We start from the raw sequence: 144,179 nt of genomic DNA, 5'->3' as shown, positions 1-144,179 counted from the left end.
AAAAATCCAGTTATGATTTTGGTGCACGAACAGTTATCGAACATAACCTCGAACAGCCGAATTTTTCTCAAATTGTTCGTGTTCGCCGACCGGCTCGAACTCCGCCCAAAACAGCTCGAATTTGAGATTGGCGAACACTTCGAGTAGAACAACGCTCATCTCTACTTACCATCACGCCCATTCCAGCTGAAGCCAACGATCTCCAGCAATAAAAGAAAAATAATAAAGCAACCTCATCCTTACCTTTCCATGGTTCCCACGACAGCTTCAGCTCTGCTACATCGAGATAACAGGCTGGACCGCAGCAGAACGCTGCCATCCAGCCTGTCATCCCGCAGACACTGAGAAGCGCAGGCATGCTTGCGCTCTGCAGTGTCTGGCTGTGACGGCATAAAGATGAGACGAGTTCATGTCCAATGAACTCGGCGCACCTCATGCACGTCACTGACAGCGTGGGAGAATTCTCCTGCACTCAGCACTTCAGCGTGAGAATTCTCCCACGCTGTCAGTGACGTGCATGAGGTGAGCTCATTCATGTCCAATGATCTCAGCTCACCTCATGCACGTCACTGACAGCGTGGGAGAATTCTCACGCTGTAGCGCTGAGTGCAAGAGAATTTTCCCACGCTGTCAGTGACGTGCATGAGGTGAGCTGAGATCATTGGACATGAATGAGCTCACCTCATGCACGTCACTAACAGCGTGGGAAAATTCTCCTGCACTCAGCGCTTCAGCGTGAGAATTTTCCCACGCTGTCAGTGACGTGCATGATGTGAGCTCATTCATGTCCAATGAACTCAGCTGACCTCATGTACGTCACTGACAGCGTGGGAGAATTTTCACGCTGAAGTGCTGAGTGCAGGAGAATTCTCCCACGCTGTCAGTGACGTGCATGAGGTGCGCCGAGTTCATTGGACATGAGCTTGTCTCATCTGGATGCCGTCACAGCGAGACACTGAGGAGCGCAAGCATGCCTGCGCTTCTCAGTGTCTGCGGGATGACAGGCTGGATGGCAGCTTTCTGCTGCGGTCCAGCCTGTCATCTCGATGTAGCAGAGCTGAAGCTGTCGTGGGAACCATGGAAAGGTAAGGATGAGGTTGCTTAATTATTTTACTTTTATTGCAGAAGACATTGGCTTCAGCTGGAATGGGCGTGACGGTAAGTATGGTTTAATTTAGAACAATAAAGAATTGTGTGTTTATTTCAATTAAAGGACTTTATTCTGGGTGTTGTGTTTTTTTAAATACTTTACTAGAAATTCATGGTGGTCATGTCTAATATTGGCGTGACCCCATGAATTTCGGGCTTAGGGTCAGCTGATAATGCCAAGCTGGCCCTAACCCCTTTATTACCCAGTGAGCCACCGCACCAGGGCCCTGGATGAGTTGGGTACAGCGCCAGAAGATGGCGCTTCTATGAACGCGCCATTTTCTGGGGCGGCTGCGGACTGCAATTTGCAGCGGGTGGGGCCCAGAAAGCTTGGGCCTCCCTGCGCTGCGGATTCCAGCTCCCAGCTGCCTAGTTGTACCTGGCTGGGCACAAAAATAGGGCGAAGCCCCACGCATTTTTTTTTTAAATTATTTCATGAAATTCATGGAATAATTAAAAAAAAAAGTGCTTCCCTATATTGTTGTGTCCGGCCAGGTACAAATAGGCAGCTGGTGGTTGGGGGCAGCCCGTTCCTGCCTGCTGTACCTGGCTGGACACAAATATAGTGCGAAGCCCCACGTCAATTTTTTTTTAATTATTTCATGAAATAATTTTTTTAAAAAAGGGCTTCCCTATATTGTTGTGTCTGGCCAGGTACAAATAGGCAGCTGGTGGTTGGGGGCAGCCCGTTCCTGCCTGCTGTACCTGACTGGACACAAATATAGGGCGAAGCCCCACGTCAATTTTTTTTAAATTATTTCAGGAAATTCATGAAATAATGAAAAAAAAATTGATGTGGGGCTTCGCCCTATATTTGTGTCCAGTCAGGTACAGCAGGCAGGAACGGGCTGCTCCCAACCACCAGCTGCCTATTTGTACCTAGCCGGACACAACAATATAGGGAAGCCCTTTTTTTCTTAATTATTCCATGAATTTCATGAATTTAAAAAAAAAATACGTGGAGCTTCGCCCTATTTTTGTGTCCAGCCAGGTACAACTAGGCAGCTGGGGGCTGGAATCTGCAGGGCAGGGAGGCCCAAGCTTTCTGGGCCCCACCCGCTGCAAATTGCAGTCCGCAGCCGCCCCGGAAAATGGCGCGTTCATAGAAGCGCCATCTTCTGGCGCTGTACCCAACTCATCCAGGGCCCTGGTGCGGTGGCTCACTGGGTAATAAAGGGGTTAATGCCAGCTTGGCATTATCAGCTGGCCCTAAGCCCGAAATTCATGGGGTCACGCCAATATTAGACATGACCACCATGAATTTCTAGTAAAGTATTTAAAAAAAACACAAACACCCAGAAAAAAGTCCTTTAATTGAAATAAACACACAATTCTTTATTCTTCTAAATTAAACCATACTTACCGCCACGCCCATTCCAGCTGAAGCCAATGATCTCCTGCAATAAAAGTAAAATAATAAAGCAACATCATCCTTACCTTTCCATGGCTCCCACGACAGCTTCAGCTCTGCTACATCGAGATGACAGGCTGGACCGCAGCAGAACGCTGCCATCCAGCCTGTCATCCCGCAGACACTGAGAAGCGCAGGCATGCTTGCGCTACTCAGTGTCTGGCTGTGACGGCATCCAGATGAGCCGAGGTCATGTCCAATGAACTCGGCTCACCTTATGCACGTCACTGACAGCGTGGGAAAATTCTCACGCTGAAGCGCTGAGTGCAGGAGAATTTTCCCACGCTGTCAGGGACGTACATGAGGTGAGCCGAGTTCATTGTCGGCTCATCTGGATGCCGTCACAGTCAGACACTGAGGAGCGCAAGCATGCCTGCGCTTCTCAGTGTGTGCGGCATGGCAAGCTGGATGGCAGCGTTCTGCTGCGGTCCAGCCTGTCATCTCGATGTAGCAGAGCTGAAGCTGTCGTGGGAACCATGGAAAGGTAAGGATGAGGTTGCTTTATTATTTTTCTTTTATTGCAGGAGATCGTTGGCTTCAGCTGGAATGGGCGTGATGGTAAGTATGGTTTAATTTAGAACAATAAAGAATTGTGTCTTTATTTCAATTAAAGGACTTTATTCTGGGTGTTTGTGTTTTTTTTTTAACTTTGACTATGGGGTTAGTAATGGGGGTGTCTTATAGACGCCTCTCCATTACTAACCTGGGCTTGATGTCAGCTGGCATTATAAGCTGACATCAACCCCAACCCTATTACCCCCTGCCACCGCACCAGGGCAGCGTGGAAGAGCGAGGCTAAGTACCAGAATTGGCGCATCCTATGGATGCGCCATTTCTGGGGCGGCTGACGTCTGGTGTTTCTAGCCTGGGAGGGGGCCAATATTCATGGCTCCCTTCCTGGGCTATTAATATCAGCCCCCAGCTGTCTGCCTAGCCTTTGCTATCTATTAAATTAGGGGGGACCCCACGTCATTATTTGGGGGGGTCCCCCATTTTAATAGCTAGTAAAGGCTAGGTATTCAGCTGGGGGCTGATATTAGTAGCCTGGGAAGCTCCGTGGGCATTACCCCCTTCCCAGGCTTCAAACATCTGCCCCAGCTGTCTGCTTAACCTCCGCTAGAGACTAAAATTACGGGGAACCCCACGCCAATTTTTTTTAATAATAAATCCTTTATTTTAATACTAAATGACAAGTACAGTAACCAACACTGTCACTGTACTTATTATATATGTGACTGACATGTTTCTATCTATCTAATCTATGTGTGAAGCTCTATTCTGTCTGTTATAAATTGTCGGGTACTGCTGCTGAATTGCCGGCCGGCTTTTTTAAAGAGACGGTGCACGAAAACACTATTATATTTTTTAATAAATCCTTTACACTAAATGACAAGTACAGTAAGCAACACTGTCACTGTACTTCGTATATATGTGGCTGACATGTTTCTATATATCTAATCTATGTGTGATTCTCTATTCCTTCTATTCTAAATTGTCGGGTACAGATGCTGAAATGCCAGCCGGCTTTTTTAAAGAGACGGTGCATGAAAACACTATTATTTTTTTTAATAAATCCTTTGCAGTAAATGACAAGTACAGTAAGCAACACTGTCACAGTACTTCATATATATGTGACTGACATGTTTCTATCTATCTAATCTATGTGTGAAGCTCTATTCTGTCTGTTATAAATTGTCGGGTACCGCTGCTGAATTGCCGGCCGGCTTTTTTAAAGAGACGGTGCATGAAAACATTATTATATTTTTTTAATAAATCCTTTACACTAAATGACAAGTACAGTAAGCAACACTGTCACTGTACTTCATATATATGTGACTGACATGTTTCTATCTATCTAATCTATGTGTGATGCTCTATTCCTTCATGTCTAAATTGTCGGGTACCGGTGTATGCCGCTGCTGAATTGCTGGCCGGCTTTTTTAAAGAAAGCGTCTTCTGAGCAGTTTGTGAGCTTTTGGACACCTTTGAAGGTGTTTTCTATGTGTTCCTACGTGTTTTTGTTTGCCTGCCATTGGTTTTAACGGTGTTCGACGGTGATCTAAGGTGTTCGACGAACAGTTCGACGAACAGTTCCTCGAACATCCCGGTGTTCGAAGAACCGAACCGAACCCGAACACTACGGGGGTGGCTCAACACTAGTCAAAAATAAATAATAGTGTCTCCTGATTGTTCAAACACAAATATATCTGTTGAAAATTGTCTGGTATACACCAGTAAATTATAACTGTGGTTTCGCTGTTCCACGGTAAAAAATCTCTATTATCCTGCTTTTGGCATTTTTTGCCATAAAAAATAAATAATATTGTCTCCTGATTGTTCAGACACAAATATATCTGTTGAAAATAGTCTGGTGTAGGACCGAGAAATACAAGTATGGTTTTGCAGTTCCACGGGTCAAATCTCTGAATTATCCTGCTTTTTGCAATTTTTGGCTGTAAAAAATAAATAATAGTGTCTCCTGACTGTTCAGATACAAATATATCTGTTGAAAATAGTCTGGTATACACCAGTAAACTATAACTGTGGTTTTTCTGTTCCACGATAAAAAATCTCTATTATTCTGCTTTTGGCATTTTTTGCCATAAAAAATAAATAATAGTGTCTCCTGATTGTTCAGACACAAATATATCTGTTGAAAATAGTCTGGTATACACCAGTGAATTATAACTTTGGTTTTGCTGTTCCACAGTAAAAAATCTCTATTATCCTGCTTTTGCCATTTTTTGATGTAAAAAATAAATAATAGTGTCTCCTGATTGTACAAACACAAATATATCTGTTGAAAATAGTCTGGTATACACCAATAAATTATAACTGTGGTTTTGCTGTTCCGCGGTAAAAAATCTCTATTATCCTGCTTTTGGCATTTTTTGCCGTAAAAAATAAATAATAGTGTGTCCTGATTGTTCAGACACAAATATATCTGTTGAATAAAGTCTGGTATAAACCAGTAAATTATGACTGTGATTTGGCTGTTCCACGATAAAAAACCTCTATTATCCTGCTTTTGGCATTTTTTGACATAAAAAATAAATAATAGTGTCTCCTGATTGTTCAGACACAAATATGTCTGTTGAAAATAGTCTGGTGTAGGCCCGAGAAATACAAGTGTGGTTTTGCAGTTCCACGGGTCAAATTTCTGTATTATCCTGCTTTTCACAATTTTTGGCCGTAAAAAATAAATAATAGTGTCTAATGATTGTTCAGACACAAATATATCTGTTGAAAATAGTCTGGTATACACCAGTAAACTATAACTGTGGTTTTGCTGTTCCACTGTAAAAAATTTCTATTATTCTGCTTTTGGCATTTTTTGCCGTAAAAAATAAATAATAGTATCTCCTGATTGTTCAGACACAAATATATCTGTTGAAAATAGTCTGGTATACACCAGTAAATTATAACTTTGGTTTTGCTGTTCCACGGTAAAAAATCTCTATTATCCTGCTTTTGTCATTTTTTGCCGTAAAAAATAAATAATAGTGTCTCCTGATTGTTCAAACACAAATATATCTGTTGAAAATAGTCTGGTGTATGCCCGAGAAATACAAGTATAGTTTTGCAGTTCCACGAGTCAAAGTTCTTTTTTTATCCTGCTTTTCGCAGTTTTTTGCCAGAAAAAATAAATAATAGTGTGTCCTGATTGTTCAGACACAAATATATCTGTTGAATAAAGTCGGGTATAAACCATTAAATTATGACTGTGGTTTGGCTGTTCCACGGTAAAAAATCTCTATTATTCTGCTTTTGGTATTTTTTGCCGTAAAAAATAAATAATAGTGTCTCCTGATTGTTCAGACACAAATATATCTGTTGAAAATAGTCTGGTATACACCAGTAAATTATAACTTTGGTTTTGCTGTTCCACGGTAAAAAATCTCTATTACCCTGCTTTTGGCCTTTTTTGACGTAAAAAATAAATAATAGTGTCTCCTGATTGTTCAGACTCAAATATATCTGTTGAAAATAGTCTGGTGTAGGACCGAGAAATACAAGTGTGATTTTGCAGTTCCACTGGTCAAATCTCTGTATTATCCTGCTTTTTGCAATTTTTGGCAGTAAAAAATAAATAATAGTGTCTCCTGATTGTTCAGATACAAATATATCTGTTGAAAATAGTCTGGTATACACTAGTAAACTATAACTGTGGTTTTGCTGTTCCACGGTAAAAAATCTCTATTATTCTGCTTTTGGCATTTTTAGCCGTAAAAAATAAATAATAGTGTCTCCTGATTGCTCAAACAAAAATATATCTGTTGATAATAGTCTGGTATACACCAGTAAATTATAACTGTGGTTTTGCTGTTCCACGGTAAAAAATCTCTATTATCCTGCTTTTGTCATTTTTTGCCGTAAAAAATGAATAATAGTGTGTCCTGATTGTTCAGACACAAATATATCTGTTGAATAAAGTCTGGTATAAACCAGTAAATTATGACTGTGGTTTGGTTGTTCCACGGTAAAAAATCTCTATTATCCTGCTTTTGCCATTTTTTGACATTAAAAAAAAATAATAGTGTCTCCTGATTGTTCAGACACAAATATATCTGTTGAAAATAGTCTGGTGTAGGCCCGAGAAATACAATTGTGGTTTTGCAGTTCCACGGGTCAAATTTCTGCATTATCTTGCTTTCCACAATTTTTGGCCGTAAAAAATAAATAATAGTGTCTCCTGATTGTTCAGACACAAATATATCTGTTGAAAATAGTCTGGTATACACCAGTAAATTATAACTTTGGTTTTGCTGTTCCATGGTAAAAAATTTCTATTATCCTGCTTTTGGCATTTTTTGACGTCAAAAATAAATAATAGTGTCTCCTGATTGTTCAAACACAAATATATCTGTTGAAAATTGTCTGGTATACACCAGTAAATTATAACTGTGGTTTCGCTGTTCCACGGTAAAAAATCTCTATTATCCTGCTTTTGGCATTTTTTGCCGTAAAAAATAAATAATAGTGTGTCCTGATTGTTCAGACACAAATATATCTGTTGAATAAGTCTGGTATACACCAGTAAATTATGACTGTGGTTTGGCTGTTCCACGGTAAAAAATCTCTATTATCCTGCTTTTGGCATTTTTTGCCATAAAAAATAAATAATATTGTCTCCTGATTGTTCAGACACAAATATATCTGTTGAAAATAGTCTGGTGTAGGACCGAGAAATACAAGTGTGGTTTTGCAGTTCCACGGGTCAAATCTCTGTATTATCCTGCTTTTTGCAATTTTTGGCTGTAAAAAATAAATAATAGTGTCTCCTGACTGTTCAGATACAAATATATCTGTTGAAAATAGTCTGGTATACACCAGTAAACTATAACTGTGGTTTTGCTGTTCCACGATAAAAAATCTCTATTATTCTGCTTTTGGCATTTTTTGCCATAAAAAATAAATAATAGTGTCTCCTGATTGTTCAGACACAAATATATCTGTTGAAAATAGTCTGGTATACACCAGTAAATTATAACTTTAGTTTTGCTGTTCCACAGTAAAAAATCTCTATTATCCTGCTTTTGCCATTTTTTGATGTAAAAAATAAATAATAGTGTCTCCTGATTGTACAAACACAAATATATCTGTTGAAAATAGTCTGGTATACACCAGTAAATTATAACTGTGGTTTTGCTGTTCCGCGGTAAAAAATCTCTATTATCCTGCTTTTGGCATTTTTTGCCGTAAAAAATAAATAATAGTGTGTCCTGATTGTTCAGACACAAATATATCTGTTGAATAAAGTCTGGTATAAACCAGTAAATTATGACTGTGGTTTGGCTGTTCCACGGTAAAAAACCTCTATTATCCTGCTTTTGGCATTTTTTGACATAAAAAATAAATAATAGTGTCTCCTGATTGTTCAGACACAAATATGTCTGTTGAAAATAGTCTGGTGTAGGCCCGAGAAATACAATTGTGGTTTTGCAGTTCCACGGGTCAAATTTCTGTATTATCCTGCTTTTCACAATTTTTGGCCGTAAAAAATAAATAATAGTGTCTAATGATTGTTCAGACACAAATATATCTGTTGAAAATAGTCTGGTATACACCAGTAAACTATAACTGTGGTTTTGCTGTTCCACTGTAAAAAATTTCTATTATTCTGCTTTTGGCATTTTTTGCCGTAAAAAATAAATAATAGTATCTCCTGATTGTTCAGACACAAATATATCTGTTGAAAATAGTCTGGTATACACCAGTAAATTATAACTTTGGTTTTGCTGTTCCACGGTAAAAAATCTCTATTGTCCTGCTTTTGGCATTTTTTGACGTAAAAAATAAATAATAGTGTCTCCTGATTGTTCAAACACAAATATATCTGTTGAAAATAGTCTGGTATACACCAGTAAATTATAACTGTGGTTTTGCTGTTCCGCGGTAAAAAATCTCTATTATCCTGCTTTTGTCATTTTTTGCCATAAAAAATAAATAATAGTGTCTCCTGATTGTTCAAACACAAATATATCTGTTGAAAATAGTCTGGTGTATGCCCGAGAAATACAAGTATAGTTTTGCAGTTCCACGAGTCAAAGTTCTTTTTTTATCCTGCTTTTCGCAGTTTTTTGCCGGAAAAAATAAATAATAGTGTGTCCTGATTGTTCAGACACAAATGTATCTGTTGAATAAAGTCGGGTATAAACCAGTAAATTATGACTGTGGTTTGGCTGTTCCACGGTAAAAAATCTCTATTATTCTGCTTTTGGAATTTTTTGCCGTAAAAAATAAATAATAGTGTCTCCTGATTGTTCAGACACAAATATATCTGTTGAAAATAGTCTGGTATACAGGAGTAAATTATAACTTTGGTTTTGCTGTTCCACGGTAAAAAATCTCTATTATCCTGCTTTTGGCATTTTTTGACGTAAAAAATAAATAATAGTGTCTCCTGATTGTTCAGACTCAAATATATCTGTTGAAAATAGTCTGGTGTAGGACCGAGAAATACAAGTGTGATTTTGCAGTTCCACTGGTCAAATCTCTGTATTATCCTGCTTTTTGCAATTTTTGGCCGTAAAAAATAAATAATAGTGTCTCCTGATTGTTCAGATACAAATATATCTGTTGACAATAGTCTGGTATACACTAGTAAACTATAACTGTGGTTTTGCTGTTCCACGGTAAAAAATCTCTATTATTCTGCTTTTGGCATTTTTAGCCGTAAAAAATAAATAATAGTGTCTCCTGATTGTTCAGACACAAATATATCTGTTGAAAATAGTCTGGTATACACCAGTAAATTATAACTTTGGTTTTGCTGTTCCACGGTAAAAAATCTCTATTATCCTGCTTTTGGCATTTTTTGATGTAAAAAATAAATAATAGTGTGTCCTGATTGTTCAAACACAAATATATCTGTTGAAAATAGTCTGGTATACACCAGTAAATTATAACTGTGGTTTTGCTGTTCCGCGGTAAAAAATCTCTATTATCCTGCTTTTGGCATTTTTTGCCTTAAAAAATAAATAATAGTGTGTCCTGATTGTTCAGACACAAATATATTTGTTGAATAAATTCTGGTATAAACCAGTAAATTATGACTGTGGTTTGGCTGTTCCACGGTAAAAAATCTCTATTATCCTGCTTTTGGCATTTTTTGCCATAAAAAATAAATAATAGTGTCTCCTGATTGTTCAGACACAAATATATCTGTTGAAAATAGTCTGGTGTAGTCCCGAGAAATACAAGTGTGGTTTTGCAGTTCCAATGGTCAAATTTCTGTATTATCCTGCTTTTCACAATTTTTGGCCGTAAAAAATAAATAATAGTGTCTACTGATTGTTCAGACACAAATATATCTGTTGAAAATAGTCTGGTATACACCAGTAAATTATAACTTTGGTTTTGCTGTTCCACGGTAAAAAATTTCTATTATCCTGCTTTTGCATTTTTTGACGTAAAAAATAAATAATAGTGTCTCCTGATTGTTCAAACACAAATATATCTGTTGAAAATAGTCTGGTATACACCAGTAAATTATAACTGTGGTTTTGCTGTTCCACGGTAAAAAATCTCTATTATCCTGCTATTGGCATTTTTTGCTGTAAAAAATAAATAATAGTGTGTCCTGATTGTTCAGACACAAATATATCTGTTGAAAATAGTCTGGTATACACAAGTAAATTATGATTGTGGTTTGGCTGTTCCACGGTAAAAAATCTCCATTATCCTGCTTTTGGCATTTTTTGCCGTAAAAAATAAATAATAATGTCTCCTGATTGTTCAAACACAAATATATCTGTTGAAAATAGTCTGGTGTATGCCCGAGAAATACAAGTATAGTTTTGCAGTTCCACGATTCAAAGTTTTGTATTATCCTGCTTTTCGCAGTTTTTTGCCGTAAAAAATAAATAATAGTGTTTCCTGATTGTTCAGACACAAATATATCTGTTGAATAAAGTCTGGTATAAACCAGTAAATTATGATTGTGGTTTGGCTGTTTCACGGTAAAAAATCTCTATTATTCTGCTTTTGGCATTTTTTGCCGTAAAAAATAAATAATAGTGTCTCCTGATTGTTCAGACACAAATATATCTGTTGAAAATAAATCTGGTATACACCAGTAAATTATAACTTTGGTTTTGCTGTTCCACGGTAAAAAATCTCTATTATCCTGCTTTTGGCATTTTTTGCCGTAAAAAATAAATAATAGTGTCTCCTGATTGTTCAGACACAAATATATCTGTTGAAAATAGTCTGGTATACACCAGTAAATTATAACTTTGGTTTTGCTGTTCCACAGTAAAAAATCTCTATTATCCTGCTTTTGCCATTTTTTGATGTAAAAAATAAATAATAGTGTCTCCTGATTGTACAAACACAAATATATCTGTTGAAAATAGTCTGGTATACACCAGTAAATTATAACTGTGGTTTTGCTGTTCCGCGGTAAAAAATCTCTATTATCCTGCTTTTGGCATTTTTTGCCGTAAAAAATAAATAATAGTGTGTCCTGATTGTTCAGACACAAATATATCTGTTGAATAAAGTCTGGTATAAACCAGTAAATTATGACTGTGGTTTGGCTGTTCCACGGTAAAAAACCTCTATTATCCTGCTTTTGGCATTTTTTGACATAAAAAATAAATAATAGTGTCTCCTGATTGTTCAGACACAAATATTTCTGTTGAAAATAGTCTGGTGTAGGCCCGAGAAATACAATTGTGGTTTTGCAGTTCCACGGGTCAAATTTCTGTATTATCCTGCTTTTCACAATTTTTGGCCGTAAAAAATAAATAATAGTGTCTAATGATTGTTCAGACACAAATATATCTGTTGAAAATAGTCTGGTATACACCAGTAAACTATAACTGTGGTTTTGCTGTTCCACTGTAAAAAATTTCTATTATTCTGCTTTTGGCATTTTTTGCCGTAAAAAATAAATAATAGTATCTCCTGATTGTTCAGACACATATATATCTGTTGAAAATAGTCTGGTATACACCAGTAAATTATAACTTTGGTTTTGCTGTTCCACGGTAAAAAATCTCTATTGTCCTGCTTTTGGCATTTTTTGACGTAAAAAATAAATAATAGTGTCTCCTGATTGTTCAAACACAAATATATCTGTTGAAAATAGTCTGGTATACACCAGTAAATTATAACTGTGGTTTTGCTGTTCCGCGGTAAAAAATCTCTATTATCCTGCTTTTGTCATTTTTTGCCGTAAAAAATAAATAATAGTGTCTCCTGATTGTTCAAACACAAATATATCTGTTGAAAATAGTCTGGTGTATGCCCGAGAAATACAAGTATAGTTTTGCAGTTCCACGAGTCAAAGTTCTTTTTTTATCCTGCTTTTCGCAGTTTTTTGCCGGAAAAAATAAATAATAGTGTGTCCTGATTGTTCAGACACAAATGTATCTGTTGAATAAAGTCGGGTATAAACCAGTAAATTATGACTGTGGTTTGGCTGTTCCACGGTAAAAAATCTCTGTTATTCTGCTTTTGGAATTTTTTGCCGTAAAAAATAAATAATAGTGTCTCCTGATTGTTCAGACACAAATATATCTGTTGAAAATAGTCTGGTATACACCAGTAAATTATAACTTTGGTTTTGCTGTTCCACGGTAAAAAATCTCTATTATCCTGCTTTTGGCATTTTTTGACGTAAAAAATAAATAATAGTGTCTCCTGATTGTTCAGACTCAAATATATCTGTTGAAAATAGTCTGGTGTAGGACCGAGAAATACAAGTGTGATTTTGCAGTTCCACTGGTCAAATCTCTGTATTATCCTGCTTTTTGCAATTTTTGGCCGTAAAAAATAAATAATAGTGTCTCCTGATTGTTCAGATACAAATATATCTGTTGAAAATAGTCTGGTATACACTAGTAAACTATAACTGTGGTTTTGCTGTTCCACGGTAAAAAATCTCTATTATTCTGCTTTTGGCATTTTTAGCCGTAAAAAATAAATAATAGTGTCTCCTGATTGTTCAGACACAAATATATCTGTTGAAAATAGTCTGGTATACACCAGTAAATTATAACTTTGGTTTTGCTGTTCCACGGTAAAAAATCTCTATTATCCTGCTTTTGGCATTTTTTGATGTAAAAAATAAATAATAGTGTCTCCTGATTGTTCAAACACAAATATATCTGTTGAAAATAGTCTGGTATACACCAGTAAATTATAACTGTGGTTTTGCTGTTCCGCGGTAAAAAATCTCTATTATCCTGCTTTTGGCATTTTTTGCCTTAAAAAATAAATAATAGTGTGTCCTGATTGTTCAGACACAAATATATTTGTTGAATAAATTCTGGTATAAACCAGTAAATTATGACTGTGGTTTGGCTGTTCCACGGTAAAAAATCTCTATTATCCTGCTTTTGGCATTTTTTGCTGTAAAAAATAAATAATAGTGTGTCCTGATTGTTCAGACACAAATATATCTGTTGAAAATAGTCTGGTATACACAAGTAAATTATGATTGTGGTTTGGCTGTTCCACGGTAAAAAATCTCCATTATCCTGCTTTTGGCATTTTTTGCCGTAAAAAATAAATAATAATGTCTCCTGATTGTTCAAACACAAATATATCTGTTGAAAATAGTTTGGTGTATGCCCGAGAAATACAAGTATAGTTTTGCAGTTCCACGATTCAAAGTTTTGTATTATCCTGCTTTTCGCAGTTTTTTGCCGTAAAAAATAAATAATAGTGTTTCCTGATTGTTCAGACACAAATATATCTGTTGAATAAAGTCTGGTATAAACCAGTAAATTATGATTGTGGTTTGGCTGTTTCACGGTAAAAAATCTCTATTATTCTGCTTTTGGCATTTTTTGCCGTAAAAAATAAATAATAGTGTCTCCTGATTGTTCAGACACAAATATATCTGTTGAAAATAAATCTGGTATACACCAGTAAATTATAACTTTGGTTTTGCTGTTCCACGGTAAAAAATCTCTATTATCCTGCTTTTGGCATTTTTTGACGTAAAAAATAGTGTCTCCTGATTGTTCAAACACAAATATATCTGTTGAAAATAGTCTGGTATACACCAGTAAATTATAACTGTGGTTTTGCTGTTCCGCGGTAAAAAATCTCTATTATCCTGCTTTTGGCATTTTTTGCGGAAAAAAATTAATAATAGTGTGTCCTGATTGTTCAGACACAAATATATCTGATGAATAAAGTCTGGCATAAACCAGTAAATTATGACTGTGGTTTGGCTGTTCCACGGTAAAAAATCTCTATTATCCTGCTTTTGGCATTTTTTGCCATAAAAAATAAATAATAGTGTCTCCTGATTCTTCAGACACAAACATATCTGTTGAAAATAGTCTGGTATACACCAGTAAATTATAACTGTGGTTTTGCTGTTCCACGGTAAAAAATCTCTATTATCCTGCTTTTGGCATTTTTTCATGTAAAAAATAAATAATAGTGTCTCCTGATTGTTCAAACACAAATATATCTGTTGAAAATAGTCTGGTGTAGGCCCGAGAAATACAAGTGTGGTTTTGCAGTACCACGTGTCAAATCACTGTATTACCCTGCTTTTCGCAATTTTTGGCCGTAAAAAATAAATAATAGTGTCTCCTGATTGTTCAGACACAAATATATCTGTTGAAAATAGTCTGGTATACACCAGTAAATTATAACTTTGGTTTTGCTGTTCCACGGTAAAATATTTCTATTATCCTGCTTTTGGCATTTTTTGACGTAAAAAATAAATAATAGTGTCTCCTGATTGTTCAAACACAAATATATCTGTTGAAAATAGTCTGGTATAGTCCCGAGAAATACAAGTGTGGTTTTGCAGTTCCACGGGTCAAATTTCTGTATTATCCTGCTTTTCACAATTTTTGGCCGTAAAAAATAAATAATAGTGTCCTGATTGTTCAGACACAAATATATCTGTTGAAAATAGTCTAGTATACACCAGTAAATTATAACTTTGGTTTTGCTGTTCCACAGTAAAAAATTTCTATTATCCTGCTTTTGGCATTTTTTGACGTAAAAAATAAATAATAGTGTCTCCTGATTGTTCAAACACAAATATATCTGTTGAAAATAGTCTGGTATACACCAGTAAATTATAACTGTGGTTTTTGCTGTTCCACGGTAAAAAATCTCTATTATCCTGCTTTTGGCATTTTTTGCCATAAAAAATAAATAATAGTGTGTCCTGATTGTTCAGACACAAATATATCTGTTGAAAATAGTCTTTTGTATGCCCGAGAAATACAAGTATAGTTTTGCAGTTCCACGAGTCAAAGTTCTGTATTATCCTGCTTTTCGCAATTTTTTGCCGTAAAAAAATAAATAATAGTGTGTCCTGATTGTTCAGACACAAATATATCTGTTGAATAAAGTCTGGTATAAACCAGTAAATTATGACTGTGGTTTGGCTGTTTCACGCTAAAAAATCTCTATTATTCTGCTTTTGGCATTTTTTGCCGTAAAAAATAAATAATAGTGTCTCCTGATTGTTCAGACACAAATATATCTGTTGAAAATAGTCTGGTATACACCAGTAAATTATAACTGTGGTTTTGCTGTTCCACGGTAAAAAAATCTCTATTATCCTGCTTTTGGCATTTTTTGCCATAAAAAATAAATAATAGTGTGTCCTGATTGTTCAGACACAAATATATCTGTTGAATAAAGTCTGGTATAAACCAGTAAATTATGACTGTGGTTTGGCTGTTCCACGGTAAAAAATCTCTATTATCCTGCTTTTGGCATTTTTTGCCGTAAAAAATAAATAATAGTGTCTCCTGATTGTTCAGACGCAAATTTATCTGTTGAAAATAGTCTGGTGTAGTCCCGAGAAATACAAGTGTGGTTTTCCAGTTCCACGGGTCAAATTTCTGTATTATCCTGCTTTTCGCAATTTTTTGCCGTAAAAAAATAAATAATAGTGTGTCCTGATTGTTCAGACACAAATATATCTGTTGAATAAAGTCTGGTATAAACCAGTAAATTATAACTGTGGTTTTGCTGTTCCACGGTAAAAAATCTCTATTATCCTGCTTTTGGCATTTTTTGCCATAAAAAATAAATAATAGTGTCTCCTGATAGTTCAGACACAAATATATCTGTTGAAAATAGTCTGGTGTAGGCCCAAGAAATACAAGTGTGGTTTTGCAGTACCACGTGTCAAATCACTGTATTACCCTGCTTTTCGCAATTTTTGGCCGTAAAAAATAAATAATAGTGTCTCCTGATTGTTCAGACACAAATATATCTGTTGAAAATAGTCTGGTATACACCAGTAAATTATAACTTTGGTTTTGCTGTTCCACGGTAAAAAATTTCTATTATCCTGCTTTTGGCATTTTTTGACGTAAAAAATAAATAATAGTGTCTCCTGATTGTTCAAACACAAATATATCTGTTGAAAATAGTCTGGTATAGTCCCGAGAAATACAAGTGTGGTTTTGCAGTTCCACGGGTCAAATTTCTGTATTATCCTGCTTTTCACAATTTTTGGCCCTAAAAAATAAATAATAGTGTCCTGATTGTTCAGACACAAATATATCTGTTGAAAATAGTCTAGTATACACCAGTAAATTATAACTTTGGTTTTGCTGTTCCACAGTAAAAAATTTCTATTATCCTGCTTTTGGCATTTTTTGACGTAAAAAATAAATAATAGTGTCTCCTGATTGTTCAAACACAAATATATCTGTTGAAAATAGTCTGGTATACACCAGTAAATTATAACTGTGGTTTTTGCTGTTCCACGGTAAAAAATCTCTATTATCCTGCTTTTGGCATTTTTTGCCGTAAAAAATAAATAATAGTGTGTCCTGATTGTTCAGACACAAATATATCTGTTGAAAATAGTCTTTTGTATGCCCGAGAAATACAAGTATAGTTTTGCAGTTCCACGAGTCAAAGTTCTGTATTATCCTGCTTTTCGCAATTTTTTGCCGTAAAAAAATAAATAATAGTGTGTCCTGATTGTTCAGACACAAATATATCTGTTGAATAAAGTCTGGTATAAACCAGTAAATTATGACTGTGGTTTGGCTGTTTCACGGTAAAAAATCTCTATTATTCTGCTTTTGGCATTTTTTGCCGTAAAAAATAAATAATAGTGTCTCCTGATTGTTCAGACACAAATATATCTGTTGAATAAAGTCTGGTATAAACCAGTAAATTATGACTGTGGTTTGGCTGTTCCACGGTAAAAAATCTCTATTATCCTGCTTTTGGCATTTTTTGCCGTAAAAAATAAATAATAGTGTCTCCTGATTGTTCAGACGCAAATTTATCTGTTGAAAATAGTCTGGTGTAGTCCCGAGAAATACAAATGTGGTTTTCCAGTTCCACGGGTCAAATTTCTGTATTATCCTGCTTTTCACAATTTTTGGCCGTAAAAAATAAATAATAGTGTCTCCTGATTGTTCAGACACAAATATATATGTTGAAAATAGTCTGGTATACACCAGTAATTTATAACTGTGGTTTTGCTGCTCCACGGTAAAAAATCTCTATTATCCTGCTTTTGGCATTTTTTGAAATAAAAAATAAATAATAGTGTCTCCTGATAGTTCAGACACAAATATATCTGTTGAAAATAGTCTGGTGTAGGCCCGAGAAATACAAGTGTGGTTTTGCAGTACCACATGTCAAATCACTGTATTACCCTGCTTTTCGCAATTTTTGGCCGTAAAAAATAAATAATAGTGTCTCCTGATTGTTCAGACACAAATATATCTGTTGAAAATAGTCTGGTATACACCAGTAAATTATAACTTTGGTTTTGCTGTTCCACGGTAAAAAGTTTATATTATCCTGCTTTTGGCATTTTTTGACGTAAAAAATAAATAATAGTGTCTCCTAATTGTTCAAACACAAATATATCTGTTGAAAATAGTCTGGTATACACCAGTAAATTATAACTGTGGTTTTGCTGTTCCACGGTAAAAAATCTCTATTATCCTGCTTTTGACATTTTTTGCCGTAAAAAATAAATAATAGTGTGTCCTGATTGTTCAGACACAAATATATCTGTTGAAAATAGTCTTTTCTATGCCCGAGAAATACAAGTATAGTTTTGCAGTTCCACGAGTCAAAGTTCTGTATTATCCTGCTTTTCACAGTTTTTTGCTGTAAAAAAATAAATAATAGTGTGTCCTGATTGTTCAGACACAAATATATCTGTTGAATAAAGTCTGGTATAAACCAGTAAACTATGACTGTGGTTTGGCTGTTTCACGGTAAAAAATCTTTATTATTCTGCTTTTGGCATTTTTTGCCGTAAAAAATAAATAATAGTGTCTCCTGATAGTTCAGACACAAATATATCTGTTGAAAATAGTCTGGTGTAGGCCCGAGAAATACAAGTGTTGTTTTGCAGTACCACGTGTCAAATCACTGTATTACCCTGCTTTTCGCAATTTTTGGCCGTAAAAAATAAATAATAGTGTCTCCTCATTGTTCAGACACAAATAAACCTGTTGAAAATAGTCTGGAATACACCAGTAAATTATAACTGTGGTTTTGCTGTTCCACGGTAAAAAATCTCTATTATCCTGCTTTTTGCATTTTTTGCCATAAAAAATAAATAATAGTGTCTCCTGATTGTTAAGACACAAATATATCTGTTGAAAATAGTCTGGTGTAGGACCGAGAAATACAAGTGTGGTTTTGCAGTTCCACGGGTCAAATCTCTGTATTATCCTGCTTTTTGCAATTTTTTGCCGTAAAAAATAAATAATAGTGTCTACTGATTGTTCAGATACAAATATATCTGTTGAAAATAGTCTGGTATACACCAGTAAATTATGACGGTGGTTTTGCTGTTACACGGTAAAAATTCTCTATTATCCTGCTTTTGGCATTTTTTTGATTTAAAAAATAAATAATAGTGTGTCCTGATTGTTCAAACACAAAAATATCTGTTGAATAAAGTCTGGTATAAACCAGTAAATTATGACTGTGGTTTTGCTGTTCCACGGTAAAAAATCTCTATTATCCTGCTTTTGGCATTTTTTGACATAAAAAATAAATATTAGCGTCTCCTGATTGTTCAAACACAAATATATCTGTTGAAAATAGTCTGGTATACACAAGTAAACTATAACTGTGGTTTTGCTGTTCCACGGTAAAAAATCTCTATTATCCTGCTTTTGGCATTTTTTGCCGTAAAAAATAAATAATAGTGTCTCCTGATTGTTCAGACACAAATATATCTGTTGAAAATAGTCTGGTGTAGTCCCGAGAAATACAAGTGTGGTTTTGCAGTTCCACGGGTCAAATTTCTGTATTATCCTGCTTTTCACAATTTTTGGCCGTAAAAAATAAATAATAGTGTCTCCTGATTGTTCAAGCACAAATATATCTGTTAAAAATAGTCTGTTATACACCAGTAAATTATAACTGTGGTTTTGCTATTCCACGGTAAAAAATCTCTATTATCCTGCTTTTGGCATTTTTTGCCGTAAAAAATAAATAATAGTGTGTCCTGATTGTTCAGACACAAATATATCTGTTGAATAAGTCTGGTATACACCAGTAAATTATGACTGTGGTTTAGCTGTTCCACGGTAAAAAATCTCTATTATCCTGCTTTTGGCATTTTTTGCCGTAAAAAATAAATAATAGTGTCTCCTGATTGTTCAGAGTCAAATATATCTGTTGAAAATAGTCTGGTGTATGCCCGAGAAATACAAGTATAGTTCTGCAGCTCCACGAGTCAAAGTTCTGTATTATCCTGCTTTTCACAGTTTTTGGCTGTAAAAAATAAATAATAGTGTCTCCTGAATGTTCAGACACAAATATATATGTTGAAAATAGTCTGGTATACTCGAGTAAATTATAACTGTGGTTTTGCTGTTCCGCGGTAAAAAATCTCTATTATCCTGCTTTTGGCATTTTTTGCCATAAAAAATAAATAATAGTGTCTCCTGATAGTTCAGACACAAATATATTTGTTGAAAATAGTCTGGTGTAGGCCCGAGAAATACAAGTGTGGTTTTACAGTACCACGTGTCAAATCACTGTATGACCCTGCTCTTCGCAATTTTTGGCCATAAAAAATAAATAATAGTGTCTCCTGATTGTTCAGACACAAATATATCTGTGGAAAATAGTCTGGTATACACCAGTAAATTATAACTTTGGTTTTGCTGTTCCACGGTAAAAAATCTCTATTATCCTGCTTTTGGCATATTTTGACGTAAAAAATAAATAATAGTGTCTCCTGATTGTTCAAACACAAATATATCTGTTGAAAATAGTCTGGTATACACCAGTAAATTATAACTGTGGTTTTGCTGTTCCGCGGTAAAAAATCTCTATTATCCTGCTTTTGGCATTTTTTGCCGTAAAAAATAAATAATAGTGTGTCCTGATTGTTCAGACACAAATATATCTGTTGAATAAAGTCTGGTATAAACCAGTAAATTATGACTGTGGTTTGGCTGTTCCATGGTAAAAAATCTCTATTATCCTGCTTTTGGCATTTTTTGCCATAAAAAATAAATATTAGTGTCTCCTGAGAGTTCAGACACAAATATATCTGTTGAAAATAGTCTGGTGTATACCCGAGAAATACAAGTGTGGATTTGCAGTACCACGTGTCAAATCACTGTATTACCCTGCTTTTCGCAATTTTTGGACGTAAAAATAAATAATAATGTCTCCTGATTGTTCAGACACAAATAAACCTGTTGAAAATAGTCTGGAATACACCAGTAAATTATAACTGTGGGTTTGCTGTTAGACGGTAAAAAATCTCTATTATCCTGCTTTTTGCATTTTTTGCCATAAAAAATAAATAATAGTGTCTCCTGATTGTTAAGACACAAATATATCTGTTGAAAATAGTCTGGTGTAGGACCGAGAAATACAAGTGTGGTTTTGCATTTCCACGGGTCAAATCTCTGTATTAATCTGCTTTTCGCAATTTTTTGCCGTAAAAAATAAATAATAGTGTCTACTGATTGTTCAGATACAAATATATCTGTTGAAAATAGTCTGGTATACACCAGTAAATTATGACGGTGGTTTTGCTGTTCCACGGTAAGAATTCTCTATTATCCTGCTTTTGCATTTTTTTGATTTAAAAAATAAATAATAGTGTGTCCTGATTGTTCAAACACAAATATATATGTTGAATAAAGTCTGGTATAAACCAGTAAATTATGACTGTAGTCTGGCTGTTCCACGGTAAAAAATCTCTATTATCCTGCTTTTGGCATTTTTTGACATAAAAAATAAATAATAGCGTCTCCTGATTGTTCAAACACAAATATATCTGTTGAAAATAGTCTGGTATACACCAATAAATTATAACTGTGGTTTTGCTGTTCCGCGGTAAAAAATCTCTATTATCCTGCTTTTGGCATTTTTTGCCGTAAAAAATAAATAATAGTGTGTCCTGATTGTTCAGACACAAATATATCTGTTGAATAAAGTCTGGTATAAACCAGTAAATTATGACTGTGGTTTGGCTGTTCCACGGTAAAAAATCTCTATTATCCTGCTTTTGGCATTTTTTGTCATAAAAAATAAATATTAGTGTCTCCTGATTGTTCAGACACAAATATATCTGTTGAAAATAGTCTGGTGTAGTCCCGAGAAATACAAGTGTGGTTTTGCAGTTCCACGGGTCAAATTTCTGAATTATACTGCTTTTCAAAATTTTTGGCCGTAAAAAATAAATAATAGTGTCTCCTGATTGTTCAAACACAAATATATCTGTTACAAATAGTCTGGTATACACCAGTAAATTATAACTGTGGTTTTGCTGTTCCACGGTAAAAAATCTCTATTATCCTGCTTTTGGCATTTTTTGCCGTAAAAAATAAATAATAGTGTCTCCTGATTGTTCAGACACAAATATATCTGTTGAATAAGTCTGGTATACACCAGTAAATTATGACTGTGGTTTGGCTGTTCCACGGTAAAAAATCTCTATTATCCTGCTTTTGGCATTTTTTGCCGTAAAAAATAAATAATAGTGTCTCCTGATTGTTCAGACACAAATATATCTGTTGAAAATAGTCTGGTGTATGCCCGAGAAATACAAGTATAGTTTTGCAGCTCCACGAGTCAAAGTTCTATATTATCCTGCTTTTCGCAGTTTTTGGCTGTAAAAAATAAATAATAGTGTCTCCTGATTGTTCAGACACAAATATATATGTTGAAAATAGTCTGGTATACACCAGTAAATTATAACTGTGGTTTTGCTGTTCCACGGTAAAAAATCTCTATTATCCTGCTTTTGGCATTTTTTGCCGTAAAAAATAAATAATAGTGTGTCCTGATTGTTCAGACACAAATATATCTGTTGAATAAAGTCTGGTATAAACCACTAAATTATGACTGTGGTTTGGCTGTTCCACGGTAAAAAATCTCTATTATCCTGCTTTTGGCATTTTTTGCCATAAAAAATAAATATTAGTGTCTTCTGATTGTTCAGACACAAATATATCTGTTGAAAATAGTCTGGTGTAGTCCCGAGAAATACAAGTGTGGTTTTGCAGTTCCACGGGTCATATTTCTGTATTATACTGCTTTTCACAATTTTTGGCCGTAAAAAATAAATAATAGTGTCTCCTGATTGTTCAAACACAAATATATCTGTTAAAAATAGTCTGGTATACACCAGTAAATTATAACTATGGTTTTGCTGTTTCACGGTAAAAAATCTCTATTATCCTGCTTTTGGCATTTTTTGCCGTAAAAAATAAATAATAGTGTGTCCTGATTGTTCAGACACAAATATATCTGTTGAATAAGTCTGGTATACACAAGTAAATTATGACTGTGGTTTAGCTGTTCCACGGTAAGAAATCTCTATTATCCTGCTTTTGGCATTTTTTGCCGTAAAAAATAAATAATAGTGTCTCCTGATTGTTCAGAGTCAAATATATCTGTTGAAAATAGTCTGGTGTATGCCCGAGAAATACAAGTATAGTTTTGCAGCTCCACGAGTCAAAGTTCTGTATTATCCTGCTTTTCACAGTTTTTGGCTGTAAAAAATAAATAATAGTGTCTCCTGATTGTTCAGACACAAATATATATGTTGAAAATAGTCTGGTAAACACGAGTAAATTATAACTGTGGTTTTGCTGTTCCGCGGTAAAAAATCTCTATTATCCTGCTTTTGGCATTTTTTGCCATAAAAAATAAATAATAGTGTCTCCTGATAGTTCACACACAAATATATTTGTTGAAAATAGTCTGGTGTAGGCCGGAGAAATACAAGTGTGGTTTTGCAGTACCACGTGTCAAATCACTGTATGACCCTGCTCTTCGCAATTTTTGGCCGTAAAAAATAAATAATAGTGTCTCCTGATTGTTCAGACACAAATATATCTGTGGAAAATAGTCTGGTATACACCAGTAAATTATAACTTTGGTTTTGCTGTTCCACGGTAAAAAATCTCTATTATCCTGCTTTTGGCATTTTTTGACGTAAAAAATAAATAATAGTGTCTCCTGATTGTTCAAACACAAATATATCTGTTGAAAATAGTCTGGTACACACCAGTAAATTATAACTGTGGTTTTGCTGTTCCGCGGTAAAAAATCTCTATTATTCTGCTTTGGGCATTTTTTGCCGTAAAAAATAAATAATAGTGTGTCCTGATTGTTCAGACACAAATATATCTGTTGAATAAAGTCTGGTATAAACCAGTAAATTATGACTGTGGTTTGGCTGTTCCATGGTAAAAAATCTCTATTATCCTGCTTTTGGCATTTTTTGCCATAAAAAATAAATATTAGTGTCTCCTGTTTGTTCAGACACAAATATATCTGTTGAAAATAGTCTGGTGTAGTCCCGAGAAATACAAGTGTGGTTTTGCAGTTTCACGGGTCAAATTTCTGTATTACACTGATTTTCACAATTTTTGGCCGTAAAAAATAAATAATAGTGTCTCCTGATTGTTCAGACACAAATAAACCTGTTGAAAATAGTCTGGAATACACCAGTAAATTATAACTGTGGTTTTGCTGTTCCACGGTAAAAAATCTCTATTATCCTGCTTTTTGCATTTTTTGCCATAAAAAATAAATAATAGTGTCTCCTGATTGTTAAGACACAAATATATCTGTTGAAAATAGTCTGGTGTAGGACCGAGAAATACAAGTGTGGTTTTGCAGTTCCACGGGTCAAATCTCTGTATTATCCTGCTTTTCCCAATTTTTTGCCGTAAAAAATAAATAATAGTGTCTACTGATTGTTCAGATACAAATATATCTGTTGAAAATAGTCTGGTATACACCAGTAAATTATGACGGTGGTTTTGCTGTTCCACGGTAAAAATTCTCTATTATCCTGCTTTTGGCATTATTTTGATTTAAAAAATAAATAATAGTGTGTCCTGATTGTTCAAACACAAATATATATGTTGAATAAAGTCTGGTATAAACCAGTAAATTATGACTGTGGTTTGGCTGTTCCACGGTAAAAAATCTCTATTATCCTGCTTTTGGCATTTTTTGACATAAAAAATAAATAATAGCGTCTCCTGATTGTTCAAACACAAATATATCTGTTGAAAATAGTCTGGTATACACCAGTAAACTATAACTGTGGTTTTGCTGTTCCACGGTAAAAAATCTCTGTTATCCTGCTTTTGGCATTTTTTGCCGTAAAAAATAAATAATAGTGTCTCCTGATTGTTCAGACACAAATATATCTGTTGAAAATAGTCTGGTGTAGTCCCGAGAAATACAAGTGTGGTTTTGCAGTTCCACGGGTCAAATTTCTGTATTATCCTGCTTTTCACAATTTTTGGCCGTAAAAAATAAATAATAGTGTCTCCTGATTGTTCAAACACAAATATATCTGTTAAAAATAGTCTGGTATACACCAGTAAATTATAACTGTGGTTTTGCTGTTCCACGGTAAAAAATCTCTATTATCCTGCTTTTGGCATTTTTTGCCGTAAAAAATAAATAATAGTGTCTCCTGATTGTTCAGACACAAATATATCTGTTGAATAAGTCTGATATACACCAGTAAATTATGACTGTGGTTTGGCTGTTCCACGGTAAAAAATCTCTATTATCCTGCTTTTGGCATTTTTTGCAGTAAAAAATAAATAATTGTGTCACCTGATTGTTCAGACACAAATATATCTGTTGAAAATAGTCTGGTGTATGCCCGAGAAATACAAGTATAGTTTTGCAGCTCCACGAGTCAAAGTTCTGTATTATCCTGCTTTTCGCAGTTTTTGGCTGTAAAAAATAAATAATAGTGTCTCCTGATTGTTCAGACACAAATATATATGTTGAAAATAGTCTGGTATACACCAGTAAATTATAACTGTGGTTTTGCTGTTCCACGGTAAAAAATCTCTATTATCCTGCTTTTGACATTTTTTCCCATAAAAAATAAATAATAGTGTCTCCTGAAAGTTCAGACACAAATATATCTGTTGAAAATAGTCTGGTGTAGGCCCGAGAAATACAAGTGTGGTTTTGCAGTAACACGTGTCAAATCACCGTATTACTCTGCTTTTCGCAATTTTTGGCCGTAAAAAATAAATAATAGTGTCTCCTGATTGTTCAGACACAAATAAACCTGTTGAAAATAGGCTGAAATACACCAGTAAATTATAACTGTGGTTTTGCTGTTCCACGGTAAAAAATCTCTATTATCCTGCTTTTTGCATTTTTTGCCATAAAAAATAAATAATAGTGTCTCCTGATTGTTAAGACACAAATATATCTGTTGAAAATAGTCTGGTGTAGGACCGAGAAATACAAGTGTGGTTTTGCAGTTCCACAGGTCAAATGTCTATATTATCCTGCTTTTCGCAATTTTTGGCCGTAAAAAATAAATAATAATGTCTACTGATTATTCAGATACAAATATATCTGTTGAAAATAGTCTGGTATACACCAATAAATTATGACGGTAGTTTTGCTGTTCCACGGTAAAAATTCTCTATTATCCTGCTTTTGGCATTTTTTTGATTTAAAAAAATAAATAATAGTGTGTCCTGATTGTTCAAACACAAATATATCTGTTGAATAAAGTCTGGTATAAACCAGTAAATTATGACTGTGGTTTGGCTGTTCCACGGTAAAAAATCTCTATTATCCTGCTTTTGGCATTTTTTGACATAAAAAATAAATAATAGCGTCTCCTGATTGTTCAAACACAAATATATCTGTTAAAAATAGTCTGGTATACACCAGTAAACTATAACTGTGGTTTTTCTGTTCCACGGTAAAAAATCTCTATTATCCTGCCTTTGGCATTTTTTGCCGTAAAAAATAAATAATAGTGTCTCCTGATTGTTCAGACACAAATATATCTGTTGAAAATAGTCTGGTATATACCAGTAAATTATATCTTTGGTTTTGCTGTTCCACGGTAAAAAATCTCTATTATCCTGCTTTTGGCATTTTTTGACGTAAAAAATAAATAATAGTGTCTCCTGATTGTTCAAACACAAATATATCTGTTCAAAATAGTCTGGTATACACCAGTAAATTATAACTGTGGTTTTGCTGTTCCACGGTAAAAAATCTCTATTATCCTGCTTTTTGCATTTTTTGCCATAAAAAATAAATAATAGTGTGTCCTGATTGTTCAGACACAAATATATCTGTTGAATAAAGTCTGGTATAAACCAGTAAATTATGACTGTGGTTTGGCTGTTCCACGGTAAAAAATCTCTATTATCTTGCTTTTGCCATTTTTTGCCATAAAAAATAAATAATAGTGTCTCCTGATTGTTCAGACACAAATATATCTGTTGAAAATAGTCTGGTGTAGGCCCAAGAAATACAAGTGTGGTTTTGCAGTACCATGTGTCAAATCACTGTATTACCCTGCTTTTCGCAATTTTTGGCCGTAAAAAATAAATAATGGTGTCTCCTGATTGTTCAGACACAAATAAACCTGTTGAAAATAGTCTGGAATACACCAGTAAATTATAATTGTGGTTTTGCTGTCCCACTGTAAAAAATTTCTATTATCCTGCTTTTGGCATTTTTTGCCGTAAAAAATAACTAATAGTGTCTCCTGATTGTCCAGACACAAATATATCTGTTGAAAATAGTCTGGTATACACCAGAAATTTTAACTGTGGTTTTGCTCTTCCACGGTAAAAAATCTCTATTATACTGCTTTTGGCATTTTTTGCCGTAAAAAATAAATAATAGTGTCTCCTGATTGTTCAGACAGAAATATATCTGTTGAAAATAGTCTGGTATACACCAGTAAATTTTAACTGTGGTTTTGCTGTTCCACGGTAAAAAATCTCTATTATACTGCTTTTGGCATTTTTTGCCGTAAAAAATAAATAATAGTGTCTCCTGATTGTTCAGACACAAATATATCTGTTGAAAATAGTCTGGTATACAACAGTAAATTTTGACAGTGGTTTGGCTGTTCCACGGTAAAAAATCTCTATTATCCTGCTTTCGGCATTTTTTGCCATAAAAAATAAATAATAGTGTCTCCTGATTGTTAAGACACAAATATATCTGTTGAAAATAGCCTGGTGTAGGACCGAGAAATACAAGTGTGGTTTTGCAGTTCCAAGGGTCAAATCTCTGTATTAACCTGCTTTTCGCAATTTTTGGCCGTAAAAAATAAATAATAGTGTCTCCTGATTGTTCAGATACAAATATATCTGTTGAAAATAGTCTGTTATACACCAGTAAATTATGACTGTGGTTTTGCTGTTCCACGGTAAAAAATCTCTATTATCCTGCTTTTGGCATTTTTTGCCATAAAAAATAAATAATAGTGTCTCCTTTTGTTCAGACACAAATATATCTGTTGAAAATAGTCTGGTATACACAAGTAAATTATAACTGTGGTTTTGGTGTTCCACAGTAAAAAATCTCTATTATCCTGCTTTTGGCATTTTTTGTCGTAAAAAATAAATAATAGTGTCTCCTTTTGTTCAGACACAAATATATCTGTTGAAAATAGTCTGGTATACACCAGTAAATTATAACTGTGGCTTTGGTGTTCCACAGTAAAAAATCTCTATTATCCTGCTTTTGGCATTTTTTGCCAGAAAAAATAAATAAGTGTCTCCCGATTGTTCAGACACAAATATATCTGTTGAAAATAGTCTGGTGTAGGCCCGAGAAATACAAGTGTGGTTTTGCAGTTCCACGGGTCAAATTTCTGTATTATCCTGCTTTTCACAATTTTTGGCCGTAAAAAATAAATAATAGTGTCTCCTGATTGTTCAGACACAAATATATCTGTTGAAAATAGTCTGGTATACACCAGTAAATTATAACTTTAGTTTTGCAGTTCCACGGTAAAATATCTCTATTATCCTGCTTTTGGCATTTTTTTACATAAAAAATAAATAATAGTGTGTCCTGATTGTTCAGACACAAATATATCTGTTGAATAAAGTCTGGTATAAACCAGTAAATTATGACTGTGGTTTGGCTGTTCCACGGTAAAAAATCTCTATTATCTTGCTTTTGGCATTTTTTGCCATAAAAAATAAATAATTGTGTCTCCTGATTGTTCAGACACAAATATATCTGTTGAAAATAGTCTGGTGTAGGCCCGAGAAATACAAGTGTGGTTTTGCAGTACCATGTGTCAAATCACTGTATTACCCTGCTTTTCGCAATTTTTGGCCGTAAAAAATAAATAATGGTGTCTCCTGATTGTTCAGACACAAATAAACCTGTTGAAAATAGTCTGGAATACACCAGTAAATTATAATTGTGGTTTTGCTGTTCCACAGTAAAAAATCTCTATTATACTGCTTTTGGCATTTTTTGCCATAAAAAATAAATAATAGTGTCTCCTGATTGTTCAGACACAAATATATCTGTTGAAAATAGTCTGGTATACAACAGTAAATTTTGACAGTGGTTTGGCTGTTCCACGGTAAAAAATCTCTATTATCCTGCTTTCGTCATTTTTTGCCATAAAAAATAAATAATAGTGTCTCCTGATTGTTAAGACACAAATATATCTGTTGAAAATAGTCTGGTGTAGGACCGCAAAATACAAGTGTGGTTTTGCAGTTCCAAGGGTCAAATCTCTGTATTAACCTGCTTTTCGCAATTTTTGGCCGTAAAAAATAAATAATAGTGTCTCCTGATTGTTCAGATACAAATATATCTGTTGAAAATAGTCTGGTATACACCAATAAATTATAACTGTGGTTTTGCTGTTCCACGGCAAAAAATCTCTATTATCCTGCATTTGGCATTTTTTGACGTAAAGAATAAATAATAGTGTCTCCTGATTGTTCAAACACAAATATATCTGTTGAAAATAGTCTGGTATAAACCAGTAAACTATAACTGTGGTTTTGCTGTTCCACGGTAAAAAATCTCAATTATCCTGCTTTTGGCATTTTTTGCTGTAAAAAATAAATAATAGTGTCTACTGATTGTTTAAACACACATATATCTGTTGAAAATAGTCTGGTATACACCAGTAAATTATAACTGTGGTTTTGCTGTTCCACGGTAAAAAATCTCTATTATCCTGCTTTTGGCATTTTTTGCCGTAAAAAATAAATAATAGTGTGTCCTGATTGTTCAGACACAAATATATCTGTTGAATAAAGTCTGGTATAAACCAGTAAATTATGACTGTGGTTTGGCTGTTCCACGGTAAAAAATCTCTATTATCTTGCTTTTGGCATTTTTTGCCATAAAAAATAAATAATAGTGTCTCCTGATTGTTCAGACACAAATATATCTGTTGAAAACAGTCTAGTGTATGCCTGAGAAATACAAGTATAGTTTTGCAGTTCCACGGGTCAAAGCTCTGTATTATCCTGCTTTTCGCAGTTTTTGGCTGTAAAAAATAAATAATAGTGTCTCCTGATTGTTCAGATGCAAATATATCTGTTGAAAATAGTCTGGTATACACCAGTAAATTATAACTGTGGTTTTGCTGTTCCACGGTAAAAAATCTCTATTATCCTGCTTTTGGCATTTTTTGCCGTAAAAAATAAACAATAGTGTGTCCTGATTGTTCAGACACAAATATATCTGTTGATTAAAGTCTGGAATAAACCAGTAAATTTTGACTGTGGTTTGGCTGTTCCACGGTAAAAAATCTCTAGTATCTTGCTTTTGGCATTTTTTGCCCTAAAAAATAAATAATAGTGTCTCCTTTTGTTCAGACACAAATATATCTGTTGAAAATAGTCTGGTATACACAAGTAAATTATAACTGTGGTTTTGGTGTTCCACAGTAAAAAATCTCTATTATCCTGCTTTTGGCATTTTTTGTCGTAAAAAATAAATAATAGTGTCTCCTTTTGTTCAGACACAAATATATCTGTTGAAAATAGTCTGGTATACACCAGTAAATTATAACTGTGGCTTTGGTGTTCCACAGTAAAAAATCTCTATTATCCTGCTTTTGGCATTTTTTGCCGTAAAAAATAAATAAGTGTCTCCCGATTGTTCAGACACAAATATATCTGTTGAAAATAGTCTGGTGTAGGCCCGAGAAATACAAGTGTGGTTTTGCAGTTCCACGGGTCAAATTTCTGTATTATCCTGCTTTTCACAATTTTTGGCCGTAAAAAATAAATAATAGTGTCTCCTGATTGTTCAGACACAAATATATCTGTTGAAAATAGTCTGGTATACACCAGTAAATTATAACTTTAGTTTTGCAGTTCCACGGTAAAATATCTCTATTGTCCTGCTGTTGGCATTTTTTTACGTAAAAAATAAATAATAGTGTGTCCTGATTGTTCAGACACAAATATATCTGTTGAATAAAGTCTGGTATAAACCAGTAAATTGTGACTGTGGTTTGGCTGTTCCACGGTAAAAAATCTCTATTATCTTGCTTTTGGCATTTTTTGCCATAAAAAATAAATAATAGTGTCTCCTGATTGTTCAGACACAAATATATCTGTTGAAAATAGTCTGGTGTAGGCCCGAGAAATGCAAGTGTGGTTTTGCAGTACCATGTGTCAAATCACTGTATTACCCTGCTTTTCGCAATTTTTGGCCGTAAAAAATAAATAATGGTGTCTCCTGATTGTTCAGACACAAATAAACCTGTTGAAAATAGTCTGGAATACACCAGTAAATTATAATTGTGGTTTTGCTGTCACACTGTAAAAAATCTCTATTATCCTGCTTTTGGCATTTTTTGCCGTAAAAAATAAATAATAGTGTCTCCTGATTGTTCAGACACAAATATATCTGTTGAAAATAGTCTGGTATACACCAGAAATTTTAACTGTGGTTTTGCTCTTCCACGGTAAAAAATCTCTATTATATTGCTTTTGGCATTTTTTGCCGTAAAAAATAAATAATAGTGTCTCCTGATTGTTCAGACTCAAATATATCTGTTGAAAACAGTCTGGTATACACCAGTAAATTTTAACTGTGGTTTTGCTGTTCCACGGTAAAAAATCTCTATTATACTGCTTTTGGCATTTTTTGCCATAAAAAATAAATAATAGTGTCTCCTGATTGTTCAGACACAAATATATCTGTTGAAAATAGTCTGGTATACAACAGTAAATTTTGACTGTGGTTTGGCTGTTCCACGGTAAAAAATCTCTATTATCCTGCTTTCGGCATTTTTTGCCATAAAAAATAAATAATAGTGTCTCCTGATTGTTAAGACACAAATATATCTGTTGAAAATAGTCTGGTGTAGGACCGCAAAATACAAGTGTGGTTTTGCAGTTCCAAGGGTCAAATCTCTGTATTAACCTGCTTTTTGCAATTTTTGGCCGTAAAAAATAAATAATAGTGTCTCCTGATTGTTCAGATACAAATATATCTGTTGAAAATAGTCTGGTATACACCAATAAATTATAACTGTGGTTTTGCTATTCCACGGTAAAAAATCTCTATTATCCTGCATTTGGCATTTTTTGACGTAAAGAATAAATAATAGTGTCTCCTGATTGTTCAAACACAAATATATCTGTTGAAAATAGTCTGGTATAAACCAGTAAACTATAACTGTGGTTTTGCTGTTCCACGGTAAAAAATCTCTATTATCCTGCTTTTGGCATTTTTTGCCGTAAAAAATAAATAATAGTGTCTACTGATTGTTTAAACACACATATATCTGTTGAAAATAGTCTGGTATACACCAGTAAATTATAACTGTGGTTTTGCTGTTCCACGGTAAAAAATCTCTATTATCCTGCTTTTGGCATTTTTTGCCGTAAAAAATAAATAATAGTGTGTCCTGATTGTTCAGACACAAATATATCTGTTGAATAAAGTCTGGTATAAACCAGTAAATTATGACTGTGGTTTGGCTGTTCCACGGTAAAAAATCTCTATTATCTTGCTTTTGGCATTTTTTGCCATAAAAAATAAATAATAGTGTCTCCTGATTGTTCAGACACAAATATATCTGTTGAAAACAGTCTAGTGTATGCCTGAGAAATACAAGTATAGTTTTGCAGTTCCACGGGTCAAAGCTCTGTATTATCCTGCTTTTCGCAGTTTTTGGCTGTAAAAAATAAATAATAGTGTCTCCTGATTGTTCAGATGCAAATATATCTGTTGAAAATAGTCTGGTATACACCAGTAAATTATAACTGTGGTTTTGCTGTTCCACGGTAAAAAATCTCTATTATCCTGCTTTTGGCATTTTTTGCCGTAAAAAATAAATAATAGTGTGTCCTGATTGTTCAGACACAAATATATCTGTTGATTAAAGTCTGGTATAAACCAGTAAATTTTGACTGTGGTTTGGCTGTTCCATGGTAAAAAATCTCTATTATCTTGCTTTTGGCATTTTTTGCCCTAAAAAATAAATAATAGTGTCTCCTGATTGTTCAGACACAAATATATCTGTTGAAAACAGTCTAGTGTATGCCTGAGAAATACAAGTATAGTTTTGCAGTTCCACGGGTCAAAGCTCTGTATTATCCTGCTTTACGCAGTTTTTGGCTGTAAAAAATAAATAATAGTGTCTCCTGATTGTTCAGATGCAAATATATCTGTTGAAAATAGTCTGGTATACACCAGTAAATTATAACTGTGGTTTTGCTGTTCCACGGTAAAAAATCTCTATTATCCTGCTTTTGTCATTTTTTGCCATAAAAAATAAATAATAGTGTGTCCTGATTGTTCAGACACAAATATATCTGTTGAATAAAGTCTGGTATACACCAGTAAATTATAACTGTGGTTTTGCTGTTCTACGGTAAAAAATCTCTATTATCCTGCTTTCGGAATTTTTTGCCGTAAAAAATAAATAATAGTGTCTCCTGATTGTTAAGACACAAATATATCTGTTGAAAATAGTCTGGTGTAGTCCCGAGAAATACAAGTGTGGTTTTGCAGTTCCACGGGTCAAATTTCTGTATTATCCTGCTTTTCACAATTTTTTTCCGTAAAAAATAAATAATAGTGTCTCCTGATTGTTCAAACACAAATATATCTGTTAAAAATAGTCTGGTATACACCAGTAAATTATAATTGTGGTTTTGCTGTTCCACGGTAAAAAATCTCTATTATCCTGCTTTTGGCATTTTTTGCCGTAAAAAATAAATAATAGTGTCTCCTGATTGTTCATACACAAATATATCTGTTGAATAAGTCTGGTATACACCAGTAAACTATGACTGTGGTTTGGCTGTTCCACGGTAAAAAATCTCTATTATCCTGCTTTTGGCATTTTTTGCCCTAAAAAATAAATAATAGTGTCTCCTGATTGTTCAGACACAAATATATCTGTTGAAAACAGTCTAGTGTATGCCTGAGAAATACAAGTATAGTTTTGCAGTTCCACGGGTCAAAGCTCTGTATTATCCTGCTTTACGCAGTTTTTGGCTGTAAAAAATAAATAATAGTGTCTCCTGATTGTTCAGATGCAAATATATCTGTTGAAAATAGTCTGGTATACACCAGTAAATTATAACTGTGGTTTTGCTGTTCCACGGTAAAAAATCTCTATTATCCTGCTTTTGTCATTTTTTGCCATAAAAAATAAATAATAGTGTGTCCTGATTGTTCAGACACAAATATATCTGTTGAATAAAGTCTGGTATACACCAGTAAATTATAACTGTGGTTTTGCTGTTCTACGGTAAAAAATCTCTATTATCCTGCTTTCGGAATTTTTTGCCGTAAAAAATAAATAATAGTGTCTCCTGATTGTTAAGACACAAATATATCTGTTGAAAATAGTCTGGTGTAGTCCCGAGAAATACAAGTGTGGTTTTGCAGTTCCACGGGTCAAATTTCTGTATTATCCTGCTTTTCACAATTTTTTTCCGTAAAAAATAAATAATAGTGTCTCCTGATTGTTCAAACACAAATATATCTGTTAAAAATAGTCTGGTATACACCAGTAAATTATAATTGTGGTTTTGCTGTTCCACGGTAAAAAATCTCTATTATCCTGCTTTTGGCATTTTTTGCCGTAAAAAATAAATAATAGTGTCTCCTGATTGTTCATACACAAATATATCTGTTGAATAAGTCTGGTATACACCAGTAAACTATGACTGTGGTTTGGCTGTTCCACGGTAAAAAATCTCTATTATCCTGCTTTTGGCATTTTTTGCCGTAAAAAATAAATAATAGTGTCACCTGATTGTTCAGACACAAATATATCTGTTGAAAATAGTCTGGTGTATGCCCGAGAAATACAAGTATAGTTTTGCAGCTCCACGAGTCAAAGTTCTGTATTATCCTGCTTTTCGCAGTTTTTGGCTGTAAAAAATAAATAATAGTGTCTCCTGATTGTTCAGACACAAATAAACCTGTTGAAAATAGGCTGGAATACACCAGTAAATTATAACTGTGGTTTTGCTGTTTCACGGTAAAAAATCTCTATTATCCTGCTTTTTGCATTTTTTGCCATAAAAAATAAATAATAGTGTCTCCTGATTGTTAAGACACAAATATATCTGTTGAAAATAGTCTGGTGTAGGACCGAGAAATACAAGTGTGGTTTTGCAGTTCCACAGGTCAAATGTCTGTATTATCCTGCTTTTCGCAATTTTTTACCGTAAAAAATAAATAATAGTGTCTACTGATTATTCAGATACAAATATATCTGTTGAAAATAGTCTGGTATACACCAGTAAATTATGACGATGGTTTTGCTGTTCCACAGTAAAAATTCTCTATTATCCTGCTTTTGGCATTTTTTTGATTTAAAAAAATAAATAATAGTGTGTCCTGATTGTTCAAACACAAATATATCTGTTGAATAAAGTCTGGTAAAAACCAGTAAATTATGACTGTGGTTTGGCTGTTCCACGGTAAAAAATCTCTATTATCCTGCTTTTGGCATTTTTTGACATAAAAAATAAATAATAGCGTCTCCTGATTGTTCAGACACAAATATATCTGTTAAAAATAGTCTGGTATACACCAGTAAACTATAACTGTGGTTTTGCTGTTCCACGGTAAAAAATCTCTATTATCCTGCTTTTGGCATTTTTTGCCGTAAAAAATAAATAAAAGTGTCTCCTGATTGTTAAGACACAAATATATCTGTTGAAAATAGTCTGGTGTAGGACCGAGAAATACAAGTGTGGTTTTGCAGTTCCAAGGGTCAAATCTCTGTATTAACCTGCTTTTCGCAATTTTTGGCCGTAAAAAATAAATAATAGTGTCTCCTGATTGTTCAGATACAAATATATCTGTTGAAAATAGTCTGTTATACACCAGTAAATTATGACTGTGGTTTTGCTGTTCCACGGTAAAAAATCTCTATTATCCTGCTTTTGGCATTTTTTGCCATAAAAAATAAATAATAGTGTCTCCTTTTGTTCAGACACAAATATATCTGTTGAAAATAGTCTGGTATACACAAGTAAATTATAACTGTGGTTTTGGTGTTCCACAGTAAAAAATCTCTATTATCCTGCTTTTGGCATTTTTTGCCGTAAAAAATAAATAAGTGTCTCCCGATTGTTCAGACGCAAATATATCTGTTGAAAATAGTCTGGTGTAGGCCCGAGAAATACAAGTGTGGTTTTGCAGTTCCACGGGTCAAATTACTGTATTATCCTGCTTTTCACAATTTTTGGCCGTAAAAAATAAATAATAGTGTCTCCTGATTGTTCAGACACAAATATATCTGTTGAAAATAGTCTGGTATACACCAGTAAATTATAACTTTAGTTTTGCAGTTCCACGGTTAAATATCTCTATTATCCTGCTTTTGGCATTTTTTTACGTAAAAAATAAATAATAGTGTGTCCTGATTGTTCAGACACAAATATATCTGTTGAATAAAGTCTGGTATAAACCAGTAAATTATGACTGTGGTTTGGCTGTTCCACGGTAAAAAATCTCTATTATCCTGCTTTTGGCATTTTTTGCCGTAAAAAATAAATAATAGTGTCACCTGATTATTCAGACACAAATATATCTGTTGAAAATAGTCTGGTGTATGCCCGAGAAATACAAGTATAGTTTTGCAGCTCCACGAGTCAAAGTTCTGTATTATCCTGCTTTTCGCAGTTTTTGGCTGTAAAAAATAAATAATAGTGTCTCCTGATTGTTCAGACACAAGTATATATGTTGAAAATAGTCTGGTATACACCAGTAAATTATAACTGTGGTTTTGCTGTTCCACGGTAAAAAATCTCTATTATCCTGCTTTTGGCATTTTTTGCCATAAAAAATAAATAATAGTGTCTCCTGATAGTTCAGACACAAATATATCTGTTGAAAATAGTCTGGCGTAGGCCCGAGAAATACAAGTGTGGTTTTGCAGTAACACGTGTCAAATCACCGTATTACTCTGCTTATCGCAATTTTTGGCCGTAAAAAATAAATAATAGTGTCTCCTGATTGTTCAGACACAAATAAACCTGTTGAAAATAGTCTGGAATACACCAGTAAATTATAACTGTGGTTTTGCTGTTTCACGGTAAAAAATCTCTATTATCCTGCTTTTTGCATTTTTTGCCATAAAAAATAAATAATAGTGTCTCCTGATTGTTAAGACACAAATATATCTGTTGAAAATAGTCTGGTGTAGGACCGAGAAATACAAGTGTGGTTTTGCAGTTCCACAGGTCAAATGTCTGTATTATCCTGCTTTTCGCAATTTTTGGCCATAAAAAATAAATAATAGTGTCTACTGATTATTCAGATACAAATATATCTGTTGAAAATAGTCTGGTATACACCAGTAAATTATGACGGTGGTTTTGCTGTTCAACGGTAAAAATTCTCTATTATCCTGCTTTTGGCATTTTTTTGATTTAAAAAAATAAATAATAGTGTGTCCTGATTGTTCAAACACAAATATATCTGTTGAATAAAGTCTGGTAAAAACCAGTAAATTATGACTGTGGTTTGGCTGTTCCACTGTAAAAAATCTCTATTATCCTGCTTTTGGCATTTTTTGACATAAAAAATAAATAATAGCGTCTCCTGATTGTTCAGACACAAATATATCTGTTGAAAATAGTCTGGTATACAACAGTAAATTTTGACAGTGGTTTGGCTGTTCCACGGTAAAAAATCTCTATTATCCTGCTTTCGGCATTTTTTGCCATAAAAAATAAATAATAGGGTCTCCTGATTGTTAAGACACAAATATATCTGTTGAAAATAGTCTGGTGTAGGACCGAGAAATACAAGTGTGGTTTTGCAGTTCCAAGGGTCAAATCTCTGTATTAACCTGCTTTTCGCAATTTTTGGCCGTAAAAAATAAATAATAGTGTCTCCTGATTGTTCAGATACAAATATATCTGTTGAAAATAGTCTGTTATACACCAGTAAATTATGACTGTGGTTTTGCTGTTCCACGGTAAAAAATCTCTATTATCCTGCTTTTGGCATTTTTTGCCATAAAAAATAAATAATAGTGTCTTCTTTTGTTCAGACACAAATATATCTGTTGAAAATAGTCTGGTATACACAAGTAAATTATAACTGTGGTTTTGGTGTTCCACAGTAAAAAATCTCTATTATCCTGCTTTTGGCATTTTTTGTCGTAAAAAATAAATAATAGTGTCTCCTTTTGTTCAGACACAAATATATCTGTTGAAAATAGTCTGGTATATACCAGTAAATTATAACTGTGGTTTTGGTGTTCCACAGTAAAAAATCTCTATTATCCTGCTTTTGGCATTTTTTGCCGTAAAAAATAAATAAGTGTCTCCTGATTGTTCAGACACAAATATATCTGTTGAAAATAGTCTGGTGTAGGCCCGAGAAATACAAGTGTGGTTTTGCAGTTCCACGGGTCAAATTTCTGTATTATCCTGCTTTTCACAATTTTTGGCCGTAAAAAATAAATAATAGTGTCTCCTGATTGTTCAGACACAAATATATCTGTTGAAAATAGTCTGGTATACACCAGTAAATTATAACTTTAGTTTTGCAGTTCCACGGTAAAATATCTCTATTATCCTGCTTTTGGCATTTTTTTACGTAAAAAATAAATAATAGTGTGTCCTGATTGTTCAGACACAAATATATCTGTTGAATAAAGTCTGGTATAAACCAGTAAATTATGACTGTGGTTTGGCTGTTCCACGGTAAAAAATCTCTATTATCCTGCTTTTGGCATTTTTTGCCGTAAAAAAATAAATAATAGTGTCACCTGATTATTCAGACACAAATATATCTGTTGAAAATAGTCTGGTGTATGCCCGAGAAATACAAGTATAGTTTTGCAGCTCCACGAGTCAAAGTTCTGTATTATCCTGCTTTTTGCAGTTTTTGGCTGTAAAAAATAAATAATAGTGTCTCCTGATTGTGCAGATAATAATATATCTGTTGAAAATAGTCTGGTATACACCAGTAAATTATAACTGTGGTTTTGCTGTTCCACGGTAAAAAATCTCTATTATCCTGCTTTTGGCATTTTTTGCCGTAAAAAATAAATAATAGTGTGTCCTGATTGTTCAGACACAAATATATCTGTTGAATAAAGTCTGGTATAAACCAGTAAATTATGACTGTGGTTTGGCTGTTCCACTGTAAAAAATCTCTATTATCCTGCTTTTGGCATTTTTTGACATAAAAAATAAATAATAGCGTCTCCTGATTGTTCAAACACAAATATATCTGTTGAAAATAGTCTGGTATACACCAGTAAACAATAACTGTGGTTTTTCTGTTCCACGGTAAGAAATCTCTATTATCCTGCTTTTGGCATTTTTTGCCGTAAAAAATAAATAATAGTATCTCCTGATAGTTCAGACACAAATATATCTGTTGAAAATAGTCTGGTATACGCCAGTAAATTATAACTTTGGATTTGTTGTTCCACGGTAAAAAATCTCTATTATCCTGCTTTTGGCATTTTTTGACGTAAAAAATAAATAATAGTGTCTCCTGATTGTTCAAACACAAATATATCTGTTGAAAATAGTCTGGTATACACCAGTAAATTATAACTGTGGTTTTGCTGTTCCACGGTAAAAAATCTCTATTATCCTGATTTTGGCATTTTTTGCCGTAAAAAATAAATAATAGTGTGTCCTGATTGTTCAGACACAAATATATCTCCTAAATAAAGTCTGGTATAAACCAGTAAATTATGACTGTGGTTTGGCTGTTCCACGGTAAAAAAATCTTTATTATCTTGCTTTTGGCATTTTTTGCCATAAAAAATAAATAATAGTGTCTCCTGATTGTTCAGACACAAATATATCTGTTGAAAACAGTCTGGTGTATGCCTGAGAAATACAAGTATAGTTTTGCAGTTCCACGGGTCAAAGCTCTGTATTATCCTGCTTTTCGCAGTTTTTGGCTGTAAAAAATAAATAATAGTGTGTCCTGATTGTTCAGATACAAATATATCTGTTGAAAATAGTCTGGTATACACCAGTAAATTATAACTGTGGTTTTGCTGTTCCACGGTAAAAAATCTCAATTATCCTGCTTTTGGCATTTTTTGCTGTAAAAAATAAATAATAGTGTGTCCTGATTGTTCAGACACAAATATATCTGTTGAATAAAGTCTGGTATAAACCAGTAAATTATGACTGTGGTTTGGCTGCTCCACGGTAAAAAATCTCTATTATCTTGCTTTTGGCATTTTTTGCCATAAAAAATAAATAATAGTGTCTCCTGATTGTTAAGACACAAATATATCTGTTGAAAACAGTCTGGTGTATTCCCGAGAAATACAAATATAGTTTTGCAGTTCCACGGGTCAAAGTTCTGTATTATCCTGCTTTTCGCAGTTTTTGGCTGTAAAAAATAAATAATAGTGTCTCCTGATTGTTCAGATACAAATATATCTGTTGAAAATAGTCTGGTATACACCACTAAATTATAACTGTGGTTTTGCTGTTCCACGGTAAAAAATCTCTATTATCCTGCTTTTGGCATTTTTTGACATAAAAAATAAATACTATGTCTCCTGATTGTTCAAACACAAATATATCTGTTGAAAATAGTCTGGTATACACCAGTAAACTATAACTGTGGTTTTGCTGTTCCACGGTAAAAAATCTCTATTATCCTGCTTTTGGCATTTTTTGCTGTAAAAAATAAATAATAGAGTCTCCTGATTGTTCAGACACAAATATATCTGTTGAAAATAGTCTGGTATACACCAGTAAATTATAACTGTGGTTTTGCTGTTCTACGGTAAAAAATCTCTATTATCCTGCTTTTGGCATTTTTTGCCGTAAAAAATAAATAATAGTGTCTCCTGATTGTTAAGACACAAATATATCTGTTGAAAATAGTCTGGTGTAAGACCGAGAAATACAAGTGTGGTTTTTCAGTTCCACGGGTCAAATCTGTCTATTATCATGCTTTTCGCAATTTTTGGCCGTAAAAAATAAATAATAGTGTCTCCTGATTTTTCAGATACAAATATATCTGTTGAAAATAGTCTGGTATACACCAGTAAATTATGACTGTGGTTTTGCTGTTCCACGGTAAAAAATCTCTATTATCCTGCTTTTGGCATTTTTTGACGTAAAAAATAAATAATAGTGTCTCCTGACTGTTCAAACACAAATATATCTGTTGATAATAGTCTGGTATACACCAGTAAACTATAACTGTGGTTTTGCTGTTCCACGGTAAAAAATCTCTATTATCCTGCTTTTGGCATTTTTTGCCGTAAAAAATAAATAATAGTGTCTCCTGATTGTTCAAACACAAATATATCTGTTGAAAATAGTCTGGTATACACCAGTAAATTATAACTGTGGTTTTGCTGTTCCACGGTAAAAAATCTCTATTATCCTGCTTTTGGCATTTTTTGCCGTAAAAAATAAATAAGTGTCTCCTGATTGTTCAGACACAAATATATCTGTTGAAAATAGTCTGGTGTAGGCCCGAGAAATACAAGTGTGGTTTTGCAGATCCACGGGTCAAATCTCTGTATTATCCTGCTTTTCACATTTTTTGCCGTAAAAAATAAATAATAGTGTCTCCTGATTGTTAACACACAAATATATCTGTTGAAAATAGTCTGGTGTAGGACCGAGAAATAGAAGTGTGGTTTTGCAGTTCCACGGGTCAAATCTCTGTATTATCCTGCTTTTCGCAATTTTTGGCCATAAAAAATAAATAATAGTGTCTCCTGATTGTTCAGATACAAATATATCTGTTGAAAATAGTCTGGTATACACCAGTAAATTATGACGGTGGTTTTGCTGTTCCACGGTAAAAAATCTCTATTATCCTGCTTTTGGCATTTTTGACATAAAAAATAAATACTATGTCTCCTGATTGTTCAAACACAAATATATCTGTTGAAAATAGTCTGGTATACACCAGTAAACTATAACTGTGGTTTTGCTGTTCCACGGTAAAAAATCTCTATTATCCTGCTTTTGGCATTTTTTGCCGTAAAAAATAAATAATAGAGTCTCCTGATTGTTCAGACACAAATATATCTGTTGAAAATAGTCTGGTATACACCAGTAAATTATAACTTTAGTTTTGCAGTTCCACGGTAAAATATCTCTATTATCCTGCTTTTGGCATTTTTTTACGTAAAAAATAAATAATAGTGTGTCCTGATTGTTCAGACACAAATACATCTGTTGAATAAAGTCTGGTATAAACCAGTAAATTATGACTGTGGTTTGGCTGTTCCACGGTAAAAAATCTCTATTATCCTGCTTTTGGCATTTTTTGCCGTAAAAAAATAAATAATAGTGTCACCTGATTATTCAGACACAAATATATCTGTTGAAAATAGTCTGGTGTATGCCCGAGAAATACAAGTATAGTTTTGCAGCTCCACGAGTCAAAGTTCTGTATTATCCTGCTTTTTGCAGTTTTTGGCTGTAAAAAATAAATAATAGTGTCTCCTGATTGTGCAGATAATAATATATCTGTTGAAAATAGTCTGGTATACACCAGTAAATTATAACTGTGGTTTTGCTGTTCCACGGTAAAAAATCTCTATTATCCTGCTTTTGGCATTTTTTGCCGTAAAAAATAAATAATAGTGTGTCCTGATTGTTCAGACACAAATATATCTGTTGAATAAAGTCTGGTATAAACCAGTAAATTATGACTGTGGTTTGGCTGTTCCACTGTAAAAAATCTCTATTATCCTGCTTTTGGCATTTTTTGACATAAAAAATAAATAATAGCGTCTCCTGATTGTTCAAACACAAATATATCTGTTGAAAATAGTCTGGTATACACCAGTAAACAATAACTGTGGTTTTTCTGTTCCACGGTAAGAAATCTCTATTATCCTGCTTTTGGCATTTTTTGCCGTAAAAAATAAATAATAGTATCTCCTGATAGTTCAGACACAAATATATCTGTTGAAAATAGTCTGGTATACGCCAGTAAATTATAACTTTGGATTTGTTGTTCCACGGTAAAAAATCTCTATTATCCTGCTTTTGGCATTTTTTGACGTAAAAAATAAATAATAGTGTCTCCTGATTGTTCAAACACAAATATATCTGTTGAAAATAGTCTGGTATACACCAGTAAATTATAACTGTGGTTTTGCTGTTCCACGGTAAAAAATCTCTATTATCCTGATTTTGGCATTTTTTGCCGTAAAAAATAAATAATAGTGTGTCCTGATTGTTCAGACACAAATATATCTCCTAAATAAAGTCTGGTATAAACCAGTAAATTATGACTGTGGTTTGGCTGTTCCACGGTAAAAAAATCTTTATTATCTTGCTTTTGGCATTTTTTGCCATAAAAAATAAATAATAGTGTCTCCTGATTGTTCAGACACAAATATATCTGTTGAAAACAGTCTGGTGTATGCCTGAGAAATACAAGTATAGTTTTGCAGTTCCACGGGTCAAAGCTCTGTATTATCCTGCTTTTCGCAGTTTTTGGCTGTAAAAAATAAATAATAGTGTCTCCTGATTGTTCAGATACAAATATATCTGTTGAAAATAGTCTGGTATACACCAGTAAATTATAACTGTGGTTTTGCTGTTCCACGGTAAAAAATCTCAATTATCCTGCTTTTGGCATTTTTTGCTGTAAAAAATAAATAATAGTGTGTCCTGATTGTTCAGACACAAATATATCTGTTGAATAAAGTCTGGTATAAACCAGTAAATTATGACTGTGGTTTGGCTGCTCCACGGTAAAAAATCTCTATTATCTTGCTTTTGGCATTTTTTGCCATAAAAAATAAATAATAGTGTCTCCTGATTGTTAAGACACAAATATATCTGTTGAAAACAGTCTGGTGTATTCCCGAGAAATACAAATATAGTTTTGCAGTTCCACGGGTCAAAGTTCTGTATTATCCTGCTTTTCGCAGTTTTTGGCTGTAAAAAATAAATAATAGTGTCTCCTGATTGTTCAGATACAAATATATCTGTTGAAAATAGTCTGGTATACACCAGTAAATTATAACTTTAGTTTTGCAGTTCCACGGTAAAATATCTCTATTATCCTGCTTTTGGCATTTTTTTACGTAAAAAATAAATAATAGTGTGTCCTGATTGTTCAGACACAAATACATCTGTTGAATAAAGTCTGGTATAAACCAGTAAATTATGACTGTGGTTTGGCTGTTCCACGGTAAAAAATCTCTATTATCCTGCTTTTGGCATTTTTTGCCGTAAAAAAATAAATAATAGTGTCACCTGATTATTCAGACACAAATATATCTGTTGAAAATAGTCTGGTGTATGCCCGAGAAATACAAGTATAGTTTTGCAGCTCCACGAGTCAAAGTTCTGTATTATCCTGCTTTTTGCAGTTTTTGGCTGTAAAAAATAAATAATAGTGTCTCCTGATTGTGCAGATAATAATATATCTGTTGAAAATAGTCTGGTATACACCAGTAAATTATAACTGTGGTTTTGCTGTTCCACGGTAAAAAATCTCTATTATCCTGCTTTTGGCATTTTTTGCCGTAAAAAATAAATAATAGTGTGTCCTGATTGTTCAGACACAAATATATCTGTTGAATAAAGTCTGGTATAAACCAGTAAATTATGACTGTGGTTTGGCTGTTCCACTGTAAAAAATCTCTATTATCCTGCTTTTGGCATTTTTTGACATAAAAAATAAATAATAGCGTCTCCTGATTGTTCAAACACAAATATATCTGTTGAAAATAGTCTGGTATACACCAGTAAACAATAACTGTGGTTTTTCTGTTCCACGGTAAGAAATCTCTATTATCCTGCTTTTGGCATTTTTTGCCGTAAAAAATAAATAATAGTATCTCCTGATAGTTCAGACACAAATATATCTGTTGAAAATAGTCTGGTATACGCCAGTAAATTATAACTTTGGATTTGTTGTTCCACGGTAAAAAATCTCTATTATCCTGCTTTTGGCATTTTTTGACGTAAAAAATAAATAATAGTGTCTCCTGATTGTTCAAACACAAATATATCTGTTGAAAATAGTCTGGTATACACCAGTAAATTATAACTGTGGTTTTGCTGTTCCACGGTAAAAAATCTCTATTATCCTGATTTTGGCATTTTTTGCCGTAAAAAATAAATAATAGTGTGTCCTGATTGTTCAGACACAAATATATCTCCTAAATAAAGTCTGGTATAAACCAGTAAATTATGACTGTGGTTTGGCTGTTCCACGGTAAAAAAATCTTTATTATCTTGCTTTTGGCATTTTTTGCCATAAAAAATAAATAATAGTGTCTCCTGATTGTTCAGACACAAATATATCTGTTGAAAACAGTCTGGTGTATGCCTGAGAAATACAAGTATAGTTTTGCAGTTCCACGGGTCAAAGCTCTGTATTATCCTGCTTTTCGCAGTTTTTGGCTGTAAAAAATAAATAATAGTGTCTCCTGATTGTTCAGATACAAATATATCTGTTGAAAATAGTCTGGTATACACCAGTAAATTATAACTGTGGTTTTGCTGTTCCACGGTAAAAAATCTCAATTATCCTGCTTTTGGCATTTTTTGCTGTAAAAAATAAATAATAGTGTGTCCTGATTGTTCAGACACAAATATATCTGTTGAATAAAGTCTGGTATAAACCAGTAAATTATGACTGTGGTTTGGCTGCTCCACGGTAAAAAATCTCTATTATCTTGCTTTTGGCATTTTTTGCCATAAAAAATAAATAATAGTGTCTCCTGATTGTTAAGACACAAATATATCTGTTGAAAACAGTCTGGTGTATTCCCGAGAAATACAAATATAGTTTTGCAGTTCCACGGGTCAAAGTTCTGTATTATCCTGCTTTTCGCAGTTTTTGGCTGTAAAAAATAAATAATAGTGTCTCCTGATTGTTCAGATACAAATATATCTGTTGAAAATAGTCTGGTATACACCACTAAATTATAACTGTGGTTTTGCTGTTCCACGGTAAAAAATCTCTATTATCCTGCTTTTGGCATTTTTTGACATAAAAAATAAATACTATGTCTCCTGATTGTTCAAACACAAATATATCTGTTGAAAATAGTCTGGTATACACCAGTAAACTATAACTGTGGTTTTGCTGTTCCACGGTAAAAAATCTCTATTATCCTGCTTTTGGCATTTTTTGCTGTAAAAAATAAATAATAGAGTCTCCTGATTGTTCAGACACAAATATATCTGTTGAAAATAGTCTGGTATACACCAGTAAATTATAACTGTGGTTTTGCTGTTCTACGGTAAAAAATCTCTATTATCCTGCTTTTGGCATTTTTTGCCGTAAAAAATAAATAATAGTGTCTCCTGATTGTTAAGACACAAATATATCTGTTGAAAATAGTCTGGTGTAAGACCGAGAAATACAAGTGTGGTTTTTCAGTTCCACGGGTCAAATCTGTCTATTATCATGCTTTTCGCAATTTTTGGCCGTAAAAAATAAATAATAGTGTCTCCTGATTTTTCAGATACAAATATATCTGTTGAAAATAGTCTGGTATACACCAGTAAATTATGACTGTGGTTTTGCTGTTCCACGGTAAAAAATCTCTATTATCCTGCTTTTGGCATTTTTTGACGTAAAAAATAAATAATAGTGTCTCCTGACTGTTCAAACACAAATATATCTGTTGATAATAGTCTGGTATACACCAGTAAACTATAACTGTGGTTTTGCTGTTCCACGGTAAAAAATCTCTATTATCCTGCTTTTGGCATTTTTTGCCGTAAAAAATAAATAATAGTGTCTCCTGATTGTTCAAACACAAATATATCTGTTGAAAATAGTCTGGTATACACCAGTAAATTATAACTGTGGTTTTGCTGTTCCACGGTAAAAAATCTCTATTATCCTGCTTTTGGCATTTTTTGCCGTAAAAAATAAATAAGTGTCTCCTGATTGTTCAGACACAAATATATCTGTTGAAAATAGTCTGGTGTAGGCCCGAGAAATACAAGTGTGGTTTTGCAGATCCACGGGTCAAATCTCTGTATTATCCTGCTTTTCACATTTTTTGCCGTAAAAAATAAATAATAGTGTCTCCTGATTGTTAACACACAAATATATCTGTTGAAAATAGTCTGGTGTAGGACCGAGAAATAGAAGTGTGGTTTTGCAGTTCCACGGGTCAAATCTCTGTATTATCCTGCTTTTCGCAATTTTTGGCCATAAAAAATAAATAATAGTGTCTCCTGATTGTTCAGATACAAATATATCTGTTGAAAATAGTCTGGTATACACCAGTAAATTATGACGGTGGTTTTGCTGTTCCACGGTAAAAAATCTCTATTATCCTGCTTTTGGCATTTTTGACATAAAAAATAAATACTATGTCTCCTGATTGTTCAAACACAAATATATCTGTTGAAAATAGTCTGGTATACACCAGTAAACTATAACTGTGGTTTTGCTGTTCCACGGTAAAAAATCTCTATTATCCTGCTTTTGGCATTTTTTGCCGTAAAAAATAAATAATAGAGTCTCCTGATTGTTCAGACACAAATATATCTGTTGAAAATAGTCTGGTATACACCAGTAAATTATAACTGTGGTTTTGCTGTTCTACGGTAAAAAATCTCTATCATCCTGCTTTTGGCATTTTTTGCCGTAAAAAATAAATAATAGTGTCACCTGATTGTTAAGACACAAATATATCTGTTGAAAATAGTCTGGTGTAAGACCGAGAAATACAAGTGTGGTTTTTCAGTTCCACGGGTCAAATCTCTCTATTATCATGCTTTTCGCAATTTTTGGCCGTAAAAAATAAATAATAGTGTCTCCTGATTGTTCAGATACAAATATATCTGTTGAAAATAGTCTGGTATACCCCAGTAAATTATGACTGTGGTTTTGCTGTTCCACGGTAAAAAATCTCTATTATCCTGCTTTTGGCATTTTTTGACGTAAAAAATAAATAATAGTGTCTCCTGACTGTTCAAACACAAATATATCTGTTGATAATAGTCTGGTATACACCAGTAAACTATAACTGTGGTTTTGCTGTTCCACGGTAAAAAATCTCTATTATCCTGCTTTTGGCATTTTTTGCCGTAAAAAATAAATAATAGTGTCTCCTGATTGTTCAAACACAAATATATCTGTTGAAAATAGTCTGGTATACACCAGTAAATTATAACTGTGGTTTTGCTGTTCCACGGTAAAAAATCTCTATTATCCTGCTTTTGGCATTTTTTGCCGTAAAAAATAAATAAGTGTCTCCTGATTGTTCAGACACAAATATATCTGTTGAAAATAGTCTGGTGTAGGCCCGAGAAATACAAGTGTGGTTTTGCAGATCCACGGGTCAAATCTCTGTATTATCCTGCTTTTCGCAATTTTTGGCCATAAAAAATAAATAATAGTGTCTCCTGATTGTTAGCACACAGATATATCTGTTGAAAATAGTCTGGTGTAGGACCGAGAAATACAAGTGTGGTTTTGCAGTTCCACGGGTCAAATCTCTGTATTATCCTGCTTTTCGCAATTTTTGGCCATAAAAAATAAATAATAGTGTCTCCTGATTGTTCTGATACAAATATATCTGTTGAAAATAGTCTGGTATACACCAGTAAATTATGACGGTGGTTTTGCTGTTCCACGGTAAAAAATCTCTATTATCCTGCTTTTGGCTTTTTTTGACGTAAAAAATAAATAATAGTGTCTCCTGACTGTTCAAACACAAATATATCTGTTGAAAATAGTCTGGTATACACCAGTAAATTATAACTGTGGTTTTGCTGTTCCACGGTAAAAAATCTCTAATATCCTGCTTTTGGCATTTTTTGCCATGAAAAATAAATAATAGTGTGTCCTGATTGTTCAGACACAAATATATCTGTTGAATAAAGTCTGGTATAAGCCAGTAAATTATGACTGTGGTTTGTCTGTTCCACGGTAAAAAATCTCTATTATCTTGCTTTTGGCATTTTTTGCCATAAAAAATAAATAATAGTGTCTCCTGATTGTTCAGACACAAATATATCTGTTGAAAATAGTCTGGTGTAGGCCCGAGAAATACAAGTGTGGTTTTGCAGTTCCACGGGTCAAATTTCTGTATTATCCTGCTTTTCACAATTTTTGGCCGTAATAAATAAATAATAGTGTCTCCTTTTGTTCAGACACAAATATATCTGATGAAAATAGTCTGGTATACACTAGAAAATTATAACTTTAGTTTTGCTGTTCCACGGTAAAAAATCTCTATTATCCTGCTTTTGGCATTTTTTGCCGTAAAAAATAAATAATAGTGTCTCCTGATTGTTCAGACACAAATATATCTGTTGAGAATAGTCTGGTGTAGGCCCGAAAAATACAAGTGTGGTTTTGCATTTCCACGGGTCAAATCTCTGTATTATCCTGCTTTTCACAAATTTTGGCCGTAAAAAATAAATAATAGTGTCTCCTTTTGTTCAGACACAAATATATCTGCTGAAAATAGTCTGGTATACAGTAGTAAATTATAACTGTGGTTTTGCTGTTTCACGGTAAAAAATCTCTATTATCCTGCTTTTGGTATTTTTTGCCGTAAAAAATAAATAATAGTCTCTCCTTTTGTTCAGACAAAATATATCTGTTGAAAAAAGTCTGGTATACACCTGTAAATTACGACTGTGGTTTGGATGTTCCACGGTAAAAAATCTGTATTATCTTGCTTTTGGCATTTTTTGCCATAAAAAATAAATAATAGTGTCTCCTGATTGTTCAGACACAAATATATCTGTTGAAAATAGTCTGGTGTAGGCCCGAAAAATACAAGTGTGGTTTTGCATTTCCACGGGTCAAATCTCTGTATTATTCTGCTTTTCACAATTTTTGGTGGTAAAAAATAAATAACAGAGTCTCCTGATTGTTCAGACACAAATATATCTGTTGAAAATAGTCTGGTATACACCAGTAAATTATAACTGTGGTTTGGCTGTTCCACAGTAAAAAATCTCTATTATCCTGCTTTTGGCATTTTTTGCCGTAAAAAATAAATAATAGTTTCTCCTGATTGCTCAGACACAAATATATCTGTTGAAAATAGTCTGGTGTAGGCCCAAGAAATACAAATGTGGTTTTGCAGTTCCATGGGTCAAATCTCTGTATTATCCTGCTATTGGCATTTTTTGCCGTAAAAAATAAATAATAGTGTCTCCTGATTGTTCAGACACAAATAGATCTGTTGAAAATAGTCTGGTGTAGGACCGAGAAATACAAGTTTGGTTTTGCAGTTCCACGGGTCAAATCTCTGTATTATCCTGCTTTTCTCAATTTTTGGCAGTAAAAAATAAATAATAGTGTCTCCTGATTGTTCAGATAAAAATATATCTGTTGAAAATAGTCTGGTATACACCAGTAAATTATAACTGTGGTTTTACTGTTCCACGGTAAAAAATCTCTATTATCCTGCTTTTGGCATTTTTTGCCGTAAAAATAAAATAATAGTGTCTCCTGATTGTTCAGACACAAATATATCTGTTGAAAATAGTCTGGTATACACCAGTAAATTATAACTTTGGTTTTGCTGTTCCACGGTAAAAAATCTCTATTATCCTGCTTTTGGCATTTTTTGCCGTAAAAAATAAATAATAGTGTCTCCTGATTGTTCAGACACAAATATATCTGTAGAAAATAGTCTGGTGAAGGACCGAGAAATACAAGTGTGGTTTTGCAGTTCCACGGATCAAATCTCTGTATTATCCTGCTTTTTGCAATTTTTGGCCGTAAAAAATAAATAATAGTGTCTCCTGATTGTTCAGATACAAATATGTCTGTTGAAAATAGTCTGGTATACACCAGTAAATTATAACTGTGGTATTGCTTTTCCACGGTAAAAAATCTCTATTATCCTGCTTTTGGCATTTTTTGCCGTAAAAAATAAATAATAGTGTCTCCTGATTGTTCAGACACAAATATATCTGTTGAAAATAGTCTGGTGTAGGACCTAGAAATACAAGTGTGGTTTTGCAGCTCCACGGGTCAAATCTCTGTATTATCCTGCTTTTTTGCAATTTTTGGCCGTAAAAAATAAATAATCGTGTCTCCTGATTGTTCAGACACAAATATATCTGTTGAAAATAGTCTGGTGTAGGCCCGAGAACTACAAGTGTGGTTTTGCAGATCCACGGGTCAAATCTCTGTATTATCCTGCTTTTCCCAATTGTTGGCCGTAAAAAATAAATAATAGTGTCTCCTGATTGTTCAGACACAAATATATCTGTTGAAAATAGTCTGGTATACACCAGTAAACTATAACTGTGGTTTTGCTGTTCCACGGTAAAAAATCTCTATTATCCTGCTGTTGGCATTTTTTGCCGTAAAAAATAAATAATAGTGTCTCCTGATTGTTCAGACACAAATATATCTGATGAAAAAATTCTGGTATACATCAGTAAATTATGACTGTGGTTTGGCTGTTCCACGTTAAAAAATCTGTATTATCCTCCTTTTGGCAATTTTTGCCTTAAAAAATAAATAATAGTGTCTCCTGATTGTTCAGAGACAAATATATCTGTTGAAAATAGTCTGGTGTAGGCCCAAGAAATACAAGTGTGGTTTTGCAGTTCCATGGGTCAAAGCTCTGTATTATCCTGCTTTTCGCAGTTTTTGGCCATAAAAAATATATAATAGTGTCTCCTGATTGTTCAGACACAAATATATCTGTTGAAAATAGTCTGGTATGCACCAGTAAATTATAACTTTGGTTTTGCTGTTCCACGGTAAAAAATCTCTATTATCCTGCTTTTGGCATTTTTTGCCGTAAAAAATAAATAATAGTGTCTCCTGATTGTTCAGACCCAAATATATCTGTTGAAAATAGTCTGGTGTAGGCCCGAGAAATACAAGTGTGGTTTTGCAGTACCACGGGTCAAATCTCTGTATTTTCCTGCTTTTCGCAACTTTTGGCCGTAAAATATAAATAATAGTGTCTCCTGATTGTTCAGACACAAATAAACCTGTTGAAAATAGTCTGGAATACACCAGTAAATTATAACTGTCTCCTGATTAGAGATGAGCGTTGTTCTACTCGAACTGTTCGCCAATCTCAAATTCGAGCTGTTTTGGGCGGTGTTCGAGCCGTTCGGCGAACACGAACAATTTGAGAAAAATTCGGATATTCGAGGTTATGTTCGATAACTGTTCGTGCACCAAAATCATAACTGGATTTTTTCTCAGTAATGATGAAAATTAATGTTAATACGCAGTTTGAGTGTACAGCGGGGTGGGGGGAGGGGCAGGGGATGGATCTCTGCAGGAACAATGAAGATCTCCATTTTTTTTTCTCTTTCCCGCATTTGCAGTGGGGAGGTGCAATCTGTCAGCCTATCAGCAGCGAACACACGGAGCGAAGTGCTTTTTTTCACACAAGCAAGTGCATGTGTCATTGGCAGTGTATGTCACATGTCCTTGCCCTATAAGACCCAGCCATTTTCCCAGTCGCCACCATTTTCTCACTGCTGCAGCTGCATGTTAGACGGCACCGCTGTTGCTGTGTGCGCTATACCTTGTTAATTTCAAGCCAATTTTCGCACAAATCTACAGATAGCTTGGGAGTAGGGAATAGTTGTGATTGCAGTCCTTTTAAGGACTAGGTTACAGCATTTCCTACGACTTTTATCAGGCAGGTCTGTGCTCTTAAATAGATAGATTGTGGGAGTAAAGACTAATTGTAATTGGAGTTCTTTTCATGACTAGGTTACATCAGTTCCTATCAGTTTTTGCCAGGCAGGTCTGTGCCAGTGCTGTGCAAGTTTTCTTCACAGCATTTGGCTGAATCTAGCAAAGCTAATCCTTTTTGGCCTATTGCAGAGTGTGTTAGTCAGTGGAGTAGCCTATCTGTGTTGCAAGATATACCACCTGTGTATAGAATACCAATTTTTTTACTGCACCTAGTGAAGTAAAATCTTTTGGGCATAGCATCATTCTATTAGTCCATCTATACTGACCTCCATCAGGTTGCAAATTGAATATAATTTTTTTCTGCATCTAGCTCTGAAAAATATTGGGCTTCTAGCTGTGTGGGGGACTTGTTCTATTAATCCATCTATACAGACCTCCATCAGGTTGCAAACTGAATATATTTTTTTCTGCATCTACCTCTGAAAAAATATTGGGCTTCTAGCTGTGTGTGGGACTTGTTCTATTAATCCATCTATACAGACCTCCATCAGGTTGCACACTGAATATATTTTTTTCTGCATCTACCTCTGAAAAAATATTGGGCTTCTAGCTGTGTGTGGGACTTGTTCTATTAATCCACCTATACAGACCTCCATCAGGTTGCAAACTGAATATATTTTTTTCTGCATCTACCTCTGAAAAAATATTGGGCTTCTAGCTGTGTGTCGGACTTGTTCTATTAATCCATCTATACAGACCTCCATCAGGTTGCAAACTGAATATATTTTTTTCTGCATCTACCTCTGAAAAAATATTGGGCTTCTAGCTGTGTGTGGGACTTGTTCTATTAATCCATCTATACAGACCTCCATCAGGTTGCAAACTGAATATATTTTTTTCTGCATCTACCTCTGAAAAAATATTGGGCTTCTAGCTGTGTGTGGGACTTGTTGTATGAGTCCATCTATACTGACCTCCATCAGGTTGCAAACTGAATACATTTTTTTCTGCATCTACCTCTGAAAAAATATTGGGCTTCTAGCTGTGTGTGGGACTTGTTATATTAATCCATCTATACAGACCTCCATCAGGTTGCAAATTGAATATAATTTTTTTCTGCATCTAACCCAGCCAATAGTTTTGGCCTAATACCACAGTTTGGCCACTCAGCTCTGCTCGGTTCCCATCCATTTTTTTTTGTGCAAACAACTCCAGAGTTGTGAATTAGTTAACCACCAAAATGAGTGGAAAAAGGCCTGCTGCTGGTGGAAAGGGGAAAAGGCGTGTTGGGAAGGGGAAAAAAGGTTGTGTCCGTGGGGTAGGTGTTAAAGCAACAGTAACATCTGCAGAAGAAAGACCATCTTCCAGCCAAACTAAAATGACTACTCCTTTTAGCAGACAATGTGATAAGATCCCTTTCTTACGGCCACGCCAATCGCTACAAATTCCAGATGAGGCACAAAAACAGCAGGTGCTTCAACGGATATCAAGTGCTCCTTTAAGTGGGCTCTCCTCCACATCAACTTCAACATCACAAATACTACAGTCCTCAAAGGTGTCACCCCAATCGCACTTGCTTCCTCACAGCTCCCAAATCTCCAGCTGCCCGTCTGAGTATGAGGTAGAACAGATGGTTGAGTCTGCAGAGCTGTTTACTCATACTATAGCCTGGGAATCAGAGGTCGACTCCAGCGCTTCTGTGAATCCAGACGAGGAAATGATCTGCACTGATGCCCAGAATCTTTATGAGTCGGATCCAGGACCAGACGCAGAAGGTTCTGACCATAATGTAGACCCTCATTCCCAAACTGTAACTCCTGTTGGTGGAGACAATGAGGAAGACGATGATAAGACTCAAATACCTGATTGGAGCGACAACTTTAGTTTTTTGTCAGGGCAGGAACAGGTTGGCTCTGAGGACGACGGGTGTGATAACGCACAGGGTGATGATGATGAGGTTGGAGATCCCACTTACTGTCAACCCACAGTCAGCCAAGAGATGAGGTCAGCAGAGGAGGTGGAGGAAGATGCTAGTGACGACGAGGTCAGGTTGCGCCTTCCTGGACAGAGACGTAGTACTGGAAGCACGTCAACAACTGCATCCTCAAACACAACTCTGCCTCTCACCACAAGTCGTGGTGGCTCTTCAGGTCGCATGGGTGCTAAGCCTTGCATAGCCTGGGCATTTTTTCAGATCGATAAAGATGACCCAACTCGTGTTATCTGTAACATTTGTCAGCAAAAGCTAAGTAGAGGCCAAAAAATACATAGTTTGAGTACTTCATGCATGAACCGGCACATAGACATGAAGCATAAGTTGCAGTGGGAAGCTCAGTGTGCTACAATGCGGCCTAGCCGGCCGGGCCAGCCACCGTCTGCCATATCTTGTGCATCCGCGGCCTCTTCATCCTCTGTGACTGGGGGGACAGCAGTCACACCTGTTTTGGGGCGCAGACCTGCCACCTCTTTACCCGCAACAGCCAGCGTGATTGGCAGGTCATCATTTTCTTTGGAGGTGGTAACACCAGCTGGTGTTGAGCGCTGTCCGACATCGATAGCACCACCTTTGGATCAAGGCAACCTAACATGTCCGCCTGCATCTTCCTCACAGACCGGCAGTTTGCCGGGGACACCCTTATCAACCCCGTCTAAGCACAATAGCCAGCCCTCGGTCCCTCAGATGTGGACAAGTAAAAGACCATTTCCTCCTAGCCATGAGAAAGCTAAGAGGTTGAATTTCACCATCTGCAAGTTCTTGGCTACAGAAATGCTGCCTTTCCGCCTGGTGGACACAGAGGATTTTCGAGACCTCATGTCCGTCGCAGTGCCCCAGTACCAGATGCCCAGTCGGCACTACTTCTCAAAGAAAGGTGTGCCTGCGCTCCACCAGCATGTCGCACACAACATCACCGCTTCTTTGATAAACTCTGTGTGTGACAGGGTGCATTTCACCACAGACACTTGGACGAGTAGGCATGGACAGGGTCGTTACATGTCGCTGACTGGGCACTGGGTAACTATGGTGACAGCAGGACAAGGGGCTGCTGTCCAAGTCTTGCCGTCCCCACGAGTTGTGCGTCAATCCTTTTTATGTCAAAGTTCCTCCACTGCTTCTGCCTCCTCAACCTCCTCTCGGTCTTCCACCTGCACCCAAAGCCTGTCTGGTCATGCCACAAGCTTTCTAACTGCGCAGAAGGGATCCTGCACACCTCCTTACTATGCTGGCAGTAGGGCTCAACGTCATCAGGCGGTTTTTACATTGAAATGTCTGGGAAATGTGAGTCACACAGCTGAGGAGTTGTGGTCAGCTCTGGAGAACCAATTTCATGAATGGTTGTCTCCACTGGACCTGAAACCAGGGAAGGCCGTGTGCGACAATGCTGCAAACCTGGGTGCGGCCCTTCGCCGGGGCAATGTCACACACGTGCCTTGTATGGCTCACGTGTTGAACCTGGTTGTCCAGCAATTTTTAGCCCACTATCCCAGACTAGATGGCCTTCTGCAGAGGGCACGGTCGCTGTGTGCTCACTTCCGCCGTTCGCATCCCGCAGCTCAGCGACTTACATCTCTACAGAAGTCGTTGGGCCTGCCACTTCACCGGCTAAAATGCGATGTGCCTACCCGGTGGAATTCAACTCTGCACATGTTGCAGCGACTGTGGCAGCACCGACAAGCCCTGGTGCAATACGTTCTGACGTATAGCCTGGGCCAACGAGATTCAGAGGTGGGGCAAATCACGCTGGAGGAGTGGTCTCAGATCAGGGACCTATGCACCCTTCTGCACAGTTTTGAAATGGCGACGAAGATGTTTAGTGCTGACGATGCCATTATCAGCATGACTATTCCGGTGATTTACATGCTGGAGCACATGTTAAACAGAATTCGGAGTCAGGTGGTGGCACAAGAGGAGGTGGAGGAAGTAGAGGAGGAGGAGTTGTATGCGGAAGGGCTAACATTTGCAAGGTCCAGACGGTCGGGAGCACCAAAGCGGCAGGCATGTGAGGGTGGGGGAGATGGTTTTACCAGGGTGCATGGTAGCAGCCAAACTAGTGAGGAAGGTGCAGGAGCCCAGGAAGAAGTGGAGGACGAACTGATGGAAGACTCATCAGATGAGGGAGACCTTGATCACATTTCTGTTGTGCGAGGTTGGGGGGAGAGGACAGAGGAAGGAAGCATGATTGTTACCTCGCCACCAACACAACAGGGACTTGGTGCTCCTGGATGCGCAACACACATGAGTGCCTTCTTACTGCACTACCTGCAACATGACCCTCGAATTGTGAGAATTAGAAATAATCCTGACTACTGGGTTGCCACACTGTTAGATCCCCGGTACAAAAGTAAATTTGCAGAAATTATTCCTGCCATAGAAAGGGATGCACGCATGCAGGAGAATCAGCAGAGACTGTTGCAGAATCTTACATGTGCTTTTCCACAAAATACCAGTGGTGCACGTAGTGAATCTCACAGTTCCAACTTGCCAACCGTGGGACCGTCAAGTGTTCAGCACTCAAACCGTAACAGAACCACAGTATCTGCTGGTAACATCAATTTTGCGGAATCATTTCACCACTTTTTTAGCCCATCCTTTGCAAGGCCACAGGAGACAAGAAGTCTGACACATAGTCAACGCCTAGAGACGATGGTACAGGAGTATCTCCAAGTAAACATTGAAGCCACGACTGTGTCACTGGACCCTTGCTCTTTTTGGGCTTCCAATCTGGATAAATGGCCGGAGCTAGCCACTTACGCCTTGGAGATCTTGTCATGCCCCGCAGCCAGCGTTCTGTCTGAACGTGTGTTCAGCGCTGCTGGTGGTGTGCTGACAGATAAGCGCACGCGGCTCTCCACTGATAATGTAGACAGACTCACGTTCATAAAGATGAACAAATCATGGATCCGAAACGACTTTTCTACCCCTGTGTCATCCTGGGGAGAGTAAAAGCTTGATGATTGGTTAAAATCACCCTACCAACCGTTTTAAGCTTTCAAATTACTAATCATGTTTATCTGTATCTTGGCTGGAAAATAATTTGGGCTTTGCAGCAGTGTGCAGCACTGATTCTATTAGGCCATCTATAATAAGCTCCACCAGATTTAAAATTACTAATCATGTTTATCTGTATCTTGACTGGAAAATAATTTGGGCTTTGTAGCAGTGTGCAGCACTGATCCTATTAGGCCATCTATACTAAAGCTTCACCAGATTTAAAATTAATAATAATTTTTAGCTGCATCTAGCCCGGAAAATAATTTTGGGGCTCCGAGATACGCAAGACACATAAGTGCCTTATTGCTGCACTACCTGCAGCATGACCCTCATATTGTCAGAATTCGAAGTAATCATGACTACTGGGTTGCCACACTCTTAGATCCCCCAAACTTTTCGATCAACCTTTTCATTTTAATAAAGACCAAAAAAATGGTCATTTTTGAAATTATAAGCATTAGCAGGTTGTTAGAAACTGAAATCAAACAGTTTTCAACTCAAAACTTTATTCTAGGTGATGTTACATTTTCACATAGGACCCCTTGTTCGAAAGGAGCTTCTGAACTCTCTCGTCCATTGAATTTGTCAGGTTTTGGATGGTTTCTGCTTCAATTGTTTTGCATGAGGACAGAATACCCTCCCAGAGCTGTTGCTTAGATGTGAACTGCCTCCCGCCATCATAGACACTCCTTTTAATGATGCTCCAAAGGTTCTGAATGGGGTACAGGTCAGGGGAGCATAGGGGTCACACCATAAGTTTGTCCCCTTTTATGCCCATATCAGCCAGAGATGCAGATGTTTTATGTGCAGCATGAGATGGTGCATTATCATGCAGAAAAATGATCTTGCTGTGAAATACACGGTTCTTCTTCTTGAACCATGGCAGGAAGTGCTGTTTGAGAAAATCCACATACATTATGGAGTTCATCTTTAGCGCCTTCAGGGATCCTAAAGGGGCCGACAATCTCTCTCCCCATGATTCCAGCCCAAAACACTACTCCACCTTCTCCTTGTTGGCGCTGTAGCCGTGTTTGCGTGGGGTGTCCATCAACCAGCCATCCTCTACTCCATCCATCTGGACCATCGAGCGCTGCACGGCACTCATCCATGAACAAAACAGTTTTGAAATCAGTCTTCATGTAATGTTTGGCCCACTGGAGCCGTTTCTGCTTGTGTGAAGTGGATAGAGGAGGTCGACAGGATGGCGTATGCACAGCTGCAAACCTCTGAAGGACCCTGCATCTTGTTGTTCGGGGGACGTTGAAGGCACAAGCAGCTTCAAAAACTTGTCTGCTGCTATGACAAGGATTTTTTGCCGCTGCTCTTTCAACCTGACGTAATTGCCTGTAGGAAAGAGTCCTCAATTTGCCCTTATCAGCACGCACACGTGTGTACTGTGAATCAGCTACATACTTCTTGATTGCCAAGACACTTCATCCTGATCATCGCACAATGTTGATTGTAGTCATGCCTTGACCTAAACACTCCACAATTTGTTGCTTCTCAGCAGCCGACACATCCTTTTTCTTTCCCATTTTGGCAGAAAATGTAGGCTGCTTAATAATGTGAGACAGCCTTCTTAAGTAGTCTTGCCTTTCATTGGACACACCTGCCAAACTAATTAGCACAGGTGTCTGCAATTGCTTACAGTGATATAAAGAGCCCTGACACACATCACCATCAATGAGTTTAACTGACAAACAAACAAATTCTTCCCTTATCACTCCTAAATACTTTTTGCATAATAATTTGGAACGCAGTGTACATGTGCTTTTCCACAAAACACCAGTGGTTCACGTAGTGAATCTTACAGTTCTAACTTGCCAACCGTGGTCTGTATGGAGTTGTTCAAAAAAGGGCCCAAAATTAAGATAACATAGATGGGAGAGGTCTCTATGAATAGGAATTCCTAAGTATTTGATACCCTGTGAGGGCCAGGCAAAGGGAAAGTTGGACTGGATGGAATCCTATATGGATTTGGGGAGGGAGACATCGAGGGCCTCAGACTTCGCTGCATTGATTTTAAAATTTGACCATGTAACAAAGTGATCTATTTCAGCCATAACAGCATGGATGGATATATGTGATTGAGTGATATATGCTAGGACATCATCAGCAAATAGAGAGCACTTGTACTCGGTGCCTCCCACCTCAATCCACCTAATATTGGGGTTATGGCGAATTGATGAGAGCAGGTGCTCCGTCACTAGGATGTATAAGAGAGGGGACAGAGGACATCCCTGCCTTGTCCCATTGGTGATTGTGAAAGGTGATGAAAATGTTCTGATGCACCCCCTGGGCCTTGGGACACCCGGAGCCGGACCCTTTTTGGTGGATGCTGGTGGTTGTAGTCTTCGTGGCGGCGACCCGGTTCCGTGGCTCAGGGTGGTCAAACCAGTGGCGGAACTATTTATGTGGTTTTGATGTTTAAATGTCCGACTACGCCAACCGTGGATTGCGGTCAGAGTGAAACGCCGCTGCAGGGCAGACCGCTGAGGCTGGTGTTGTGGGTGCAGCAGAGCGTAGCATAACTCCCCATGGGAGGAGTATAGCCTCAGGGCAGTGTATGCGGAGGATGGGGGTGATGGTGCAGGGCAGCAGCAGTAATGACACGGAGTCAGTGATGCAGTCCAGGGCCTTTACTCACAGTTCTTATTATCCAGACCACGTCTGCAGGTAACGGCTGCCCACGTCGTACTGTGCTCACCAGGTGAGGGGCTCAGACAACTCCCAGATAACTTTGGAGCGCTTCACAGGACCCCCTTTGTGTGTCCTTTGTCTGGCCTTTCTTACCAACCCTTCTGTCCGGCTGCCTCGGGCCTCCTTTTGGTAAACTTGGCGCCAGTTTCCCTGACCCTATGTGGTGCCTTCCTAGCGGGTGTAGCGAGGGGCTGCGCCACATAAAATGTCACAGACTCCGGTTTCTAGCTGAGGGTCGTTTCCTGACTCCACTAGTTTCGGGGACCGGTCTCCCCCTTTGGCCTGACCCCTCCACGCAGGTGGATTCGGGCGTGCGCTGGCGACTCGCCCGTCCGCACCCCTGGGATCCTTTCATTCCTCGTTCCTGGAGCCTTCTCCGCTCCTCTTCCTTCCTTCTCCCTCTTCCAGGCCTGGGCCTCTGTTACTAGGCCCGCCTCCGGAGCAGAGCTCATGCAGAGCCCCTGCTCCCTGCCACTTCTGCTCAGACTTCTCTGCACTGAACTAAGATGGTGCCCACCTTTTATACTCACTTCTCAATGCACCCAGGAACTGCTTCCTCCCTGCTCCTGCACTACAGGGTTACCCTTCCTCAGTGTTCCCTCCCCCCACTCCAGCCAGGGACAGGGACTCTCGTGCCCATCTCAGAGGCATATTGGTCGCCCTGCCCCACGGCAATGTGGTGTAATGTATGCAGGTGTCGGGTCCTGATCCACACTCCATCCTTACCTGAGAGTGAGATATCACACCTCTGGGTGAGGTGCAATACCTCTGTAGCAACCGAGCCCTCAGGGTGCTACAGTTCCATTTATCTTCAGCCTAGGTGACGTATTGTGATACAGGGCCGTGATTTTGGCTATAAAAGGGTCCCCTAGACCCCTAACCCAAGCTTTTTAAGAGAATCAAATATGGCGTGCCAGGAGACTCTATGGAATGCTTTCTCAGCATCCAACGAGAGTATCTAATTCCAAATTTTTAACTGCATCTAGCCCAGGAAATACTTTGTGCCTAGTAGCAGTGTCTGCTAGTCAGCGGATTATCCCGGCTGTTAAGCAAGCTACACCACCTGTAGTTTAGACACTTAATTTTTTCAAAGGAAATGCTTCGGGACCATGGGATACTCAGTGAAGAGCATCAGGAGGCACCCCAAGGCATAGGGGCTGGGACTGGCAGTAGGATGCCTTGCGGTGGACAGCCGAGCTCGATCCTTATAAAAGCTTTTTAACTTCAGCAGCTTTAGTGGACGCTACTGGAGCTGGAATTACACGGCTGCTGGCATGAGACTTGCCCTCCGATAGATCCTTGTAAATGGATTTAAAGTGTATTCATTCAAATTAGAGAGACAATTTAAATTAAAAAGCTTAGAGCTGCCTCCACCACAGGGGGGCTCGCTCGACCCACCAGCGGACAGGCACCAGTATTGGGAGAGGGGGGCTGGCCATCAGGGTTCACCGAGGCTCTGGCACAAACCCGGCGACACGGAGGTGGCACGGGCAGGAGCGGACTGGTCGTGTCGGCTTCTCACTTTTTGGATTTTAGAAGTGCATGACATGCCTATATCTGTGTCTCCCCCTCCTTTTACTCCTCCACCTCTTTTATTTTCGCATGACTATATGTACTTGTCACTTTTCCATGTGTTAGTTATGTCTTCTGAGCAGTTTGTCAGCTTTTGGACACCTTTGAAGGTGTTTTCTATGTGTTTCTATGTGTTTTTGTTTTCCTGCCATTGGTTTTAACGGTGTTCGAAGGTGTTCGACGAACAGTTCGACGAACAGTTCGGCGAACACACGGGTGTTTGACGAACCGAACCGAACTCGAACACTACGGGGGTGGCTCAACACTACTCCTGATTGTTCAGACACAAATAAACCTGTTGAAAATAGTCTGGAATACACCAGTAAATTATAATTGTGGTTTTGCTGTTCCGCGGTAAAAAATCTCTATTATCCTGCGTTTGGCATTTTATGCCGTAAAAAATAAATAATAGTGTCTCCTGATTGTTCAGACACAAACATATCTGTTGAAAATAGTCTGGAATACACCAGTAAATTATAATTGTGGTTTTCCTTTTCCACGGTAAAAAAATCTCTATTATCCTGCTTTTTGCATTTTTTGCCGTAAAAAAATAATAATAGTGTCTCCTGATTGTTCAGACACAAATATTCTTTTGAAAATAGTCTGGAATACATCAGTAAATTATAACTGTGGTTATGCTGTTCCACGGTAAAAAATCTCTATTATCCTGCTTTTGGCATTTTATGCCGTAAAAAATAATAATAGTGTCTCCTGATTGTTCAGACACAAATAAATCTGATGAAAATAGTCTGGTGCAGGCCCGAGAAATACAAGTGTGGTTTTGCAGTTCCACGGGTCAAATCTCGGTATTATCCTGCTTTTCGCAATTTTTGGCAGCAAAATATAAATAATAGTGTCTCCTGATTGTTCAGACACCAATATATCTGTTGAAAATAGTCTGGTATACACCAGTAAACTATAACTGTGGTTTTGCTCTTCTACGGTAAAAAATCTCTATTATCCTGCTTTTGGCATTTTTTGCCGTAAAAAATAAATAATAGTGTCTCCAGATTGTTCAGACACAAATATATCTGTTGAAAAATGTCTGTTATACACCAGTAAATTTTGACTGCGGTTTGGCTGTTCCACGGTAAAAAATCTCTATTATCCTGCTTTTGGCATTTTTTTGCCGTAAAAAAATAAATAATAGTGTCTTCTGATTGTTCAGACACAAATATATCTGTTGAGAATAGTCTGGTGTAGGCCCGAGAAATACAAGTGTGGTTTTGCATTTCCACGGGTCAAATCTATGTATTATCCTGCTTTTCAGAATTTTTGACCGTAAAAAAATAAATAATAGTTTCTCATGATTGTTCAGACACAAATATATTTGTTGAAAATAGTCTGGTGTAGGCCCAAGAAATACAAGTGTGGTTTTGCAGTTCCACGGGTCAAATCTCTGTATTATCCTGCTTTTCACAATTTTTGGCCGTAAAAAACAAATAATAGTGTCTTCTGATTGTTCAGACACAAATATATCTGTTGAAAATAGTCTGGTATACACCAGTAAATTATAACTGTAGTTTTGGTGTTCCACGGTAAAAAATGTCTATTATCCTGCTTTTAACATTTTTTGACGTAAGAAATAAATAATAGTGTCTCCTGATTGTTCAGACACAAATATATCTGTTGAAAATAGTCTGGTATACACCAGTAAATTATAACTGTGGTTTTGCTGTTCCACGGTAAAAAATCTCTATTATCCTGATTTTGGCATTTTTTGCCGTAAAAAAAAAATAATAGTGTCTCCTAATTGTTCAGACACAAATATATCTGTTGAAAATAGTCTGGTATACACCAGTAAATTATAACTGTGGTTTTCCTGTTCCACGGTAAAAAAATCTCTATTATCCTGCTTTTGGCATTTTTTGCCGTAAAAAATAAATGATAGTGTCTCCTGATTGTTCAGACACTAATATATCTGTTGAAAATAGTCTGGTATAGGCCCGAGAAATACAAGTGTGTTTTTGCAGTTCCACAGGTAAAATCTCTGCATTAAACTGCTTTTCGCAATTTTTGGCCGTAAAAAATAAATAATAGTGTCTCCTGATTGTTCAGACACCAATAAACCTGTTGAAAATAGTCTGGAATACACCAGTAAATTATAACTGTGGTTTTGCTGTTCAACGGTAAAAAATCTCTATTATCCTGCTTTTGGCATTTTTTGCCATAAAAAATAAATAATAGTGTCTCCTGATTGTTCAGACACAAATATTCTTTTGAAAATAGTCTGGTATACATCAGTAAATTATAACTGTGGTTTTGCTGTTCCACGGTAAAAAATCTCTATTATCCTGCTTTTGGCATTTTTTGCCGTAAAAAATGAATAATAGTGTCTCCAGATTGTTCAGACACAAATATATCTGTTGAAAATAGTTTGGTATACACCAGTAAATTATAACTGTGGTTTTGCTGTTCCACGTTAAAACATATCTATTATCCTGCTTTTGGCAGTTTTTGCTGTAAAAAATAAATAATAGTGTCTCCTGATTGTTCAGACAAATATATCTGTTGAAAAGAGTCTGGTGTAGGTCCTAGAAATAAAAGTGTGGTTTTGCAGTTCCATGGATCAAATCTCTTTATTATCCTGCTTTTTGCAATTTTTGGATGTAAAAAATAAATAATAGTGTCTCCTGATTGTTCAGACACAGATATATCTGTTGAAAATTGTCTGGTATATACCAGTAAATTATAACTGTGGTTTTGCTGTTCCACGGTAAAAAATCTCTATTATCCTGCTTTTGGCATTTTTTGCCGTAAAAAATAAATAATAGTGTCTCCTGATTGTTCAGACACAAATATATCTGTTGAAAATAGTCTGGTGTAGGCCCGAGAAATACAAGTGTGGTTTTGCAGTTCCACAGGTAAAATCTCTGCATTATCCTGCTTTTCGCAATTTTTGGCAGTAAAAAATAAATAATAGTGTCTCCTGATTGTTCAGACACAAATAAACCTGTTGAAAATAGTCTGTGAATATACCAGTAAATTATAACTGTGGTTTTGCTGTTCCACGGTAAAAAATCTCTATTATCCGGCTTTTGGCATTTTTTGCTGTAAAAAATAAATAATAGTGTCTTCTGATTGTTCAGACACAAATATATCTGTTGAAAATAGTCTGGAATACACCAGTGAATTATAACTGTGGTTTTCCTGTTCCACGGTAAAAAAATCTCTATTATCCTGCTTTTGGCATTTTTTGCCGTAAAAAATTAATAATAGTGTCTCCTGATTGTTCAGACAGAAATAAATCTGATGAAAATAGTCTGGTGTAGATCCTTGAAATACAAGTGTGGTTTTGCAGTTCAACGGGCCAAATCTCTGTATTATCCTGCTTTACGCAATTTTTGGCAGCAAAATATAAATAATAGTGTCTCCTGATTGTTCCGACACAAATATATATGTTGAAAATAGTCTGGTATACACCAGTAAACTATAACTGTGATTTTGCTGTTCCACGGTAAAAAATCTCTATTATCCTGATTTTGGCATTTTTTGCCGTAAAAAATAAATAATAGTGTCTCCTGATTGTTCAGACACAAATATATCTGTTGAAAATAGTCTGGTATACACCAGTAAATTATAACTGTGGTTTTCCTGTTCCACGGTAAAAAAATCTCTATTATCCTGCTTTTGGCTTTTTTTGCCGTAAAAAATAAATGATAGTGTCTCCTGATTGTTCAGACACTAATATATCTGTTGAAAATAGTCTGGTATAGGCCCGAGAAATACAAGTGTGGTTTTGCAGTTCCACGATCAAATCTCTTTATTATCCTGCTTTTCGCAATTTTTGGATGTAAAAAATAAATAATAGTGTCTCCTGATTGTTCAGACACAGATATATCTGTTGAAAATAGTCTGGTATACACCAGTAAATTATAACTGTGGTTTTGCTGTTCCTCGGTAAAAAATCTCTATTATCCTGCTTTTGGCATTTTTTGCCGTAAAAAATAAATAATAGTGTCTCCTGATTTTTCAGACACAAATATATCTGTTGAAAATAGTCTGGTGCAGGCCCCAGAAATACAAGTGTGGTTTTGCAGTTCCACGGGTAAAATCTCTGCATTATCCTGCTTTTCGCAATTTTTGGAAGTAAAAAATAAATAATAGTGTCTCCTGATTGTTCAGACACAAATAAACCTGTTGAAAATAGTTTGGAATACACCAGTAAATTATAAATGTGGTTTTGCTGTTCCGCGGTAAAAATTCTCTATTATCCTGCTTTTCGCATTTTTTGCCCTAAAAAATAAATAATAGTGTCTCCTGATTGTACAGACACAAATATTCTTTTGAAAATAGTCTGGTATACATCAGTAAATTATAACTGTGGTTATGCTGTTCCACGGTAAAAAATCTCTATTATCCTGCTTTTGGCATTTTATGCCGTAAAAAATAAATAATAGTGTCTCCTGATTGTTCAGACACAAACATAACTGTTGAAAATAGTCTGGAATACACCAGTAAATTATAACTGTGGTTTTCCTGTTCCACGGTAAAAATATCTCTATTATCCTGCTTTTGGCATTTTTTGCCGTATTTTTGGCAGCAAAATATAAATAATAGTGTCTCCTGATTGTTCAGACACAAATGTATCTGTTGAAAATAGTCTGGTATACACCAGTAAATTAAAATTGTGGTTTTGCTGTTTCACGGTAAAAAATCTCTATTATCCGGCTTTTGGCATTTTTTGCCGTAAAAAATAAATAATAGTGTCTCCTGATTGTTCAGACACAAATATATCTGTTGAAAATAGTCTGGTATACACCAGTAAATTATAACTGTGGTTTTGGTGTTCCACGGTAAAAAATCTCTATTATCCTGCTTTTAACATTTTTTGACGTAAAAAATAAATAATAGTGTCTCCTGATTGTTCAGACACAAATATATCTGTTGAAAATAGTCTGGTATACACCAGTAAATTATAACTGTGGTTTTGCTGTTCCACGGTAAAAAATCTCTATTATCCTGATTTTGGCATTTTTTGCCGTAAAAAATAAATAATAGTGTCTCCTGATTGTTCAGACACAAATATATCTGTTGAAAATAGTCTGGTGTAGGAACCAGAAATACAAGTGTGGTTTTGCAGTTCCATGGGTCAAATCTCTGTATTATCCTGCTTTTTGCAATTTTTGGCCGTAAAAAATAAATAATATTGTCTCCTGATTGTTCAGACACAGATATATCTGTTGAAAATAGTCTGGTATATACCAGTAAATTATAACTGTGGTTTTGCTGTTCCACGGTAAAAAATCTCTATTATCCTGCTTTTGGCATTTTTTGCCGTAAAAAATAAATAATAGTGTCTCCTGATTTTTCAGACACAAATATATCTGTTGAAAATAGTCTGGTGTAGGCCCCAGAAATACAAGTGTGGTTTTGCAGTTCCACGGGTAAAATCTCTGCATTATCCTGCTTTTCGCAATTTTTGGAAGTAAAAAATAAATAATAGTGTCTCCTGATTGTTCAGACACAAATAAACCTGTTGAAAATAGTTTGGAATACACCAGTAAATTATAACTGTGGTTTTGCTGTTCCGCGGTAAAAATTCTCTATTATCCTGCTTTTCGCATTTTTTGCCCTAAAAAATAAATAATAGTGTCTCCTGATTGTACAGACACAAATATTCTTTTGAAAATAGTCTGGTATACATCATTAAATTATAACTTTGGTTATGCTGTTCCACGGTAAAAAATCTCTATTATCCTGCTTTTGGCATTTTATGCCGTAAAAAATAAATAATAGTGTCTCCTGATTGTTCAGACACAAACATATCTGTTCAAAATAGTCTGGAATACACCAGTAAATTATAACTGTGGTTTTCCTGTTCCACGGTAAAAAAATCTCTATTATCCTGCTTTTGACATTTTTTGCCGTAAAAAAATAATAATAGTGTCTCCTGATTGTTCAGACACATATATATTTGTTGAGAATAGTCTGGTGTAGGCCCGAGAAATACAAGTGAGGTTTTGCATTTCCACGGGTCAAATCTATGTATTATCCTGCTTTTCACAATTTTTGGCCGTAAAAAATAAATAATAGTGTCTCCTGATTGTTCATACACAAATATATCTGTTGAAAATAGTCTGGTATACACCAGTAAATTAAAACTGTGGTTTTGCTGTTTCACGGTAAAAAATCTCTATTATCCGACTTTTGGCATTTTTTGCCGTAAAAAATAAATAAGTGTCTCCTGATTGTTCAGACACAAATATATCTGTTGAAAATAGTCTGGTGTAGGCCCGAGAAACACAAGTGTGGTTTTGCAGATCCACGGGTCAAATCTCTGTATTATCCTGCTTTTCACAATTTTTGGCCGTAAAAAAAAAATAATAGTGTCTCCTGATTGTTCAGACACAAATATATCTGTTGAAAATAGTCTGGTATACACCAGTAAATTATAACTGTGGCTTTGGTATTCCATGGTAAAAAATCTCTATTATCCTGCTTTTAACATTTTTTGATGTAAAAAATAAATAATAGTGTCTCCTGATTGTTCAGACACCAATATATCTGTTGAAAATAGTCTGGTATACACCAGTAAACTATAACTGTGGTTTTGCTCTTCTACGGTAAAAAATCTCTTTTATCCTGCTTTTGGCATTTTTTGCCGTAAAAAAATAAATAATAGTGTCTCCAGATTGTTCAGACACAAATATATCTGTTGAAAAGAGACTGTTATACACCAGTAAATTTTGACTGTGGTTTGGCTGTTCCACGGTAAAAAATCTCTATTATCCTGCTTTTGTCATTTTTTGCCGTAAAAAAATAAATAATAGTGTCTCCTGATTGTTCAGACACAAATATATTTGTTGAGAATAGTCTGGTGTAGGCCCGAGAAATACAAGTGAGGTTTTGCATTTCCACGGGTCAAATCTATGTATTATCCTGCTTTTCACAATTTTTGGCCGTAAAAAATAAATAATAGTGTCTCCTGATTGTTCAGACACAAATATACCTGTTGAAAATAGTCTGGTATACACCAGTAAATTAAAACTGTGGTTTTGCTGTTTCACGGTAAAAAATCTCTATTATCCGACTTTTGGCATTTTTTGCCGTAAAAAATAAATAAGTGTCTCCTGATTGTTCAGACACAAATATATCTGTTGAAAATAGTCTGGTGTAGGAACCAGAAATACAAGTGTGGCTTTGCAGTTCCATGGGTCAAATCTCTGTATTATCCTGCTTTTTTTAATTTTTGGCAGCAAAATATAAATAATAGTGTCTCCGGATTGTTCAGACACCAATATATCTGTTGAAAATAGTCTGGTGTAGGAACCAGAAATACAAGTGTGGTTTTGCAGTTCCACGGGTAAAATCTCTGCATTATCCTGCTTTTCGCAATTTTTGGAAGTAAAAAATAAATAATAGTGTCTCCTGATTGTTCAGACACAAATCAACCTGTTGAAAATAGTTTGGAATACACCAGTAAATTATAAATGTGGTTTTGCTGTTCCGCGGTAAAAATTCTCTATTATCCTGCTTTTCGCATTTTTTGCCCTAAAAAATAAATAATAGTGTCTCCTGATTGTACAGACACAAATATTCTTTTGAAAATAGTCTGGTATACATCAGTAAATTATAACTGTGGTTATGCTGTTCCACGGTAAAAAATCTCTATTATCCTGCTTTTGGCATTTTATGCCGTAAAAAATAAATAATAGTGTCTCCTGATTGTTCAGACACAAACATATCTGTTGAAAATAGTCTGGAATACACCAGTAAATTATAACTGTGGTTTTCCTGTTCCACGGTAAAAAAATCTCTATTATCCTGCTTTTGGCATTTTTTGCCGTAAAAAAATAATAATAGTGTCTCCTGATTGTTCAGACACAAATAAATCTGATGAAAATAGTCTGGTGCAGGCCCGAGAAATACAAGTGTGGTTTTGCAGTTCCACGGGTCAAATCTCTGTATTATCCTGCTTTTCGCAATTTTTGGCAGCAAAATATAAATAATAGTGTCTCCTGATTGTTCAGACACCAATATATCTGTTGAAAATAGTCTGGTATACACCAGTAAACTATAACTGTGGTTTTGCTCTTCTACGGTAAAAAATCTCTTTTATCCTGCTTTTGGCATTTTTTGCCGTAAAAAAATAAATAATAGTGTCTCCAGATTGTTCAGACACAAATATATCTGTTGAAAAAAGTCTGTTATACACCAGTAAATTTTGACTGTGGTTTGGCTGTTCCAAGGTAAAAAATCTCTATTATCCTGCTTTTGGCATTTTTTGCCGTAAAAAAATAAATAATAGTGTCTCCTGATTGTGCAGACACATATATATTTGTTGAGAGTAGTCTGGTGTTTGCCCGAGAAATACAAGTGAGGTTTTGCATTTCCACGGGTCAAATCTATGTATTATCCTGCTTTTCACAATTTTTGGCCGTAAAAAATAAATAATAGTGTCTCCTGATTGTTCAGACACAAATATATCTGTTGAAAATAGTCTGGTATACACCAGTAAATTAAAACTGTGGTTTTGCTGTTTCACGGTAAAAAATCTCTATTATCCGACTTTTGGCATTTTTTGCCGTAAAAAATAAATAAGTGTCTCCTGATTGTTCAGCCACAAATGTATCTGTTGAAAATAGTCTGGTGTAGGCCCGAGAAACACAAGTGTGGTTTTGCAGATCCACGGGTCAAATCTCTGTATTATCCTGCTTTTCACAATTTTTGGCCGTAAAAAAAAAATAATAGTGTCTCCTGATTGTTCAGACACAAATATATCTGTTGAAAATAGTCTGGTATACACCAGTAAATTATAACTGTGGTTTTGGTGTTCCATGGTAAAAAATCTCTATTATCCTGCTTTTAACATTTTTTGATGTAAAAAATAAATAATAGTGTCTCCTGATTGTTCAGACACAAATATATCTGTTGAAAATAGTCTGGTAAACACCAGTAAATTATAACTGTGGTTTTGCTGTTCCACGGTAAAAAAATCTCTATTATCCTGATTTTGGCATTTTTTGCCGTAAAAAATAAATAATAGTGTCACCTGATTGTTCAGACACAAATATATCTGTTGAAAATAGTCTGGTGTAGGAACCAGAAATACAAGTGTGGTTTTGCAGTTCCATGGGTCAAATCTCTGTATTATCCTGCTTTTCGGAATTTTTGGCAGCAAAATATAAATAATAGTGTCTCCTGATTGTTCAGACACCAATATATCTGTTGAAAATAGTCTGGTATACACCAGTAAACTATAACTGTGGTTTTCCTCTTCTACGGTAAAAAATCTCTTTTATCCTGCTTTTGGCATTTTTTGCCGTAAAAAATAAATAATAGTGTCTCCAGATTGTTCAGACACAAATATATCTGTTGAAAAAAGTCTGTTATACACCAGTAAATTTTGACTGTGGTTTGGCTGTTCCACGGTAAAAAATCTCTATTATCCTGCTTTTGGCATTTTTTGCCGTAAAAAAATAAATAATAGTGTCTCCTGATTGTTCAGACACAAATATATCTGTTGAAAATAGTCTGGTGTAGGCCCGAGAAATACAAGTGAGGTTTTGCATTTCCACGGGTCAAATCTATGTATTATCCTGCTTTTCACAATTTTTGGCCGTAAAAAATAAATAATAGTTTCTCATGATTGTTCAGACACAAATATATCTGTTGAAAATAGTCTGGTGTAGGCCCAAGAAATGCAATGTGGTTTTGCACTTCCACGGGTCAAATCTCTGTATTATCCTGCTTTTCACAATTTTTGGCCGTAAAAAATAAATAATAGTGTCTCCTGATTGTTCAGACACAAATGTATCTGTTGAAAATAGTCTGGTATACACCAGTAAATTAAAATTGTGGTTTTGCTGTTTCACGGTAAAAAATCTCTATTATCCGGCTTTTGGCATTTTTTGCCGTAAAAAATAAATAATAGTGTCTCCTGATTGTTCAGACACAAATATATCTGTTGAAAATAGTCTGGTATACACCAGTAAATTATAACTGTGGTTTTGGTGTTCCACGGTAAAAAATCTCTATTATCCTGCTTTTAACATTTTTTGACGTAAAAAATAAATAATAGTGTCTCCTGATTGTTCAGACACAAATATATCTGTTGAAAATAGTCTGGTATACACCAGTAAATTATAACTGTGGTTTTGCTGTTCCACGGTAAAAAATCTCTATTATCCTGATTTTGGCATTTTTTGCCGTAAAAAATAAATAATAGTGTCACCTGATTGTTCAGACACAAATATATCTGTTGAAAATAGTCTGGTGTAGGAACCAGAAATACAAGTGTGGTTTTGCAGTTCCATGGGTCAAATCTCTGTATTATCCTGCTTTTTGCAATTTTTGGCCGTAAAAAATAAATAATATTGTCTCCTGATTGTTCAGACACAGATATATCTGTTGAAAATAGTCTGGTATATACCAGTAAATTATAACTGTGGTTTTGCTGTTCCACGGTAAAAAATTTCTATTATCCTGCTTTTGGCATTTTTTGCCGTAAAAAATAAATAATAGTGTCTCCTGATTTTTCAGACACAAATATATCTGTTGAAAATAGTCTGGTGTAGGCCCCAGAAATACAAGTGTGGTTTTGCAGTTCCACGGGTAAAATCTCTGCATTATCCTGCTTTTCGCAATTTTTGGAAGTAAAAAATAAATAATAGTGTCTCCTGATTGTTCAGACACAAATAAACCTGTTGAAAATAGTTTGGAATACACCAGTAAATTATAACTGTGGTTTTGCTGTTCCGCGGTAAAAATTCTCTATTATCCTGCTTTTCGCATTTTTTGCCATAAAAAATAAATAATAGTGTCTCCTGATTGCACAGACACAAATATTCTTTTGAAAATAGTCTGGTATACATCATTAAATTATAACTTTGGTTATGCTGTTCCACGGTAAAAAATCTCTATTATCCTGCTTTTGGCATTTTATGCCGTAAAAAATAAATAATAGTGTCTCCTGATTGTTCAGACACAAACATATCTGTTCAAAATAGTCTGGAATACACCAGTAAATTATAACTGTGGTTTTCCTGTTCCACGGTAAAAAAATCTCTATTATCCTGCTTTTGACATTTTTTGCCGTAAAAAAATAATAATAGTGTCTCCTGATTGTTCAGACACATATATATTTGTTGAAAATAGTCTGGTGTAGGCCCGAGAAATACAAGTGAGGTTTTGCATTTCCACGGGTCAAATCTATGTATTATCCTGCTTTTCACAATTTTTGGCCGTAAAAAATAAATAATAGTGTCTCCTGATTGTTCAGACACAAATATATCTGTTGAAAATAGTCTGGTATACACCAGTAAATTAAAACTGTGGTTTTGCTGTTTCACGGTAAAAAATCTCTATTATCCGACTTTTGGCATTTTTTGCCGTAAAAAATAAATAAGTGTCTCCTGATTGTTCAGACACAAATATATCTGTTGAAAATAGTCTGGTGTAGGCCCGAGAAACACAAGTGTGGTTTTGCAGATCCACGGGTCAAATCTCTGTATTATCCTGCTTTTCACAATTTTTGGCCGTAAAAAAAAAATAATAGTGTCTCCTGATTGTTCAGACACAAATATATCTGTTGAAAATAGTCTGGTATACACCAGTAAATTATAACTGTGGCTTTGGTATTCCATGGTAAAAAATCTCTATTATCCTGCTTTTAACATTTTTTGATGTAAAAAATAAATAATAGTGTCTCCTGATTGTTCAGACACCAATATATCTGTTGAAAATAGTCTGGTATACACCAGTAAACTATAACTGTGGTTTTGCTCTTCTACGGTAAAAAATCTCTTTTATCCTGCTTTTGGCATTTTTTGCCGTAAAAAAATAAATAATAGTGTCTCCAGATTGTTCAGACACAAATATATCTGTTGAAAAGAGACTGTTATACACCAGTAAATTTTGACTGTGGTTTGGCTGTTCCACGGTAAAAATCTCTATTATCCTGCTTTTGTCATTTTTTGCCGTAAAAAAATAAATAATAGTGTCTCCTGATTGTTCAGACACAAATATATTTGTTGAGAATAGTCTGGTGTAGGCCCGAGAAATACAAGTGAGGTTTTGCATTTCCACGGGTCAAATCTATGTATTATCCTGCTTTTCACAATTTTTGGCCGTAAAAAATAAATAATAGTGTCTCCTGATTGTTCAGACACAAATATACCTGTGGAAAATAGTCTGGTATACACCAGTAAATTAAAACTGTGGTTTTGCTGTTTCACGGTAAAAAATCTCTATTATCCGACTTTTGGCATTTTTTGCCGTAAAAAATAAATAAGTGTCTCCTGATTGTTCAGACACAAATATATCTGTTGAAAATAGTCTGGTGTAGGCCCGAGAAACACAAGTGTGGTTTTGCAGATCCAAGGGTCAAATCTCTGTATTATCCTGCTTTTCACAATTTTTGGCCGTAAAAAAAAAATAATAGTGTCTCCTGAATGTTCAGACACAAATATATCTGTTGAAAATAGTCTGGTATACACCAGTAAATTATAACTGTGGTTTTGGTGTTCCATGGTAAAAAATCTCTATTATCCTGCTTTTAACATTTTTTGACGTAAAAAATAAATTATAGTGTCTCCTGATTGTTCACACACAAATATATCTGTTGAAAATAGTCTGGTATACACCAGTAAATTATAACTGTGGTTTTGCTGTTCCACGGTAAAAAATCTCTATTATCCTGCTTTTGGCATTTTTTGCCGTAAAAAATAAATAATAGTGTCTCCTGATTTTTCAGACACAAATATATCTGTTGAAAATAGTCTGGTGTAGGCCGCAGAAATACAAGTGTGGTTTTGCAGTTCCACGGGTAAAATCTCTGCATTATCCTGCTTTTCGCAATTTTTGGAAGTAAAAAATAAATAATAGTGTCTCCTGATTGTTCAGACACAAATAAACCTGTTGAAAATAGTTTGGAATACACCAGTAAATTATAACTGTGGTTTTGCTGTTCCGCGGTAAAAATTCTCTATTATCCTGCTTTTCGCATTTTTTGCCCTAAAAAATAAATAATAGTGTCTCCTGATTGTACAGACACAAATATTCTTTTGAAAATAGTCTGGTATACATCAGTAAATTATAACTGTGGTTATGCTGTTCCACGGTAAAAAATCTCTATTATCCTGCTTTTGGCATTTTATGCCGTAAAAAATAAATAATAGTGTCTCCTGATTGTTCAGACACAAACATATCTGTTCAAAATAGTCTGGAATACACCAGTAAATTATAACTGTGGTTTTCCTGTTCCACGGTAAAAAAATCTCTATTATCCTGCTTTTGACATTTTTTGCCGTAAAAAAATAATAATAGTGTCTCCTGATTGTTCAGACACAAATAAATCTGATGAAAATAGTCTGGTGCAGGCCCGAGAAATACAAGTGTGGTTTTGCAGTTCCACGGGTCAAATCTCTGTATTATCTTGCTTTTCGCAATTTTTGGCAGCAAAATATAAATAATAGTGTCTCCTGATTGTTCAGACACCAATATATCTGTTGAAAATAGTCTGGTATACACCAGTAAACTATAACTGTGGTTTTGCTCTTCTACGGTAAAAAATCTCTTTTATCCTGCTTTTGGCATTTTTTGCCGTAAAAAAATAAATAATAGTGTCTCCAGATTGTTCAGACACAAATATATCTGTTGAAAAGAGTCTGTTATACACCAGTAAATTTTGACTGTGGTTTGGCTGTTCCACGGTAAAAAATCTCTATTATCCTGCTTTTGGCATTTTTTGCCGTAAAAAAATAAATAATAGTGTCTCCTGATTGTTCAGACACAAATATATTTGTTGAGAATTATCTGGTGTAGGCCCAAGAAATACAAGTGAGGTTTTGCATTTCCACGGGTCAAATCTATGTATTATCCTGCTTTTCACAATTTTTGGCCGTAAAAAATAAATAATAGTGTCTCCTGATTGTTCAGACACAAATATATCTGTTGAAAATAGTCTGGTATACACCAGTAAATTAAAACTGTGGTTTTGCTGTTTCACGGTAAAAAATCTCTATTATCCGACTTTTGGCATTTTTTGCCGTAAAAAATAAATAAGTGTCTCCTGATTGTTCAGACACAAATGTATCTGTTGAAAATAGTCTGGTGTAGGCCCGAGAAACACAAGTGTGGTTTTGCAGATCCACAGGTCAAATCTCTGTATTATCCTGCTTTTCACAATTTTTGGCCATAAAAAAAAAATAATAGTGTCTCCTGAATGTTCAGACACAAATATATCTGTTGAAAATAGTCTGGTATACACCAGTAAATTATAACTGTGGTTTTGGTGTTCCATGGTAAAAAATCTCTATTATCCTGCTTTTAACATTTTTTGACGTAAAAAATAAATAATAGTGTCTCCTGATTGTTCAGACACAAATATATCTGTTGAAAATAGTCTGGTATACACCAGTAAATTATAACCGTGGTTTTGCTGTTCCACGGTAAAAAATCTCTATTATCCTGATTTTGGCATTTTTTGCCGTGAAAAATAAATGATAGTGTCTCCTGATTGTTCAGACACAAATATATCTGTTGAAAATAATCTGGTGTAGGAACCAGAAATACAAGGGTGGCTTTGCAGTTCCATGGGTCAAATCTCTGTATTATCCTGCTTTTCGCAATTTTTGGCAGCAAAATATAAATAATAGTGTCTCCTGATTGTTCAGACACCAATATATCTGTTGAAAATAGTCTGGTATACACCAGTAAACTATAACTGTGGTTTTGCTCTTCTACGGTAAAAAATCTCTTTTATCCTGCTTTTGGCATTTTTTGCCGTAAAAAATAAATAATAGTGTCTCCAGTTTGTTCAGACACAAATATATCTGATGAAAAAAGTCTGTTATACACCAGTAAATTTTGACTGTGGTTTGGCTGTTCCACGGTAAAAAATCTCTATTATCCTGCTTTTGGCATTTTTTGCCGTAAAAAAATAAATAATAGTGTCTCCTGATTGTTCAGACACAAATATATCTGTTGAAAATAGTCTGGTGTAGGCCCAAGAAATACAAGTGAGGTTTTGCATTTCCACGGGTGAAATCTATGTATTATCCTGCTTTTCACAATTTTTGGCCGTAAAAAATAAATAATAGTTTCTCATGATTGTTCAGACACAAATATATCTGTTGAAAATAGTCTGGTGTAGGCCCAAGAAATACAAGTGTGGTTTTGCACTTCCACGGGTCAAATCTCTGTATTATCCTGCTTTTCACAATTTTTCGCCGTAAAAAATAAATAATAGTGTCTCCTGATTGTTCAGACACAAATATATCTGTTGAAAATAGTCTGGTATACACCAGTAAATTAAAATTGTGGTTTTGCTGTTTCACGGTAAAAAATCTCTATTATCCGGCTTTTGGCATTTTTTGCCGTAAAAAATAAATAAGTGTCTCCTGATTGTTCAGACACAAATATTTCTGTTGAAAATAGTCTGGTGTAGGCCCGAGAAATACAAGTGTGGTTTTGCAGATCCACAGGTCAAATCTCTGTATTATCCTGCTTTTCACAATTTTTGGCCGTAAAAAAAAAATAATAGTGTCTCCTGATTGTTCAGACACAAATATATCTGTTGAAAATAGTCTGGTATACACCAGTAAATTATAACTGTGGTTTTGGTGTTCCACGGTAAAAAATCTCTATTATCCTGCTTTTAACATTTTTTGACGTAAAAAATAAATAATAGTGTCTCCTGATTGTTCAGACACAAATATATCTGTTGAAAATAGTCTGGTATACACCAGTAAATTATAACTGTGGTTTTGCTGTTCCACGGTAAAAAATCTCTATTATCCTGATTTTGGCATTTTTTGCCGTAAAAAATAAATAATAGTGTCTCCTGATTGTTCAGACACAAATATATCTGTTGAAAATAGTCTGGTGTAGGAACCAGAAATACAAGTGTGGTTTTGCAGTTCCATGGGTCAAATCTCTGTATTATCCTGCTTTTTGCAATTTTTGGCCGTAAAAAATAAATAATAGTGTCTCCTGATTGTTCAGACACAAATAAACCTGTTGAAAATAGTCTGGAATACACCAGTAAATTATAACTGTGGTTTTGCTGTTCCGCGGAAAAAAATCTCTATTATCCTGCTTTTCGCATTTTTTGCCCTAAAAAATAAATAATAGTGTCTCCTGATTTTACACACACAAATATTCTTATGAAAATAGTCTGGTATACATCAGTAAATTATAACTGTGGTTATGCTGTTCCATGGTAAAAAATCTCTATTATCCTGCTTTTGGCATTTTATGCTGTAAAAAACAAATAATAGTGTCTCCTGATTGTTCAGACACAAACATATCTGTTGAAAATAGTCTGGAATACACCAGTAAATTATAACTGTGGTTTTCCTGTTCCACGGTAAAAACATCTCTATTATCCTGCTTTTGGCATTTTTTGCCGTAAAAAAATAATAATAGTGTCTCCTGATTGTTCAGACACAAATAAATCTGATGAAAATAGTCTGGTGCAGGCCCGAAAAATACAAGTGTGGTTTTGCAGTTCCACGGGTCAAATCTCTGTATTATCCTGCTTTTCGCAATTTTTGGCAGCAAAATATAAATAATAGTGTCTCCTGATTGTTCAGACACCAATATATCTGTTGAAAATAGTCTGGTATACACCAGTAAACTATAACTGTGGTTTTGCTCTTCTACGGTAAAAAATCTCTATTATCCTGCTTTTGGCATTTTTTGACGTAAAAAATAAATGATAGTGTCTCCAGATTGTTCAGACACAAATATATCTGTTGAAAAAAGTCTGTTATACACCAGTAAATTTTGATTGTGGTTTGGCTGTTGCACGGTAAAAAATCTCTATTATCCTGCTTTTCACAATTTTTGGCGGTAAAAAATAAATAATAGTTTCTCATGATTGTTCAGACACAAATATATCTGTTGAAAATAGTCTGGTGTAGGCCCGATAAATACAAGTGTGGTTTTGCAGATCCACGGGTCAAATCTCTGTATTATCCTGCTTTTCACAATTTTTGGCCGTAAAAAATAAATAATAGTGTCTCCTGATTGTTCAGACACAAATATATCTGTTGAAAATAGTCTGGTATACACCAGTAAATTTTAACTGTGGTTTTGGTGTTCCACGGTAAAAAATCTCTATTATCCTGATTTTGGCATTTTTTGCCATAAAAAATAAATAATAGTGTCTCCTGATTGTTCAGACACAAATATATCTGTTGAAAATAGTCTGGTGTAGGAACCAGAAATACAAGTGTGGTTTTGCAGTTCCATTGGTCAAATCTCTGTATTATCCTGCTTTTTGGAATTTTTGGCCGTAAAAAATAAATAATAGTGTCTCCTGATTGTTCAGACACAAATATATCTGTTGAAAATAGTCTGGTATACACCAGTAAACTATAACTGTGGTTTTGCTGTTCCACGGTAAAAAATCTCTATTATCCTGCTTTTGGCATTTTTTGCCTTAAAAAATAATTAGTAGTGTCTCCTGATTGTTCAGACACAAATATATCTGTTGAAAATAGTCTGGTATACACCAGTAAATTATAACTGTGGTTTGGCTGTTCCACGGAAAAAATCTCTATTATCCTGCTTTTGGCATTTTTTGCCGTAAAAATAAATAATAGTGTGTCCTGATTGTACAGACACAAATATATCTGTTGAATAAAGTCTGGTATAAACTAGTAAATTATGACTGTGGTTTGGCTGTTCCACGGTAAAAAATCTCTATTATCCTGCTTTTGGCATTTTTTGCCATAAAAAATAAATAATAGTGTCTCCTGATTGTCCAGACACAAATATATCTGTTGAAAATAGTCTGGTGTAGGTTTCAGAAATACAAGTGTGGTTTTGCAGTTCCACGGGTAAAATCTCTGCATTATCCTGCTTTTCGCAATTTTTGGCAGTAAAAAATAAATAATAGTGTCTACTGATTGTTCAGACACAAATAAACCTGTTGAAAATAGTCTGGAATACGCCAGTAAATTATAACTGTGGTTTTGCTGTTCCGCGGTAAAAAATCTCTATTATCCTGCTTTTCGCATTTTTTGCCATAAAAAATAAATAATAGTGTCTCCTGATTGTTCAGACACAAATATTCTTTTGAAAATAGTCTGGTATACATCACTAAAATATAAATGTGGTTATGCTGTTCCATGGTAAAAAATCTCTATTATCCTGCTTTTGGCATTTTATGCCGTAAAAAATAAATAATAGTGTCTCCTGATTGTTCAAACACAAACATATCTGTTGAAAATAGTCTGGAATACACCAGTAAATTATAACTGTGGTTTTCCTTTTCCACGGTAAAAAAATCTCTATTATCCTGCTTTTGGCATTTTTTGCCGTAAAAAAATTAATAATAGTGTCTCCTGATTGTTCAGACACAAATAAATCTGATGAAAATAGTCTGGTGCAGGCCCGAGAAATACAAGTGTGGTTTTGAGTTCCACGGGTCAAATCTCTGTATTATCCTGCTTTTCGCAATTTTTGGCAGCAAAATATAAATAATAGTGTCTCCTGATTGTTCAGACACAAATATATCTGTTGAAATTAGTCTGGTATACACCAGTAAACTATAACTGTGGTTTTGCTCTTCTACGGTAAAAAATCTCTATTATCCTGCTTTTGGCATTTTTTGCCATAAAAAATAAATAAAAGTGTCTCCAGATTGTGCAGACTCAAATATATCTGTTGAAAAAAGTCTGTTATACACCAGTAAATTTTGACTGTGGTTTGGCTGTTCCACGGTAAAAAATCTCTATTATCCTGCTTTTGGCATTTTTTGCCGTAAAAAAATAAATAATAGTGTCTCCTGATTGTTCAGACACAAATATATCTGTTGAGAATAGTCTGGTGTAGGCCCGAGAAATACAAGTGTGGTTTTGCATTTCCACGGGTCAAATCTATGTATTATCCTGCTTTTCACAATTTTTGGCCGTAAAAAATAAATAATAGTTTCTCATGATTGTTCAGACACAAATATATCTGTTGAAATTAGTCTGGTGTAGGCCCAAGAAATACAAGTGTGGTTTTGCAGTTCCACGGGTCAAATCTCTGTATTATCCTGCTTTTCACAATTTTTGGCCTTAAAAAACAAATAATAGTGTCTCCTGATTGTTCAGACACAAATAAACCTGTTGAAAATAGTCTGGAATACAGCAGTAAATTATAACTGTGGTTTTGCTGTTCCACGGTAAAAAATCTCTATTATCCTGCTTTTCGCATTTTTTGCCCTAAAAAATAAATAATAGTGTCTCCTGATTGTACAGACACAAATATTCTTTTGAAAATAGTCTGGTATACATCAGTAAATTATAACTGTGGTTATGCTGTTCCACGGTAAAAAATCTCTATTATCCTGCTTTGGGCATTTTATGCCGTAAAAAATAAATAATAGTGTCTCCTGATTGTTCAGACACAAACATATCTGTTGAAAATAGTCTGGAATACACCAGTAAATTATAACTGTGGTTTTCCTGTTCCACGGTAAAAAAATCTCTATTATCCTGCTTTTGGCATTTTTTGCCGTAAAAAAATAATAATAGTGTCTCCTGATTGTTCATACACAAATAAATCTGATGAAAATAGTCTGGTGCAGGCCCGAGAAATACAAGTGTGGTTTTGCAGTTCCACGGGTCAAATCTCTGTATTATCCTGCTTTTCGCAATTTTTGGCAGCAAAATATAAATAATAGTGTCTCCTGATTGTTCAGACACCAATATATCTGTTGAAAATAGTCTGGTATACACCAGTAAAATATAACTGTGGTTTTGCTCTTCTACGGTAAAAAAATCTCTTTTATCCTGCTTTTGGCATTTTTTGCCGTAAAAAATAAATAATTGTGTCTCCAGATTGTTCAGACACAAATATATCTGTTGAAAAAAGTCTGTTATACACCAGTAAATTTTGACTGTGGTTTGGCTGTTCCACGGTAAAAAATCTCTATTATCCTGCTTTTGGCATTTTTTGCCGTAAAAAAATAAATAATAGTGTCTCCTGATTGTTCAGACACAAATATATCTGTTGAGAATAGTCTGGTGTAGGCCCGAGAAATACAAGTGAGGTTTTGCATTTCCACAGGTCAAATCTATGTATTATCCTGCTTTTCAAAATTTTTGGCCGTAAAAAATAAATAATAGTTTCTCATGATTGTTCAGACACAAATATATCTGTTGAAAATAGTCTGGTGTAGGCCCAAGAAATACAAGTGTGGTTTTGCACTTCCACGGGTCAAATCTCTGTATTATCCTGCTTTTCACAATTTTTGGCCGTAAAAAATAAATAATAGTGTCTCCTGATTGTTCAGACACAAATATATCTGTTGAAAATAGTCTGGTGTAGGCCCGAGAAATACAAGTGAGGTTTTGCATTTCCACGGGTCAAATCTATGTAATATCCTGCTTTTCACAATTTTTGGCCGTAAAAAATAAATAATAGTTTCTCATGATTGTTCAGACACAAATATATCTGTTGAAAATAGTCTGGTGTAGGCCCAATAAATACAAGTGTGGTTTTGCACTTCCACGGGTCAAATCTCTGTATTATCCTGCTTTTCACAATTTTTGGCCGTAAAAAATAAATAATAGTGTCTCCTGATTGTTCAGACACAAATATATCTGTTGAAAATAGTCTGGTATACACCAGTAAATTAAAATTGTGGTTTTGCTGTTTCACGGTAAAAAATCTCTATTATCCTGCTTTTAACATTTTTTGACGTAAAAAATAAATAATAGTGTCTCCTGATTGTTCAGACACAAATATTTCTGTTGAAAATAGTCTAGTGTAGGCCCGAGAAATACAAGTGTGGTTTTGCAGATCCACGGGTCAAATCTCTGTATTATCCTGCTTTTCACAATTTTTGGCCGTAAAAAAAAAATAATAGTGTCTCCTGATTGTTCAGACACAAATATATCTGTTGAAAATAGTCTGGTATACACCAGTAAATTATAACTGTGGTTTTGGTGTTCCACGGTAAAAAATCTCTATTATCCTGCTTTTAACATTTTTTGACGTAAAAAATAAATAATAGTGTCTCCTGATTGTTCAGACACAAATATATCTGTTGAAAATAGTCTGGTATACACCAGTAAATTATAACTGTGGTTTTGCTGTTCCACGGTAAAATATCTCTATTATCCTGATTTTGGCATTTTTTGCCGTAAAAAATAAATAATAGTGTCTCCTGATTGTTCAGACACAAATATATCTGTTGAAAATTGTCTGGTATACACCAGTAAATTATAACTGTGGTTTTGCTGTTCCACGGTAAAAAATCTCTATTATCCTGATTTTGGCATTTTTTGCCGTAAAAAATAAATAATAGTGTCTCCTGATTGTTCAGACACAAATATATCTGTTGAAAATAGTCTGGTATACACCAGTAAATTATAACTGTGGTTTTGCTGTTCCACGGTAAAAAACCTCTATTATCCTGATTTTGGCATTTTTTGCCGTAAAAAATAAATAATAGTGTCTCCTGATTGTTCAGACACAAATATATCTGTTGAAAATAGTCTGGTGTAGGAACCAGAAATACAAGTGTGGTTTTGCAGTTCCATGGGTCAAATCTCTGTATTATCCTGCTTTTTGCAATTTTTGGCCGTAAAAAATAAATAGTAGTGTCTCCTGATTGTTCAGACACAAATAAACCTGTTGAAAATATTCTGGAATACACCAGTAAATTATGACTGTGGTTTTGCTGTTCCGCGGTAAAAAATCTCTATTATCCTGCTTTTCGCATTTTTTGCCCTAAAAAATAAATAATAGTGTCTCCTGATTGTACAGACACAAATATTCTTTTGAAAATAGTCTGGTATACATCAGTAAATTATAACTGTGGTTATGCTGTTCCATGGTAAAAAATCTCTATTATCCTGCTTTTGGCATTTTATGCCGTAAAAAATAAATAATAGTGTCTCCTGATTGTTCAGACACAAACATATCTGTTGAAAATAGTCTGGAATACACCAGTAAATTATAACTGTGGTTTTCCTGTTCCACGGTAAAAAAATCTCTATTATCCTGCTTTTGGCATTTTCCGCCGTAAAAAAATAATAATAGTGTCTCCTGATTGTTCAGACACAAATAAATCTGATGAAAATAGTCTGGTGCAGGCCCGAAAAATACAAGTGTGGTTTTGCAGTTCCACGGGTCAAATCTCTGTATTATCCTGCTTTTCGCAATTTTTGGCAGCAAAATATAAATAATAGTGTCTCCTGATTGTTCAGACACCAATATATCTGTTGAAAATAGTCTGGTATACACCAGTAAACTATAACTGTGGTTTTGCTCTTCTACGGTAAAAAATCTCTATTATCCTGCTTTTGGCATTTTTTGCCGTAAAAAATAAATAATAGTGTCTCCAGATTCTTTAGACACAAATATATCTGTTGAAAAAAGTCTGTTATACACCATTAAATTTTGACTGTGGTTTGGCTGTTCCACGGTAAAAAATCTCTATTATCCTGCTTTTCACAATTTTTGGCCGTAAAAAATAAATAATAGTTTCTCATGATTGTACAGACACAAATATATCTGTTGAATAAAGTCTGGTATAAACTAGTAAATTTTGACTGTGGTTTGGCTGTTCCATGGTAAAAAATCTCTATTATCCTGCTTTTTGCATTTTTTGCCATAAAAAATAAATAATAGTGTCTCCTGATTGTTCAGACACAAATATATCTGTTGAAAATAGTCTGATGTAGGCCCGAGAAATACAAGTGTGGTTTTGCAGTTCCATGGGTCAAATTTCTGTATTATCCTGCTTTTCACAATTTTTGGCCGTAAAAAATAAATAATAGTGTCTCCTGATTGTTCAGACACAAATATATCTGTTGAAAATAGTATGGTATACACCAGTAAATTATAACTTTGGTTTTGCTGTTCCACGGCAAAAAATCTCTATTATCCTGCTTTTGCCATTTTTTGACATAAAAAATAAATAATAGTGTCTCCAGATTGTTCAAACACAAATATATCTGTTGAAAATAGTCTGGAATACACCAGTAAATTATAACTGTGGTTTTGCTGTTCCGTGGTAAAAAATATCTATTATCCTGCTTTTCGCATTTTTTGCCATAAAAAATAAATAATAGTGTCTCCTGACTGTTCAGACACAAATATTCTTTTGAAAATAGTCTGGTATACATCAATAAATTATAACTGTGGTTATGCTGTTCCACGGTAAAAAATCTCTATTATCCTGCTTTTGACACTTTATGCCGTAAAAAATAAATAATAGTGTCTCCTGATTGATCAGACACAAACATATCTGTTGAAAATAGTCTGGAATACACCAGTAAATTATAACTGTGGTTTTCCTGTTCCACGGTAAAAAAATCTCTATTATCCTGCTTTTGGCATTTTTTGCCGTAAAAAAATAATAATAGTGTCTCCTGATTGTTCAGACACAAATAAATCTGATGAAAATAGTCTGGTGCAGGCCCGAGAAATACAAGTGTGGTTTTGCAGTTCCAAGGGTCAAATCTCTGTATTATCCTGCTTTTCGCAATTTTTGGCAGCAAAATATAAATAATAGTGTCTCCTGATTGTTCAGACACAAATGTATCTGTTGAAAATAGTCTGGTATACACCAGTAAACTATAACTGTGGTTTTGCTGTTCCACGGTAAAAAATCTCTATTATCCTGCTTTTTGCATTTTTTGCCGTAAAAAATAAATAATAGTGTCTCCAGATTGTTCAGACACAAATATATCTGTTGAAAATAGTCTGGTATACACGAGTAAATTATAACTGTGGTTTTCCTGTTCCACGGTAAAAAATCTCTATTATCCTGCTTTTGGCATTTTTTGCCGTAAAAAATAAATAATAGTGTTTCTGGATTGTTCAGACACAAATATATCTGTTGAATATAGCCTGGTGTATGCCCGAGAAATACAAGTATAGTTTTGCAGTTCCACGGGTCAAAGCTCTGTATTATCCTGCTTTTCGCAGTTTTTGGCTGTAAAAAATAAATAATAGTGTCTCCTGATTGTTCAGACAAATATATCTGTTGAAAATAGTCTGGTGTAGGTCCTAGAAATACAAGTGTGGTTTTGCAGTTCCACGGATCAAATCTCTTTATTATCCTGCTTTTCGCAATTTTTGGACGTAAAAAAATAAATAATAGTGTCTCCTGATTGTTCAGACACAGATATATCTGTTGAAAATAGTCTGGTATACACCAGTAAATTATAACTGTGGTTTTGCTGTTCCACGGTAAAAAAATCTCTATTATCCTGCTTTTGGCATTTTTTGCCGTAAAAAATAAATAATAGTGTCTCCTGATTGTTCAGACACAAATATATCTGTTGAAAATAGTCTGGTATACACCAGTAAATTATAACTGTGGTTTTCCTGTCCCACGGTAAAAAAATCTCTTTTATCCTGCTTTTGGCGTTTTTTGCCGTAAAAAATAAATAATAGTGTCTCCTGATTGTTCAGACACAAATATATCTGTTGAAAATAGTCTGGTGTAGGCCCGAGAAATACAAGTGTGGTTTTGCAGTTCACGGGTAAAATCTCTGCATTATCCTGCTTTTCGCAATTTTTGGCAGTAAAAAATAAATAATAGTGTCTCCTGATTGTTCAGACACAAATAAACCTGTTGAAAATAGTCTGGAATACACCAGTAAATTATAACTGTGGTTTTGCTGTTACACGGTAAAAAATCTCTATTATCCTGCTTTTCGCATTTTTTGCCATAAAAAATAAATAATAGTGTCTCCTGATTGTTCAGACAAAAATATTCTTTTGAAAATAGTCTGGTATACATCAGTAAATTATAACTGTGGTTTTGCAGTTCCACGGTAAAAAATCTCTATTATCCTGCTTTTGGCATTTTTTGCCGTAAAAAATAAATAATAGTGTCTTCTGATTGTTCAGACACAAACATATCTGTTGAAAATAGTCTGGAATACACCAGTAAATTATAACTGTGGTTTTCCTGTTCCACGGTAAAAAAATCTCTATTATCCTGATTTTGGCATTTTTTGCTGTAAAAAATTAATAATAGTGTCTCCTGATTGTTCAGACAGAAATAAATCTGATGAAAATAGTCTGGTGTAGGTCCAAGAAATACAAGTGTGGTTTTGCAGTTCCACGGGTCAAATCTCTGTATTATCCTGCTTTTCGCAATTTTTAGCAGCAAAATATAAATAATAGTGTCTTCTGATTGTTCAGACACAAATATATCTGTTGAAAATAGTCTGGTATACACCAGTAAACTATAACTGTGGTTTTGCTGTTCCACGGTAAAAAATCTCTATTATTCTGATTTTGGCATTTTATGCCGTAAAAAAAAAAAATAATAGTGTCTCCTGATTGTTCAGACACAAATATATCTGTTGAAAATAGTCTGGTGTAGGCCCGAGAAATACAAGTGTGGTTTTGCAGTTCAACGGGTAAAATCTCTGCATTATCCTGCTTTTCGCAATTTTTGGCCGTAAAAAATAAATAATAGTATCTCCTGATTGTTTAGACACAAATAAACCTGTTGAAAATAGTCTGGAATACACCAGTAAATTATAACTGTGGTTTTGCTATTCCACGGTAAAAAATCTCTATTATACTGCTTTTCGCATTTTTTGCCATAAAAAATAAATAATAGTGTCTCCTGATTGTTCAGACACAAATATATCTGTTGAAAATAGTCTGGTATACATCAGTAAATTATAACTGTGGTTTGGCTGTTCCACGGTAGGCAGGGACGCTGTTCCCCTCACCTCTCTGCTCCGAGCCCGGCGTCCTCCTCCCGCTCTGCTGGCAGCGCGCGTTCCTTCCCGGCCACTGTGCTTAGGGCGCGCGCGCGCGCTCTCCCTCCCTCTTAAAGGGGCCGCGCGCGCCGTCCTAAGGAGTCCCCGGCCAATGGCCGGAGGACTTCACCATATATAAGGCACCTCCTCCAAAATGGAGGTGCCCGAGCAATGTTGTTGCACTGTTCACTACTCTGCTTCAGCCCTCAGATCCCGTTGCCAGTTACCTGCCAGATACCTGCCAGATTCCTGCCAGCTTGCTGTCTTATTCCTGCCTGATATTCTGCTACCTGCCTGCTAGCCTGAGGTCCGACGGTCTGCCTTACAACTCCTGTCAGTCTGTCTAAGGACCAGCTTCCCATCTCACCTGGGAGCACACGTCAGCTACCTGCCTGCTTGCCTGAGGTCCGACGGTCTGCCTTCCAACTCCTGTCAGTCTGTCTATGGACCAGCTTGCCCGCTCACCTGGGAGCGCACATCTGCTACCTGCCTGCTAGCCTACCTGGAGGCTCCGCCGTCACGTGCTGTGACCACCTGCCTGTCCAGTGACTCCTGCCCGCTCACCTGGGAGTGCTCATCTGCTGCCTGTCTGCTAGCCTACCTGGAGGCTCTGCCGTCACGTGCTGTGACCACCCGCCTGTCCAGAGACTTCTGCCCGCTCACCTGGGAGCGCTCATCTGCCGCCTGTCTGTTGGTCTTCCTGGAGGCTCCGCCGTCACATGCTGTGACCACCCGTTTATCCAGAGACTCTCGCCTGCTCACCTGGGAGCTCACGTCTACCATCAGCCGCCACAGGTCGTACCAACCCTTTACCCAGAGACTGCCCCGGTCACTTGCCGTGACCATCTGCCCGTTCATCCAGAGACTGCCCCGGTCACTTGCCGTGACCATCTGCCCGTTCATCCAGAGACTGCCCCGGTCACTTGCCGTGACCTCCTGCCCGTTCTTCCAGAGACTGTCCCGGTTACCTGCTGTGACTGCCCGCCTGGTCGCCACCCGCTCCCTTACAAGGACCGCCCCCTTGTATAGTAGCTCAGAGGTTCCGCCTCCCAGACCCGTTACAGTTTGCTCGGGCCATGGAACCCGGTGGCACCCAAGCTCCCTCGCTCTTGGACCTGTGTCATGAACTGTCCCGTCAGAGGTCCCAACAGGAGTCCATCCTGGGTCACCTGCGGAATGTCAATTCTCGCCTGGACACTCTGACTGCTCCGCCAGCAACCTCCGCCAGTTTCATGACTCGCAATCCGGCAGCTCCGCTGCCCACTAATACCATGGTATCCTACCCCGGACCCCGGCTTTCTGCACCTCCTCGCTTTGGAGGCGACTCCGCCCAGGCTCGGGGCTTCATAAATCAGTGCACCCTGCACTTTGAACTCCTGTCCCACCAGTTTAACTCCGACCGGGCCAAAATTGCCTTCATCATGTCCCATCTCACCGGGGAGGCCCTGGCCTGGCTAAATCCTCTATGGGAGAGAGGAGACCCCCTGGTGTCCGACTTGCCTGCCTTTCTCACGGCTTTCCGGAAAGTCTTCGACGAACCCGGACGGAGGACCTCATCCGCATCATCACTGCTACGCCTCCGTCAGGGAAGTCTCACCGTGGGCCAATATGCCATACGGTTCCGTACCCTTGCCTCGGAGCTGGCCTGGGATAACGACGCTCTGGTATCCATCTTCTGGGAGGGTCTGTCCGGCCGTATTAAAGATGAACTTGCCGGTCGGGACATTCCTACCACTCTCGATGACCTAATAACTCTTGTCGACCAGACCAAGATGGTCAAAACCCGTCAGGACTTACGCCGTGCCGAGGGGAGCTGCTTCTACTGTGGCAGTAAGGAGCACCGGATCCATGCCTGCCCAGAGAGGTCGGGAAACGCCTGTGTCTAGGTTCGCTCAGAGAGGTCAACCTAGACAAGAATAAATCCTCTCCATCTCTGCTGCTGTCAGTCTCAATCGTCTGCGGGGAGAACCGTTATTTCAAACTAGCCCAACTTGACTCTGGAGCAGCCGGGAATCTTATTTCACAGTCCCTGGTAGAGAAATACCGCATCCCCACCAAACCTCTGGCTGTACCCTTGTCTGTTGCTGCCGTGGATGGGGGTCTCTTACCACGCCCCATCCAACTCATCACCGAATCCATTACTCTGCAGGTGGGAATGCTGCATTCTGAGAGTATCTCCTTTCATGTTCTGAATGGACTCTCTCACGCCCTCTTGCTAGGTTTACCTTGGCTCCAGAGACATGAACCCGTGCTTGACTGGCAGACAGGGGAAGTCCTTCGCTGGGGACAGGACTGCCATAAGACCTGTCTGGTTCCCGTCCATCCCGTCTGTCCTTCTCCTACCCCAGCTAATCTACCTGGACTTCCGATTCCTTATTGGTCTTATGCTGATGTCTTTAATAAAAAGGAGGCAGAGACACTACCCCCTCATAGACCATACGACTGCCCGATCGACCTGTTACCCGGTACTACTCCTCCCCGTGGGCGTATTTATCCATTATCCGCTGCTGAGACCCGGTCGATGTCCGAATATATTGAGGAGAATCTGGCCAGGGGATTCATCCGGAAATCTACCTCCCCGGCGGGAGCAGGCTTCTTTTTCATCAAAAAGAAGGACGGCTCTCTCCGTCCCTGTATAGACTATAGAGGCCTTAACCAGATCACGGTGAAGAATAAGTACCCCCTTCCGCTCATTCCGGAGTTATTTGATCGTCTGAGGGGGGCTAGAATCTTCACCAAACTGGACCTCCGTGGGGCGTACAACCTGGTTCGTATCCGTCAGGGGGATGAATGGAAGACGGCATTCAACACCCGGGATGGCCACTATGAATATCTGGTAATGCCCTTTGGTCTCTGTAACGCTCCTGCCGTCTTTCAAGAGTTGGTCAATGACATCTTCCGGGACCTTCTCTACTCCTGCGTAGTGGTGTACCTGGACGACATCTTGGTCTTCTCTCCGGATCTCCAGACTCACCGGAGGGACGTTCGTCAGGTCCTGCTCAGGCTCAGGCATAATCACCTCTTCGCTAAATACGAGAAGTGCCTCTTTGAGCAGACCTCGCTTCCGTTTTTGGGCTACATTATTTCTCAGACCAGCCTACAAATGGATCCAGAGAAACTGTCTGCCATCGAGAAATGGCCTCGACCGGAGGGGTTGAAGGCCATTCAGCGGTTCCTGGGCTTCGCCAACTACTACCGCCTCTTCATACCACACTTCTCTTCCCGGACTGCCCCAATTTCCGCGCTCACCCGTAAGGGTACTAATTCCAAAGAGTGGCCGCCCGAAGCAGAGGAGGCCTTTCTTTCCTTAAAACAGGCCTTCTCTTCCGCCCCGGTGCTGCATCGCCCGGACGGCAACAAGCAGTTCTTCCTGGAAGTTGACGCCTCCTCCTCTGGAGCCGGAGCGGTACTTACTAGTGTTAAGCCACCCCCATAGTGTTCGAGTTCGGTTCGGTTCGTCGAACACCCGTGTGTTCGCCGAACTGTTCGTCGAACTGTTCGTCGAACACCTTCGAACACCGTTAAAACCAATGGCAGGCAAACAAAAACACATAGAAACACATAGAAAACACCTTCAAAGGTGTCCAAAAGCTGACAAACTGCTCAGAAGACATAACTAACACATGGAAAAGTGACAAGTACATATAGTCATGCGAAAATAAAAGAGGTGGAGGAGTAAAAGGAGGGGGAGACACAGATATAGGCATGTCATGCCCTTCTAAAATCCAAAAAGTGAGAAGCCGACACGGCCAGTCCGCTCCTGCCCGTGCCACCTCCGTGTCGCCGGGTTTGTGCCAGAGCCGCGGTGAACCCTGATGGCCAGCCCCCCTCTCCCAATACTGGTGCCTGTCCGCTGGTGGGTCGAGCGAGCCCCCCTGTGGTGGAGGCAGCTCTAAGCTTTTTAATTTAAATTGTCTCTCTAATTTGAATAAATACACTTTAAATCCATTTACAAGGATCTATTGGAGGGCAAGTCTCATGCCAGCAGCCGCGTAATTCCAGCTCCAGTAGCGTCCACTAAAGCTGCTGAAGTTAAAAAGCTTTTATAAGGATCGAGCTCGGCTGTCCACCGCAAGGCATCCTACTGCCAGTCCGAGCCCCTATGCCTTGGGGTGCCTCCTGATGCTCTTCACTGAGTATCCCGTGGTCCCGAAGCATTTCCTTTGAAAAAATTAAGTGTCCAAACTACAGGTGGTGTAGCTTGCTTAACAGCCGGGATAATCCGCTGACTAGCAGACACTGCTACTAGGCACAAAGTATTTCCTGGGCTAGATGCAGTTAAAAATTTGTAATTAGATACTCTCGTTGGATGCTGAGAAAGCATTCCATAGAGTCTCCTGGCATGCCATATATGATTCTCTTAAAAAGCTTGGGGTAGGGGTCTAGGGGACCCTTTTATAGCCAAAATCACGGCCCTGTATCGCAATACGTCACCTAGGCTGAAGATAGATGGAACTGTAGCACCCTGAGGGCTCGGTTGCTACAGAGGTATTGCACCTCACCCAGAGGTGTGATATCTCACTCTCAGGTAAGGATGTAGTGTGGATCAGGACCCGACACCTGCATGTATTACACCACATTGCCGTGGGGCAGGGCGACCAATATGCCCCTGAGATGGGCACGACAGTCCCTGTCCCTGGCTGGAGTGGGGGGAGGGAACACTGAGGAAGGGGAACCCTGTAGTGCAGGAGCAGGGAGGAAGCAGTTCCTGGGTGCATTGAGAAGGGAGTATAAAAGGTGGGCACCATCTTAGTTCAGTGCAGAGAAGTCTGAGCAGAAGTGGCAGGGAGCAGGGGCTCTGCATGAGCTCTGCTCCGGAGGCGGGCCTAGTAACAGAGGCCCAGGCCTGGAAGAGGGAGAAGGAAGGAAGAGGAGCGGAGAAGGCTAAAGGAACGAGGAATGAAGGGATCCCAGGGGTGCGAACGGGCGAGTCGCCACCGCACGCCCGAATCCACCTGCGTGGAGGGGTCAGGCCAAAGGGGGAGACCGGTCCCCGAACTAGTGGAGGCAGGAAACGACTCTCAGCTAGAAACCGGAGGCTCTGACATTTTATGTGGTTCAGCCCCTCGCTACACCCGCTAGGAAGGCACCACATAGGGTCAGGGAAACTGGCGCCAAGTTTACCAAGAGGAGGCCCGAGGCAGCCGGACAGAAGTGTTGGTAAGAAAGGCCATACAAAGGACACACAAAGGGGGTCCTGTGAAGTGCTCCAAAGTTATCTGGGAGTTGTCTGAGCCCCTCACCTGGTGAGCACAGTACGACGTGGGCAGCCGTTACCTGCAGACGTGGTCTGGATAATAAGAACTGTGAGTAAAGGCCCTGAACTGCATCACTGACTCCGTGTCGTTACTGCTGCTGCCCTGCACCATCACCCCCATCCTCCGCATACACTGCCCTGAGGCTATACTCCTCCCGTGGGGAGTTATGCTACGCTCTGCTGCACCCACAACACCAGCCTCAGCGGTCTGCCCTGTAGCGGTGGTTCACTCTGACCGCAATCCACGGGTGGCGTAGTCGTACATTTAAACATCAAAACCACATAAATAGTTCCGCCACTGGTTTGACCGCCCTGAGACACGGAACCGGGTCGCCGCCACGAAGACTACAACCACCAGCATCCACCAAAAAGGGTCCGGCTCCGGGTGTCCCAAGGCCCAGGGGGTGCGTCAGAACATTTTCATCACCTTTCACAATCACCAATGGGACAAGGCAGGGATGTCCTCTGTCCCCTCTCTTATACATCCTAGTGACGGAGCACCTGCTCTCATCAATTCGCCATAACCCCAATATTAGGTGGATTGAGGTGGGAGGCACCGAGTACAAGTGCTCTCTATTTGCTGATGATGTCCTAGTATATATCACTCAATCACATATATCCATCCATGCTGTTATGGCTGAAATAGATCACTTTGTTACATGGTCAAATTTTAAAATCAATGCAGCGAAGTCTGAGGCCCTCGATGTCTCCCTCCCCAAATTCATATAGGATTCCATCCAGTCCAACTTTCCCTTTGCCTGGCCCTCACAGGGTATCAAATACTTAGGAATTCCTATTCATAGAGACCTCTCCCATCTATGTTATCTTAATTTTGGGCCCTTTATTGAACAACTCCATACAGACCACGGTTGGCAAGTTAGAACTGTAAGATTCACTACGTGAACCGCTGGTGTTTTGTGGAAAAGCACATGTACACTGCGTTCCAAATTATTATGCAAAAAGTGTTTAGCAGTGATAAGGGAAGAATTTGTTTGTTTGTCAGTTAAACTCATTGATGGTGATGTGTGTCAGGGCTCTTTATATCACTGTAAGCAATTGCAGACACCTGTGCTAATTAGTTTGGCAGGTGTGTCCTATGAAAGGCAAGACTACTTAAGAAGGCTCTCTCACATTATTAAGCAGCCTACATTTTCTGCCAAAATGGGAAAGAAAAAGGATGTGTCGGCTGCTGAGAAGCAACAAATTGTGGAGTGTTTAGGTCAAGGCATGACTACAATCAACATTGTGCGATGATCAGGATGAAGTGTCTTGGCAATCAAGAAGTATGTAGCTGATTCACAGTACACACGTGTACTCGCTGATAAGGGCAAATTGAGGACTCTTTCCTACAGGCAATTACGTCAGGTTGAAAGAGCAGCGGCAAAAAAGCCTTGTCATAGCAGCAGACAAGTTTTTGAAGCTGCTTGTGCCTCCAACGTCCCCCGAACAACAAGATGCAGGGTCCTTCAGAGGTTTGCAGCTGTGCATACGCCATCCTGTCGACCTCCTCTATCCACTTCACACAAGCAGAAACGGCTCCAGTGGGCCAAACATTACATGAAGACTGATTTCAAAACAGTTTTGTTCACGGATGAGTGCCGTGCAGCGCTCGATGGTCCAGATGGATGGAGTGGAGGATGGCTGGTTGATGGACAACCCACGCAAACACGGCTACAGCGCCAACAAGGAGGAGGTGGAGTAATGTTTTGGGCTGGAATCATGGGGAGAGAGATTGTCGGCCCCTTTAGGATCCCTGAAGGCGCTAAAGATGAACTCCATAATGTATGTGGATTTTCTCAAACAGCACTTCCTGCCATGGTTCAAGAAGAAGAACCGTGTATTTCACAGCAAGATCATTTTTCTGCATGATAATGCACCATCTCATGCTGCACATAAAACATCTGCATCTCTGGCTGATATGTGCATAAAAGGGGACAAACTTATGGTGTGACCCCCATGCTCCCCTGACCTCTACCCCATTCAGAACCTTTGGAGCATCATTAAAAGGAGTGTCTATGATGGCGGGAGGCAGTTCACATCTAAGCAACAGCTCTGGGAGGGTATTCTGTCCTCATGCAAAACAATTGAAGCAGAAACCATCCAAAACCTGACAAATTCAATGGACGAGAGAGTTCAGAAGCTCCTTTCGAACAAGGGGTCCTATGTGAAAATGTAACATCACCTAGAATAAAGTTTTGAGTTGAAAACTGTTTGATTTCAGTTTCTAACAACCTGCTAATGCTTATAATTTCAAAAATGACCATTTTTTTGGTCTTTATTAAAATGAAAAGGTTGATCGAAAAGTTTGGGGGATCTAAGAGTGTGGCAACCCAGTAGTCATGATTACTTCGAATTCTGACAATATGAGGGTCATGCTGCAGGTAGTGCAGCAAGAAGGCACTTATGTGTCTTGCGCATCTCGGAGCCCCAAAATTATTTTCCGGGCTAGATGCAGCTAAAAATTATTTTTAATTTTAAATCTGGTGAAGCTTTAGTATAGATGGCCTAATAGGATCAGTGCTGCACACTGCTACAAAGCCCAAATTATTTTCCAGCCAAGATACAGATAAACATGATTAGTAATTTGAAAGCTTAAAACGGTTGGTAGGGTGATTTTAACCAATCATCAAGCTTTTACTCTCCCCAGGATGACACAGGGGTAGAAAAGTCGTTTCGGATCCATGATTTGTTCATCTTTATGAACGTGAGTCTGTCTACATTATCAGTGGAGAGCCGCGTGCGCTTATCTGTCAGCACACCACCAGCAGCGCTGAACACACATTCAGACAGAACGCTGGCTGCGGGGCATGACAAGATCTCCAAGGCGTAAGTGGCTAGCTCCGGCCATTTATCCAGATTGGAAGCCCAAAAAGAGCAAGGGTCCAGTGACACAGTCGTGGCTTCAATGTTTACTTGGAGATACTCCTGTACCATCGTCTCTAGGCGTTGACTATGTGTCAGACTTCTTGTCTCCTGTGGCCTTGCAAATGATGGGATAAAAAAGTGGTGAAATGATTCCGCAAAATTGATGTTACCAGCAGATACTGTGGTTCTGTTACGGTTTGAGTGCTGAACACTTGACGGTCCCACGGTTGGCAAGTTGGAACTGTGAGATTCACTACGTGCACCACTGGTATTTTGTGGAAAAGCACATGTAAGATTCTGCAACAGTCTCTGCTGATACTCCTGCATGCGTGCATCCCTTTCTATGGCAGGAATAATTTCTGCAAATTTACTTTTGTACCGGGGATCTAACAGTGTGGCAACCCAGTAGTCAGGATTATTTCTAATTCTCACAATTCGAGGGTCATGTTGCAGGTAGTGCAGCAAGAAGGCACTCATGTGTGTTGCGCATCCAGGAGCACCAAGTCCCTGTTGTGTTGGTGGCGAGGTAACAATCATGCTTCCTTCCTCTGTCCTCTCCCCCCAACCTCGCACAACAGAAATGTGATCAAGGTCTCCCTCATCTGATGAGTCTTCCATCAGTTCGTCCTCCACTTCTTCCTGGGCTCCTGCACCTTCCTCACTAGTTTGGCTGCTACCATGCGCCCTGGTAAAACCATCTCCCCCACCCTCACATGCCTGCCGCCTTGGTGCTGCCGACCGTCTGGACCTTGCAGATGTTAGCCCTTCCGCATACAACTCCTCCTCCTCTACTTCCTCCACCTCCTCTTGTGCCACCACCTGACTCCGAATTCTGTTTAACATGTGCTCCAGCATGTAAATCACCGGAATAGTCATGCTGATAATGGCATCGTCAGCACTAAACATCTTCGTCGCCATTTCAAAACTGTGCAGAAGGGTGCATAGGTCCCTGATCTGAGACCACTCCTCCAGCGTGATTTGCCCCACCTCTGAATCTCGTTGGCCCAGGCTATACGTCAGAACGTATTGCACCAGGGCTTGTCGGTGCTGCCACAGTCGCTGCAACATGTGCAGAGTTGAATTCCACCGGGTAGGCACATCGCATTTTAGCCGGTGAAGTGACAGGCCCAACGACTTCTGTAGAGATGTAAGTCGCTGAGCTGCGGGATGCGAACGGCGGAAGTGAGCACACAGCGACCGTGCCCTCTGCAGAAGGCCATCTAGTCTGGGATAGTGGGCTAAAAATTGCTGGACAACCAGGTTCAACACGTGAGCCATACAAGGCACGTGTGTGACATTGCCCCGGCGAAGGGCCGCACCCAGGTTTGCAGCATTGTCGCACACGGCCTTCCCTGGTTTCAGGTCCAGTGGAGACAACCATTCATGAAATTGGTTCTCCAGAGCTGACCACAACTCCTCAGCTGTGTGACTCACATTTTCCAGACATTTCAATGTAAAAACCGCCTGATGACGTTGAGCCCTACTGCCAGCATAGTAAGGAGGTGTGCAGGATCCCTTCTGCGCAGTTAGAAAGCTTGTGGCATGACCAGACAGGCTTTGGGTGCAGGTGGAAGACCGAGAGGAGGTTGAGCAGGCAGAAGCAGTGGAGGAACTTTGACATAAAGAGGATTGACGCACAACTCGTGGGGACGGCAAGACTTGGACAGCAGCCCCTTGTCCTGCTGTCACCATAGTTACCCAGTGCCCAGTCAGCGACATGTAATGCCCCTGTCCATGCCTACTCGTCCAAGTGTCTGTGGTGAAATGCACCCTGTCACACACAGAGTTTATCAAAGAAGCGGTGATGTTGTGTGCGACATGCTGGTGGAGCGCAGGCACACCTTTCTTTGAGAAGTAGTGCCGACTGGGCATCTGGTACTGGGGCACTGCGACGGACATAAGGTCTCGAAAATCCTCTGTGTCCACCAGGCGGAAAGGCAGCATTTCTGTAGCCAAGAGCTTGCAGATGGTGAAATTCAACCTGTTAGCTTTCTCATGGCTAGGAGGAAATGGTCTTTTACTTGTCCACATCTGAGGAACCGAGGGCTGGCTATTGTGCTTAGACGGGGTTGATAAGGGTGTCCCCGGCAAACTGCCGGTCTGTGAGGAAGATGCAGGCGGACATGTTAGGTTGCCTTGATCCAAAGGTGGTGCTATCGATGTCGGACAGCGCTCAACACCAGCTGGTGTTCCCACCTCCAAAGAAAATGATGACCTGCCAATCACGCTGGCTGTTGCGGGTAAAGAGGTGGCAGGTCTGCGCCCCAAAACAGGTGTGACTGCTGTCCCCCCAGTCACAGAGGATGAAGAGGCCGCGGATGCACAAGATATGGCAGACGGTGGTTGGCCTGGCCGGCTAGGCCGCATTGTAGCACACTGAGCTTCCCACTGCAACTTATGCTTCATGTCCATGTGCCGGTTCATGCATGAAGTACTCAAACTATGTATTTTTTGGCCTCTACTTAGCTTTTGCTGACAAATGTTACAGATAACACGAGTTGGGTCATCTTTATCGATCTGAAAAAATGCCCAGGCTATGCAAGGCTTAGCACCCATGCGACCTGAAGAGCCACCACGACTTGTGGTGAGAGGCAGAGTTGTGTTTGAGGATGCAGTTGTTGACGTGCTTCCAGTACTACGTCTCTGTCCAGGAAGGCGCAACCTGACCTCGTCGTCACTAGCATCTTCCTCCACCTCCTCTGCTGACCTCATCTCTTGGCTGACTGTGGGTTGACAGTAAGTGGGATCTCCAACCTCATCATCATCACCCTGTGCGTTATCACACCCGTCGTCCTCAGAGCCAACCTGTTCCTGCCCTGACAAAAAACTAAAGTTGTCGCTCCAATCAGGTATTTGAGTCTTATCATCGTCTTCCTCATTGTCTCCACCAACAGGAGTTACAGTTTGGGAATGAGGGTCTACATTATGGTCAGAACCTTCTGCGTCTGGTCCTGGATCCGACTCATAAAGATTCTGGGCATCAGTGCAGATCATTTCCTTGTCTGGATTCACAGAAGCGCTGGAGTCGACCTCTGATTCCCAGGCTATAGTATGAGTAAACAGCTCTGCAGACTCAACCATCTGTTCTACCTCATACTCAGACGGGCAGCTGGAGATTTGGGAGCTGTGAGGAAGCAAGTGCGATTGGGGTGACACCTTTGAGGACTGGAGTATTTGTGATGTTGAAGTTGATGTGGAGGAGAGCCCACTTAAAGGAGCACTTGATATCCATTGAAGCACCTGCTGTTTTGTGCCTCATCTGGAATTTGTAGCGATTGGCGTGGCTGTAAGAAAGGGATCTTATCACATTGTCCGCTAAAAGAAGTAGACATTTTAGTTTGGCTGGAAGATGGTCTTTCTTCTGCAGATGTTACTGTTGCTTTAACACCTACCCCACGGACACAACCTTTTTTCCCCTTCCCAACACGCCTATTCCCCTTTCCACCAGCAGCAGGCCTTTTTCCACTCATTTTGGTGGTTAACTAATTCACAACTCTGCAGTTGTTTGCACAAAAAAACAATGGATGGTAACCGAGCAGAGCTGAGTGGCCAAACTGTGGTATTAGGCCAAAATTATTGGCTGGTTTAGATGCAGAAAAAAATTATATTCAATTTGCAACCTGATGGAGGTCAGTATAGATGGACTAATACAACAAGTCCCACACACAGCTAGAAGCCCAATATTTTTTCAGAGGTAGATGTAGAAAAAAATATATTCAGTTTGCAACCTGATGGAGGTCAGTATAGATGGACTAATACAACAAGTCCCACACACAGCTAGAAGCCCAATATTTTTTCAGAGGTAGATGCAGAAAAAAATATATTCAGTTTGCAACCTGATGGAGGTCAGTATAGATGGACTAATACAACAAGTCCCACACACAGCTAGAAGCCCAATATTTTTTCAGAGGTAGATGCAGAAAAAAATATATTCAGTTTGCAACCTGATGGAGGTCAGTATAGATGGACTAATACAACAAGTCCCACACACAGCTAGAAGCCCAATATTTTTTCAGAGGTAGATGCAGAAAAAAATATATTCAGTTTGCAACCTGATGGAGGTCAGTATAGATGGACTAATACAACAAGTCCCACACACAGCTAGAAGCCCAATATTTTTTCAGAGGTAGATGCAGAAAAAAATATATTCAGTTTGCAACCTGATGGAGGTCAGTATTGATGGACTAATACAACAAGTCCCAGACACAGCTAGAAGCCCAATATTTTTTCAGAGGTAGATGCAGAAAAAAATATACTCAGTTTGCAACCTGATGGAGGTCAGTATAGATGGACTAATACAACAAGTCCCACACACAGCTAGAAGCCCAAATATTTTTTCAGAGGTACTGTAGATGCAGATAAAAATTATTTTTAATTTGCAACCTGATGGAGGTCAGTATAGATGGACTAATAGAGAAAGTCCGACACACTGCTAGAAGGCCAAATATTTTTTCAGAGCTAGATGCAGAAAAAAATTATATTCAGTTTGCAACCTGATGGAGGTCAGTATAGATGGACTAATACAACAAGTCCCACACACAGCTAGAAGCACAATATTTTTTTCAGAGGTAGATGCAGAAAAAAATATATTCAGTTTGCAACCTGATGGAGGTCAGTATAGATGGACTAATACAACAAGTCCCACACACAGCTAGAAGCCCAAATATTTTTTCAGAGGTACTGTAGATGCAGATAAAAATTATTTTTAATTTGCAACCTGATGGAGGTCAGTATAGATCGACTAATAGAGAAAGTCCGACACACTGCTAGAAGGCCAAATATTTTTTCAGAGCTAGATGCAGAAAAAAATTATATTCAGTTTGCAACCTGATGGAGGTCTGTATAGATGGATTAATAGAACAAGACCCACACACAGCTAGAAGCCCAATATTTTTTCAGAGGTAGATGCAGAAAAAAATATATTCAGTTTGCAACCTGATGGAGGTCAGTATAGATGGACTAATACAACAAGTCCCACACACAGCTAGAAGTCCAATATTTTTTCAGAGGTAGATGCAGAAAAAAATATATTCAGTTTGCAACCTGATGGAGGTCAGTATAGATGGACTAATACAACAAGTCCCACACACAGCTAGAAGCCCAATATTTTTTCAGAGGTAGATGCAGAAAAAAATATATTCAGTTTGCAACCTGATGGAGGTCAGTATAGATGGACTAATACAACAAGTCCCACACACAGCTAGAAGCCCAATATTTTTTCAGAGGTAGATGCAGAAAAAAATATATTCAGTTTGCAACCTGATGGAGGTCAGTATAGATGGACTAATACAACAAGTCCCACACACAGCTAGAAGCCCAATATTTTTTCAGAGGTAGATGCAGAAAAAAATATATTCAGTTTGCAACCTGATGGAGGTCAGTATAGATGGACTAATACAACAAGTCCCACACACAGCTAGAAGCCCAATATTTTTTCAGAGGTAGATGCAGAAAAAAATATATTCAGTTTGCAACCTGATGGAGGTCAGTATAGATGGACTAATACAACAAGTCCCACACACAGCTAGAAGCCCAAATATTTTTTCAGAGGTACTGTAGATGCAGATAAAAATTATTTTTAATTTGCAACCTGATGGAGGTCAGTATAGATGGACTAATAGAGAAAGTCCGAAACACTGCTAGAAGGCCAAATATTTTTTCAGATCTAGATGGAGAAAAAAATTATATTCAGTTTGCAACCTGATGGAGGTCTGTATAGATGGATTAATAGAACAAGACCCACACACAGCTAGAAGCCCAATATTTTTTCAGAGGTAGATGCAGAAAAAAATATATTCAGTTTGCAACCTGATGGAGGTCAGTATAGATGGACTAATACAACAAGTCCCACACACAGCTAGAAGCCCAATATTTTTTCAGAGGTAGATGCAGAAAAAAATATACTCAGTTTGCAACCTGATGGAGGTCAGTATAGATGGACTAATACAACAAGTCCCACACACAGCTAGAAGCCCAATATTTTTTCAGAGGTAGATGCAGAAAAAAATATATTCAGTTTGCAACCTGATGGAGGTCAGTATAGATGGACTAATACAACAAGTCCCACACACAGCTAGAAGCCCAATATTTTTTCAGAGGTAGATGCAGAAAAAAATATATTCAGTTTGCAACCTGATGGAGGTCAGTATAGATGGACTAATACAACAAGTCCCACACACAGCTAGAAGCCCAAATATTTTTTCAGAGGTACTGTAGATGCAGATAAAAATTATTTTTAATTTGCAACCTGATGGAGGTCAGTATAGATGGACTAATAGAGAAAGTCCGACACACTGCTAGAAGGCCAAATATTTTTTCAGAGCTAGATGCAGAAAAAAATTATATTCAGTTTGCAACCTGATGGAGGTCAGTATAGATGGACTAATACAACAAGTCCCACACACAGCTAGAAGCCCAATATTTTTTCAGAGGTAGATGCAGAAAAAAATATATTCAGTTTGCAACCTGATGGAGGTCAGTATAGATGGACTAATACAACAAGTCCCACACACAGCTAGAAGCCCAAATATTTTTTCAGAGGTACTGTAGATGCAGATAAAAATTATTTTTAATTTGCAACCTGATGGAGGTCAGTATAGATGGACTAATAGAGAAACTCCGACACACTGCTAGAAGGCCAAATATTTTTTCAGAGCTAGATGCAGAAAAAAATTATATTCAGTTTGCAACCTGATGGAGGTCTGTATAGATGGATTAATAGAACAAGACCCACACACAGGTAGAAGGCCAAATATTTTTTCAGAGCTAGATGCAGAAAAAAATTATATTCAGTTTGCAACCTGATGGAGGTCTGTATAGATGGATTAATAGAACAAGACCCACACACAGCTAGAAGCCCAATATTTTTTCAGAGGTAGATGCAGAAAAAAATATATTCAGTTTGCAACCTGATGGAGGTCAGTATAGATGGACTAATACAACAAGTCCCACACACAGCTAGAAGTCCAATATTTTTTCAGAGGTAGATGCAGAAAAAAATATATTCAGTTTGCAACCTGATGGAGGTCAGTATAGATGGACTAATACAACAAGTCCCACACACAGCTAGAAGCCCAATATTTTTTCAGAGGTAGATGCAGAAAAAAATATATTCAGTTTGCAACCTGATGGAGGTCAGTATAGATGGACTAATACAACAAGTCCCACACACAGCTAGAAGCCCAATATTTTTTCAGAGGTAGATGCAGAAAAAAATATATTCAGTTTGCAACCTGATGGAGGTCAGTATAGATGGACTAATACAACAAGTCCCACACACAGCTAGAAGCCCAATATTTTTTCAGAGGTAGATGCAGAAAAAAATATATTCAGTTTGCAACCTGATGAAGGTCAGTATAGATGGACTAATACAACAAGTCCCACACACAGCTAGAAGCCCAATATTTTTTCAGAGGTAGATGCAGAAAAAAATATATTCAGTTTGCAACCTGATGGAGGTCAGTATAGATGGACTAATACAACAAGTCCCACACACAGCTAGAAGCCCAAATATTTTTTCAGAGGTACTGTAGATGCAGATAAAAATTATTTTTAATTTGCAACCTGATGGAGGTCAGTATAGATGGACTAATAGAGAAAGTCCGAAACACTGCTAGAAGGCCAAATATTTTTTCAGATCTAGATGGAGAAAAAAATTATATTCAGTTTGCAACCTGATGGAGGTCTGTATAGATGGATTAATAGAACAAGACCCACACACAGCTAGAAGCCCAATATTTTTTCAGAGGTAGATGCAGAAAAAAATATATTCAGTTTGCAACCTGATGGAGGTCAGTATAGATGGACTAATACAACAAGTCCCACACACAGCTAGAAGCCCAATATTTTTTCAGAGGTAGATGCAGAAAAAAATATACTCAGTTTGCAACCTGATGGAGGTCAGTATAGATGGACTAATACAACAAGTCCCACACACAGCTAGAAGCCCAATATTTTTTCAGAGGTAGATGCAGAAAAAAATATATTCAGTTTGCAACCTGATGGAGGTCAGTATAGATGGACTAATACAACAAGTCCCACACACAGCTAGAAGCCCAATATTTTTTCAGAGGTAGATGCAGAAAAAAATATATTCAGTTTGCAACCTGATGGAGGTCAGTATAGATGGACTAATACAACAAGTCCCACACACAGCTAGAAGCCCAAATATTTTTTCAGAGGTACTGTAGATGCAGATAAAAATTATTTTTAATTTGCAACCTGATGGAGGTCAGTATAGATGGACTAATAGAGAAAGTCCGACACACTGCTAGAAGGCCAAATGTTTTTTCAGAGCTAGATGCAGAAAAAAATTATATTCAGTTTGCAACCTGATGGAGGTCAGTATAGATGGACTAATACAACAAGTCCCACACACAGCTAGAAGCCCAAATATTTTTTCAGAGGTACTGTAGATGCAGATAAAAATTATTTTTAATTTGCAACCTGATGGAGGTCAGTATAGATGGACTAATAGAGAAAGTCCGACACACTGCTAGAAGGCCAAATATTTTTTCAGAGCTAGATGCAGAAAAAAATTATATTCAGTTTGCAACCTGATGGAGGTCAGTATAGATGGACTAATACAACAAGTCCCACACACAGCTAGAAGCCCAATATTTTTTCAGAGGTAGATGCAGAAAAAAATATATTCAGTTTGCAACCTGATGGAGGTCAGTATAGATGGACTAATACAACAAGTCCCACACACAGCTAGAAGCCCAAATATTTTTTCAGAGGTACTGTAGATGCAGATAAAAATTATTTTTAATTTGCAACCTGATGGAGGTCAGTATAGATGGACTAATAGAGAAAGTCCGACACACTGCTAGAAGGCCAAATATTTTTTCAGAGCTAGATGCAGAAAAAAATTATATTCAGTTTGCAACCTGATGGAGGTCTGTATAGATGGATTAATAGAACAAGACCCACACACAGCTAGAAGCCAAATATTTTTTCAGAGGTAGATGCAGAAAAAAATATATTCAGTTTGCAACCTGATGGAGGTCAGTATAGATGGACTAATACAACAAGTCCCACACACAGCTAGAAGCCCAATATTTTTTCAGAGGTAGATGCAGAAAAAAATATATTCAGTTTGCAACCTGATGGAGGTCAGTATAGATGGACTAATACAACAAGTCCCACACACAGCTAGAAGCCCAATATTTTTTCAGAGGTAGATGCAGAAAAAAATATATTCAGTTTGCAACCTGATGGAGGTCAGTATAGATGGACTAATACAACATGTCCCACACACAGCTAGAAGCCCAATATTTTTTCATAGGTAGATGCAGAAAAAAATATATTCAGTTTGCAACCTGATGGAGGTCAGTATAGATGGACTAATACAACAAGTCCCACACACAGCTAGAAGCCCAATATTTTTTCAGAGGTAGATGCAGAAAAAAATATATTCAGTTTGCAACCTGATGGAGGTCAGTATAGATGGACTAATACAACAAGTCCCACACACAGCTAGAAGCCCAATATTTTTTCAGAGGTAGATGCAGAAAAAAATATATTCAGTTTGCAACCTGATGGAGGTCAGTATAGATGGTCTAATACAACAAGTCCCACACACAGCTAGAGGCCCAAATATTTTTTCAGAGGTACTGTAGATGCAGATAAAAATTATTTTTAATTTGCAACCTGATGGAGGTCAGTATAGATGGACTAATAGAGAAAGTCCGACACACTGCTAGAAGGCCAAATATTTTTTCAGAGCTAGATGCAGAAAAAAATTATATTCAGTTTGCAACCTGATGGAGGTCAGTATAGATGGACTAATAGAATGATGCTATGCCCAAAAGATTTTACTTCACTAGGTGCAGTAAAAAAATTGGTATTCTATACACAGGTGGTATATCTTGCAACACAGATAGGCTACTCCACTGACTAACACACTCTGCAATAGGCCAAAAAGGATTAGCTTTGCTAGATTCAGCCAAATGCTGTGAAAAAAACTTGCACAGCACTGGCACAAACCTGCCTGGCAAAAACTGATAGGAACTGAAGTAACCTAATCCTGAAAAGGACTCCAATTACAATTAGTCTTTACTCCCACAATCTATCTATTTAAGAGCACAGACCTCCCTGATAAAAGTCGTAGGAAATGCTGTAACCTAGTCCTTAAAAGGACTGCAATCACAACTATTCCCTACTCCCAAGCTATCTGTATATTTGTGCGAAAATTGGCTTGAAATTAACAAGGTATAGCGCACACAGCAACAGCGGTGCCGTCTAACACGCAGCTGCAGCAGTGAGAAAATGGTGGCGACGGGGAAAATGGCTTGGTCTTATAGGGCAAGGACATGTGACATACACTGCCAATGACACATGCCCTTGCTTGTGTGAAAAAAAGCACTTCGCTCCGTGTGTGCGCTGCTGATAGGCTGACAGATTGCACATCCCCACTGCAAATGCGGGAAAGAGAAAAAAAAATGGAGATCTTCATTGTTCCTGCAGAGATCCATCCCCTGCCCCTCCCCCCACCCCGCTGTACACTCAAACTGCGTATTAACATTAATTTTCATCATTACTGAGAAAAAATCCAGTTATGATTTTGGTGCACGAACAGTTATCGAACATAACCTCGAACAGCCGAATTTTTCTCAAATTGTTCGTGTTCGCCGAACGGCTCGAACACAGCCCAAAACAGCTCGAATTTGAGATTGGCGAACAGTTCGAGTAGAACAACGCTCATCTCTAGTACTTACTCAAAAATCATCTTCCGGGAGGATGGTAACTTGCGGCTTCTTCTCTAAACTCTTCTTCTCCTCAAAACGCAATTATTCCATAGGAGACCGAGAGTTATTGGCCATCAAACTGGCATTGGAGTGGCGTTACCTGCTCGAGGGGGCTCTTCACCCGGTAATAATTTACACTGACCACAAGAACTTGGCTTACCTCCAGCATGCCCAGAGTCTTAACCCGCGCCAAGCCCGGTGGTCCTTGTTTTTTGCTCGCTTTGATTTTGTTCTTCATTTTCGCCCGGCTGACAAAAACGTCAAGGCGGACGCCTTGTCTCGATCCTTTCTGGTGTCTGATCTCGAGGAAGATCCGAAACACATCATCGATCCCGCCAGAGTAATGCAGGTGGCTCCCGTGAGTCTAAATCGTCTCCCTCCCGGAAAGACGTTCGTATCAGTACCTGATCGGGAGAAGATCCTTCACTGGGGTCACTCGTCTAAACTGGCTGGCCACGCCGGTCAGAAAAAGACCCTCCAGCTTATTACCCGGCACTACTGGTGGCCTACCCTGCACAAGAACGTAATAGACTTTGTTTCTGCCTGTGTGTCCTGCGCCCGCAACAAGGTTCCGAGTCATCTGCCAGCCGGTCGCCTCCTTCCGCTTTCTGTACCTGCTGCCCCCTGGCAGCATATAGCAATGGACTTTATAACTGACCTCCCAGTCTCTGCCGGTTGTACGGTCATTTGGGTGGTCGCTGACCGCTTCTCCAAGATGGCTCATTTCGTTCCCCTGCCAGGCCTCCCGTCTGCACCCGAGCTAGCTTAAGACTTTATTCGTCACATCTTTCGTCTTCATGGCCTGCCCCTCCACATCGTGTCGGATCGTGGGGTACAGTTCACCTCACGCTTCTGGAGAGCCACTTGTAAACTGCTAGACGTCACCCTGGACTTCTCTTCCGCTTACCACCGACAGTCCAATGGTCAAGTGGAGCGGATCAATCAGAACCTGACCAGTTACCTCCGGCACTTCGTTAATGCCCATCATTCAGACTGGGTGGATCTCCTACCATGGGCCGAGTTCTCTTATAACAATCGCGAGAGCGAATCCTCCTCCAAATCCCCATTTTTTGTAGTCTTCGGTCAGCATCCTCGGATTCCTTTTCCTGTCTCCACCTCTGTGGACAACCCGGCTGCGGAATCTCTCGTTAGCAAATTTACCTCCATTTGGGAGAGTACCCGATCCGCACTCCTTCAGTCGTCCGAACGGATGAAAAGACACGCTGACAAAAAACGCCTGGATCCTCCACAATTTCGTCCTGGAGATAAAGTCTGGCTCTCATCTAAATATGTCCGACTCAAGATACCTTCTTACAAGTTAGGGCCTCGGTTCATCGGTCCTCTGGAGGTCATCAGTCAGATCAACCCGGTGGCCTATAAATTGAAACTCCCGGCCAACTTACGGATCCCTAACTCCTTCCATGTATCTCTCCTCAAACCTGTGGTTCTTAACTCTTTTTCCAAGTCTACAGGTACGCCTCCTGCTCCGGTTTCTGCTGAGGACGAGTTTGAGGTAGAGAACATTCTTGCCACCAAAAGGGTAAGAGGAAAGACCTTTTTTCTAGTGGATTGGAAGGGGTTTGGTCCTGAGGAGAGAACGTGGGAGCCCCGGGAGAACATCCATGCCCCTCTTATCCTTGCTAAATTTCTGTCTGGCCTAAAAAAGGGGGGGCCTAAAGGGGGGGGTACTGTAGCGCCGGCGTCCCGGCCCTCTGCTAGGCAGGGACGCTGTTCCCCTCACCTCTCTGCTCCGTGCCCGGCGTCCTCCTCCCGCTCTGCTGGCAGCGCGCGCTCCTTCCCCGCCACTGTGCTTAGGGCGTGCGCGCTCTCCCTCCCTCTTAAAGGGGCCGCGCGCGCCGTCCTAAGGAGTCCCCGGCCAATGGCCGGAGGACTTCACCATATATAAGGCACCTCCTCCAAAATTGAGGTGCCCGAGCAATGTTGTTGCACTGTTCACTACTCTGCTTCAGCCCTCAGGTCCCATTGCCAGTTACCTGCCAGATACCTGCCAGATTCTTGCCAGCTTGCTGTCTTATTCCTGCCTGATATTCTGCTACCTGCCTGCTAGCCTGAGGTCCGACGGTCTGCCTTACAACTCCTGTCAGTCTGTCTAAGGACCAGCTTGCCTGCTCACCTGGGAGCACACGTCAGCTACCTGCCTGCTTGCCTGAGGTCCGACGGTCTGCCTTCAAACTCCTGTCAGTCTGTCTATGGACCAGCTTGCCCGCTCACCTGGGAGCGAACATCTGCTACCTGCCTGCTAGCCTACCTGGAGGCTCCGCCGTCACGTGCTGTGACCACCTGCCTGTCCAGTGACTCCTGCCCGCTCACCTGGGAGTGCTCATCTGCTGCCTGTCTGCTAGCCTACCTGGAGGCTCTGCCGTCATGTGCTGTGACCACCCGCCTGTCCAGAGACTTCTGCCCGCTCACCTGGGAGCGCTCATCTGCCGCCTGTCTGTTGGTCTTCCTGGAGGCTCCGCCGTCACATGCTGTGACCACCCGTTTATCCAGAGACTCTCGCCTGCTCACCTGGGAGCTCACGTCTACCATCAACCGCCACAGGTCGTACCAACCCTTTACCCAGAGACTGCCCCGGTCACTTGCCGTGACCATCTGCCCGTTCATCCAGAGACTGCCCCGGTCACTTGCCGTGACCATCTGCCCGTTCATCCAGAGACTGCCCCGGTCACTTGCCGTGACCTCCTGCCCGTTCTTCCAGAGACTGTCCCGGTCACCTGCTGTGACTGCCCGCCTGGTCGCCACCCGCTCCCTTACAAGGACCGCCCCCTTGTATAGTAGCTCAGAGGTTCCGCCTCCCAGACCCGTTACAGTAAAAAATCTCTATTATCCTGCTTTTGGCATTTTTTGCCGTAAAAAATAAATAATAGTGTCTCCTGATTGTTCAGACACAAACATATCTGTTGAAAATAGTCTGGAATACAAGAGTAAATTATAACTGTGGTTTTCCTGTTCCACGGTAAAAAAATCTCTATTATCCTGCTTTTGGCATTTTTTGCCGTAAAAAATTAATAATAGTGTCTCCTGATTGTTCAGACACAAATAAATCTGATGAAAATAGTCTGGTGTAGGCCCGAGAAATACAAGTGTGGTTTTGCAGTTCCACGGGTCAAATCTCTGAATTATCCTGCTTTTCGCAATTTTTTGCAACAAAATATAAATAATATTGTCTTCTGATTGTTCAGACACAAATATATCTGTTGAAAATAGTCTGGTATACACCAGTACACTATAACTGTGGTTTTGCTGTTCTACGGTAAAAAATCTCTATTATCCTGCTTTTGGCATTTTTTGCCGTAAAAAATAAATAATAGTGTCTCCTGATTGTTCAGACAAATATATCTGTTGAAAAGAGTCTGGTGTAGGTCCTAGAAATACAAGTGTGGTTTTGCAGTTCCACGGATCAAATCTCTTTATTATCTTGCTTTTGCAATTTTTGGACGTAAAAAATAAATAATAGTGTCTCCTGATTGTTCAGACACAGATATATCTGTTGAAAATAGTCTGGTATACACCAGTAAATTATAACTGTGGTTCTGCTGTTCCACAGTAAAAAATCTCTATTATCCTGCTTTTGGCATTTTTTGCCGTAAAAAATAAATAATAGAGTCTCCTGATTGTTCAGACTCAAATATATCTGTTGAAAATAGTCTGGTATACACCAGTGAATTTTAACTGTGGTTTGCTGTTCCACGGTAAAAAACTCTATTATCCTGCTTTTGGCATTTTTTTCCGCAAAAAATAAATAATAGTGTCTCCAGATTGTGCAGACACAAATATATCTGTTGAAAAAAGTCGGGAATACACCAATAAATTATGACTGTGGTTTGGCTGTTCCACGGTAAAAAATCTCAGTTATCCTGATTTTGGCATTTTTTGCCGTAAAAAATAAATAATAGTGTCTCCAGATTGTTCAGACACAAATATATCTGTTGAAAATAGTCTGGTATACACCAGTAAATTCTAACTGTGGTTTTGCTGTTCCACGGTAAAAAATCTCTATTATTCTGATTTTGGCATTTTTTGCCGTAAAAAAAAAAATAATAGTGTCTCCTGATTGTTCAGACAAAAATATATCTGTTGAAAATAGTCTGGTGTATGCCCGAGAAATACAAGTATGGTTTTGCAGTTCCCCGCTCAAAGCTCTGTATTATCCTGCTTTTCGCAATTTTTGGCCGAAAAAAATAAATAATAGTGTCTCCTGATTGTTCAGACACAAATATATCTGTTGAAAATAGTATGGTAGACACCAATAAATTATAACTGTTGTTTTGCTGTTCCACGGTAAAAAATCTCTATTATCCTGCTTTTGGCATTTTTTACCGTAAAAAATAAATAATAGTGTCTCCTGATTTTTCAGACACAAATATATCTGTTGAATATAGTCTGGTGTATGCCCGAGAAATACAAGTATAGTTTTGCAGTTCCACGGGTCAAAGCTCTGTATTATCCTGCTTTTCACAGTTTTTGGCTGTAAAAAATAAATAATAGTGTCTCCTGATTGTTCAGACACAAATATATATGTTGAAAATAGTCTGGTATACACCAGTAAATTATAACTGTGGTTTTGCTGTTCCACTGTAAAAAATGTCTATTATCCTGCTTTTGTCATTTTTTGCCATAAAAAATAAATAATAGTGTCTCCTGATAGTTCAGACACAAATATATCTGTTGAAAATAGTCTGGTATAGGCCCGAGAAATACAGGTGTGGTTTTGCAGTACCACGTGTCAAATCTCTGTATTATCCTGCTTTTTGCAATTTTTGGCCGTAAAAAATAAATAATAGTGTCTCCTGATTGTTCAGACACAGATATATCTGTTGAAAATAGTCTGGTATACACCAGTAAATTATAACTGTGGTTTTGCTGTTCCACACGGTAAAAAATCTCTATTATCCTGCTTTTGACAGTTTTTGCCGTTAAAAATAAATAATAGTGTCTCCTGATTGTTCAGACACAAACATATCTGTTGAAAATAGTCTGGAATACACCAGTAAATTATAACTGTGGTTTTCCTGGTCCACGGTAAAAAAATCACTATTATCCTGCTTTTGGCATTTTTTGCCGTAAAAAATAAATAATAGTGTCCCCTGATTGTTCAGACACAAATATATCTGTTGAAAATAGTCTGGTATACACCAGTAAATTATAACTGTGGTTTTGCTGTTCCACACGGTAAAAAATCTCTATTATCCTGCTTTTGACAGTTTTTGCCGTTAAAAATAAATAAAAGTGTCTCCTGATTGTTCAGACACAAACATATCTGTTGAAAATAGTCTGGAATACACCAGTAAATTATAACTGTGGTTTTCCTGTTCCACGGTAAAAAAATCACTATTATCCTGCTTTTGGCATTTTTTGCCGTAAAAAATAAATAATAGTGTCCCCTGATTGTTCAGACACAAATAAATCTGATGAAAATAGTCTGGTGTAGGCCCAAGAAATACAAGTGTGGTTTAGCAGTTCCACGGGTCAAATCTCTGTATTATCCTGCTTTTCGCAATTTTTGGCAGCAAAATATAAATAATAGTGTCTCCTGATTGTTCAGACACAAATGTATCTGTTGAAAATAGTCTGGTATACACCAGTAAACTATGACTGTGGTTTTGCTGTTCCACGGTAAAAAATCTCTATTATCCTGCTTTTGGCATTTTTTGCCGTAAAAAATAAATAATAGTGTCTCCAGATTGTTCAGACACAAATACATCTGTTGAAAATAGTCTGGTATACACCAGTAAATTATAACTGTAGTTTTCCTGTTCCACGGTAAAAAATCTTTATTATCCTGCTTTTGGCATTTTTTGCCGTAAAAAATAAATAATAGTGTCTCCTGATTGTTCAGACAAACATATCTGTTGAAAAGAGTCTGGTTTAGGTCCTAGAAATACAAGTGTGGTTTTGCAGTTCCACGGATCAAATCTCTTTATTATCCTTCTTTTCGCAATTTTTGGACATAGAAAATAAATAATAGTGTCTCCTGATTGTTCAGACACAGATATATCTGTTGAAAATAGTCTGGTAGACACCAGTAAATTATAACTGTGGTTTTGCAGTTCCATGGGTAAAATCTCTGCATTATCCTGCTTTTAGCAATTTTTGGCCGTAAAAAATAAATAATAGGGTCTCCTGATTGTTCATACACAACTAAACCTGTTGAAAACAGTCTGGAGTACACCAGTAAATTATAACTGTGGTTTTGCTGTTCCACGGTAAAAAATCTCTATTATCCTGCTTTTTGCATTTTTTGCCATAAAAAATAAATAATAGTGTCTCCTGATTGTTCAGACACAAATATATCGGTTGAAAATAGTCTGGTATACATCAGTAAATAATATCTGTGGTTTTGCTGTTCCACGGTAAAAAATCTCTATTATCCTGCTTTTTGCATTTTTTGCAATAAAAAATAAATAATAGTGTCTCCTGATTGCTCAGACACAAATATTTCTGTTGAAAATAGTCTGGTGTAGGCCCGAGAAATACAAGTGTGGTTTTGCAGTTCCACGGGTCAAATCTCTGTATTATCCTGCTTTTCGCAATTTTTGGCAGCAAAATATAAATAATAGTGTCTCCAGATTGTTCAGACACAAATATATCTGTTGAAAATAGTCTGGTATACACCAGTAAATTCTAACTGTGGTTTTGCTGTTCCACGGTAAAAAATTTCTATTATCCTGCTTTTCGAATTTTTTGCCATAAAAAATAAATAATAGTGTCTCCTGATTGTTCAGACAAAAATAAATCTGATGAAAATAGTCTGGTGTAGGCCCGAGAAATACAAGTGTGGTTTTGCAGTTCCACGGGTCAAATCTCTGTATTATCCTGCTTTTCGCAATTTTTGGCAGCAAAATATAAATAATAGTGTCTCCAGATTGTTCAGACACAAATATATCTGTTGAAAAGAGTCTGGTATACACCAGTAAATTCTAACTGTGGTTTTGCTGTTCCAAGGTAAAAAATTTCTATTATCCTGCTTTTCGCATTTTTTGCCATAAAAAATAAATAATAGTGTCTCCTGATTGTTCAGACACAAATATATCTGTTGAAAATAGTTTGGTATACACCGGTAAATTATAACTGTGGTTTTGCTGTTCCACGGTAAAAAATCTCTATTATCCTGCTTTTGGCATTTTTTGCCGTAAAAAAAAATAATAGTGTCTCCTGATTGTTCAGACACAAATATATCTGTTGAAAAGAGTCTGGTATACACCAGTAAATTATAACTGTTGTTTTCCTATTCCACGATAAAAAATCTCTATTATCCTGTTTTTGGCATATTTTGCCGTAAAAAATAAATAATAGTGTCTCCTGCTTGTTCAGACAAATATATCTGTTGAATAGAGTCTGGTGTAGGTCCTAGAAATACAAGTGTGGTTTTGCTGTTCCACGGATCAAATCTCTTTATTATCCTGCTTTTCGCAATTTTTGGACGTAAAAAATAAATAATAGTGTCTCCTGATTGTTCAGACACAGATATATCTGTTGAAAATAGTCTGGTATACACCAGTAAATTATAACTGTGGTTTTGCTGTTCCACACGGTAAAAAATATCTATTATCCTGCTTTTGGCATTTTTTGCCGTAAAAAATAAATAATAGTGTCCCCTGATTGTTCAGACACAAATAAATCTGATGAAAATAGTCTGGTGTAGGCCCAAGAAATACAAGTGTGGTTTAGCAGTTCCACGGGTCAAATCTTTGTATTATCCTGCTTTTCGCAATTTTTGGCAGCAAAATATAAATAATAGTGTCTCCTGATTGTTCAGACACAAATGTATCTGTTGAAAATAGTCTGGTATGCACCAGTAAACTATGACTGTGGTTTTGCTGTTCCACGGTAAAAGATCTCTATTATCCTGCTTTTGGCATTTTTTGCCGTAAAAAATAAATAATAGTGTCTCCAGATTGTTCAGACACAAATACATCTGTTGAAAATAGTCTGGTATACACCAGTAAATTATAACTGTAGTTTTCCTGTTCCACGGTAAAAAATCTTTATTATCCTGCTTTTGGCATTTTTTGCCGTAAAAAATAAATAATAGTGTCTCCTGATTGTTCAGACAAACATATCTGTTGAAAAGAGTCTGGTGTAGGTCCTAGAAATACAAGTGTGGTTTTGCAGTTCCACGGATCAAATCTCTTTATTATCCTGCTTTTCGCAATTTTTGGACATAGAAAATAAATAATAGTGTATCCTGATTGTTCAGACACAGATATATCTGTTGAAAATAGTCTGGTATACACCAGTAAATTATAACTGTGGTTTTGCTGTTCCACGGTAAAAAATCTCTATTATCCTGCTTTTTGCATTTTTTGCCATAAAAAATAAATAATAGTGTCTCCTGATTGTTCAGACACAAATATATCTGTTGAAAATAGTCTGGTATACATCAGTAAATAATATCTGTGGTTTTGCTGTTCCACGGTAAAAAAATCTCTATTATCCTGCTTTTTGCATTTTTTGCCATAAAAAATAAATAATAGTGTCTCCTGATTGTTCAGACACAAATATTTCTGTTGAAAATAGTCTGGTGTAGGCCCGAGAAATACAAGTGTGGTTTTGCAGTTCCACGGGTCAAATCTCTGTATTATCCTGCTTTTCGCAATTTTTGGCAGCAAAATATAAATAATAGTGTCTCCAGATTGTTCAGACACAAATATATCTGTTGAAAATAGTCTGGTATACACCAGTAAATTCTAACTGTGGTTTTGCTGTTCCACGGTAAAAAATTTCTATTATCCTGCTTTTCGCATTTTTTGCCATAAAAAATAAATAATAGTGTCTCCTGATTGTTCAGACACAAATATATCTGTTGAAAATAGTTTGGTATACACCGGTAAATTATAACTGTGGTTTTGCTGTTCCACGGTAAAATATCTCTATTATCATGCTTTTGGCATTTTTTGCCGTAAAAAAAAATAATAGTGTCTTCTGATTGTTCAGACACAAATATATCTGTTGAAAATAGTCTGGTATACACCAGTAAATTATAACTGTGGTTTTGCTGTTCCACAGTAAAAAATCTCTATTATCCTGCTTTTGGCATTTTTTGCCGTAAAAAATAAATAATAGTGTCCCCTGATTGTTCAGACACAAATAAATCTGATGAAAATAGTATGGTGTAGGCCGAAGAAATACAAGTGTGGTTTTGCAGTTCCATGGGTCAAATCTCTGTATTATCCTGCTTTTCGCAAATTTTGGCAGCAAAATATAAACTATAGTGTCTCCTGATTGTTCAGACACAAATATATCTGTTGAAAATAGTCTGGTATACACCAGTAAATTATAACTGTGGTTTTGCTGTTCCACGGTAAAAAATCTCTATTATCCTGCTTTTGGCATTTTTTGCCGTAAAAAATAAATTATAGAGTCTCCTGATTGTTCAGACTCAAATATATCTGTTGAAAATAGTCTAGTATACACCAGTAAATTTTAACTGTGGTTTGCTGTTCCACGGTAAAAAACTCTATTATCCTGCTTTTGGCATTTTTTGCCATAAAAAATAAATAATAGTGTCTCCAGATTGTTCAGACACAAATATATCTGTTGAAAAAAGTCGGGTATACACCAGTAAATTATGACTGTGGTTTGCCTGTTCCAGGGTAAAAAATCTCGGTTATCCTGATTTTGGCATTTTTTTCCGTAAAAAATAAATAATAGTGTCTCCTGATTGTTCAGACACAAATATATCTCTTGAAAATAGTCTGGTGTAGGCCCGAGAAATACAAGTGTGGTTTTGCAGTTCCATGGGTAAAATCTCTGCATTATCCTGCTTTTCGCAATTTTTGGCTGTAAAAAATAAATAATAGTGTCTCCTGATTGTGCAGACACAAATAAACCTGTTGAAAATAGTCTGGTATACACCAGTAAATTCTAACTGTGGTTTTGCTGTTCCACGGTAAAAAATTTCTATTATCCTGCTTTTCGCATTTTTTGCCATAAAAAATAAATAATAATGTCTCCTGATTGTTCAGACACAAATATATCTGTTGAAAATAGTTTGGTATACACCGGTAAATTATAACTGTGGTTTTGCTGTTCCACGGTAAAAAATCTCTATTATCCTGCTTTTGGCATTTTTTGCCGTTAAAAATAAATAATAGTGTCTCCTGATTGTTCAGACACAAATATATCTGTTGAAAATAGTCTGGAATACACCAGTAAATTATAACTGTGGTTTTCCTGTTCCACGGTAAAAAAATCTCTATTATCCTGCTTTTGGCATTTTTTGCCGTAAAAAATAAATAATAGTGTCCCCTGATTGTTCAGACACAAATAAATCTGATGAAAATAGTCTGGTGTAGGCCCAAGAAATACAGGTGTGGTTTAGCAGTTCCACGGGTCAAATCTCTGTATTATCCTGCTTTTCGCAATTTTTGGCAGCAAAATCTAAATAATAGTGTCTCCTGATTGTTCAGACACAAATGTATCTGTTGAAAATAGTCTGGTATGTACCAGTAAACTATAACTGTGGTTTTGCTGTTCCATGGTAAAAAATCTCTATTATCCTGCTTTTGGCATTTTTTGCCGTAAAAAATAAATAATAGTGTCTCCAGATTGTTCAGACACAAATACATCTGTTGAAAATAGTCTGGTATACACCAGTAAATTATAACTGTAGTTTTCCTGTTCCACGGTAAAAAATCTCTATTATCCTGCTTTTGGCATTTTTTGCCGTAAAAAATAAATAATAGTGTCTCCTGATTGTTCAGACACAAATATAACTGTTGAAAATAGTCTGGTATACATCAGTAAATAATATCTGTGGTTTTGCTGTTCCACGGTAAAAAATCTCTATTATCCTGCTTTTGGCATTTTTTGCCGTAAAAAATTAATAATAGTATCTCCTGATTGTTCAGACACAAATAAATCTGATGAAAATAGTCTGGTGTAGGCCCGAGAAATACAAGTGTGGTTTCTCAGTTCCACGGGTTAAATCTCTGTATTATCCTGCTTTTCGCAATTTGTGGCAGCAAAATATAAATAATAGTGTCTCCTGATTGTTCAGACACAAATATATCTGTTGAAAATAGTCTGGTATACACCAGTAAACTATAACTGTGGTTTTGCTGTTCTACAGTAAAAAATCTCCATTATCCTGCTTTTGGCATTTTTTGCCGTAAAAAATAAATAATAGTGTCTCCACATTGTTCAAACACAAATATATCTGTTGAAAATAGTCTGGTATACAATTGTAAATTATAACTGTGGTTTTGCTGTTCCACGGTAAAAAATCTCTATTATCCTGCTTTTGGCATTTTTTGCCGTAAAAAATAAATAATAGTGTCTCCTGATTGTTCAGACAAATATATCTGTTGAAAAGAGTCTGGTGTAGGTTCTACAAATACAAGTGTGGTTTTGCTGTTCCACGGATCAAATCTCTTTATTATCCTGCTTTTCTCAATTTTTGGACGTAAAAAATAAATAATAGTGTCTCCTGATTGTTCAGACACAGATATGTCTGTTGAAAATAGTCTGATATACTTCAGTAAATTATAACTGTGGTTTTGCTGTTCCACAGTAAAAAATCTCTATTATTCTGCTTTTGGCATTTTTTGCCGTAAAAAATAAATAATAGTGTCCCCTGATTGTTCAGACAAAAATAAATCTGATGAAAATAGTCTGGTGTAGGCCGAAGAAATACAAGTGTGGTTTTGCAGTTTCATGGGTCAAATCTCTGTATTATCCTGCTTTCCGCAATTTTTGGCAGTAAAATATAAACTATAGTGTCTCCTGATTGTTCAGTCACAAATATATCTGTTGAAAATAGTCTGGTATACACCAGTAAATTATAACTGTGGTTTGCTGTTCCACGGTAAAAAATCTCTATTATCCTGCTTTTGGCATTTTTTGCCGTAAAAAAAAAATAATAGAGTCTCCTGATTGTTCAGACTCAAATATATCTGTTGAAAATAGTCTAGTATACACCAGTAAATTTTAACTGTGGTTTGCTGTTCCACGGTAAAAAACTCTATTATCCTGCTTTTGGCATTTTTTGCCATAAAAAATATATAATAGTGTCTCCAGATTGTTCAGACACAAATATATCTGTTGAAAAAAGTCGGGTATACACCAGTAAATTATGACTGTGGTTTGGCTGTTCCAGGGTAAAAAATTTCGGTTATCCTGATTTTGGCATTTTTTGCCGTAAAAAATAAATAATAGTGTCTCCTGATTGTTCAGACACAAATATATCTCTTGAAAATAGTCTGGTGTAGGCCCGAGAAATACAAGTGTGGTTTTGCAGTTCCATGGGTAAAATCTCTGCATTATCCTGCTTTTCGCAATTTTTGGCAGTAAAAAATAAATAATAGTGTCTCCTCATTGTTCAGACACAAATAAACCTGTTGAAAATAGTCTGGAATACACCAGTAAATTTTAACTGTGGTTTGCTGTTTCACTGTAAAAAATCTCTATTATCCTGCTTTTCGCATTTTTTGCCATAAAAAATAAATAATAGTGTCTCCTGATTGTTCAGACACAAATATATCTGTTGAAAATAGTCTGGTATACATCAGTAACTTTTAACTGTGGTTTTGCTGTTCCACGGTAAAAAATCTCTATTATCCTGCTTTTGGCATTTTTTGCCATAAAAAATAAATAATAGTGTCTCCTGATTGTTCAGACGCAAACATATCTGTTGAAAATAGTCTGGAATACACCAGTAAATTATAACTGTGGTTTTCCTGTTCCACGGTAAAAAAATCTCTATTATCCTGCTTTTGGCATTTTTTGCCGTAAAAAATTAATAATAGTGTCTCCTGATTGTTCAGACACAAATAAATCTGATGAAAATAGTCTGGTGTAGGCCCGAGAAATACAAGTGTGGTTTTGCAGTTCCACTGGTCAAATCTCTGTATTATCCTGCTTTTCGCAATTTTTGGCAGCAAAATATAAATAATAGTGTCTCCAGATTGTTCAGACACAAATTTATCTGTTGAAAATAGTCTGGTATACACCAGTAAATTCTAAGTGTGGTTTTGCTGTTCCACGGTAAAAAATTTCTGATATCCTGCTTTTCGCATTTTTTGCCATAAAAAATAAATAATAGTGTCTCCTGATTGTTCAGACACAAATATATCTGTTGAAAATAGATTGGTATACACCGGTAAATTATAACTGTGGTTTTGCTGTTCCACGGTAAAAAATCTCTATTATCCTGCTTTTGGCATTTTTTGCCGTAAAAAAAAATAATAGTGTCTCCTGATTGTTCAGACACAAATATATCTGTTGAAAATAGTCTGGTATACACCAGTAAATTATAACTGTTGTTTTCCTGTTCCACGGTAAAAAATCTCTATTATTCTGTTTTTGGCATTTTTTGCCGTAAAAAATAAATAATAGTGTCTCCTGCTTGTTCAGACAAATATATCTGTTGAATAGAGTCTGGCGTAGGTCCTAGAAATACAAGTGTGGTTTTGCTGTTCCACGGATCAAATCTCTTTATTATCCTGCTTTTCGCAATTTTTGGACGTAAAAAATAAAAAATAGTGTCTCCTGATTGTTCAGACAGAAATGTATCTGTTGAAAATAGTCTGGTATACACAAGTAAATTATAACTGTGGTTTTGCTGTTCCACTGTAAAAAATCTCTATTATCCTGCTTTTGGCATTTTTTGCCGTAAAAAATAAATAATAGTGTCTCCAGATTGTTCAGACACAAATATATCTGTTGAAAATAGTCTGGTATACACCAGTAAATTATAACTGTGGTTTTCCTGTTCCACGGTAAAAAATCTCTATTATCCTGCTTTTGGCATTTTTTGCTGTAAAAAATAAATAATAGTGTCTCCTGATTGTTCAGACACAAATAAATCTGATGAAAATAGTCTGTTGTAGGCCCAAGAAATACAAGTGTGGTTTTGCAGTTCCACGGGTCAAATCTCTGTATTATCCTGCTTTTCGCAATTTTTGGCAGCAAAATCTAAATAATAGTGTCTCCGGATTGTTCAGACACAAGTGTATCTGTTGAAAATAGTCTGGTATACACCAGTAAACTATAACTGTGGTTTTGCTGTTCCATGGTAAAAATTCTCTATTATCCTGCTTTTGGCATTTTTTGCCGTAAAAAATAAATAATAGTGTCTCCAGATTGTTCAGACACAAATACATCTGTTGAAAATAGTCTGGTATACACCAGTAAATTATAACTGTAGTTTTCCTGTTCCACGGTAAAAAATCTCTATTATCCTGCTTTTGGCATTTTTTGCCGTAAAAAATAAATAATAGTGTCTCCTGATTGTTCAGACAAACATATCTGTTGAAAAGAGTCTGGTGTAGGTCCTAGAAATACAAGTGTGGTTTTGCAGTTCCACGGATCAAATCTCTTTATAATCCTGCTTTTCGCAATTTTTGGACATAGAAAATAAATAATAGTGTCTCCTGATTGTTCAGACACAGATATATCTGTTGAAAATAGTCTGGTATACACCAGTAAATTATAACTGTGGTTTTGCAGTTCCATGGGTAAAATCTCTGCATTATCCTGCTTTTAGCAATTTTTGGCCGTAAAAAATAAATAATAGGGTCTCCTGATTGTTCATACACAACTAAACCTGTTGAAAACAGTCTGGAATACACCAGTAAATTATAACTGTGGTTTTGCTGTTCCATGGTAAAAAATCTCTATTATCCTGCTTTTTGCATTTTTTACCATAAAAAATAAATAATAGTGTCTCCTGATTGTTCAGACACAAATATATCTGTTGAAAATAGTCTGGTATACATCAGTAAATAATATCTGTGGTTTTGCTGTTCCACGGTAAAAAATCTCTATTATCCTGCTTTTGGCATTTTTTGCCGTAAAAAATAAATAATAGTGTCTCCTGATTGTTCAGACACAAATATATCTGTTGAAAATAGTCTGGAATACACCAGTAAATTATAACTGTGGTTTTCCTGTTCCACGGTAAAAAAATCTCTATTATCCTGCTTTTGGCATTTTTTGTCGTAAAAAATTAATAATAGTGTCTCCTGATTGTTCAGACACAAATAAATCTGATGAAAATAGTCTGGTGTAGGCCCGAGAAATACAAGTGTGGTTTCTCAGTTCCACGGGTCAAATCTCTGTATTATCCTGCTTTTCGCAATTTTTGGCAGCAAAATATAAATAATAGTGTCTCCTGATTGTTCAGACACAAATATATCTGTTGAAAATAGTCTGGTATACACCAGTAAACTATAACTGTGGTTTTGCTGTTCTACGGTAAAAAAATCTCTATTATCCTGCTTTTTGCATTTTTTACCGTAAAAAATAAATAATAGTGTCTCCAGATTGTTCAGACACAAATATATCTGATGAAAATAGACTGGTATACAACAGTAAATTATAACTGTGGTTTTGCTGTTCCACGGTAAAAAATCTCTATTATCCTGCTTTTGGCATTCTTTGCCGTAAAAAATAAATAATAGTGTCACCTGATTGTTCAGACAAATATATCTGTTGAAAAGAGTCTGGTGTAGGTTCTAGAAATACAAGTGTGGTTTTGCTGTTCCACGGATCAAATCTCTTTATTATCCTGCTTTCCTCAATTTTTGGACGTAAAAAATAAATAATAGTGTCTCCTGATTGTTCAGACACAGATATGTCTGTTGAAAATAGTCTGGTATACTCCAGTAAATTATAACTGTGGTTTTGCTGTTCCACAGTAAAAAATCTCTATTATCCTGCTTTTGGCATTTTTTGCCGTAAAAAATAAATAATAGTGTCCCCTGAATGTTCAGACACAAATAAATCTGTTGAAAATAGTCTGGTGTAGGCCGAAGAAATACAAGTGTGGTTTTGCAGTTCCATGGGTCAAATCTCTGTATTATCCTGCTTTTCGCAATTTTTGGCAGCAAAATATAAACTATAGTGTCTCCTGATTGTTCAGACACAACTATATCTGTTGAAAATAGTCTGGAATACACCAGTAAATTATAACTGTGGTTTTGCTGTTCCACGGTAAAAAATCTCTATTATCCTGCTTTTTGCATTTTTTGCCATAAAAAATAAATAATAGTGTCTCCTGATTGTTCAGACACAAATATATCTGTTGAAAATAGTCTGGTATACATCAGTAAATTATAACTGTGGTTTTCCTGTTCCACGGTAAAAAAAATCTCTATTATCCTGCTTTTGGCATTTTTTGCCGTAAAAAATTAATAATAGTGTCTCCTGATTGTTCAGACACAAATAAATCTGATGAAAATAGTCTGGTGTAGACCCGAGAAATACAAGTGTGGTTTTGCAGTTCCACGGGTCAAATCTCTGTATTATCCTGCTTTTCGCAATTTTTGGCAGCAAAATATAAATAATAGTGTCTCCTGATTGTTCAGACACAAATATATCTGTTGAAAATTGTCTGGTATACACCAGTAAACTATAACTGTGGTTTTGCTGTTCTACGGTAAAAAATCTCTATTATCCTGCTTTTGGCATTTTTTGCAGTAAAAAATAAATAATAGTGTCTCCAGATTGTTCAGACACAAATATATCTGTTGAAAATAGTCTGGTATACACCAGTAAATTATAACTTTGGTTTTGCTGTTCCACGGTAAAAAATCTCTATTATCCTGCTTTTCGCATTTTTTGCCGTAAAAAATAAATAATAGTGTCTCCTGATTGTTCAGACAAATATATCTGTTGAAAAGAGTCTGGTGTAGGTCCAAGAAATACCAGTGTGGTTTTGCAGTTCCACGGATCAAATCTCTTTATTATCCTGCTTATCGCAATTTTTGGACGTAAAAAATAAATAATAGTGTCTCCTGATTGTTCAGACACAGATATATCTGTTGAAAATAGTCTGGTATACACCAGTAAATTATAACTGTGGTTCTGCTGTTCCACGGTAAAAAATCTCTATTATCCTGCTTTTGGCATTTTTTGCCGTAAAAAATAAATAATAGTGTCCCCTGATTGTTCAGACACAAATAAATCTGATGAAAATAGTCTGGTGTAGGCCGAAGAAATACAAGTGTGGTTTTGCAGTTGCACGGGTCAAATCTCTGTATTATCCTGCTTTTCGCAATTTTTGGCAGCAAAATATAAATAATAGTGTCTCCTGATTGTTCAGACACAAATATATCTGTTGAAAATAGTCTGGTATACACCAGTGAATTTTAACTGTAGTTTGTTGTTCCACGGTAAAAAACTCTATTATCCTGCTTTTGGCATTTTTTGCCGTAAAAAATAAATAATAGTGTCACCAGATTGTTCAGACACAAATATATCTGTTGAAAAAAGTCGGCGATACACCAGTAAATTATGACTGTGGTTTGGCTGTTCCACGGTAAAAAATCTCGGTTATCCTGATTTTGGCATTTTTTGCCGTAAAAAATAAATAATAGTGTCTCCTGATTGTTCAGACACAAATATATCTGTTGAAAATAGTCTGGTATACACCAGTAAATTATAACTGTGGTTCTGCTGTTCCACGGTAAAAAATCTCTATTATCCTGCTTTTGGCATTTTTTGCCGTAAAAAAGAAATAATAGTGTCCCCTGATTGTTCAGACACAAATAAATCTGATGAAAATAGTCTGGTGTAGGCCGAAGAAATACAAGTGTGGTTTTGCAGTTCCACGGGTCAAATCTCTGTATTATCCTGCTTTTTGCAATTTTTGGCAGCAAAATATAAATAATAATGTCTCCTGATTGTTCAGACACAAATATATCTGTTGAAAAAAGTCGGGTATACACCAGTAAATTATGACTGTGGTTTGGCTGTTCCACGGTAAAAAATCTCGGTTATCCTGATTTTGGCATTTTTTGCCGTAAAAAATAAATAATAGTGTACCCCGATTGTTCAGACACAAATATATCTGTTGAAAATAGTCTGGTATACACCAGTAAATTCTAACTGTGGTTTTGCTGTTCCACGGTAAAAAATCTCTATTATTCTGATTTTGGCATTTTTTGCCGTAAAAAAAAAAATAATAGTGTCTCCTGATTGTTCAGACACAAATATATCTGTTGAAAATAGTCTGGTGTATGCCTGAGAAATACAAGTATGGTTTTGCAGTTCCCCGCTCAAAGCTCTGTATTATCCTGCTTTTCTCAATTTTTGGCTGAAAAAAATAAATAATAGTGTCTCCTGATTGTTCAGACACAAATATATCTGTTGAAAAAAGTCTGGTATATACCAATAAATTATAACTGTGGTTTTGCTGTTCCACGGTAAAAAATCTCTATTATCCTGCTTTTGGCATTTTTTGCCGTAAAAAATAAATAATAGTGTCTCCTGATTGTTCAGACACAAATATATCTGTTGAATATAGTCTGGTGTATGCCCGAGAAATACAAGTATAGTTTTGCAGTTCCACGGGTCAAAGCTCTGTATTATCCTGCTTTTCGCAGTTTTTGGCTGTAAAAAATAAATAATAGTGTCTCCTGATAGTTCAGATACAAATATATCTGTTGAAAATAGTCTGTTATAGGCCCGAGAAATACAGGTGTGGTTTTGCAGTACCACGTGTCAAATCTCTGTATTATCCTGCTTTTCGCAATTTTTGGCCGTAAAAAATAAATAATAGTGTCTCCTAATTGTTCAGACACAGATATATCTGTTGAAAATGGTCTGGTATACACCAGTAAAAAATAACTGTGGTTTTGCTGTTCCACGGTAAAAAATCTCTATTATCCTGCTTTTGGCATTTGTTGCCGTAAAAAATAAATAATAGTGTCTCCTGGTTGTTCCGACACAAACATATCTCTTGAAAATAGTCTGGAATACACTAGTAAATTATAACTGTGGTTTTCCTGTTTCACGGTAAAAAAATCTCTATTATCCTGCTTTTGGCATTTTTTGCGTAAAAAATAAATAATATTGTCCCCTGACTGTTCAGACACAAATAAATCTGATGAAAATAGTCTGGTGTAGGCCCAAGAAATACAAGTGTGGTTTTGCAGTTCCACGGGTCAAATCTCTGTATTATCCTGCTTTTTGCAATTTTTGGCAGCAAAATATAAATAATAGTGTCTCCTGATTGTTCAGACACATATGTATCTGTTGAAAATAGTCTGGTATACACCAGTAAACTATAACTGTGGTTTTGCTGTTCCACGGTAAAAAATCTATATTATCCTGCTTTTGGCATTTTTTGCCGTAAAAAATAAATAATAGTGTCTCCAGATTGTTCAGACACAATTATATCTGTTGAAAATAGTCTGGTGTAGGTCGTAGAAATGCAAGTGTGGTTTTGCAGTTCCACGGATCAAATCTCTTTATTATCCTGCTTTTCGCAATTTTTGGACATAAAAAATAAATAATAGAGTCTCCTGATTGTTCAGACACAAATATATCTGTTGAAAATAGTCTGGTATACACCAGTAAACTATAACTGTGGTTTTGCTGTTCTACGGTAAAAAATCTCTATTATCCAGCTTTTGGCATTTTTTGCCGTAAAAAATAAATAATAGTGTCTCCAGATTGTTCAGACACAAATATATCTGTTGAAAATAGTCTGGTATACACCAGTAAATTATAACTGTGGTTTTGCTGTTCCACGGTAAAAAATCTCTATTATCCTGCTTTTCGCATTTTTTGCCGTAAAAAATAAATAATAGTGTCTCCTGATTGTTCAGACAAATATATCTGTTGAAAAGAGTCTGGTGTAGGTTCTAAAAATACCAGTGTGGTTTTGCAGTTCCACGGATCAAATCTCTTTATTATCCTGCTTATCGCAATTTTTGGACGTAAAAAAAAAATAAATAATAGTGTCTCCTGATTGTTCAGACACAGATATATCTGATGAAAATAGTCTGGTATACACCAGTAAATTATAACTGTGGTTCTGCTGTTCCACGGTAAAAAATCTCTATTATCATGCTTTTGGCATTTTTTGCCGTAAAAAATAAATAATAGTGTCCCCTGATTGTTCAGACACAAATACATCTGATGAAAATAGTCTTGTGTAATCCGAAGAAATACAAGTGTGGTTTTGCAGTTCCACGGGTCAAATCTCTGTATTATCCTGCTTTTCGCAATTTTTGGCAGCAAAATATAAATAACAGTGTCTCCTGATTGTTCAGACACAAATATATCTGTTGAAAATAGTCTGGGATACACCAGTGAAATTTAACTGTAGTTTGTTGTTCCACAGTAAAAAACTCTATTATCCTGCTTTTGGCATTTTTTGCCGTAAAAAATAAATAATAGTGTCACCAGATTGTTCAGACACAAATATATCTGTTGAAAAAGTCGGCGATACACCAGTAAATTATGACTGTAGTTTGGCTGTTCCACGGTAAAAAATCTCGGTTATCCTGATTTTGGCATTTTTTGCCGTAAAAAATAAACAATAGTGTCTCCTGATTGTTCAGACACAAATATATCTGTTGAAAATAGTCTGGTATACACCAGTAAATTCTAACTGTGGTTTTGCTGTTCCACGGTAAATAATCTCTATTATTCGGATTTTGGCATTTTTTGCCGTAAAAAAAAAAATAATAGTGTCTCCAGATTGTTCAGACACAAATATATCTGTTGAAAATAGTCTGGTGTATGCCCGAGAAATACAAGTATGGTTTTGCAGTTCCCCGCTCAAAGCTCTGTATTATCCTGCTTTTCGCAATTTTTGGATGAAAAAAATAAATAATAGTGTCTCCTGATTGTTCAGACACAAATATATCTGTTGAAAATAGTCTGGTATATACCAATAAATTATAACTGTGGTTTTGCTGTTCCACGGGAAAAAAATCTCTATTATCCTGCTTTTGGCATTTTTTGCCATGAAAAATAAATAATAGTGTCTCCTGATAGTTCAGATACAAATATATCTGTTGAAAATAGTCTGGCATAGGCCCGAGAAATACAGGTGTGGTTTTGCAGTACCACGTGTCAAATCTCTGTATTATCCTGCTTTTCGCAATTTTTGGCCGTAAAAAATAAATAATAGTGTCTCCTGATTGTTCAGACACAGATATATCTGTTGAAAATAGTCTGGTATACACCAGTAAATTATAACTGTGGTTTTGCTGTTCCACGGTAAAAAATCTCTATTATCCTGGTTTTGGCATTTTTTGCCGTAAAAAATAAATAATAGTGTCTCCTGATTGTTCCGACACAAGCATATCTGTTGAAAATAGTCTGGAATACAGTAGTAAATTATAACTGTGGTTTTCCTGTTTCACGGTAAAAAAATCTCAATTATCCTGCTTTTGTCATTTTTTGCGTAAAAAAAAAATAATAGTGTCCCCTGATTGTTCAGACAGAAATAAATCTGATGAAAATTGTCTGGTGTAGGCCCAAGAAATACAAGTGTGGTTTTGCAGTTCCACGGGTCAAATCTCTGTATTACCCTGCTTTTCGCAATTTTTGGCAGCAAAATATAAATAATAGTGTCTCCTGATTGTTCAGACACATATGTATCTTTTGAAAATTGTCTGGTATACACCAGTAAACTATAACTGTGGTTTTGCTGTTCCACGGTAAAAAATCTATATTATCCTGCTTTTGGCATTTTTTGCCGTAAAAAATAAATAATAGTGTCTCCAGATTGTTCAGACACAAATATATCTGTTGAAAATAGTCTGGCATACACCAGTAAATTATAACTGTGGTTTTGCTGTTCCACGGTAAAAAATCTCTATTATCCTGCTTTTGGCATTTTTTGCCGTAAAAAATAAATAATAGTGTCTCCTGATTGTTCAGACAAATATATCTGTTGAAAAGAGTCTGGTGTAGGTCCTAGAATTGCAAGTGTGGTTTTGCAGTTCCACGGATCAAATCTCTTTATTATCCTGCTTTTCGCAATTTTTGGACGTAAAAAATAAATAATAGTGTCTCCTGATTGTTCAGACACAGATATATCTGTTGAAAATAGTCTGGTATACACCAGTAAATTATAACTGTGGTTTTGCTGTTCCACGGTAAAAAATCTCTATTATCCTGCTTTTGGCATTTTTTGCCGTAAAAAATTAATAATAGTGTCTCCTGATTTTACAGACATAAATATATCTGTTGAAAATAGTCTAGTGTAGGCCTGAGAAATACAAGTGTGGTTTTGTAGTTTCGCTTGTCAAATCTCTGTATTATCCTGCTTTTCGCAATTTTTGTCCGTAAAAAAAAAAATAATAGTGTCTCCTGATTGTTCAGACACAAATATATCTGTTGAAAATAGTGTGGTATACACCAGTAAATTATAACTGTGGTTTTGCTGTTCCACGGTAAAAAATCTCTATTATCCTGCTTTTGGCATTTTTTGCTGTAAAAAATAAATAATAGAGTCTCCTGATTGTTCAGACTCAAATATATCTGTTGAAAATAGTCCAGTATACAACAGTAAATTTTAACTGTGATTTGCTGTTCCACGGTAAAAAATCTCTATTATCCTGCTTTTGGCATTTTTTGCCGTAAAAAATAAATAATAGTGTCTCCTGATTGTTCAGACACAAATATATCTGTTGAAAAAAGTCAGGTATACACCAGTAAATTATGACTGTGGTTTGGCTGTTCCACGGTAAAAAATCTCGGTTATCCTGATTTTGGCATTTTTTGCCGTAAAAAATAAATAATAGTGTCTCCAGATTGTTCAGACACAAATATATCTGTTGAAAATAGTCTGGTGTAGGTCGTAGAAATGCAAGTGTGGTTTTGCAGTTCCACGGATCAAATCTCTTTATTATCCTGCTTTTCGCAATTTTTGGACATAAAAAATAAATAATAGAGTCTCCTGATTGTTCAGACACAAATATATCTGTTGAAAATAGTCTGGTATACACCAGTAAACTATAACTGTGGTTTTGCTGTTCTACGGTAAAAAATCTCTATTATCCAGCTTTTGGCATTTTTTGCCGTAAAAAATAAATAATAGTGTCTCCAGATTGTTCAGACACAAATATATCTGTTGAAAATAGTCTGGTATACACCAGTAAATTATAACTGTGGTTTTGCTGTTCCACGGTAAAAAATCTCTATTATCCTGCTTTTCGCATTTTTTGCCGTAAAAAATAAATAATAGTGTCTCCTGATTGTTCAGACAAATATATCTGTTGAAAAGAGTCTGGTGTAGGTTCTAAAAATACCAGTGTGGTTTTGCAGTTCCACGGATCAAATCTCTTTATTATCCTGCTTATCGCAATTTTTGGACGTAAAAAAAAAATAAATAATAGTGTCTCCTGATTGTTCAGACACAGATATATCTGATGAAAATAGTCTGGTATACACCAGTAAATTATAACTGTGGTTCTGCTGTTCCACGGTAAAAAATCTCTATTATCATGCTTTTGGCATTTTTTGCCGTAAAAAATAAATAATAGTGTCCCCTGATTGTTCAGACACAAATACATCTGATGAAAATAGTCTTGTGTAATCCGAAGAAATACAAGTGTGGTTTTGCAGTTCCACGGGTCAAATCTCTGTATTATCCTGCTTTTCGCAATTTTTGGCAGCAAAATATAAATAACAGTGTCTCCTGATTGTTCAGACACAAATATATCTGTTGAAAATAGTCTGGGATACACCAGTGAAATTTAACTGTAGTTTGTTGTTCCACAGTAAAAAACTCTATTATCCTGCTTTTGGCATTTTTTGCCGTAAAAAATAAATAATAGTGTCACCAGATTGTTCAGACACAAATATATCTGTTGAAAAAGTCGGCGATACACCAGTAAATTATGACTGTAGTTTGGCTGTTCCACGGTAAAAAATCTCGGTTATCCTGATTTTGGCATTTTTTGCCGTAAAAAATAAACAATAGTGTCTCCTGATTGTTCAGACACAAATATATCTGTTGAAAATAGTCTGGTATACACCAGTAAATTCTAACTGTGGTTTTGCTGTTCCACGGTAAATAATCTCTATTATTCGGATTTTGGCATTTTTTGCCGTAAAAAAAAAAAATAATAGTGTCTCCAGATTGTTCAGACACAAATATATCTGTTGAAAATAGTCTGGTGTATGCCCGAGAAATACAAGTATGGTTTTGCAGTTCCCCGCTCAAAGCTCTGTATTATCCTGCTTTTCGCAATTTTTGGATGAAAAAAATAAATAATAGTGTCTCCTGATTGTTCAGACACAAATATATCTGTTGAAAATAGTCTGGTATATACCAATAAATTATAACTGTGGTTTTGCTGTTCCACGGGAAAAAAATCTCTATTATCCTGCTTTTGGCATTTTTTGCCATGAAAAATAAATAATAGTGTCTCCTGATAGTTCAGATACAAATATATCTGTTGAAAATAGTCTGGCATAGGCCCGAGAAATACAGGTGTGGTTTTGCAGTACCACGTGTCAAATCTCTGTATTATCCTGCTTTTCGCAATTTTTGGCCGTAAAAAATAAATAATAGTGTCTCCTGATTGTTCAGACACAGATATATCTGTTGAAAATAGTCTGGTATACACCAGTAAATTATAACTGTGGTTTTGCTGTTCCACGGTAAAAAATCTCTATTATCCTGGTTTTGGCATTTTTTGCCGTAAAAAATAAATAATAGTGTCTCCTGATTGTTCCGACACAAGCATATCTGTTGAAAATAGTCTGGAATACAGTAGTAAATTATAACTGTGGTTTTCCTGTTTCACGGTAAAAAAATCTCAATTATCCTGCTTTTGTCATTTTTTGCGTAAAAAAAAAATAATAGTGTCCCCTGATTGTTCAGACAGAAATAAATCTGATGAAAATTGTCTGGTGTAGGCCCAAGAAATACAAGTGTGGTTTTGCAGTTCCACGGGTCAAATCTCTGTATTACCCTGGTTTTCGCAATTTTTGGCAGCAAAATATAAATAATAGTGTCTCCTGATTGTTCAGACACATATGTATCTTTTGAAAATTGTCTGGTATACACCAGTAAACTATAACTGTGGTTTTGCTGTTCCACGGTAAAAAATCTATATTATCCTGCTTTTGGCATTTTTTGCCGTAAAAAATAAATAATAGTGTCTCCAGATTGTTCAGACACAAATATATCTGTTGAAAATAGTCTGGCATACACCAGTAAATTATAACTGTGGTTTTGCTGTTCCACGGTAAAAAATCTCTATTATCCTGCTTTTGGCATTTTTTGCCGTAAAAAATAAATAATAGTGTCTCCTGATTGTTCAGACAAATATATCTGTTGAAAAGAGTCTGGTGTAGGTCCTAGAATTGCAAGTGTGGTTTTGCAGTTCCACGGATCAAATCTCTTTATTATCCTGCTTTTCGCAATTTTTGGACGTAAAAAATAAATAATAGTGTCTCCTGATTGTTCAGACACAGATATATCTGTTGAAAATAGTCTGGTATACACCAGTAAATTATAACTGTGGTTTTGCTGTTCCACGGTAAAAAATCTCTATTATCCTGCTTTTGGCATTTTTTGCCGTAAAAAATTAATAATAGTGTCTCCTGATTTTACAGACATAAATATATCTGTTGAAAATAGTCTAGTGTAGGCCTGAGAAATACAAGTGTGGTTTTGTAGTTTCGCTTGTCAAATCTCTGTATTATCCTGCTTTTCGCAATTTTTGTCCGTAAAAAAAAAAATAATAGTGTCTCCTGATTGTTCAGACACAAATATATCTGTTGAAAATAGTGTGGTATACACCAGTAAATTATAACTGTGGTTTTGCTGTTCCACGGTAAAAAATCTCTATTATCCTGCTTTTGGCATTTTTTGCTGTAAAAAATAAATAATAGAGTCTCCTGATTGTTCAGACTCAAATATATCTGTTGAAAATAGTCCAGTATACAACAGTAAATTTTAACTGTGATTTGCTGTTCCACGGTAAAAAATCTCTATTATCCTGCTTTTGGCATTTTTTGCCGTAAAAAATAAATAATAGTGTCTCCTGATTGTTCAGACACAAATATATCTGTTGAAAAAAGTCAGGTATACACCAGTAAATTATGACTGTGGTTTGGCTGTTCAACGGTAAAAAATCTCGGTTATCCTGATTTTGGCATTTTTTGCCGTAAAAAATAAATAATAGTGTCTCCTGATTATTCAGACACAAATAAATCTGATGAAAATACTCTGGTGTAGGCCCAAGAAATACAAGTGTGGTTTTGCAGTTCCACGGGTCAAATCTCTGTATTATCCTGCTTTTCGCAATTTTTGGCAGCAAAATATAAATAATAGTGTCTCCTGATTGTTCAGACACATATGTATCTGTTGAAAATAGTCTGGTATACATCAGTAAACTATAACTGTGGTATTGCTGTTCCACGGTAAAAAATCTCTATTATCCTGCTTTTGGCATTTTTTGCCGTAAAAAATAAATAATAGTGTCTCCTGATTGTTCAGACACAAACATATCTGTTGAAAATAGTCTGGAATGCACCAGTAAATTATAACTGTGGCTTTCCTGTTCCACGTAAAAAAATCTATATTATCCTGCTTTTCTCATTTTTTGCAGTAAAAAATAAATAATAGTGTCTCCAGATTGTTCAAACACAAATATATCTGTTGAAAATAGTCTGGTATACACGAGTAAATTATAACTGTGGTTTTGCTGTTCCACGGTAAAAAATCTCTATTATCCTGCTTTTGGCATTTTTTGCCGTAAAAAATAAATAATAGTGTCTCCTGATTGTTCAGACAAATATATCTGTTGAAAAGAGTCTGGTGTAGGTCCTAGAAATACAAGTGTGGTTTTGCAGTTGCACGGATCAAATCTCTTTATTATCCTGCTTTTCGCAATTTTTGGACGTAAAAAATAAATAATAGTGTCTCCTGATTGTTCAGACACAGATATATCTGTTGAGAATAGTCTGATATACACCAGTAAATTATAACTGTGGTTTTGCTGTTCCACGGTAAAAAATCTCTATTTTCCTGCTTTTGGCATTTTTTGCCGTAAAAAATAAATAATAGTGTGTCCTGATTTTTCAGACACAAATATATCTGTTGAAAATAGTCTGGTGTAGGCCCGAGAAATACCAATGTGCTTTTGCAGTACCACTTGTCAAATCTCTGTATTATATTGCTTTTCGCAATTTTTGGCCGTAAAATATAAATAATAGTGTCTCCTGATTGTTCAGACACAAACATATCTGTTGAAAATAGTCTGGTATACACCAGTAAATTATAACTGTGGTTTTGCTGTTCCACGGTAAACAATCTCTATTATCCTGCTTTTGGCATTTTTTGCCGTAAAAAATAAATAATAGAGTCTCCTGATTGTTCAGACTCAAATATATCTGTTGAAAAAAGTCGGGTATACACCAGTAAATTATGACTGAGGTTTGGCTGTTCCACGGTAAAAAATCTCTATTATCCTGCTTTTGGCATTTCTTGCCGAAAAAAATAAATAATAGTGTCTCCTGATTGTTCAGACACAAATGTATCTGTTGAAAATAGTCTGGTATACACCAGTAAACTATAACTGTGGTTTTGCTTTTCCACGGTAAAAAATCTCTATTATCCTGCTTTCGGCATTTTTTGCCGTAAAAAAATAAATAATAGTGTCTTCAGATTGTTCAGACACAAACATATCTGTTGAAAATAGTCTGGTATACACCAGTAAATTATGACTGAGGTTTGGCTGTTCCACGGTAAAAAATCTGGGTTATCCTGATTTTGGCATTTTTTGCCATAAAAAATAAATAATAGTGTCTCCTGATTGTTCAGACACAAATATATCTGTTGAAAATAGTCTGGTATACATCAGTAAATTATAACTGTGGTTTTGCTGTTCCACGGTAAAAAATCTCTATTATACTGCTTTTGGCATTTTTTGCTGTAAAAAATAAATAATAGTGTCTCCTGATTGTTCAGACACAAACATATCTGTTGAAAATAGTCTGGAATGCACCAGTAAATTATAACTGTGGCTTTCCTGTTCCACGGTAAAAAAATCTATATTATCCTGCTTTTGGCATTTTTTGCCATAAAAAATTAATAATAGTGTCTCCTGATTGTTCAGACACAAATAAATCTGATGAAAATAGTCTGGTGTAGGCCCAAGAAATACAAGTGAGGTTTTGCAGTTCCACGGGTCAAATCTCTGTATTATCCTGCTTTTCGCAATTTTTGGCAGCAAAATATAAATAATAGTGTCTCCTGATTGTTCAGACACAAATATATCTGTTGAAAATAGTCTGGTATACATCAGTAAATTATAACTGTGGTTTTGCTGTTCCACGGTAAAAAATCTCTATTATACTGCTTTTGGCATTTTTTGCTGTAAAAAATAAATAATAGTGTCTCCTGATTGTTCAGACACAAACATATCTGTTGAAAATAGTCTGGAATGCAACAGTAAATTATAACTGTGGCTTTCCTGTTCCACGGTAAAAAAATCTATATTATCCTGCTTTTGGCATTTTTTGCCATAAAAAATTAATAATAGTGTCTCCTGATTGTTCAGACACAAATAAATCTGATAAAAATAGTCTGGTGTAGGCCCAAGAAATACAAGTGAGGTTTTGCAGTTCCACGGGTCAAATCTCTGTATTATCCTGCTTTTCGCAATTTTTGGCAGCAAAATAAAAATAATAGTGTCTCCTGATTGTTCAGACACAAATATATCTGTTGAAAATAGTCTGGTATACTCCAGTAAACTATAACTGTGGTTTTGCAGTTCTACGGTAAAAAATCTCTATTATCCTGCTTTTGGCATTTTTTGCCGTAAAAAATAAATAATAGTGTCTCCAGATTCTTCAGACACAATTATATCTGTTGAAAATAGTCTGGTATACACCAGTAAATTATAACTGTGGTTTTGCTGTTCCACGGTAAAAAATCTATATTATCCTGCTTTTGGCATTTTTTGCCGTAAAAAATAACTAATAGTGTCTCCTCATTGTTCAGACAAATATATCTGTTGAAAAGAGTCTGGTGTAGGTCCTAGAAATACAAGTGTAGTTTTGCAGTTCCACGGATCAAATCTCTTTATTATCCTGCTTTTTGCAATTTTTGGACGTAAAAAATAAATAATTGTGTCTCCTGATTGTTCAGACACAGATATATCTGTTGAAAATAGTCTGATATACACCAGTAAATTATAACTGTGGTTTTGCTGTTCCACGGTAAAAAATCTCTATTATCCTGCTTTTGGCATTTTTTGCCGTAAAAAATAAATAATAGTGTGTCCTGATTTTTCAGACACAAATATATCTGTTGAAAATAGTCTGGTGTAGGCCCGAGAAATACCAGTGTGGTTTTGCAGTACCACTTGTCAAATCTCTGTATTATCCTGCTTTTCACAATTTGTGGCCGTAAAAAATAAATAATAGTGTCTCCTGATTGTTCAGACACAAACATATCTGTTGAAAATAGTCTGGTATACACCAGTAAATTATAACTGTGGTTTTGCTGTTCCACGGTAAAAAATCTCTATTATCCTGCTTTTGGCATTTTTTGCCGTAAAAAATAAATAATAGAGTCCCCTGATTGTTCAGACTCAAATATATGTGTTGAAAAATGTCGGGTATACACCAGTAAATTATGACTGAGGTTTGGCTGTTCCACGGTAAAAAATCTCTATTATCCTGCTTTTGGCATTTTTTGCCGTAAAAAATAAATAATAGTGTCTACTGATTGTTCAGACACAAATGTATCTGTTGAAAATAGTCTGGCATACACCAGTAAACTATCACTGTGGTTTTGCTGTTCCACGGTAAAAAATCTCTATTATCCTGCTTTTGGCATTTTTTGCCGTAAAAAAATAAATAATAGTGTCTCCAGATTGTTCAGACACAAATGTATCTGTTGAAAATAGTCTGGTATACACCAGTAAATTATAACTGTGTTTTTCCTGTTCCACGGTAAAAAATCTCTATTATCCTGCTTTTGGCATTTTTTGCCATAAATAATAGTGTCTCCTGATTGTTCAGACAAATATATCTGTTGAAAAGAGTCTGGTGTAGGCCCTAGAAATACAAGTGTGGTTTTGCAGTTCCACGGATCAAATCTCTTTATTATCCTGCTTTTCGCAATTTTTGGAAGTAAAAAATAAATAATATTATCTCCTGATTGTTCAGACACAGATATATCTGTTGAAAATAGTCTGGTATACACCAGTAAATTATAACTGTGGTTTTGCTGTTCCACGATAAAAAATCTCTATTATCCTGCTTTTGGCATTTTTTGCCTTAAAAAATAAATAATAGTGTCTCCTGATTGTTCAGACACATATATATCTATTAAAAATAGTCTGGTGTAGGCCCGAGAAATACAAGTGTGGTTTTGAAGTACCACTTGTCAAATCTCTGTATTATCCTGCTTTTCGCAATTTTTGGCCGTAAAAAATAAATAATAGTGTCTCCTGATTGTTCAGACACAAATATATCTGTTGAAAATAGTCTGGTATACACCAGTAAATTATAACTGTGGTTTTGCTGTTCCACGGTAAAAAATCTCTATTATCCTGCTTTTGGCATTTTTTGCCGTAAAAAATAAATAATAGAGTCTCCTGATCGTTCAGACTCAAATATATCTGTTGAAAATAGTCTGGTATACACCAGTAAATTATGACTGAGGTTTGGCTGTTCCACGGTAAAAAATCTCGGTTATCCTGATTTTGGCATTTTTTGCCATAAAAAATAAATAATAGTGTCTCCTGATTGTTCAGACACAAATATATCTGTTGAAAATAGTCTGGTATACACCAGTAAAATCTAACTGTGGTTTTGCTGTTCCACGGTAAAAAATCTCTATTATTCTGATTTTGGCAATTTTTGCCATAAAAAAATAAATAATAGTGTCTCCTGATTGTTCAGACACAAATATATCTGTTGAAAATAGTCTGGTGTATGCCCGAGAAATACAAGTATGGTTTTGCAGTTCCACGGGTCAAAGCTCTGTATTATCCTGCTTTTCGCAATTTTTGGCCAAAAAAAATAAATAATAGTGTCTCCTGATTGTTCAGACACAAATATATCTGTTGAAAATAGTCTGGTATACACCAATAAATTATAACTGTGGTTTTGCTTTTCCACGGTAAAAAATCTCTATTATCCTGCTTTTGGCATTTTTTGCCGTAAAAAAAAATAATAGTGTCTCCTGATTGTTCAGACACAAATATATCTGTTGAAAATAGTCTCGTGTAGACCCAAGAAATACAAGTGTGGTTTTGCAGTACCATTGGTCAAATCTCTGTATTATCCTGCTTTTCTCAATTTTTAGCCGTAAAAAATAAATAATAGTGTCTCCTGATTGTTCAGACACCAATATATCTGTTGAAAATAGTCTGGTATGCACCAATAAATTTTAACTGTGGTTTGCTGTTCCACGGTAAAAAGTCTCTATTATCCTGCTTTTGACATTTTTTGCCATAAAAAATAAATATCAGTGTCTCCTGATTGTTCAGACACAAATATATCTGTTGAAAATAGTCTGGTATGCACCAGTAAATTTTAAATGTGGTTTGCTGTTCCACGGTAAAAAGTCTCTATTATCCTGCTTTTTCCATTTTTTGCCGTAAAAAATAAATAATAGCGTCTCCTGATTGTTTAGACACAAATATATCTGTTGAAAATAGTCTGGTGTATGCCCGAGTATTACAAGTGTGGTTTTGCAGTACCACTGGCCAAATCTCTGAATTATCCTGCTTTTCACAATTTTTGGCCGTAAAAAATAAATAATAGTGTCTCCTGATTGTTCAGACACAAATATATCTGTTGAAAATAGTCTGGTGTAGGCCCGAGAAATAAAAGTGTGGTTTTGCAGTACCTCGTGTCAAATCTTTGTATTATCCTGCTTTTCGCAATTTTTGGTAGTAAAAAATAAATAATAGTGTCTCCTGATTGTTCAGACATAAATAAACCTGTTGAAAATAGTGTGGTATACACCAGTTAATTATAACTGTGGTTTTGCTGCTCCACGGTAAAAAAATCTCTACTTTCCTGCTTTTGGCATTTTTTGCCGTAAAAAATAAATAATAGTGTCTCCTGATTGTTCAGACACAAATATATCTGATGAAAATAGTCTGGTATACACCAGTAAATTATAACTGTGGTTTTGCTGTTCCACAGTAAAAAATCTCTATTATCCTGCATTTGGCATTTTTTGCCTTAAAAAAAAAAATAATAGTGTCTCCTGATTGTTCGGACACAAATACATCTGTTGAAAATAGTCTGGTGTAGGCCCGAGAAATACAAGTGTGGTTTTGCAGTTCCACGGGTCAAATCTCTGTATTATCCTGCTTTTCGCAATTTTTGGCAGTAAAAAAGAAATAATAGCGTCTCCTGCTTGTTCAGACACAAATAAATCGGTTGAAAATAGTGTGGTATACACCAGTAAATTATAACTGTGGTTTTCCTGTTCCACGGTAAAAAATCTCTATTTTCCTGATTTTGGCATTTTTTGCCGTAAAAAATAAATAATAGTGTCTCCTGATTGTTCAGACACAAATATATCTGTTGAAAATAGTCTGGTATAGGCCCAAGAAACACAAGTGTGGTTTTGCAGTTCCACGGGTCAAATCACTTTATTATCCTGCTTTTCTGCTTTTCACAATTTTTGGACATAAAAAATAAATAATAGTGTCTCCTGATTGTTCAGACACAAATATATCTGTTGAAAATAGTCTGGTATACACCTGTAAATTATAACTGTGGTTTTGCTGTTCCACAGCAAAAAATCTCTATTATCCTGCTTTTGGCATTTTTTGCCGTAAAAAATAAATAATAGTGTCTCCTGATTGTTCAGACACAAATAAATCTGTTGAAAATAGTCTGGTATACACCAGTAAATTATAACTGTGGTTTTCCTGTTCCACGGTAAAAAAAATCTCTATTTTCTTGCTTTTGTCATTTTTTGCCATAAAAAATAAATAATAGTGTCTCCTGATTGTTCATACACAAATATATCTGTTGAAAATAGTCTGGTATACACCAGTAAATTATAACTGTGGTTTTGCTGTTCCACGGTAAAAAATCTATATTATCCTGCTTTTGGCATTTTTTGCCGTAAAAAATAACTAATAGTGTCTCCTCATTGTTCAGACAAATATATCTGTTGAAAAGAGTCTGGTGTAGGTCCTAGAAATACAAGTGTAGTTTTGCAGTTCCACGGATCAAATCTCTTTATTATCCTGCTTTTCGCAATTTTTGGACGTAAAAAATAAATAATTGTGTCTCCTGATTGTTCAGACACAGATATATCTGTTGAAAATAGTCTGATATACACCAGTAAATTATAACTGTGGTTTTGCTGTTCCACGGTAAAAAATCTCTATTATCCTGCTTTTGGCATTTTTTGCCGTAAAAAATAAATAATAGTGTGTCCTGATTTTTCAGACACAAATATATCTGTTGAAAATAGTCTGGTGTAGGCCCGAGAAATACCAGTGTGGTTTTGCAGTACCACTTGTCAAATCTCTGTATTATCCTGCTTTTCACAATTTGTGGCCGTAAAAAATAAATAATAGTGTCTCCTGATTGTTCAGACACAAACATATCTGTTGAAAAGAGTCTGGTATACACCAGTAAATTATAACTGTGGTTTTGCTGTTCCACGGTAAAAAATCTCTATTATCCTGCTTTTGGCATTTTTTGCCGTAAAAAATAAATAATAGAGTCCCCTGATTGTTCAGACTCAAATATATGTGTTGAAAAATGTCGGGTATACACCAGTAAATTATGACTGAGGTTTGGCTGTTCCACGGTAAAAAATCTCTATTATCCTGCTTTTGGCATTTTTTGCCGTAAAAAATAAATAATAGTGTCTACTGATTGTTCAGACACAAATGTATCTGTTGAAAATAGTCTGGCATACACCAGTAAACTATCACTGTGGTTTTGCTGTTCCACGGTAAAAAATCTCTATTATCCTGCTTTTGGCATTTTTTGCCGTAAAAAAATAAATAATAGTGTCTCCAGATTGTTCAGACACAAATGTATCTGTTGAAAATAGTCTGGTATACACCAGTAAATTATAACTGTGTTTTTCCTGTTCCACGGTAAAAAATCTCTATTATCCTGCTTTTGGCATTTTTTGCCATAAATAATAGTGTCTCCTGATTGTTCAGACAAATATATCTGTTGAAAAGAGTCTGGTGTAGGCCCTAGAAATACAAGTGTGGTTTTGCAGTTCCACGGATCAAATCTCTTTATTATCCTGCTTTTCGCAATTTTTGGAAGTAAAAAATAAATAATATTATCTCCTGATTGTTCAGACACAGATATATCTGTTGAAAATAGTCTGGTATACACCAGTAAATTATAACTGTGGTTTTGCTGTTCCACGATAAAAAATCTCTATTATCCTGCTTTTGGCATTTTTTGCTTTAAAAAATAAATAATAGTGTCTCCTGATTGTTCAGACACATATATATCTATTAAAAATAGTCTGGTGTAGGCCCGAGAAATACAAGTGTGGTTTTGCAGTACCACTTGTCAAATCTCTGTATTATCCTGCTTTTCGCAATTTTTGGCCGTAAAAAATAAATAATAGTGTCTCCTGATTGTTCAGACACAAATATATCTGTTGAAAATAGTCTGGTATACACCAGTAAATTATAACTGTGGTTTTGCTGTTCCACGGTAAAAAATCTCTATTATCCTGCTTTTGGCATTTTTTGCCGTAAAAAATAAATAATAGAGTCTCCTGATCGTTCAGACTCAAATATATCTGTTGAAAATAGTCTGGTATACACCAGTAAATTATGACTGAGGTTTGGCTGTTCCACGGTAAAAAATCTCGGTTATCCTGATTTTGGCATTTTTTGCCATAAAAAATAAATAATAGTGTCTCCTGATTGTTCAGACACAAATATATCTGTTGAAAATAGTCTGGTATACACCAGTAAAATCTAACTGTGGTTTTGCTGTTCCACGGTAAAAAATCTCTATTATTCTGATTTTGGCATTTTTTGCCATAAAAAAATAAATAATAGTGTCTCCTGATTGTTCAGACACAAATATATCTGTTGAAAATAGTCTGGTGTATGCCCGAGAAATACAAGTATGGTTTTGCAGTTCCACGGGTCAAAGCTCTGTATTATCCTGCTTTTCGCAATTTTTGGCCAAAAAAAATAAATAATAGTGTCTCCTGATTGTTCAGACCCAAATATATCTGTTGAAAATAGTCTGGTATACACCAATAAATTATAACTGTGGTTTTGCTTTTCCACGGTAAAAAATCTCTATTATCCTGCTTTTGGCATTTTTTGCCGTAAAAAAAAATAATAGTGTCTCCTGATTGTTCAGACACAAATATATCTGTTGAAAATAGTCTCGTGTAGACCCAAGAAATACAAGTGTGGTTTTGCAGTACCATTGGTCAAATCTCTGTATTATCCTGCTTTTCTCAATTTTTAGCCGTAAAAAATAAATAATAGTATCTCCTGATTGTTCAGACACCAATATATCTGTTGAAAATAGTCTGGTATGCACCAATAAATTTTAACTGTGGTTTGCTGTTCCACGGTAAAAAGTCTCTATTATCCTGCTTTTGACATTTTTTGCCATAAAAAATAAATATCAGTGTCTCCTGATTGTTCAGACACAAATATATCTGTTGAAAATAGTCTGGTATGCACCAGTAAATTTTAAATGTGGTTTGCTGTTCCACGGTAAAAAGTCTCTATTATCCTGCTTTTTCCATTTTTTGCCGTAAAAAATAAATAATAGCGTCTCCTGATTGTTTAGACACAAATATATCTGTTGAAAATAGTCTGGTGTAGGCCCGAGAAATAAAAGTGTGGTTTTGCAGTACCTCGTGTCAAATCTTTGTATTATCCTGCTTTTCGCAATTTTTGGTAGTAAAAAATAAATAATAGTGTCTCCTGATTGTTCAGACATAAATAAACCTGTTGAAAATAGTGTGGTATACACCAGTTAATTATAACTGTGGTTTTGCTGCTCCACGGTAAAAAAATCTCTACTTTCCTGCTTTTGGCATTTTTTGCCGTAAAAAATAAATAATAGTGTCTCCTGATTGTTCAGACACAAATATATCTGTTGAAAATAGTCTGGTATACACCAGTAAATTATAACTGTGGTTTTGCTGTTCCACAGTAAAAAATCTTTTTATCCTGCATTTGGCATTTTTTGCCTTAAAAAAAAAAATAATAGTGTCTCCTGATTGTTCGGACACAAATACATCTGTTGAAAATAGTCTGGTGTAGGCCCGAGAAATACAAGTGTGGTTTTGCAGTTCCACGGGTCAAATCTCTGTATTATCCTGCTTTTCGCAATTTTTGGCAGTAAAAAAGAAATAATAGCGTCTCCTGCTTGTTCAGACACAAATAAATCGGTTGAAAATAGTGTGGTATACACCAGTAAATTATAACTGTGGTTTTCCTGTTCCACGGTAAAAAATCTCTATTTTCCTGATTTTGGCATTTTTTGCCGTAAAAAATAAATAATAGTGTCTCCTGATTGTTCAGACACAAATATATCTGTTGAAAATAGTCTGGTATAGGCCCAAGAAACACAAGTGTGGTTTTCCTGTTCCACGGGTCAAATCACTTTATTATCCTGCTTTTCTGCTTTTCACAATTTTTGGACATAAAAAATAAATAATAGTGTCTCCTGATTGTTCAGACACAAATATATCTGTTGAAAATAGTCTGGTATACACCTGTAAATTATAACTGTGGTTTTGCTGTTCCACGGCAAAAAATCTCTATTATCCTGCTTTTGGCATTTTTTGCCGTAAAAAATAAATAATAGTGTCTCCTGATTGTTCAGACACAAATAAATCTGTTGAAAATAGTCTGGTATACACCAGTAAATTATAACTGTGGTTTTCCTGTTCCACGGTAAAAAAAATCTCTATTTTCTTGCTTTTGTCATTTTTTGCCATAAAAAATAAATAATAGTATCTCCTGATTGTTCATACACAAATATATCTGTTGAAAATAGTCTGGTATACACCAGTAAATTATAACTGTGGTTTTGCTGTTCCACAGTAAAAAATCTCTATTATCCTGCTTTTGGCATTTTTTGCCGTAAAAAATAAATAACAGTGTCTCCTGATTGTTCAGACACAAATATATCTGTTGAACATAGTCTGGTGTAGGGCCGAGAAATACTAGTGTGGTTTTGCAGTTCCACGGGTCAAATCTCTGTATTATCCTGCTTTTTGCAATTTTTGGCAGTAAAATATAAATAATAGTGTCTCCTGATTGTTCAGACACAAATATATCTGTTGAAAATAGTCTGGTATACACCAGTAAACTATCACTGTGGTTTTGCTATTCCACGGTAAAAAATCTCTATTATCCTGCTTTTTGCATTTTTTGCCGTAAACAATAAATAATAGAGTCTCCTGATTGTTCAGACACAAATATATCTGTTGAGAATAGTCTGGTATACACCAGTAAATTTTAACTGTGGTTTGCTGTTCCACGGTAAAAAATTTCTATTATACTACCTATGGCATTTTTTGCCGTAAAAAATAAATAATAGTGTCTCCTGATTGTTCAGACACAAATATATCTGTTGAAAATAGTCTGGTATACAACAATAACTTATAACTGTGGTTTTGCTGTTCCACAGTAAAAAATCTCTATTATCCTGCTTTTGGCATTTTTTGCCGTAAAAAATAAATAACAGTGTCTCCTAATTGTTCAGACACAAATATATCTGTTGAAAATAGTCTGGTGTAGGGCCGAGAAATACTAGTGTGGTTTTGCAGTTCCACAGGTCAAATCTCTGTATTATCCTGCTTTTTGCATTTTTTGCCATAAACAATAAATAATAGAGTCTCCTGATTGTTCAGACACAAATATATCTGTTGAAAATAGTCTGGTATAGGCCCAAGAAACACAAGTGTGGTTTTGCAGTTCCACGGGTCAAATCACTTTATTATACTGCTTTTCTGCTTTTCACAATTTTTGGACATAAAAAATAAATAATAGTGTCTCCTGATTGTTCAGACACAAATATATCTGTTGGAAATAGTCTGGTATACACCTGTAAATTATAACTGTGGTTTTGCTGTTCCACGGCAAAAAATCTCTATTATCCTGCTTTTGGCATTTTTTGCCGTAAAAAATAAATAATAGTGTCTCCTGATTGTTCAGACACAAATAAGTCTGTTGAAAATAGTCTGGTATACACCAGTAAATTATAACTGTGGTTTTCCTGTTCCACGGTAAAAAAAATCTCTATTTTCTTGCTTTTGTCATTTTTTGCCATAAAAAATAAATAATAGTGTCTCCTG

The sequence above is a fragment of the Phyllobates terribilis genome, unplaced genomic scaffold (assembly GCF_046119375.1).
Source record: "Phyllobates terribilis strain yellow unplaced genomic scaffold, ASM4611937v1 Scaffold_3__8_contigs__length_932513732, whole genome shotgun sequence".
In the NCBI taxonomy this organism is placed as follows: domain Eukaryota; kingdom Metazoa; phylum Chordata; class Amphibia; order Anura; family Dendrobatidae; genus Phyllobates; species Phyllobates terribilis.
The sequence above is the reverse complement of the archived record's forward strand: the minus strand, read 5'-3'. Positions refer to the sequence as shown.